Source organism: Vipera berus, assembly GCF_964194415.1.
Source record: "Vipera berus genome assembly, chromosome: 1".
Classification (NCBI taxonomy): domain Eukaryota; kingdom Metazoa; phylum Chordata; class Lepidosauria; order Squamata; family Viperidae; genus Vipera; species Vipera berus.
The window spans coordinates 855192-999370 of record NC_138202.1 but is presented as its reverse complement, the minus strand read 5'-3'; the positions used below and the strand labels follow the sequence as shown (position 1 = coordinate 999370).

The following is a 144179-nucleotide window of genomic DNA, read 5'->3' as shown; positions in this document are numbered from 1 at the left end:
AGCAGAGTGAGCGCCTGTTACTCGTCCCAGCTTCTGCCAACCTAGCAGTTCGAAAGCACGTAAAAATGCAAGTAGAAAAATAGGGACCACTACGGTGGGAAGGTAACAGCACTCCGTGCGCCTTTGGCGTCTAGTCATGCCGGCCACATGACCACGGAGACGTCCTTGGATCAGCGCTGGCTCTTCGGCTTTGAAACGGAGATGAGCACCGGCCCCTAGAGTTGGAAACGACTAGCACGCATGTGCGGGGGAACCTTTACCTTTTTACCTTTAAGGTTTTTAACTATTACTTTAGTTTTTTTCTATGTTTATTTTCAGTCCTGCCATTTTCTGTATTGTTCTAACTTTCCCAATAGTTTATATTTATATATATTTATATTTATTAAATTTTTATACCGCCCTTCTCCCGAAGGACTCAGGGCGGTGTACAGGGCAATAAATATCGAAATATACATACAAAAGTTAAAAAAGAATTAATTATGCCCAATATAATACAATGATTAATAACAATATTAAAACCAAATCCAAACCCCAACCCCATCAGACCAGGCCGGATTGTTCAAATAAATAGGTTTTTAGTTTAGGAATCATCTCCAAAGGTTCTTCTAAAATAAATACCAAATCATCAGCAAATGCTTGTAGTTTATATGTTTTGCCTTTTATTTCTAGCCCTTTAATTTCTGTATCTTGTTTAATATTTCTATTTAAAACTTCCAGAGTAAAAATAAATAACAATGGATATAATGGGCATCCTTGCCTTGTACCTTAACTTATCTCAAAGTTCTCAGTATAGTCTCCATTAACAATCACTTTTGCTGTGTGTTTCTTGTATATTTTGTTTGTCATGTTTGTAAAATTCTGTCCAAAGTCCATTATTTGTAGTTGCTGAATTATAAATTGCCAAGAAACATTATCAAATGCCTTTGGGGCATCTAGAAATATTAGTTCCAGTTGTTTCCCTGGATGTAATTCGTAGAATAATAATAATAATAATAATAATAATAATAATAATAATAATAATAATAATAATAATAATAATAATAATAATAATAATAATAATAATAATAATAATAATAATAAAGTTGGAAGGGACCTTGGAGGTCATCTAGTCCAACCCCCTGCTCAGGCAGGAAACCTTATACCATTTCAGGCAAATGGCTGTCAATTATAACTCTTAAATTATTTCTCATTTGTCTCTTTGGCAAAAAACCATTTTGGTCTGAATGTATAAAGTCAGTTAAGTATCTTTTCAGTCTTTCTGCCATTATTGAAGTTAAAATTTTATAATCCACATTTCTTTGAATCAAAGAATCTTCCCATAGTCTTGTGGATGTTGTTGTAGGTACAAAAGGCAAATCAGGTGAGATGTTTTCATAGGAAGGTTTTGCCCCTTCATATACAGCTCCATCTCCACTGCTGGGTCAGGTCCAAACAACTGCAGACTTCCTGCCTCCAACTCTTGTCTCTGTCCCCTCTGTTGCTCTCATGCACATCCAGACTTTCCACAGTTCAATATCATCCCATTTCACAAACTGAAGCTCTACAAAGACCTTCCTGCCCATAGCTACTATTGGCTTCTTGAGCAGCAGCTGAAAGTCCAGGAAGACACCAAATTGCACAGCAGTCCCAAGCATGGCTGTGCAACATCATGCAGGACCAAAGAGGGAAAGTCCTCACTACTGAGAGGACCAATCATCCAGAGCTATTTAGTTTTTGCTAGGATTCAAACTGAGACTAAGATATCCAACCACCTTCAAGCACTAGGACAAAAAAATTGCCCCCATTGCTTGGTCAGTCAAAGGTTGTACAAACAACAACAACAACAATAATACTGGCTGTTCAAGAACAAGCACTACAAACTAATGCCATGAAAGCGAAGATACAAAAATCTACTGACAATCCAAATTGCCGGCTTTGCAACAACAAAGTTGAAACTGTTTCACATTTAATATGTGAGTGCAGCAAAATTGTGCAAACTGATTACAAAGCTAGACATGACCCAGTTGCTAAACTAATTCACTGGGCACTGTGTAAAAAATACAACTTGCCTGTGTCCAAAAGGTCATGGGAACATAAGGTGGAAAAAGTTGTCAAGAATGAGAGGGTGACGATCTTATGGGACAGATTGCCATTTGGAACACAACACACCAGATATCGCAGTCATAGAGAACTGAAGTGTACAGTTGATTGATATCACTTTACCAGGAGATGCCAGAGTCAAAGAAAAAGAACTGGAAAAAATTATGAAATACCGCGACCTGGCCATTGAAACTGCGCGATTATGTATGAAACGTGTAACAGTGATACCCATTGTCATCGGGGCACTGGGAACTATGTCCAAAAACTTTGCAAAATACATCAAGAAATTGCAGCTTCCTGCAATAAATCCAGCAAAGCTACAAAAAACTGCGCTACTCGGAACATCTTACATTTTAAGGAGATACCTGGTTGATACCTAGGATGCTGGCAGCAACTCATGTCAACCATTAGTGCCAGTCAATTTGAGTGTTCAGTTGACTGAGTTTCATGTTTTATGAATAAAATAATAATAATAATAATAATAATAATAATAATAATAATAATAATAATAATAATAATAAGAAGAAGAAGAAGAAGAAGAAGAAGAACAAGAACAAGAAGAACAAGAAGAACAAGAAGAAGAACAAGAAGAAGAACAAGAAGAAGTTGGAAGGGATCTTGGAGGTCATCTAGTCCAACCCCCTGCTCAGGCAGGAAACCCTATACCATTTCAGACAAATGGCTGTCCAGTCTCTTCTTAAAAACCTCCAGTGTTGGAGCATTCACCACTTCTGGAGGCAGGTTGTTCTGCTGATTAATTGTTCTAACTGTCAGGAAGTTTCTCCTTAGTTCTAGGTTGCTTCTCTCCTTCACTAGTTTCCATCCGTTGCTTCTTGTCCTGCTTTCAGGTGCTTTGGAGAATAGCTTGACTCCCTCTTCTTTGGGGCAGCCCCTGAGATATTGGAACACTGCTATCATGTCACCCCTCACCCTTCTCTTCATTAAACTACACATACCCAATTCCAGCAACTGTTCCCTATATATTTTAGCCTCCAGTCCCCCAATCATCTTTGTTGATCTTCTCTGTACTCTTTCTAGAGTCTCAACAACTTTTTTACATCATGGTGACCAAAACTGGATGCAGTATTCCAGGTGTGGTCTTACCAAGGCATTGTAAATTGGTACTAGTACTTCACCTTTTCTTGATTCTATCCCTCTGTTAATGCAGCCTAGCACTGTGTTGGCTTTTTTGGCAGCTGCAGCACACTGCTGGCTCATATTGAAGTGATTGTCCACTAGGACTCCAAGATTGCTCTCACAGTTACTACTATTGAGCAAGGTACTACCTATAGTATACCTGTGGATTTGATTTTTCCTGCCTAAATGTAGAACTTTACTTTTTTCTAGGTTGCATTAACAGTGGGATAGAATAAAGATTATGTGAAGTGTTAATACCACTTTACAATGTCTTGGTAAGGCCACACTTGGAATACTGCATCAATTTTGGTTACCAAGATGTAAAAAAACCTGTTGAGACTCTAGAAAGAGTACAGAAAAGAACAACAAAGATGATTAGGGGACTGGAGGCTAAAATGTATGAAGAGCAGTTGCTGGAATGGGGTATGTCTAGTTTAATGAAGAGAAAGATGAGGGGTGACATGATAGCAGTGTTCCAATATCTCAGAGGGAGGTATAAGGTTAAACAGAGTTCTTTCTGGTTAAAATATTTGTATGTGTGAATAAAATTAAAAGGCTTCTTGCAGATCTTTCTAAGTAGGTTACATATAGAGTCAACCCAAAGTGGAAAACCTCAGCGATACTTTATTTACCATGTGCTTGTTGTGTTTGGACATAGATGGAGTGGAAACATCTATATTAATCTATATAAACATGACTACATCTTTTCTTACTTTCCTACTTAACTTTCCCCATGAGGTGACTTTTGTTGTTCAGATCTGGCCTCAGTACTATAACATAGCATTTGGGGAGAAAGATACAACTCAGCAGACCAGCTGCAGAGGCCAAGATGGAGAAGATCTCCACGGCCACCATGGACTTCCCTTTGGTGCTCAGATAGGTGGGGAGAAAGGACACCCAAACGCTACAGAAGACCAGCATGCTAAAAGTAATGAACTTGGCTTCATTAAAGTTGTCGGGCAGCTTCCTGGCTAGAAAAGCCACTATGAAGCTGATGAGACTCAGGAAACCCATGTAGCCCAGAATAGCATAAAACATGGTGGCAGAACCTTCATTGCATTCCATCACAATTTCTCCTATCACCGAATGAAAGTCCAAATTACTAAATGGGGGGGAGATTACCAGCCAAGAGGCACAAAGAACTGTTTGTACAAGGGGACAAGCCAAGACTATGATCAGTTGTTTCCCCAAGAGTTTTCTTGCCCTGTTTCCTGGCTTAGTAGCCACGAAGGCCACAACCACAGTCAGAGTTTTTGCTAACACAGATGAAATGGCAATGGAGAAGGTGATGCCAAACATGGTTTGTCGGAGGAGACAGGTGAGGTTCCTTGGCTGCCCGATGAAAAGGAAGGAGCAGAGGAAGCAGAGCAGGAGGGAAGTTAGGAGGATGTAGGTGAGATTGCGGTTGTTGGCCTTGACGATTGGTGTGTTGCAGTGTTTGATGAAGGTTGCCAACACAAGGATTGTGATCAAAGAGAAGAAAAGAACTAGACAAACTAAGATGAAGCCGAGTGTATCCTCATAGGAGAGAAAGTTCATGGTCTTGGGAATGCACAGAATGTGGTTCTCGCTTGGGTGTTGGTCTTCTGGGCAGGGGACGCACTGAGCCGCATCTGGAAGAACAGGCACCAGCTGATATTAGTCAGATAAGCAAGGATTCTCTTTGAGGGGGATTGTTCTCCCAGCGAAGGAAGTGAACTGTCCCATGCTGCCCATCTCTTTATTTCTGCTACACATAATACAGAAGGCTCAGAAGAATCAAGTTCAGAAAATGTAATAGCAGCTATTAACTCTTGAAAGTAATTATTTAATGAATTATTTGATTTGTTTTGTTTTATTATTACATTCTGAAATTCCCATCTCCCACACCAAGGGACTTTGGGCAGTGTTCAATAAAATATTAAAACATATAAAAAGTATATAAAAGTTAAAACTATCGCTAATAAATTTAAAAAGGATGCATTCAATGGGCTACTCTTTAAACTTCTGAATGACTTTCATGTTGATTAGCTCAACTGAGTTGCTACCTCCTATTTTCTCTAATTCCTCCCACGCAGCTATTCCAGATCCCCTCATTCCTGCTTGATGGTCTCCTTCAGCAACTTGCCTGTTTGATTAGAAATGGTCCCTTCTGGGCAAGAAACGCATCCGTAGCAACAGGAGCGCTTCCCCTCTGCAATTTTCCTGGCTTGTCCTGGAAGGCAGTGCTTCACACAACGGGAGAAAGGCTTTGTCTGAAAGGGGAGAGGTTGGGAGAGGTTGAGGGGAAGACATTGAAAACATTCAGCTTGGCTTCGGGGTCTACGTAAAAGGAGCCCCTCTTCTTCCTTCCACTGAATAGAATTTTCACCACAGCAACCTGGTCCTTCCTCTTAGTTTTCCTTAACCCTGGAAGAAGCATCTGGTCCCCACCTGGTTCGCCCACACAATGGCATTGGGGTTGATGCTGAAACCTTCAGCTGAAGGAGCCTCCGGATCCACCCATCCGACTTTCTGCCGAAGGATCGTCATATTTGCAAAGACAGCCCAGTTGAGGATATCAAATCCTGCATATTTCATCCCAGTTTCTGAAAAGGAGACTTCATCCCCAGCGGTGTTATTGAAAAGGATGTTTTTCAGGAAGGCATGCATCTGGAATTGTCCATGAAAGTGAAGAGACTTTATATAAAGAGATTTTAAATTGCGATATGCGAAATAAATGTTTTACCAATAAAGGACAATATTTGTAGCTCAGGGTTGAAACGAGGACTCTTTAGTGCTCTCTGAGCTTGCTTGTTTTCTTAAGGATGTACTCACCACAAATGTAGCAGAAATTAAAGATGTTTTTAATACACACTTCAGCCTGTTGACCAAAGTGGGTCCTGATCTTTGAGGGCCTTACAGCTAGTGAAAGTTTTATATCTGTCAAAACCCTATATTTTCATATCATAACCTTCTCAGGTTTTGCCATTCTCTAGGGGGGAGGGGGAGCTGTGGGGCCTTTGTTGTACCAAGTGGGGTGGGGAAATGCTTCTTTTGCTGTGCTCTATTATCTTTGAAAGGGACACGGTGGCTCAATGGGTTAGGACGCTGAGCTTGTCGATCAGAAGGTCGGCAGTTTGGCAGGTCGAATCCCGAGTGCCGCGTAACAGAGTGAGCGCCTGTTACTCGTCCCAGCTTCTGCCAACCTAGCAGTTTGAAAGCACGTAAAAAATGCAAGTAGAAAAATAGGGACCACTACGGTGGGAAGGTAACAGTGTTCCGTGTGCCTTTGGCATCTAGTCATGCCGGCCACATGACCACGGAGACGTCCTCGGACAAGCGCTGGCTCTTCGGCTTTGAAACGGAGATGAGCACCGGCCCCTAGAGTCGGAAACAACTAGCAGGCATGTGCAGGGGAACCTTTTACCTTTTAATTATCTTTGATGTATGAATGGAATGTGCCCCCAGGCCATCTGCCTTATCTCCGGATGGAGGGAGGAAGCTGTGGAGACCTAACAACCTTGAGAAGAGGCAGCTTATTGATTCTTTCCCACAGTGAATTGACGCCTATGGATTGGCCTGTTTGTGATTCCCATGTATACGCAGCATGCAATGCATGTGCCACAGAATGGGCAGCATTGTAGATGCTGTAGCTGAAACCGGTCATCTTTCCATTGAAGACGGAGGCCGGGAGGGTGTCCAGGTTCTCCTGCCCTGTGCAAACCCTTCGGCCATCAGGTGAGGACAGACCTGCCTTCAAAATCTCACAGTCAAATACAGCTTCCCACCACTCAGGAAGAAAGACGTCTCTGTGGGGTTCATGTGGATTCACAGCCCAGAGATAATCTTTGAATCCTGGCACCGGGTTTGTGTGAACTGTGAAAGACAAAGCGCCATGGAGGGATTTCAATTTCACCCAGTCGTAGTGATAGCCAATAGCTGAAAATTCCCACTGGGTGGCCAGGATCCAGACCTTCCCCAGAGTAGCATGGTTCTCTTCTTCATAAGTGTAGAGGGATACTATAAGGTTTTTCACAGCACTTGAATCCCCAGACACAATCACAACCTGAGCATCACTGTTCAAAATTGTCCAAAGCACATCTATTTGATTGCTATGCAATTCATTAAATATTAAGATTAGTGGCAAGATCTGTTTTACAAATTGTATGCAAATGTCATTCTGAGCAAGGGTAGCATCAAAAATCTGTATGAAGTGGTCACTGCTTTCCGAGTTCTGAACAACTATCCCAATCCAGTTCCACTGGAAATAGAGAAGCAGCTGGACAATGGCTGCATTCTGTAGGTGATACTGAGGATCGATCTGGTAGAAGGTGGGGAATCGCCTCTTATCCCTCAAAACAGGGTCAGAGAAATGGTAACCTAGCTGAAGGGAAGATGGAGATGAAGGAAAAGGAAGAGACTAAGCAAGGAAAATGATACATCTATTTTTTCTTATTAACTTCAGACTATCTAAATTAGCAGGATAGCCCATTCTGGACCCCAATCAAACAACCTTGCATTTTCATGAGAAGTTTTCACAGAATTGGCTCTGTGTTGCCAGTAACTACACAAGGCAGAACTCACAGCATTGACTCTTTTCTTATGTTACGTGTCGACATACCTGAGAAATCTTGAAATTGCCAAATACGGTTGCCATCTGGTATGAGGTTCTGGAGTTGAGACCCCCAAGGACAGAGAGAAGGTGGTCTTGTGTGTCACACTTATAGTTAGGGAACAATTTCCCCCGGCTGGAGAGCAGAGACAGGCTGACATCTTGGGCCATGCTTGCATACTGGTTCTCTTCGTAGATGCGGAATCCCAGGGTGATGTTGGGGAGAAGCTGAGGGTCTTCATTGATCTCCTGGATGGCAAATGCCAAGGCCAGGATGTGTTGGTAGTTCTTGGGAACAGGTCTTTGTTGCAAGTGTTAAAGGACAAGTATTAGACAGAAGCAGGAGGGAGACGTTTATTTTGTCATTTCATTACCAACACCCTAAGAGTTGATCATAAAACAGATCAATATAAATTAGCTGATTAGTTTTACTGCTTTCAGAAAACAGGGTTACTGTCAATCAGTTGGTTCTGTTATTATTGTCAGCAGTGTGTGAAAAAGCCTCCTCCTTAAGTCTGCAGGACATTTCTGTGAATTGATTGGAAATTATAATTTATAGCAAGAGCTCACTTCAAGTCAGTATTGACTTTTCCAAAATGTACTTTTTAATACAGCTAAGGAAAGGTGGCTTTTTATCTTGATAAATCGTTATACTTTATTATATCCAGTCATGGGAATCTTTACAGGCTGACAACATCTACCCTACAGTCTCAAACATTTTTTCCCCAATCTGGCACCCTATCATGTCGTCATAATCCTTTTGAATTAGGTAGCTTTATAAATCAATAAATTAGATTAACCTGAATAAAATTGAATGTCTGACCAGACTGACTTTTACTGGCTAGAAATGGTTATGTCGATATATCTGGATGGCCCATAGTTAGAAAAAGCGCTTTTAGTGTCTCTGAATGTGGAACTCTTTCTGTTGGGGATTCCCAAAGGAGCTCGCTCCCCTGAGTTGCCCAGGATTCATCCAGACTTGGTCAGACAAAAAACAGATGTTCTCTACATGGAATGTAATGCAAGCATGAAGGATGGTATTACAAATCCTCAGAACAATGAGACGGGAAGATGAATTTAGTCCAGCTATAAGACAGAGGGGTCTAGTATTATATCTCCCCAAGTTCAGTGCAAAATGGTTTCTCTGCAATGTGCACCTTGCCTTGAGGAACACGGAGAAAAGATTGACTCCCTTGTGTTACAAGCTTTTCTTCACCACTGGAGAGTCAGAGGTCTTGAGAAAGGGATTAGAGGGAGGTTGATTCATCAAAGAGAATCAATGTGTCCTCACTACGAAGGGTCTTCATCAACAGAGGCTGAGTGGGATTTAAACCTGCCCCATCTTCAAGACCGCCCTTCCCACGTTGCCCTGAGAAAAAAGACAATCAAGGAAACACTTACAGAGAATAGGAATCCCAATCACCAGGAGGTTCATGTTCGAGTGCTAGAACTACAGTAATGGAGAGAGGCAGGTTTCCACCGATAATAAGATCCCCAGGTCTGTAATAGTCTTTCTGTGCTTGGAAAGGTCTCCTCCAGAAGCAGTTTGGCCTCAGGTCTATCTGGATGGCTGCAGGCAACATCCAAAGCAAGGCTAACAGTAAAATCATTGGTCATAGAGACTTTTTTCCTAGAGCAAACCAAAGGAGGGTTTTGCAGGAAGTGTGATGCTCTGATGACTTCAGAGGGTCCAAGTGGAGTTTTAAATCTTCTGGATAAGAGTTCCTCTAAGCTCCAAATGTAAAGGGACCCATCTGTAGCATTCAGAGCATGTAGATAAACATGTTTTCATTGGGCACAAAACTCTATGCACTTAGGGAAGGTTAATCTCTGGAAATCCACTGAGATGAAGTAAGAATTTGCTAATGTTTGATGAATCCAGGGAGAGAAATAACCACAATTGTCAAGTTTCCGACGTATGGGCTTTTCAAGTGACTCTGAGGCATGGTTGACCTTAAAAGTCCTTTATTAGCCTAATGCACTGGCAAAGGCTTGCTCGAAAGAAGCTGGAATCTGAAATCTCCGCCCCTTGCACAATATGTTTAAACACAATTCTCCACCTTTCTAATTTTGTCATTAATCATATTCTCCAATTAATTTAAAGAATCAGTTTCCCTTCTGTTAGAAAACCCACCAAAGTCTTATCTTCTTAGTGAGAGAAATAGCCTTGAAGGTGCATTCCTACTCATTCCCCCTCCTAACCTTAAACTAAAGCAATAAACTAGTCTTAAAGCAATACACAAGTTTAACATATGAAACGGCTACTCCTTTATCTCTTGTCAAGCAATAACATTAAATGTTAGCAGCGTTGACATCCAGCCCCCCTTACAAAAAGGACAGATCCTGTAATGTAAACAACATACAAGTTAGCAACTGGCTTTTGGTTTGTTGGGGTGTTTCTCATAAAACCTCTTAATAAGTCTGTCAGCTTTCACAACGCTAGATTTCACCCAAATGGCTTCAGACAATGGGTATCCCTTCCACTGTACTAGGTACTGCAATTTTCCCTTAAAGATTCTAGAGTCAAGAATACGTTTCACTTCGTAATGGGTCTGACCCGCTGCCACGAGGGGTCCAGGTGCTTTCTTAGGGGGAGGTCTTAAAGTGGAGGTCCGAAAAGGTTTCAGCAAGCTACAATGGAACACCGGGTGAATTTTTCCCAAAAGTGTGGGTAGTTTCAATTTTACTGTGACTTGGTTGATGATTCTCACAATGGGGAAAAGCCCCAAAAATTTTGGTCCCAATTTCTTATTGGGTAGTTTAAGGCGTAAGTATTTGGTCGACAAATAGACCTTTTCCCCAACTTGGAATGTTCTTTTGGGAGCCCTCTTTTTGTCAGCTTGCTTTTTGTAGGTCTCAAAAGTCTTTTTTAAGGCCACCTTTGTATTTTTCCAAACTTCTTCCCAACCCCTCACCCACTGATCAAGAGTCTGGGAAGTGGAGGGTAACTGGGTATTCCGGTATGGGGTTGAATTCTTTCCCTGTGGCTACACAGAAAGGAGTGTAGCCGGTGCTGCTATGTACTGAATTATTGTAAGCCACCTCTGCGAAAGGGAGGAGGTTGGTCCAGTTTGTTTGTTGGTAACAGACGTAGCATCTAAGGTATTGTTCCACCATTTTGTTGGCAGATTCTGCGGCTCTGTTAGTAGCTGGGTGAAAAGCAGTTGATAGTCCTTGAGATGATCCAATTAATTTAAGAAAGTTTCTCCAAAATTTCACTGTGAAATGCACCCCTCTGTCCGAAATTATTTGCTTAGGAGCACCATGTAGTCGATAGATATGTTTTAGGAATAACTTAGTCAGGCATAGAGCCGATGGAAGTCCTTTGCAGGCAATAAAGTGAGACTGTTTTGAAAATAGGTCTATCACAGTCGAAATGTCAGTATTTTCTCTACTGTCGCGAAGGTCTACTGTAAAATCCATAGCTATTTCTTCCCACGGTTGAGAAGGTTTGGTTGCAGTAACCCAGGGGTCTTTCCTGGGATTCTTTTCATGGTGGCACATACAGTACAGATCTTGACATAGTTTTCTACATCTCGTTTTAGTCCCAGCCACCAAAATTGCCGGCAAGTGAGATGTAGAGTTTTTAGATATCCGAAATGTCCAGCCTGTTTGACATCATGGCTGTATTTGAGGGCATTAAGATGAAGAGCTTCAGGCAAGTACAATTTCCCCCCCTTGTAAGCCAGACCATCCCTGCATGTTAGGGATGTCTGATTGTCTTTAAACCATTGATCAGTGAGGAGTTCTCACTTTATTTTCTTTACCCCGGGGTCATCAGGATTAGACATTCTGCGAGGTGTGAGTTGGGACGCAGTTTGTGGACCAGGGATAATTGCCTTGTGAACTTCTTCACGTTCGCTTTTGTACTGTGGCAATCGGGAGAGCGCATCAGCTAGGAAGTTTTTTCTTCCTGGTATGTACTTTAGAGTAAAGTTAAAACGGTTGAAGTACTGTGCCCATCGTACTTGTTTTGGGGACAATTTGCGGGGAGTTTTTAGTGCCTCTAAATTTTTGTGATCTGTCCATACTTCAAAAGGCACCTTGCTCCCTTCTAAGTAGTGCCGCCAGTTTAATAGCCCCCACCTAATAGCGAAGGCCTCCTTCTCCCAGACTGTCCATCTCCTCTCGCTTTCAGTAAATTTCTTAGAGGTGTAAGCACAAGGTTGCAGGGCCCCACTTTTATTCTTTTGCAATAAAACTGCTCCGACTGCCACGTTGCTGCCATCTGCCTGAATTACGAAGGGCTCCCCTGGGCAAGGGTGCTTTAGGACCGGTTCAGCCGCAAATAGTCTTTTTAAATTCTCAAAAGCTTTCTGACAACTCATAGTCCATGCTAGCGGCTGGCCAGGTCACGGTTTTCCCCCTCCCTTGCCCATTTTGAGTAGTTCTGTAAGAGGTAGAGCAATCTCAGCAAAAGAGGGAATAAATTGACGGTAGAAGTTGGCAAACCCTAGGAAGCTCTGGAGCTGTTTGCGGGTTTTGGGGGGCTGCCATTCAATTATAGTTTTTACTTTGGCTGGGTCCATTTCAATACCCTCATTGGAGATTCTATAGCCAAGATAATCTAATCGGGTTTGCTGAAATTCACATTTCGACAATTTGACATAAAGTTTGGCATTCGATAGTTTCTTTAACACTTCTCTGACCAGTTTTATGTGGTCGGTCATATTTGTGCTGTATATCAGGATGTCATCAAGGTATACTAGGACCCCTTTGTACAGGTGTTCATGTAGGACCTCATTGATTAACTGCATAAATACGGCTGGGGCCCACTTCAGTCCAAATGGCATGACTTTGAATTGGTAGCTCCCCAAGGGGCAGTTGAAGGCTGTCTTCCACTCATCCCCCTCCTTTATTCTCACCCGATAATATGCTTCTCTCAGGTCTAACTTGGTGAAAACGTTCCGCTTCACCAGGTGGGTTAGCAAGTCTTTCAGGAGGGGGAGAGGGTATTTATTTTCCACACTCACAGCGTTTAGGCCTTTATAGTCCATGCAGAGATGTAAAGACCCATCTTTTTTCTCTTTGAACAACACAGGGGCTCCCACAGTAGACTTGGCCTGTTCGATGAATCCCCTTGCTAGGTTTGTATCCACATATTGCTGCATCTCCTCCATTTCCAGGGGGGACATAGCATACATTCTTGGTCAGGGGAGTTTGGCCCCTGGTAACAGTTCAATGGAACAATCATTGGGACAGTGAGGAGGCAAGGTATTGCATTCTTTCTTACTAAATACCTCTGCTAGGTCCTGGTACTCGCTGGGGATGAGTGGCTTGCCAGGTGGCCGTAAGGCAGCCATGTGTGCTTGCTCATTGGGTGGGCTAAAATCCCCTGTAACATCTGTTGAATCAATGGAGGGATTGGGCCCTATGGGTAATCTCACAGTTCTCATTACTTTTCCCTCCAGATAAATGGCTTCCATTTGTCTAGCCAGGCTAGTCCTAGGATCACAGTCTCAGACATCTTAGGAGCTACAAGGAAGCAAATAAACTCCCAGTGCTCGCCTATTTCCAGGCGTAAGGGCTCCATTAATTGTGTGACTAAAGTCCCTCCCATTAGGGAGCCATCGGCTTGCTTGAACCTCACAGGTTTGGAGAGCGGCTTGGCCCGTATGCCCAGTCTCAAGGCGCATGACAGGCTAATGGTGCATCGGGAGCAGCCAGTATCGAGTAGCACTTTCAGGTCTACTTGTGCCCCTGACTTAGGGATTATGAGTTTAGCTTGCTTTATCTTATGGATTTCTTCTTCTTCTTTGAGGGCAATGGATGGGTCCTCAAATCTTTCCCTCAGCCCCAGGAGGAAAAGGTGGAGGTCCTCCAATTCAGGGGCTTGCTCATTGTATAAATTGTTCAACCATTCAAATGCTTCTCCCTCTAGGTTGGATGCAATCACATCGACCATCACACCCAGGTCTGGGTAAGAGTGACCCCAGAGATCCAAGTGAGAGCGTACTTGGTTGAGGAAAAAAATCACTTTCTCTGGGTCCTCATCGAAGGTTGCTCTGAAGGTTGAGCTCATCATTGCTTGCTGGGGCCCCCATTGCTGCTGTCCCCACCCTAGTTGTTGGTTCAATGGCTGCTGGGGCCTCCATTGCTGATGTCCCACCCTTGGGTTTCGGATCAATTGTTGCTGGGGCCCCACTGCTGCTGACCCCCTCCTGGTTGTTGATTCACCAGCTGCCAGGGCCCCCACTGCTGTTGTTGTGTCTCCAGTGGCTGCTGGCCCCACTCTGGTTGCTGATTTAATGGCTGCCAGGGCCCCCCCTGCTGCTGCTGGCACCTCTGGTCCTGCTGTACATTCAGGGGTTGCATGTTTGGGTCCTGCTGCTTCCACCCTTGCTGTTGTCCTCCCACCAGCTCCTGATCTCCAGGCTTCTGCACCACCCCCAGCTGTTGCAAGGCTTCTATTAGTTGGGGCAAACTCAGAGGTTGTTGGCCTTTCACTTGTGGGGGGTCCCCAAACTCCCATTGCTGCAGAGGCCCCAGGCTGGGGTCCTCTGTCTCTATGGATCTGGAGGGTTTGGCAGGGGACTCCTGGGTCTGGCAAGCAGTCTGATCTGCAGACAGGATTTTCCACTCACCCGAGTATTCAATCTCAGGTGGCCTGGCTGCTCTGAGGCTCCTGGAGTCTCTGCTGGGCTTAATCCACTCTGACGACCAGACAAATTCTCCTGGTTGTTTGGGTCTAGCTCCCAGCTTGGAGGATTGCTGAAACTCTTTCCCTGCTGGCTTCTTCACTGGCCCTTCCCCTACTGGGGTGGCTGCTGGTGCTGGGGAGCTGGCTTCAGACAATTTATTTCCTCCATTATGGGATCTTCCCCAACTCTTTGCCAGACTGCCTCCAAAGCTTGGAGACAGCGACGGGAGGTCGGGACTCCCTAATTAGTTTAAAAAGTAGTGTGGATTCCAGCTTGATGTCAGGTTTCTGACGTATGGGCTTTTCAAGTGACTCTGAGGCACTTGACTCTGACTTTTACCTTAAAAGTCCTTTATTAGCCTAATACACCGGCAAATGCTTGCTCAAAAGAAGCTGAAATCTGAAATCTCCGCCCCTTGCACAATATATTAAAACACAATTCTCCACCTTTCTAATTTTGTCATTAATCATATTCTCCAATTAATTTAAAGAATCAGTTTCCCTTCCGTTAGAAGACCCACCAAAGCCTTCTTAGTGAGAGAAATAGCCTTGAAAGTGCATTCCTACTCATTCCCCCTCCTAACCTTAAACTAAAGCAATACACTAGTCTTGGGACTTCAGGGTGGCAAGGATCCGTCGAAGATGGTCATTTCTGACCGTCAGCCCCATTGCTCCATTTAAATCATGAAAACAGCGACAATCAGCTGTTTCGCGGTTTGGGAATCCCCCCTCGGGAGAAGAGGTGGGGGTGAGCATTGAGGTAGAGGTAGAGCTCCCCTAGACCCCCAGAATTATCACTCTGGGGGTCGAAGGGTGAGAGCTCTCTCGGAGCCTGAATTAGCTTCGGATTCGGGGACTCCTCTGTTTCAAGGCTTTGAAACAGAACAGGACGCTGCAACCATCCCTGCTCCCAATATTGTACTTTGGATTACTTGGACGCAGGCAGAGCTGAGCAGGAGAATATTGAAACAGCAAGTATATGATCTTTAACTCTGGTTTAACTTAAAAGAAGGGGAGGAAGATGGCGCCGGAATAAATCTTTAGAGAAAGTGGGAAGAACAAAGAATAAGGAAAATAAAATAAAAGAAGGAGGAAGATATAAAGTGGATTTTTAAAGTTGTAAAAGACTCTGTTAAAAACATTTGAAGTTGGCTCAAAAGTGATTTAAAAGACTTGGATAGTTAACAGTGAAGCAACAAAGTTGCAATCTGGGCGGAAAAGTGAAAGTGAGAAACAAAAGTTAATTGGGTGTTAAAATGGCTTCCAAACCACCTAGATTCCCTGCTTCTAAAAGTGTGGGGGCTTCACCAGTTCAACAATCTGGACTTCAAACATTGATGCCACCCCCCACAGCACCTACACCTATACCCACATTGACATTAAAAGACTTACAAGATGCTTTAAAACTTCAATCTGAGCAAATATCTGAGCTCATTAATGAGAAAAATAAGGAAATACAAGAGGATATTTTGCTGGCATTTCAGGGACTGACAGTTTGTACTGAGAATCTGGATGAACGTGTGGAAGAAGTTAATCAAAATAATTTGATATTGGAAGCTAAAATCAGTGAAGCTGAGAATAAAATGGATAAAATTGATGATGAGGTGGTGATGACACAATATAGAGACATGGAGTTTGGCTTGAGGATTAGAGGTCTGAAAGAAAATCCACAAGAAAACTTGGAAGAGATATTGGCAAAAGCTGTGGCACCTATTTTGGGTTGGTGAGCTGAAGATTTTATACTGGAAATAGACAAAATATTTCATGATTCAGTCTGGAGGGGAAGTGCCTCCATCGTGGAGAACAGCATTTATAATGTTGATTCCAAAGGAAGATCAAGATCCTACCCAATCAAAAAATTACAGACCTATATCACTTCTAAATACGGATTATAAGATATTTGCAAAGTTCTTAGCAAATAGATTAATGAAGGTTATGCAGCAAATGATTTATAGTGATCAAACAGGATTTATAAGTGGTAGACAAATGAAAAGTAATGTGAGACATATTGTAAACCTATTAGAATATTTGGAAAGAAATAATCAAGTCCCTGCAGCATTGATTTTTTTGGATGCTGAAAAGGCATTTAATCAATTGAATTGGCAATTTTTATTTAAAGTTTTAGAGAAGATGGAGTTTGGTGATAAGTTTTTACAACCTATTAGGGCAATATATCAGAAACAAACAGCCCAAATAATAATTAATGGTAGTTTAACAGAAGCTTGCAAAATTGAAAAGGGCACAAGACAGGGATGTCCATTGTCACCATTGCTGTTTGTTTTAACATTGGAAATATTATTGATTAAGATACGTGACTCAAATAAAATAAAGGGAATTAAAATTAAAGATCAAGATTATAGATTGAGAGCGTTTGCAGATGACTTGGTTATTACATTAGGTCAACCGACTCAGTGGGTTATAGATTTAATGGAAATAATTTTGCAATATGGACACGTTTCTGGATTTAAGGTTAATAGGCAAAAAACTAAAATTTTGTCTAAAAATATGACTACAGAAGGTAGTTTTAGAAAAATTAACAGGATTTGAAATAGCTAAACAGATTAAATATTTGGGGGTATATCTTTCAGATTCAAATGTGAAATTATACAAAAATAATTATGAATTGTTAGGGTTAAAAATACAAAAAGAATTAGATACTTTGAAAAAATTACAACTGTCTTTATTGGGAAGAATTGCAGCAGTTAAAATGAATGTTTTACCAAAATTTTTATTTTTGTTTCAAATGATACCTATACTTAAAAAAGATTCAAATTTGGAGGAATGGCAGAAAGGTATTAATAAATTCATTTGGGCAGGGAAAAGACCGAGAGTAAATCTCAAGATAATGCAAGATGTACGTGAAAGAGGTGGTCTTAAAATGCCTAATTTTAAATTATATTATGAGGCTGTGGCTTTATCGTCAATTAGTAATTGGTTTAATTTAACAGAAGGAAGATTATTAAATGTTGAGGGATGTGAATAATTATATGGTTGGCATGCATATCTATTGTATGATAAAAAGGTGGATAATATCTTTAAGACACATATATTAAGGTATGCTCTCTTGCGAGTTTGGAAAAAATACCGGTACAAGTTAAACTATAAAATACCAATTTGGGCAATACCTAAACACGCAATAGAAAATATAAGTCTGGGATTTAAACATGATGTGACCACATATAAAGATATTCTCAGAATGGAAAGGAATGTATGGCAATTAAAGCCATTTAATACTTTAAAAGAAGGGGAAATAGTACAAACTTGGTTTCAGTATGGCCAGATACAAGCTAGATGGAAAGAAGATCAGAAAATTGGCATTTCAACAACAGATGAAAATCTGGTAAAACAAATTAGAGATCAAAGTCAAGCACATATAAGAAGGATATATAATGCATTGATAGAAATAGATTCAGAAACGGAACTTGTTAAAGATTGTATGATAAAATGGGCCCAGAATATTCAAGAGCCAATAACGATGGATTTTTGGGAAAAAATATGGGTCAGAAAGGTAACATTTACCCAGGCACAAAACTTAAGAGAGAATTTTTATAAGATGTTTTATAGATGGCACTTAGATCCTAAAAATTTAGCATGTATGTATTCAAATTATCAGCCTAAATGTTGGAGGTGTGGTTGTGAGGACGCAACGTATTATCATATGTGGTGGACTTGTAAAGAAGTTAAAGCTTTCTGGATTAAAATTTGGTGGAATATGCAGAAGATATTTAAGAAAAAGATAAGGTTTACTCCACAGTTACTTCTACTGGGTATTATTACTGATTGTACTGTTATAGAAACTAAATTGATGTTGAATTTAATAACGGCAGCAAGACTTTTGGTTTCGCAATATTGGAAGAAGGAGGAACTGCCTACTATAGAAGAGTGGACTCTAAAAGTTTCAAACTTGGCAGAAATGGCAAAAATTTCAGTATATTTGAAAGAACAATCACAACAGAGATATATCTCGGAATGGAGAAGATGGATTGATTATATTCAGAATAAATATGGGACTAAAAAAATTCACCTAGCATATGAATGAATATTAGAATTATAACATGTATTACTATTTACTTATGTTTAAGGGGAGTTAAAGTGCGATAGGATTTAAAGCGTATTTATAGTTGGTTAGCATATTTTAGCTTAGGTTTGTTAGAGGCAATACCCTGTATTCAGCTCTGGGAAGTCGGAGGGGAGGGGGGGAGGGAGGGGGTGTGGGGGGGAGGGGGAAGGGGAGGGGGAGGGAAGGAGTATATGTTTAAAATGTACTGTAAAACTTTTCAATAAAAAAAATAAACACTAGTCTTAAAGCAATACACAAGTTTAACATATGAAACGGCTACTTCTTCATCTCTTGTCAAGCAATAACATTAGATGTTAGCAGCGTTGACAACAATATCCTCAAAACTCTGGAGTCTGTGTCATTTTGGCAAGAGGAAAACCTATTTATGAAATGACAAGTGTCTGTCTCATTCTATGAATTGGGCCACTGTGATTGGAGAGTGATGCAGCTTTTACTTATGTGCTTGTGTTTGGACATAGATGGAGTGGAAATGTCTATATTTATCTATATAAACCTGATTACCTCTTTTCTTACTTTCCTACTTAAATTTCCCCATGAGGTGACTTCTATTGTTCAGCTCTGGCCTCAGCACTATAACATAGCATTTGGGGAGAAAGATACAACTCAGCAGACCAGCCGCAGAGGCCAAGATGGAGAAGATCTCCACGGCCACCATAGACTTCCCTTTGGTGCTCAGATAGGCGGGGAGAAAGGAGATCCAAACGCTACAGAAGACCAGCATGCTAAAAGTAATGAACTTGGCTTCATTAAAGCTGTCGGGCAGCTTCCTGGCTAGAAAAGCCACTATGAAGCTGATGAGACTCAGGAAACCCATGTAGCCCAGAATAGCATAAAACATGGTGGCAGAACCTTCATTGCATTCCATCACAATTTCTCCTATCACCGAATGAAAGTCCAAACTACTAAATGGAGGGGAGATTACCAGCCAGGAGGCACAAAGAACTGTTTGTACAAGGGGACAAGCCAAGACTATGATCAGTTGCTTCCCCAAGAGTTTTCTTGCCCTGTTTCCTGGCTTAGTAGCCACGAAGGCCACAACCACAGTCAGAGTTTTTGCTAACACAGATGAAATGGCAATGGAGAAGATGATGCCAAACATGGTTTGTCGGAGGAGACAGGTGAGGTTCCTTGGCTGCCCGATGAAAAGGAAGGAGCAGAGGAAGCAGAGCAGGAGGGAAGTTAGGAGGATGTAGGTGAGATTGCAGTTGTTGGCCTTGACAATCGGTGTGTTGCAGTGTTTGATGAAGGTTGCCAACACAAGAATTGTGATCAAAGAGAAGAAAAGAACTAGACAAACTAAGATGAAGCCGAGTGTATCCTCATAGGAGAGAAAGTTCATGGTCTTGGGAATACATAGAATGTAGTTCTTACTTGGGTATTGGTCTTCTGGGCAGGGGATGCACTGAGCCGCGTCTGGAAGAACAGAAGCCAGCTGACATTAGTCAGAGAACCAGGGATTCTCTTTGAGGGGAATTGTTTTCCCAGCGAAAGAAGTGAACTGTCCCATGCTGCCCATCTCTTTATTTCTGCTACACATAATACAGAAGGCTCAGAAGAATCAAGTTCAGAAAATGTAATAGCAGCTATTAACTCTTGAAAGTAATTATTTAATGAATTATTTGATTTGTTTTGTTTTATTATTACATTCTGAAATTCCCATCTCCCACACCAAGGGACTTTGGGCAGTGTTCAATAAAATATTAAAACATATAAAAAGTATATAAAAGTTAAAACTATCGCTAATAAATTTAAAAAGGATGCATTCAATGGGCTACTCTTTAAACTTCTGAATGACTTTCATGTTGATTAGCTCAACTGAGTTGCTACCTCCTATTTTCTCTAATTCCTCCCACGCAGCTATTCCAGATCCCCTCATTCCTGCTTGATGGTCTCCTTCAGCAACTTGCCTGTTTGATTAGAAATGGTCCCTTCTGGGCAAGAAACGCATCCGTAGCAACAGGAGCGCTTCCCCTCTGCAATTTTCCTGGCTTGTCCTGGAAGGCAGTGCTTCACACAACGGGAGAAAGGCTTTGTCTGAAAGGGGAGAGGTTGGGAGAGGTTGAGGGGAAGACATTGAAAACATTCAGCTTGGCTTCGGGGTCTACGTAAAAGGAGCCCCTCTTCTTCCTTCCACTGAATAGAATTTTCACCACAGCAACCTGGTCCTTCCTCTTAGTTTTCCTTAACCCTGGAAGAAGCATCTGGTCCCCACCTGGTTCGCCCACACAATGGCATTGGGGTTGATGCTGAAACCTTCAGCTGAAGGAGCCTCCGGATCCACCCATCCGACTTTCTGCCGAAGGATCGTCATATTTGCAAAGACAGCCCAGTTGAGGATATCAAATCCTGCATATTTCATCCCAGTTTCTGAAAAGGAGACTTCATCCCCAGCGGTGTTATTGAAAAGGATGTTTTTCAGGAAGGCATGCATCTGGAATTGTCCATGAAAGTGAAGAGACTTTATATAAAGAGATTTTAAATTGCGATATGCGAAATAAATGTTTTACCAATAAAGGACAATATTTGTAGCTCAGGGTTGAAACGAGGACTCTTTAGTGCTCTCTGAGCTTGCTTGTTTTCTTAAGGATGTACTCACCACAAATGTAGCAGAAATTAAAGATGTTTTTAATACACACTTCAGCCTGTTGACCAAAGTGGGTCCTGATCTTTGAGGGCCTTACAGCTAGTGAAAGTTTTATATCTGTCAAAACCCTATATTTTCATATCATAACCTTCTCAGGTTTTGCCATTCTCTAGGGGGGAGGGGGAGCTGTGGGGCCTTTGTTGTACCAAGTGGGGTGGGGAAATGCTTCTTTTGCTGTGCTCTATTATCTTTGAAAGGGACACGGTGGCTCAATGGGTTAGGACGCTGAGCTTGTCGATCAGAAGGTCGGCAGTTTGGCAGGTCGAATCCCGAGTGCCGCGTAACAGAGTGAGCGCCTGTTACTCGTCCCAGCTTCTGCCAACCTAGCAGTTTGAAAGCACGTAAAAAATGCAAGTAGAAAAATAGGGACCACTACGGTGGGAAGGTAACAGTGTTCCGTGTGCCTTTGGCATCTAGTCATGCCGGCCACATGACCACGGAGACGTCCTCGGACAAGCGCTGGCTCTTCGGCTTTGAAACGGAGATGAGCACCGGCCCCTAGAGTCGGAAACAACTAGCAGGCATGTGCAGGGGAACCTTTTACCTTTTAATTATCTTTGATGTATGAATGGAATGTGCCCCCAGGCCATCTGCCTTATCTCCGGATGGAGGGAGGAAGCTGTGGAGACCTAACAACCTTGAGAAGAGGCAGCTTATTGATTCTTTCCCACAGTGAATTGACGCCTATGGATTGGCCTGTTTGAACTGACCAGATGGACAGTTGGGGTGGGGGTTTCAATTGTTCCTTTAACCTATTGATTCAGGCGGGAAACCCTCAGGTCCTGCCTAGATTTCCTGCTGTCGGTACCTGCCAATAAACGTTCCTTTTGAAATGCTGCCGGTTTTAAGAGTTCTGCTTTCTTGGTAGGAGAAGGGAGGCAGGTCCTTACAATATCAGATAGCTGCAGTCTTTGACTAATGCTGCTTGTGAAGTTCACACTCAGTTCCACGTGTATTCTGAGTCTCTCTTTGTATGATTCCAATTGCAAATGTTCAAGAGAAATAGAAAATACTTAACTATTGGAAGTTTTCCAAAATAGAGTAGACAACCATTTGTCTGGGGTGATATAAGGTCTTTCTTGAGCAGGGGGTTGGACTAGAAGACCTCTGAGGACTCTTCTGCCCTATGATTCAATATTCCAAAACATATCACGGCTCTTCTGTCATGGGCAAGACATTTTCAAATGAAAAGATGACTTCAAAATGGAGCAGGCTCTTAATTGATTTCAATATTTGTGGGCTAGCGTTACACAATGTACAAACATGCAGAAGCATGGAGGACACATGTGAGCCTCAAGAAAATCCAGAAATGTATAACGGAAGAATAACAGAATTGGAAGAGACTTTGGAGGTCCTAACCCCTCTTCAAGATATGTCTTGATATATTTCAATATATGTAAGTGACTAGCTATCTATTAGGATCCAAATTTATAAATTTCTAGGAAAAAAATTATTGAGAATCTGACCAAGGTAAAGATTGCATGATTAACTGGCTACAAAATGTTGATCCAACTATCGAAATAGAGAAATAAAAATTCAATGGAAAACTCAATCAGGTCTCCAGCAACTGTCATAATTAGGGAAAAACACTATAAGACTCTTTCCCCCCCTCTTCCAGGTATGATTGCTAAAATAGAAATGGCACTAAAATTCAAGATTTATATAAGATTTAAATAAAGGGGGGAAATATTAATTAGGGAAAAGACAGGATGGTGGAAATAACAGAAAAAAGGGTATGAAACTTAAAAGAGTTGTAAAGATATTTCCTTGACTAGAAGGGAAGATCTGAAGAGTTACCTGCCAGGGCTCCACAGAGAGGTGAAGGTGTGGCTTCTTTCTGCCCTTCTTCATTGCCTGTTGTGATTCCCATGTATACGCAGCATGCAATGCATGTGCCACAGAATGGGCAGCATTGTAGATGCTGTAGCTGAAACCGGTCATCTTTCCATTGAAGACGGAGGCCGGGAGGGTGTCCAGGTTCTCCTGCCCTGTGCAAACCCTTCGGCCATCAGGTGAGGACAGACCTGCCTTCAAAATCTCACAGTCAAATACAGCTTCCCACCACTCAGGAAGAAAGACGTCTCCGTGGGGTTCATGTGGATTCACAGCCCAGAGATAATCTTTGAATCCTGGCACCGGGTTTGTGTGAACTGTGAAAGACAAAGCGCCATGGAGGGATTTCAATTTCACCCAGTCGTAGTGATAGCCAATAGCTGAAAATTCCCACTGGGTGGCCAGGATCCAGACCTTCCCCAGAGTAGCATGGTTCTCTTCTTCATAAGTGTAGAGGGATACTATAAGGTTTTCCACAGCACTTGAATCCCCAGACACAATCACAACCTGAGCATCACTGTTCAAAATTGTCCAAAGCACATCTATTTGATTGCTATGCAATTCATTAAATATTAAGATTAGTGGCAAGACTTGTTTTATAAATTGTATGCAAATGTCATTCTGGGCAAGGGTGGCATCAAAAATCTGGATGAAATGGTCACTGCTCTCTGACTTCTGAACAATGATCCCAATCCAGTTCCACTGGAAATAGAGAAGGAGCTGGACAATGGCTGCATTCTGTAGGTGATACTGAGGATCGATCTGGTAGAAGGTGGGGAACTGGATCTTATCCCTCAGAACAGGGTCAGAGAAGCGGTAACCTAACTGAAGAGAGGGTGGAGATGAAGGAAAAGGAAGAAACTAAGCAAGGAAAATGATACATCTATTTTTTCTTATTAACTTCAGACTATCTAAATTAGCAGGATAGCCCATTCTGGACCCCAATCAAACAACCTTGCATTTTCATGAGAAGTTTTCACAGAATTGGCTCTGTGTTGCCAGTAACTACACAAGGCAGAACTCACAGCATTGACTCTTTTCTTATGTTACGTGTCGACATACCTGAGAAATCTTGAAATTGCCAAATACGGTTGCCATCTGGTATGAGGTTCTGGAGTTGAGACCCCCAAGGACAGAGAGAAGGTGGTCCTGTGTGTCACACTTATAGTTAGGGAACAATTTCCCCCGGCTGGAGAGCAGAGACAGGCTGACATCTTGGGCCATGCTTGCATACTGGCTCTCTTCGTAGATGCGGAAGCCCAGGGTGATGTTGGGGAGAAGCTGAGGGTCTTTGTTGATCTCCTGGATGGCAAATGCCAAGGCCAGGATGTGTTGGTAGTTCTTGGGAACAGGTCTTTCTTGCAAGAGGACAAAAATTACACAAATGTTTATTCTGCCATTTCATTACCAACATTCTAAGAGTTGATCATAAAACAGATTAATACAAATTAGTTAATTAATTGATTAGTTTTACTCCTGTCAGAAAACAGGGTTGCTGTCAATCAGTTGATTCTGTTTTTATTGTCAACAGTGTATGACAAAGCCTCCTCTCCCTAACTCTGCAGGACATTTCTGTGAGTTGATTTGCAATATATAATTTACAGTTCAAGTCAGTATTGACTTTTGCAAAATTAATGTTTCAGTCCACTTAAGGAAATGTGGCTGATCATCTTGATAAAACTACACATTTTATTATATGCAGCTGTGCAGATCTTAACAGCTGACATCTTCTGCCCTACATTCTCAAGCACTTTTCCCCACTCTGGCACCGTATCATGTTACTTGTCCCAGCTTCTGCCAACCTAGCAGTTCGAAAGCACGTAAAAATGCAAGTAGAAAAATAGGGACCACTACGGTGGGAAGGTAACAATGTTCCATGCACCTTTGGCGTCTAGTCATGCCGGCCACATGACCAAGGAGACGTCCTCGGACAAGCGCTGGCTCTTCAACTTTGAAACGGAGATGAGCACCGGCCCCTAGAGTCGGAAACGACTAGCACGCATGTGCCGGGGAACCTTTACCTTTACTATAAATCCAGTAAATTAGATTAAATTGAATTAAACTGAATGTCTGACTAGTTTGACTTTTGCTGGCTAGAAATGGTTACACTGATATATGTGAATGGCCCCCAGTTAGAAACGGCCCTTTTAATGTCTCAAAATGTGGAACTTTTTCTGTTGGGGATTCTCAAAGAAACTCACTCCACTGACCTAGAGTTGCCCAGGATTAACAGGAGATTGGTGGGAAGCCAGTCTTGGTAGGACAAAAGACAGACCTTCTCTACATTAGATATAATGAATGCACAAAGGATGGTATTACAAATCATCAGAAAAATGAAATGGGAAGATGAATTCAGTCCAGCTATAAGATGGAGGACCCTAGCATTATTTCTCCCCAAGTTCAAATTAGTTTCTTTGCAACATGTACCTTGCGTTCAAGAACACGGAGAAAAGATTGACTCCCTTTTCATTGTGACAAGCTGTTAGAGGGAAATTGATTCATCAAAGAGAATCAATTTGTCCTAGTGAGGAAGGCTCTACATCAACAGAGGCTGGGTGGGATTTAAATATGCCCCATCTTCTACATTGCCCTGGAAAAAAAGACTATCAAGGAAACACTTACAGAGAATAGGCATCCCAATCTCCAGGAGGCTCATGTAAAGGAAGCTGTAGGACTTTAGTAATGGAGAGAAGCAGGTTTCCACCAATAATAAGATCTCCAGGTCTATAGTATTCTTTCTGTTCTTGGAAAGGTCTGCTATAGAAGCAGTTTGGCTTCAGGACCATCTGGACAGCTGCAGGCAAGGTCCATAGCAACATTAAAAGCCAACACATTGTCCAGAGAAAGAGGCCTTCTTCCTAGAGCAAGTCAATGGAGACTGAGGTAGGGAATGTGATGCTCTGATGACTTCAGAGCCTCAAGTGGGGTTTGAAGTCTTCAAAATAAGCATTCATCTCAGATCCAACTCTAAAGGGACCCAGCCATGTTACCCAGAGCATGCTAAGTAAACATGTTTACAAATAAACATGGACACAAGCTTCTTTAGGCTTACGGAGGGTTAATCTTTGGAACTCTACTGAGATGAAGTAATAATTACTAGAGTTTGATGAATCCAGAGAGAGAGAGAAAACCACATTATCCCCATAACTCTGGAGTCCATGACATTTTAGCAAGAGAAAAACCTATTTCTGAAACCACACCTGTGTCTCTCTGTCTGTGAATTGGGCAACTGTGATTGGAACGTGATTCAGAGAAATTGGGGGGTCACTTAGTCCAATCCCCTTAATATAGGACACATACAAGGCAAACTCTTAAATCTCTGAGATCTCTTTGGAGACAATTGTTTCTGCTGCCATCTCCAGACTCTTTCCAGATTAAGAAGCTCTCTGGGACTTCCTGGAACAACTCACCATGGCCTTTGTCCTAGCTGTGTTTCCTAAATCGGCCAATGGAGATGTGTTTCAGCTATGAGGAACCTGGATGGTTTTTAATAATCACACTCTTCTTTTCTTTGTGACTTAGATGTACTCTGCCCAACCTCCCTGTCACTTGAATGGGTCATCAACATTTTAAACAAGTATTTCAAAGCCAACCACTCTGCCTGATGGAGGATTTCCTGAGGACAGAATGAAGAGCTTCCCTCAGGTGCACCAATCTGCTCTACACCAGTCCCCACCCTTTGCGGTTCGCACCAGGAAGGATTACCTCTCTTTGAGTGACAAGCATAATACCCAATCATCACCCTAACCAGACAAATCCTGCTTTTGCAGAGGCCCTAAAAGATGATAGGTGCCTAAGTATACATCTCCCTCATCATCACTTTACAATGCTTTGGTAAGGCCACACCTGGAATACTGCATCCAGTTTTGGTCACCACGATGTAAAAAAGATGTCGAGACTCTAGAAAGAGTACAGAGAAGAGCAACAAAGATGATTAGGGGGCTGGAGGCTAAAACATATAGGGAACGGTTGCTGGAATTGGGTATGTGTAGTTTAATGAAGAGAAGGGTGAGGGGTGACATGATAGCAGTCTTCCAATAAATCAGGGGCTACCACAAAGAAGAGGGAGTCAAGCTATTCTCCAAAGCACCTGAAAGCAGGACAAGAAGCAACGGATGGAAACTAGTCAAGGAGAGAAGCAACCTAGAACTAAGGAGAAACTTCCTGACAGTTAGAACAATTAACCAGTGGAACAATCTGCCTCCAGAGGTGGTGAATGCTCCAACACTGGAGGTTTTTAAGAAGAGACTGGACAGCCATTTGCCTGAAATGGTATAAGGTTTCCTGCTTGAGCAGGGGGTTGGACTAGATGACCTCCAAGGTCCCTTCCAACTTTATTATTATTATTATTATTATTATTATTATTATTATTATTATTATTATTATTATTATTATTATTATTATTATTATTATTATTATTATTATTATTATTATCATCATCATCATCCATGTGGTATTCATGCCATCAAACAGGGCATCCATGCAGCTGGACCACCTAGAAGGTTTTGAGATTGGAGACCTGGTCGTTCACTCATCTCACTTAAGGACAGTTTCAGTCTGGGATGGTGGAAGATGAAAGGCCAGCCCAGGAGGCTTAGCTATGTGGGGTACTTCAGGGTCTGCCCTCCCTCCCTTCTCTAAGACTTTAAGACTGTCACACAACATTGTCTTCCTTCCCCTCTGCCCAAGATTGAGCAATTTCTAATTATTCCATTATTTAACACCCATCGATCCATCCCCATAATACAGAGAGCATAAAAAAATAGCAGGGACAGGAGAAGATATCTTAATATCCACTTCATATGGTCTAGTTTATTAATGAAGCATGTTTATGTAGTCATAATTTTTTTATTTTATTTTATTTTAATACCATTTATATCCCACCCTTCTCCGAAGACTCAGGGCGACTTACAAGCTTAGCAGTAGCCTTCATTCTATGTATATGCCTGCTTATTAGGGCTTTCACACACACACACCCAAGCGGCATTATTACAAAGTCAGCTTAATTGCCCCCAACAATCTGGGTCCTCATTTTACCTACCTCGGAAGGATGGAAGGCTGAGTCAACCTTGAGCCTGGTGGGACTCGAACCTGCACTAATTGCAGGCAGCTGGTGTTACTTAAGGAGGCATTAGCCCACTGCTCCACCAAGGCTACCTAATGAAGATAACACTCTATACAATTTAATGTGAGGGTGAAAGTTTGTACTCCAAGCTTGTGGGTTGGTTTCCAAATGACAAGCAATTCCATCAACAAACACATTGACCTACAACCAGCCTATAAACCCATCAGAACCCAAATCAACCACACAGCTAACCAGAGACAGCACTGACCCTCAACCAATGCACACTAGCCCCCTTCCCCCACCAGCAGTTCACCTCCCAATGACGCTGACCTGATATAACCTTCCCATCACAAGATCCATCACAAGACCCTCACTGATGACTCACACCTGACTCACTACAAGACCTATCGCAAGACCCTCACTTGACACATCCACACCTGAAGCCCTTATAAACAGAACACTGACATCCCCTCAACTCCACTGAAGATGTTACCTAGCCTGGTAATGAAATGGTTCCAATCAATGTTGGTTGAAAGGGAGAGACTGAACCCAAACTGCTGATTCTTTAGGTGCCTCAGTGAGGCCTTCTCAGTTCTAGCTCAGATGTCATTGATGATTAGGAATGAGATACCCCACATTTGACCCCTATTGTGTGTATGGTTGCATAAGGTTTGATGGTCTCTCACTAGACTTCACTGGGGGCAACTGAAAGATATGGGATGAAAATAGCTGCATGACTTTATTTATTTATTTATTTTATTACATTTATATACCGCCCTTTCCCGAAGGACTCAGGGCGGTTTACAGGGTAATTAAAAACCAAAATACAAAAGTTAAAAACAAGTTTAAAAAAATTAAATTGTCCCTGTATAAGTAAAACCCCAGATTAAAATAAGATTAATCCTCAGCCTGGGCCAGAGAGCTCGAAGAGCCAGGTCTTCAGGTCCCAGCGGAATGAACGGAGGTCAGGGGCAGTCCTCAACTCCACTGGCAGCTGGTTCCAAAGGGCAGGCACCCCCACTGAGAAGGCCCTATCCCTGGGTGTCGTCCACCGGCAATCTCTTACCGGTGGCACCCTGAGAAGACCCTCCCTGTGGGAGCGCACTGGACGAAGGGCACTTGATGCTGGCAGCAGGTGTTCCCTCAGATATCCCGGACCCAAGCCATTCAGGGCTTTATAGGTCATTACCAGCACCTTGAATCTCACCCGGAGGGCAACCGGAAGCCAATGCAGCTCGCGGAGGAGAGGCGTTACACGGGAGTATCGGGAGACCCCCATCACAACTCGCGCGGCCGCATTCTGCACCAGCTGAAGCCTCCGAGTGGTCCTCAAGGGCAGCCCCATGACTTGCTGGCAACAGGTTCATTCATTCATTCATTCATTCATTCATTCATTCATTCATTCATTCACTTATTCATTCCATAGCTATGCCTGCACACCTCACATAAGTGACTCTTACTGTTACAGTTATAGCACTTTTTTATTTTTCATTATCTACTTCTCTTGGAAATTTGGGTTTTTCTTATAAAAAAAAGAAAAACGGAAAGATTAAAATAACTTTGGGACTCAAAGGGAAACTTTAAAAGGGGCCTGACTGACTGCCCAGGGAAATAGATAAGATACATAACCTTAAGAATTTTGAAACAACAGCTGTGAAAGGCTCTGTGTTCCCTACCTAGAAAAAAAAGAACTTTTTCTCTCTTTGAGATTTTCTAAGTGTAAAGCCTTTAGTCTAATACCAATATGGAAGAATACGGGACCAAAAAGTTTCATTTAGCATTTGAATAAGTATTAGATTTATAAGATTTATTATTATTTAGTTACTTTTAAGGAGATTTAAAGTTCGATAGGATTTAAAGTGTTATTATAGTTAGTTAGCATATTATAGTTTAAGATTGTTAGGGTTAATACCCTGTATTACACTCTGGGAAGTCGGGGGGGAGGGGGAGGGAGGGGAAATTGGGTGGGGGTAGGGGAGGGGTGGGTCTTATGTTTATAATGTATCTGTAAAACTTTTTAATAAAAAAAAAAGATGGTAGAGGACAGGAAGCCCTGGAGGAACGTTGTCCATAGGGTTGCGATGGGTCGGACACGACTTCGCAGCTAACAACAACAAAAAAGGTAATAATAATAATCAGTGCTTTTTTTGTAAAAGAAAAAGGTGCCGGAACGCACACATGTCATACAACCCGCCTTGCCTACCCTACAAGGTTCCATCCAAAAAAGGTGCCGGAACTCCGTTCTGAGCGTTCTATGACAAAAAAAGCCCTGATAATAATGATGATGATGATGATGATGATGATGATGATGATGATGGTGATGATGATGATGGTGTTGGAGCATTTAACGCTTCTGGAGGCAGGTTGTTCCACTGGTTAATTGTTCTAACTGTCAGGAAGTTTCTCCTTAGTTCTAGGTTGCTTCTCTCCTTGATTAGTTTCCATCCATTGCAATCTTTTAAACAAAGATTGTTTTCCTGATTTAGAGCTTTTATTGGTTTGTTGTACACACTGCCCAGAATGACTTTGCTAGAGATGTGTGGTCCATTTATTCCCTTTCTTGTGGGTATAACTAAACCATCTAAGCATTGGTATGACTGTTCAAAGTTCCTAAGGCACAGCTGACTGCCACCCTGCCCCATCAGCAACCATTCTATCTGAACATACCATGGCACAGGCCAAACTCCATCTTGTGTGCAGGTGTTTATGTTCAGGTAGTTCAAAAAGTCAATTTCACCTTGACTCTCAAGTCCATCTGCTCTGTGGATTAGCAACAAGAGACAGAAACATGTTTTTAACTGTCTAATGTGCAAACAACATCTATTGGCCAACAGCTAGGACAGCTTTCCCCTTGAATTATCACAAGAACAGTAATTCTCAAAGTATCCCCTGTGGACTTCAACCGACAAAAGACTTCCAAGGTTAAACCTGCTATAAAATATATTCTCTGAGTTCTCCCAGTGGTGGAGGAGTTTGCCTTGTCTTCCAAAGAGCTAACTGCGGGGTTTGGTGAGACTCAGCTGGCCTTTGTGTCAAAGCCCAAACACAGGTAAGAGAAAACATGATTGATATAACAGTATTCTATTGATTGATTAGTCTTGTGACCTTATCATTAAAATAAAATACACCACATCATCTAATTTCAGAATAGGATAGATAGTAGGAAATAATGTGATAAAATGCAGATGTGTTACTAGAAAGAGACCTCAGATAAATTTGTCCTGGGGCCATCCCAAAGGCTTGCAAGCTCTTTATTGTGCTAAAGATCTGGTAAGATTTCAAGAGCTACTTGCAGTTCAACTTCTGCAAAAAAATAAACCCTTGATTTTTGATCTAGGAAGGAAGGTGACAAGAATGACCAGGCTGCCTCTACTGCTGCTGCTTTTCTGGCTACAGTATTTTATTGATGGGTTAGTCTTGCAACCTTATTATTAAAATGAAATAAAATACAGCACGCAGACTAATTTCAGAATGGGACAGATAGGATGAAATAAAGTGATAAAATACAAATGGTTTAATACAAAGTGGTATCAGATAAGTTAACCCTGAGGCCATCCAGAAGGCACAGAAGCTGTCTGTTGTGCTAAATCTCTGGCGGTATTTCAGATGCTCCCTGCAGTTCAGCTTCCGCAAAAAACCTTGATTTCTGATCTAGGAGGGACGGTGACAAGGATGGCTGGGCTGCCTCTCCTGCTGCTTCTGCTGCTCTTCTGGCTCTTGACTCCACTTACTGCTAAGAAGATTCAAACTTTATGTCCGTTGAAAATACATGTAAAGTTTCGAAATCAGTGGGAATTTTACAGGCCTGGTGATCTGATTATTGGAGGGAATTTGCCCCTGGCGACGTTTGTGGAGTCCAGAGCCCCAGATTTTCAAAAAGACCCATCGCAATTTATTAATGACATCACGTAAGTTTCACTTGGAGGGGGAAAAAATTTAGGTGACTCTTTTCTTTTCTTTGGATTTTAAGAAATGCTCATTCCAGGGATCTTCAGATCTTTGTCCTTTTCTCAATAAAGAGGAAAATTCAAGAAATAGGCTAGAATTCCCTGCCTTTCCAGAACTGTTCCTGAGGACAGAGAACAACAGAGCCTTGGTGGAGCAGTGGGTTCGCATCCCACCAGGCTCAAGGTTGACTCAGCCTTCCATCCTTCCGAGGTAGGTAAAATGAGGACCCAGATTGTTGGGGGCAATAAGCTGACTTTGTAATAATGCCGCGGGGGGGGGGGGCAAAAGCCCTAATAAGCAGGCATATACATAGAATGAAGGCTACTGCTAAGCTTGTAAGCCGCCCTGAGTCTTCGGAGAAGGGCGGGATATAAATGGAATTAAAATAAATAAAAATAAATAAACAACACTTTATACACATATTATATATGGGGGCATGACCTGTTTTTCCGGAAGTTTTCATCAGGATGATTGTCAACTATATAAAAGTAGATAGGGGAAACGCCTGGGAAACTTTGCTGATCTAGTGAAGAAGTTGATTTATAAGATACATTTGGACATAAAATCATAGTTAAAAAAACCCTCAAAGAAAAGTTTGATCTTTTTCCAATGTGGATATTGTAAAACAAAACAGCAGTGGAATCAGCAGTGCTCATGAATAATGGTCCTTGGTAAATCTGGGGTGTGACCCTCACTGGAATTGTTGATCAGACTTGAAGAAGCTGTTCTGAGAAAGGAACTAACTGATTAGGGAGGAAGAGGAGCAATTGGGGAGGATTTCAGCCAATGGAGGACAGTGAAGAAGGGAGGGAGAATAGAGGGAGATAAGATGATCTGGGATAAGGACGGTCAGGTGTTTCTCCTTTCTCAGAAATCCATCCAAGTACAATCAAGGAACATCCTTAAAAAGCCAAAACAACCCAATGGAACTTGCCACTTACTGCTGCAAGGACACACGAAAGAGGAAAGGCCAACTCCACCAGCACACAAGATCTTTCCTATAATGTTCCCCAATGTTTTTCTCATTATAGACCCCTACTCAAAAGCTACCATCAATTCCTGGCCTTGATGTTTGCTGTCATGGAGGTGAATAAGGATCTGGTTCTGCTCCCCAACATCACCCTTGGCTTCCGCATCTATGAAAATCAGAAGATGGAGAGGAAGATTTTCTTATACAGCCTCTCCCTTCTCTCCACTCGAAGGAAAATGGTTCCCGGTTACAAATGTGACAGGAAGAACCCTCTGCTCTCTGTCATTGGAGGCCACAACTCCGAATCCTCAAGGCAGATGGCCTCCATCTTCAGCATCTACAAGATCCCACAGGTAAGGGGGTTTGTGTGTGGAGTACACAAACAACCGAAGCACACACAGAAGCCAAGGAAGAAAACAAAGGTGTTTGGTGGGGGGTGGCATACACCAGGGGTATGTGACTTAGATAATCGATCCTAAAGCTGAATTGATTTTTCTATTTTGTATGTCAAGGTGCATTTTTATATAACTGCAAAAAGGCACTGACATAATTCAAAAATGCAGTATTTGCCAAGAGGAATCACTTCCTGACTTTCATAATAGTTTATCATCTTTCTGCACCTTTCAGGGCTGTTTATTCTCTGTATTAGGTTGATGTTTTGTTCTTTTGACTTCTGATCTATCACAACCAGGCAAAAGAAGTCAATGGGGGCTCTTCCTAAGAAGGGAGGAAGATGAAGCTTGTCACTCAAAGTGAGTCAGTCAGTAGGGCAATAAACTACACAATGGTGAGCCTGAAAGTCACCACAAAACGTAACTTTGTTTTTCACTTTCTCCAGCTTGGTGTTGGCTTTGAGTCCACTCAAGGAGACAGAAGAGTTCATCCTTCCTTCTTTCGGATTAACCCCAAGGAATCCGCTCAATATGTGGGTTTAGTCCAGCTGCTCCTGCACTTCCAGTGGAACTGGGTTGGGCTGGTGGCCAACCAAGATGACAGTGGGGAACATTTCATTTCATCTCTGCTGCCAATGCTGAAGGAGAAGGAGATCTGCCTGGTCTTCACTCAAATAATGAAATTTGATTTTTACACTGATCCAGGTACAAAATTGCACTATATTTTCAACACTTGGTCTAAAGGTGAAGTGATTATTTTTTTTGGAGACTACAGTGTTATCACAAATATGCAGATAGTTGTGTTTGTTCATGAAACACAGAGTAATACATTTCTGAAGGTGTGGATCTTTACATCCAGTTGGAAATTTAATGTGATACGCTCTGAATCTATATTGCTTTCTATGAAGACCTACCATGGTGCTTTGCATTTTAGGGAGCACACCAGAGATGTCTCAGAGTTCAGCCATTTTCTCATGTCTTTAGACCCTTTGAACCCACAAGGGAACTTCTTTTTCCCTGTATGGTGGCAAATGATATTTGGTTGCAAGTTCCAGAAACCAGGAGTGATCCTTGAAAAGTGGGAGAAGCCATGTACTGGACAGGAGAATTTACAGAGTCTGCCAGCTTACCTGTTTGAAATAACCATGACAGGTGAAAGTTACAACATCTACAATGCCATTTATGCTGTGGCACAAGCATTACATGCAATTCGTGGATCAGGAGCGCGACCAGCTATGATGAGACTTGGAAAGAGGATCTTAGATGTCCAGGCATGGCTGGTAATCTCTGAGTTTTTTTAATCCAATCCACAGATCCTTAGAGCTAACATACAGAGGGTTAGGGTCCCCATGTGTAGAACACAGAATAATAGAGCCGGAAGGGACCTCAGAGGTCTTCTAACCCAGCTGCCTGCTCAAGCAGGAGACCCTGTATCATTTCAGGCAAATGGTTGTCCAGCCTCTTTTTGAAGGTCTCCAGTCCACCCACAACTTCTGAAACCAATTCCATTGGCTGATTGCTCTCACTGTTAGGAAATTTTTCCTTAGTTCCAGGTTCCTAACAATAACAATAACATAATAATAATTAAAAAAATTGTGCTACTCAGAACATCTTACATTTTAAGGAGATACCTGCTTGATACCTAGGATGCTGGGAGCAACCCGTGTCAACCATTAGTGCCAGTCAATTTGAGTGTTCAGTTGACTGAGTTTCATGTTTTATGAATTAATAATAATAATAATAATAATAATAATAATAATAATAATAATAATAATAATAATAATAATAATAATAATAAAGTTGGAAGGGACCTTGGAGGTCATCTAGTCCAACCCCCTGCTCAGGCAGGAAAATCCTATACCATTTCAGACAAATGGCTGTCCAGTCTCTTCTTAAAGACTTCCAGTGTTGGAGCATTCACCGCTTCTGGAGGCAGGTTGTTCCACTGATTAATTGTTCTAACTGCTACTCTCATTCGTTAGTTTCCATCCATTGCTTCTTGTCCTTCCTTCAGGTGCTTTGGAGAATACCTTGACTTCCTCTTCTTTATGGCAGCTAATGAAATATGGGAATTCTGATATCATGTCACCCCTCATCCTTCTCTTCATTAAACTACACATACTAAATTCCAGCAATGGTTCTTTATATGTTTTAGCCTCCAGGCCCCTGATCATCTTTGTTACTCTTCTCTATACTCTTTCTAGAGTTGCAACATCTTTTTTACATTGTGGTGACCAAAACTGGATGCAGTATTCCACATTTTGGCCTTACCAAGGCATTGTAAAGTGGTATTAACACTTCACGTGATCATGTAATGCAGCCTAACACTGTATTGGCTTTTTTGGCAGCTGCAACACACTGCTGGCTCATATCTAAGTGATTGTCCACCAGGACTCCAAGATCCCTCTCACAGTTACTACTATTGAGCAAGGTACCACCTATATTATACCTGTGCATTTGGTTTTTCTTGCCTAAATGTAGAACCTTACTTTTTTCACCACTGAATTTCATTTTGTTAGATAGCGCCCAATGTTCAAGCCTGTCAAGATCCTTCTGTATCTTAAGCCTATCTTCTGGAGTGTTGGCTATTCCTGCCAGCGTGGTGTCATCTGCAAATTTGATGAGTTCCCCATCTATCCCCTCATCCAAATCCTTGATGAAGATGTTGAAGAGCACTGGGCCCAGAATAAAGCCCTGGAGCACCCCACTACACACCTCCTTCCATGTAGATGAAGTTCCATTGAGGGCCACACGCTGAGTACGGCTGGTCAGCCAGCTACAAATCCATCTGGTGGTGATGCTGTCTAACCCACATTTTTCTATCTTATCAAGTAATAGGTTGTGGTCTACTTTATCAAATGTCTTACTGAAGTCCAAGTAAATTATATCCACAGAATTCCTCTTTTCCACCAATTTTTTCACCTGCTCATTAAGGATGAATGAACCTTTATTGTCAAAGTACAACCATATATACATTGAGATTGGCTGAGCCTCCCTTTGTGCAATAAGATTTGTCTGACATAATCTCTTTTTGACAAGCCCATGTTGGCTTTTGGTAATGACTTTGTTTGCCATTAGGTGTTCGCTGATTTGTTGCTTGATTATCTTTTCCAAGATCTTCCCAGGTATTGAGGTCAGGCTGACAGGTCTGTAGTTTCCTGGATCCATTTTTCCCCCTTTTTTGAAGATGGGAACTACATCAGCTCTCTTCCAGTCCTCTGGTAGTTCCCCAGTGCTCCAGGATCTTTGAAAAATATAGTTCAGTGGTTCTGAGATCACGTCTGCCAGTTCCTTGAGAACCTTTCGGGTGTAATCCATCTGGTCCTGGTGATTTGAACTCGTCTAGGCTGGACAGGTGCTCACTTGCCATTTTCTTGCCCATCTTAACATGTTTCTAATCTGCTTTTTATGGTACCATTTTTGATAGGTAGGACTGTTTTTTTCCCTTTGTGTAAATACAGAAGCAAAAAATGAGTTGAGTAGTTCTGCTTTCTCCCTGTTGCTTGTCACCTTCTTGCCACTTTCTCCCACTAATGGACCAATCATTTCCTTAGCATTTTTCTTGTTTTTTACATGTTGAAAGAAACCGAAGTTGTCTGGATGACACCAGTTTTAAGTTTTTAATAGTTTCTAAAATCCTTTGTTCCGTCATTGAATGTTGGCCTTTTGTTGGAAGTATAGATGAAAACACCACTTGTGTTCCTAATTCTTTAACTTTTTTCCCTAGCTTGTTATTGTTTAATAATAATAATAATAATAATAATAATAATAATAATAATAATAATAATAATAATAATAATAATAATAATAATGTTGGAAGGGAGGTCATCTAGTCCAACCCCCTGCTGAGGCAGGAAACCCTATACCATTTCGGACAAATGGTTGTTCAGTCTCTTCTTAAAAACTTCCAGTATTGGAGCATTCACCACCTCTGGAGGCAGTTTGTTCCACTGGTTAGTTGTTCTAACTGCCAGGTAGTTTTTCCTTAGTTCTAGGTTGCTTCTCTCCTTGATTAGTTTCCATCCGTTGCTTCTTGTCCTGCTTTCAGGTGCTTTGGAGAAGAGCTTGACTCCCTCTTCTTTGTGGCAGCCCCTGAGATATTGGAACACTGCTATCATGTCCCCACTCGTCCTTCTCTTCATTAAACTACACATACCCAATTCCAGCAGCCATTCCTTATATGTTTTAGTCTCCAGTCCCCTAATCATCTTTGTTGCTCTTCTCTGTACTCTTTCTAGAGTCTCAACATCTTTTTTACATCGTGGTGACCAAAACTAGATGCAGTATTCAGATTCATTGTTGTGTTATTGGCCCCCCACATTTAGGAGAAGGAGAAGAAATGCGTGGTGATACATTGGGTTGATTGTTTTAATAAGGTTCTCAGTTGTATGTTTGATTTTTGCTCTAGGGAGACAACATACCTGCCTAGATTGACTGTTCAGTCTGTAGACTATAGTTTATGTTCCACTATGAATTTTCAAGAAAAAGTATCTTTTCAATTACTGGTTAAATATCAGTATGGTATTGTATCACTGCATCTCAAAGCAGATTAAAACAGCAATATTTTTTAAAACAACAATAATACAGATTAAGTAAAATATTTGATTCAGTACAGGTAGAAGAGGGAAGGAGAAATAAAACAAACCAATTGTATATAAGATTCATCTATGTATGATCTTCACAAAAGGTTTTCAGAAGTATTCAAAGATTGTGTGAATTTCATGGAGTGGCCATTGCATAGAGTGATCCAGAGCAAGATGACAATTCTGTCTGATGCTGCAACAGGTCAACTGAAGTCCTAGTAGACATATTTGCAGAACCACCTCTGTTTCCTTCATGATGTAGCCTGAATCTAGTTGTAGAAAGACACTTGACTCAATCCTTTGTAACACTGGTTTTTGTTACTATAGCTTATGCTGTGTGATCCCATCTCATATGTTTACTTTGCCATTTGTTGCACTGAACTGCTTGTTGTGTGAAACCACCCTCTGTCAACTTTAGCACACACAACAGGATTCAACGTGGTCTAAAATTTATGCATCAAACCATAAAGAATGCACCTCTATGTCCATTAAAGTCACAAAACAGGGTAGGCACTGCGAGGAAAACAAATTCTTAGAGGTGTGGGAAAGTGTTAGTAATTTCTGAAGGTCTCTTTCCATTCAGCTTCTTCCCTATTTGAGGAACATCCAGTTCAACAACACTGCTGGAGATGAAATCTACTTCTCAGAAAATAGCCTTGGCTCTGCTCGTTATGATCTTTTCAACTGGGTTCTCCTCCCCAATCAATCTTTTGTCCCTGTGAAAGTTGGACAAATAGATCCCAGGGCTCCTGCAGGACAGGATTTCACCATTAACTCCGATGCAATTGTCTGGGCAAAAAAGGTGAGATGGAAGGTAAAATAAATCCAGTAAAAGGGTCATTCTCTTCTGGGGATTCAAAACATCTCCCTTACTGGAGAACGGGTTACTGAATAAAAAATTTGGCAACCATTTGATGAAAAGCCTGTTTCACATGTAACATATTTGAAGTCTGATTTGTGACAGATCAAAAAGGGTTGAGATCCAGAAGAAATTCTTCTTGAAACACAGGATGCAGTTAGAGCAGCCAAAAGTGGTTTCTATGGATGATTCCCATAAAGTTGGACCTCCATCACTGTTGGCTTCTGAAAAGCTATAGCTCAATTCACAATCCTTCTTTTGCATGTCAAGCCCAAGTTCCAAATCCCATTGGTGGTTTAGAGTGGCATTAGCCTTAATCCTCCAGGAGCTTTTCCTGGTTTGTGCTACACTTGAGTTAACCATTGAGTTTGAAGATATTCTAATGATGGAAAAAGAAATGAATGAGTGAAGCATGGCTGAAGACATCTACAGTATTTCTCTTTTCTCTTTTAGAAGGTGCCCTTTGCCAGGTGTGGCATGAAGAGGTGCCAGGCAGGAGAGAGGAAAAGTGTTCCAGAGGGTGAGGAGGTTTGCTGCTACCAATGTGCCCCTTGCCCAGAAGGGACCATTTCTAATCAGACAGGTAGAGCACACTTTCAGTGTTATTATTTATTTATTATTTATTAATTTAATTTATATACCGCCCTTCTCTCAAGAGACTCAGGGCGGTTAACAGGGCAATACGTAAAAAACAGATACAAAAGTTAAAATTATTAAAACATGATTAAACAATGCCCATAGTACAAATTTAAAATTAAAGTCATAATAACAAATAACAAACCCACCCCGTCCCATCAGGCCAGGCCCGCTTCCTTAAAGAGATGGGTTTTAAGGTCGCGCCGGAAGGAGCGGAGGTCGGGCGCCATCCGGAGCTCTACCGGAAGATGGTTCCATAAGTCCGGTGCACCCACAGAGAACGCTCTCCCCCTGGGGGCCACCAGTCGGCATTCTTTGACCGGCGGCACCCTGAGGAGGCCCTCTCTGTGGGAGCGTACTGGGCGGAGGGAAGTTGACGCCGGCTGCAGGTGCTCCCCAAGGTATTCTGGACCTGGGCGAACGCCCCCCTAGTTACAGCTACAATATGGTCTTCTAAAGAGAGCTGTGAATCCAGGAGGACTCCCAAGTTGCGAGCCCTATCTACAGGAGGTAATGACTCACCCCCCATAATGAGGGGTGGGATATCCTGAATATCCCGGGATGCCGATACGCACAGCCACTCCGTCTTGTCAGGGTTGAGACGAAGCCTGTTCTTCCCCATCCAGACCCGGACCGCCTCCAGGCACCGGGACATCACGTCGAGGGCATCACTGGGGTGGTTTGGGGTCGAAATGAAAAGTTGGGTATCATCAGCATACTGATGATACCCAACTCCAAAACCACGAATGATCTCACCCAGCGGTTTCATGTAGATGTTGAACAGAAGGGGCGAGAGGACCGACCCCTGAGGGACTCCACAAACGAGAGGCCTCGCGGTCGACCTCTGCCCCCCTGTCAACACCGACTGCGAGCGTCCCAGGAGATAGGAGGAGAACCACTGAAGAACCGTGCCTCCCACTCCCAATCCCCTGAGACGCCGCAGCAAGATACCATGGTCGATGGTATCGAAAGCCGCTGAGAGGTCTAATAGGACTAGAACAGAGGAGTATCCTCTGTCCCGAGCCCTCCAGAGATCATTCACCAGCGCGACCAATGCCGTCTCCGTGCTGTACCCAGGCCTGAAGCCCGATTGGTACGGGTCTAGATAATCCGCTTCATCCAGGACCAGAGGGAGCTGGTGCGCCACCACACTCTCAACAACCTTCGCAAGGAAGCGAAGGTTGGAGACCGGACGAAAGTTATTCAAAACAGCCGGATCCAAGGTAGGCTTCTTGAGGAGAGGTCTCACCACCGCCTCTTTCAAGGCGGCGGGAAAACTACCCTCACTCAAAGAAGCAGCTATAACCGCCTGGAACCAGCCTCGTGTCCCCTCCCGGGCTGCATAAACCAGCCAGGAAGGGCACGGGTCCAATAAACATGTGGTGGAGCTCAGCCTCCCCATGATCCTGTCCACTTCCTCCGGAGTCACAGGATCGAACTCCTCCCAGGTGACATCGACAAGATCGCTCGTGTCCTGATCGTCCGATACTGCCCAGTCGGAGTCCAAACCGGTCCGAATCCGAGCGATTTTGTCCGACAGATGTTGACTAAATTCCTCGGCACGCCCCTGCAAGGGATCCTCACTAACCTCCTGGTTGAGGAGGGAGCGGGTCACCCTAAACAGGGCGGCCGGGCGATTATCTGCGGACGCGATGAGGGCAGCGAAGTAGTTAGATCTCGCTACCCTCATCGCAGCGAGATAAGACCTAATATGGGTTCTTAGTCGCAATCGGTCGGATTCAGATCGGGTGGACCTCCAGACGCTCTCTAGGCCCCGTCTCCGACGCTTCATCTCCCGGAGCTCCGCGGAAAACCATGGAGCCCATTGGGATCTGCGCCGGGTCAGGGGCCGCAAGGGTACAACTCGGTCAAGTGCCTCCGTGGCCGTCCTTTCCCAGGCCTCCACTAAGGCATCTGCCGAGCTGTGAGCTGGGGAGGCAGGTGGGGCCCCCAGCGCTGCCTGAAACCTCTCAGGGTCCATTAAGCGCCTGGGGCGGAACCATCTAATTGGCTCAACAACCCCACGGTGGGGAGTGGCAAAACGGAAGACCAGCCGCAGGAGATGATGATCGGTCCATGACAGGGGCATAACAGTTGGGGAGCCCCCACCAAGATCATCTAACCACCGACCAGATAAAAAAACCAAGTCAAGGGTGTGGCCTCCCTCATGGGTTGGTCCATGAATTACCTGCGTCAGGTCCATGGCCGTCATGGAAGCCATGAACTCCCGAGCTAATTCAGATGCTCCTCCCAGGGATGGTAGATTGAAGTCTCCCAAAACCATTAGCTTAGGAAACTCAATCACCAGCCCTGAGAGGATATCGAGAAGCTCAGGCAGGGCTGCTGCTACGCGACTGGGCGAAAGGTACGCGAGCAGCAAGCCCAACTGCGCCCTAGGACCGAACCTCAATAAGAGAGATTCACACCCGACTATCTGAGGAACGGTGGCCTCCTGCGGACATAAGGTCTCCCTCATAACTACAGCCACTCCCCCACCCCTACCCTGAGTCCGAGGCCGGTGTAGCACCCGGAAGCCTAGTGGGCAGAGATCCACCAGGGGGATACCACCCTCTGGGCCCAACCAGGTTTCCGTAATGCAAGCCAGGTCCGCTTGCTCACCCTCGATTAAATCCCGGACGAGGGGAGCCTTATTAGCAACGGACCTGGCATTTAGGTACACCAGTCGGAACTCAGGTGGCTGCGCATCCCCGCTCCCAGAGCCTTGGGTCGAAGGCAGAGGGTCGGAGCGCCTCACCACTTGCAAATAGCGGAGAGGCCCTCCCGGAGGTCGATACGGCCCTCTGATCTTACACCTGCAGCCATTCCCTATCGTCGTGGGAATTGGCATTCCCACGACCCGCTCCAGAGCTCCAGAGATGACCGACCCCGGCTCCCTCTCAACGCGATCTCTCCTAGGCCTGGTCTGAACAGCAGTTGGCGGAGTGCCCCCCCTCTCCAACCAACCACAACCCTCCCCCCTCCCTAACCCTACAAAAAATTTAGCTAAAAAAGTAATCAGGGGCCTCTTGTTAAATTTATATCTTAGGCCCCTGTTTCTGCCCGGCCATCTCTCAGGGTCCCAACAATCAGACCCGTCATCAAGAGGTGAATTAAAAAATAAGGCGGGTCGCTCCCAGGATGGGGGGGCACCCCTGAGAGCGAGTAAAACCGTGCTGGAGTATCTCAAGACCATAGTAAAATTGGATAGTACAGCAAAAACAGACCCGGATCGAGTAAATAAAATGGGAGGATCTTAAAAGTGGAAGGAGAGCATCCAGACTGCAAACCCAGCTCTTCTGCCACTAGAGCTGGGTAACCCCGGGACAATCCCCGTTCTCTCACAACGGTCAGAACCGGGAAGCAGCCTGAAATATGCAGCCGGGGAAAGAGATGCCACCTAGAGCTCTCACCTCTAAGACGGCACAGATGGAAACTCTTAGCTCTTAATCACTCTCTCACAGTGATTATACACCCGGCACCTTCCACAGCCCAGGGGGAAAGGAGAAAGGGAGGACAATAGGGGAAACCAGACAGCAAGATGGATTAGGGTAAAAACCCATAAAGTCACAGAGTGGGGTTCAAGGATATGGTCCAGTGAACGACAATAGTCCATGCCTCCAGATGTCCCGGCATAAAGGCCATACTCCACCCAGCCATAGTCACCGTCCCAGGGCGGTCGCGGCGCTCCAACTCCCTCACCGCCAGCCGTCTCAGACGGCAACTAGGGCCGTCTCCACCACTCCAGTGTTGATCTTCCAGGAACAAGGAAGCCCTTCAGTAGAAACAAATATCATTTTTGCTGTTATTTTTAGTAAATTGACATTCTTCAAATATTCATACTTTTCAGCAGAACTTCTATTCATGGATCTAAACTGGTCTTCTGCCCTCCCCCACAGCCACCTTTCCTGCTCCTCAGCAATTTAATGCAAGGTAGTTTCAGGGCACAATTAATGGGTTCCCTACTAGATGTTCTAGTCCTATTCTTACATCCAACTACATCCAGGAAAACCAGCTATCAAACTTTTCATGAAGCAGTGGGGTGTAAATTTGAAGCTTTCATTTTCATTATTTAGGGTCTGCTTTTCTGTCAGCACTATCAGTCTCCCAGAAGATAAACAGACCTATTGGAGAAGAGGCAGATGCAATTAAGTCTGCCTGCCCTTCCCTGCAAAAAATTGTCTGAATGAGTTGATGCAAAATAGAAGTAGAGAACATGATCCCAAAAGATGGAAATGTCCTTGTCTCAAGCTAACCTATCCTCAGGATAATCAATATTGAAGATGATTTCTTCTTTTTGATATTCCATGAGAAGCAAAGTACTCTTGATTTCAGATTCTACAAGCTGTGACCCCTGCCCAGAAGACCAATATCCCAACATGGACAAGGATCACTGCATTGCCAAGAAGATCCACTTCCTGACCTATCAAGAGACCCTGGGATACACTTTGGTTTCTCTAGCATTTTCTCTCTCTGTGATCACATCTGCAGTGCTGGTGATATTCCATAAACATCATGACACACCAATTGTCAAGGCCAACAACCGAGATCTCACCTACCTCCTCCTGGTCTCCCTCCTGCTCTGTTTCCTCTGCTCCTTCCTCTTCATTGGTCAACCTGGGAAGCTCACCTGTCTCTTACGACAAACTTCCTTTGCCATTCTCTTTTCCCTTGCCGTTTCCTCTGTCTTGGCAAAAACTGTCATGGTAGTTCTGGCTTTCATGGCTACCAAACCAGGGAACAAAACAAGGAAGCTCTTGGGAAAACCACTGATCAACTCCATTGTCTTAGTCTGTCCCCTGGTCCAAGCAGTTCTTTGTGTTACCTGGATGGTAACCTCTCCCCCGTTTCCCAACATAGACTTCCACTCCTTAGTAGGAGAGACCATCTTGGAATGTAATGAAGGCTCAACTTCAATATTTTATGCTGTCCTCGCCTACCTGGGTTTTTTGGCCCTTGTGAGTTTCACAGTGGCCTTTCTAGCTAGAAAATTGCCCGACAGCTTTAATGAAGCCAAGTTCATTACTTTTAGCATGCTGGTCTTTTGCAGTGTTTGGATCACCTTCCTCCCCACCTACCTGAGCACCAAAGGGAAGTACATGGTGGTTGTGGAGATCTTCTCCATATTGTCCTCTGGGGCTGGTCTTTTGGCTTGTATCTTTTTCCCCAAATGCTACATTATCCTACTGAGGCCACATATGAATTGTAGAAAGAATATTATGAGGCACAAGAATGTCTGATTTGTCCTGGGATTCAGAAATTTTAGTTGGATTGGGGCATTTTGGCAGTTGTCCCTAGTAAAGCCCCAATGATCATCTGAGTAATATACATTGATATCAAAGATATGGATATGTATTTAAAAAAATATGTAGCCACCCAATTCACAAACAGGTGATTCTGGGCAGTTGAAAAAATATTTTTTTAAAAAATCCATCCTTTCATAAATCCATGATATAAAGAAAAACATAACCCACAATTTACAGCAGGAAAGAGGGTGGGACTTGTCCATTTCACAGCTGATATTCAACCATGTGACTGATCACAATGCATTGATTAACAACCCAAAGTCAGCTTGTGTAGGGAGGGTAGCACAAAAAAATAATTAAAAAAGGTCTGCAAGAGTCACCCATCCCCTTTATTTTTCATGAAAGCCACTAGTTCCCAGTGAGACCGTGTCCCAATGTGATAATTAACAAAGATTGATCTTGAAGTAATGGATGTGGATTTCCAGCAGGACCTTTTTTCCCTTTATTTTGTTTTAATGAAGAATCTTTGAAAAGAAGTATCAAGTCGTGTTACAGTGGCAAAGAATAATCATAGAGAAATAATAAAGAAATCATTGGCCACCCTACCACCTGCCACACTCCTGAATTCATCAAATCCTGATGTGCCACAAGCAATTCCACCAAGAAACACATTCACCTACAACCAGCGTACAAACCTGTTAGGATCTAAATCAACCACGCAGCTAACCAGAGACAGCACTGACCCTCAGCTAACCCATGCAAGCCCCCTCTCCCCACCAGCGGTTCACCTTCCAAGGACTCTGAACTAATGTAACCTCCCCATCACAAGACCCATCACAAGCCCCTCATTTATAAGTCACACCTGACCCACCACAAGACCCATCACAAAAACATCACTCGACACACCCATACCTGAAGCCCTTATAAACAGAAAAACACTGACATCCCCTAAACTCTGCTGAAGATGTTACCTAGCCTGGTAACGAAACATTTGGAAACCAACCCACAAGCTTGGAGAATGAACTTTCACCCTCACATTAATTTGTATAGAGTGTTCTCTTCATTATGACTAGATAAGAAAGGGTACAGAGAAGAGCAACAAAGATGATTGGGGGACTGGAGGCTAAAACATATAGGGAACGGTTGCTGGAATTGGGAATGTGTGGTTTAACAAAGAGAAGGGTGAGGGGTGACATGATAGCAGTGTTCCAATATCTCAGGGGCTGCCCCAAAGAAGAGGCAGTCAAGCTATTCTCCAAAGCGCCTGAAAGCAGGACAAGAAGCAACGGATGGAAACTAGTCAAGGAGAGAAGCAACCTGGAACTAAGGAGAAACTTCCTGACAGTTAGAACAATTAACCAGTGGAACTACCTGCCTCCAGAAGCGGTGAATGCTCCAACACTGGAAGTTTTTAAGAAGAGACTGGATAGCCACTTGTCTGAAATGGTATAGGGTTTTCTGCCTGAGCAGGGAGTTGGACTAGATGACCTCCAAGGTCCCTTCCAACTACTTCTTCTTCTTCTTCTTCTTCTTCTTCTTCTTCTTCTTCTTCTTCTTCTTCTTCTTCTTCTTCTTCTTCTTCTTCTTCTTCTTCTTCTTCTTCTTCTTCTTATTATTATTATTATTATTATTATTATTATTATTATTATTATTATTATTAGTAGTAGTAGTAGTAGTAGTAGTAGTAGTAGTAGTAGTAGTAGTAGTATGCTTCATTAATAAACCAGAGCATGTGAAGTGGATATTAAGGTATCTTCTCCAGTCCCTGCTGTTTTTTATGCTTTCAGTGTATTATGGGGATGGGTTGATGGGTGTTAATTAATGGAACAGTTAGAAAATTGTTCAATCTTGGGCAGAGAGGAAGGAAGACACAGTTGTGTGACAGTCTTAAATGTTTCTTGAACTTACAAGAATGCTTAGGGATAGAGAGGGGGGGAGAGAGGGCAGACCCTGAAGCAACCCAGATAGCTAAACTCCCTGGGCTGACCTTTCATCTCCCATCACCCCAGACTGAAACTGTCCTTAAGTGGAACTAGTGCATGCCCAGGTCTCCAATTTTGAAATTTTCTAGGTGGATCAGCTGGATGCCTTGCTTGATGGCAGGAACACAACATGGATGAGGAGGAGGAGGAAGAGGATGTATAATTGGGCACCTATCATTGCTTGGGGCCACTGCAAATGGATGATTTGTCTGATAGGGTGATGATTAGGTATTATGCTTATCACTCAAGGAAAGTTAACCCCTCCTGGTGCAAACCACAAAGACTGAAGGATGGTGTAGAGCAGATTGGTGCACCTGAGGGAAGCTCTTGATTCTGTCCTCAGGAAATCCTCCATCAGGCAGAGCGGTTGGCTTTGAAATACTTGTTTAAAATATTGATGGCCCACTCAAGTGATAGGGAGGTTGGGCAGAGTACATCTAAGTCACAAAGAAAAGAAGAAAAGAAGAAAGAGTGTGATTATTAAAAACCTTCCAGGTTCGTCGTAGCTGAAACACATCTCCACTGGCCAGTTTGGGAAACAGAGCTAGGACAAAGGGCCATGGTGAGTTGTTCCAGGAAGCCCCCAGGGAGCTTCTTAATCTGGAGAGAGTTTTCTCTTCCAACTCTAAAGCTGCATCACTCTCCAATCACAATGGCCCAATTCATAGAATGAGACACACAATTTTCATTTCAGAAATTATCTTTATCTTTATCTTTATTAGACTTATATACTGCCCTTCTCCCGTAGGACTCAGGGCGGTTCACAAGGTTATTAAAATAACAATACAACAATTACAAAAATTAAGAACAATTAAAATAATTACATTTAGACCAGGGGTGTCAAACTCAATTTCATTGAGGGCCGCATCAGCATTGTGGTTGCCCTCAGGGGGCCGGGTGGGTATGGCCTGGGTGGGCGTGGCCTACTGGGTGGGCATGGTTAGAGTGCGTATGGCCTACTGGGTGGGCATGGCCAGCTCTACATCGTTCGCATCAAGGGTGCCTATGGGGGCCTGGACAGGAGTGGGACAGAACTGAGGGTCTCTGGCAGAAGGAGGGTCTCTGGGCCAGGGCCAAGGCAGTGGGGGCCGTTCCCTCACTGTTTCCAGGCTGGCTTTGCGGACCACATGAAACCACTTCGCGGGCCGGATCTGGCCCCCAGGCCTTGTGTTTGACATGTCTGATTTAGACCTTGAATAAATATAAAACCCCAATTAAAATTCAATTAAACCCCAATTAATACTCTCAGTCCAGGCCAGAAAGCTCAAAGAGCCAGGTCTTCAGGTCCCGGCGGAATGAGCGAAGGTCAGGGGCAGTCATAAGCTCTACGGGCAGCTGGTTCCAAAGGGCAGGCACACCCACAGAGAAGGCCCTCCCCCTGGGTGTTATCCGCCGGCAATCTTTTACCGGCGGTACCCTGAGAAGACCCTCCCTGTGGGAGCGCACAGGATGAAGGGAGCTTGATGCCGGCAGCAGGTGTTCCCTCAGATATCCCGGACCCAAGCCATTTAGGGCTTTATAGGTCATCACCAGCACCTTAAATCTCACCCATAGGGCAACCGGAAGCCAATGCAGCTCGCGGAGCAGAGGTGTTACATGGGAGTATCGGGAACCCCCCATCACAACTCGCGCGGCCGCATTCTGCACCAGCTGAAGCCTCCGGGTGGTCCTCAAGGGCAGCCCCATGTAGAGAGCATTGCAGTAGTCCAATCGGGAGGTCACAAGCGCATGAGTGACTGTGTACAGGGCATCTCGGTCCAGGTAGGGCCGCAACTGGCGCACCAGGCAAACCTGGGCAAAGGCCCCCCTGGCCACGGCTCCTATATGGTCTTCAAAACTGAGCCGCGAATCCAGGAGGACGCCCAAGTGGCGAGCCCTATCGACGGGGAGTAACACCTCACCCCCCATCATTAAAGGTGGAATGAACTGGTTAGTCCGAGATGCCGGTATGCACAGCCACTCAGTCTTGGCAGGATTGAGACGAAGCCTGTTTCTCCCCATCCAGACCCGGACCGCCTCCAGGCAACGGGACATCACGGCGAGGGCATCACTGGGTTGGTTCGGGGTGGAGAAAAAAAGTTGGGTATCATCAGCGTACTGATGATACCTCACCCCGAAACCACAAATGATCTTGCCCAGCGGCTTCATATAGATGTTGAACAGGAGGGGAGAGAGAACCGACCCCTGAGGAGCTCTTGCCAAAATGACACAGACTGCAGGTTTTGAGGATATTGTGGTTATTTCTCTCCCTGGGTTCATCAAACATTAGCAAATTCTTACTTCATCTCAGTGGATTTCCAGAGATTAACCTTCCCTAAGTGCAAAGAGTTTTGTGCCCAGTCAAAACATGTTTATCTACATGCTCTGAATGCCACAGATGGGTCCCTTCACATTTGGAGCTTAGATGAACTCTTATCCAGAAGATTTAAAACTCCACTTGGACCCTCTGAAGTCATCAGAGCATCACACTTCCTGCAAAACCCTCCTTTGGTTTGCTCTAGGAAAAAAGTCTCTATGACCAATGATTTTACTGTTAGCCTTGCTTTGGATGTTGCCTGCAGCCATCCAGATGGACCTGAGGCCAAACTGCTTCTGGAGGAGACCTTTCCAAGCACAGAAAGACTATTACAGACCTGGAGATCTTATTATCGGTGGAAACCTGCCTCTCTCCATTATTATAGTTCTACCACTCGAACATGAACCTCCTGCTGATTGGGATTCCTATTCTCTGTAAGTGTTCCCTTGATTGTCTTTTTTCTCAGGGCAACGTGGAAAGGGCAGGCTTGAAGATGGGGCAGGTTTAAATCCCACTCAGCCTCTGTCGATGAAGACCCTTTGTAGTGAGGACACATTGATTCTCTTTGATGAATCAACCTCCCTCTAATCCCTTTCTCAAGACCTCTGACTCTCCAGTGGTGAAGAAAAGCTTGTAACACAAGGGAGTCAATCTTTTCTCCGTGTTCCTCAAGGCAAGGTGCACATTGCAGAGAAACCATTTTGCACTGAATTTGGGGAGAAATAATACTAGACCCCTCTGTCTTATAGCTGGACTAAATTCATCTTCCCATCTCATTATTCTGAGGATTTGTAATACCATCCTTCATGCTTGCATTACATTCCATGTAGAGAAGATCTGTTTTTTGTCTGACCAAGTCTGGATGAATCCTGGGCAACTCAGGGGAGCGAGCTCCTTTGGGAATCCCCAACAGAAAGAGTTCCACATTCAGAGACACTAAAAGCGCTTTTTCTAACTATGGGCCATCCAGATATATCAGCATAATCATTTCTAGCCAGTAAAAGTCAGTCTGGTCAGACATTCAGTTTTATTCAGTTTAATCTAATTTATTGATTGATAAAGCCACCTAATTCAAAAGGATTATGACGACATGATAGGGTGCCAGATTGGTGAAAAAATGTTTGAGACTGTAGGGTAGATGTTGTCAGCCTGTAAAGATTCCCATGACTGGATATAATAAAGTATAGAGATTTATCAAGATAAAAAACCACCTTTCCTTAGTTGTACTAAAAAGTACATTTTGGAAAGGTTAATACTGACTTGAAGTGAGCTCTTGCTATAAATTATAACTTCCAATCAATTCACAGAAATGTCCTGCAGAGTTAAGGAAGAGGCTTTGTCACACAGTGCTGACAATAATAAAAGAACCAACTGATTGACAGCAACCCTGTTTGCTGACAGCAGTAAAACTAATAGCTAATTTGTATCGATCTGTTTAATGATCAACTTTTAGAATGTTGGTGATGAAATGATAGAATAAACGTCTCCCTCCTGCCTCTGTCTAATACTTGTCCTTTAACACTTGCAACAAAGACCTGTTCCCAAGAACTATCAACATGTCCTGGCCTTGGCATTTGCCATCCAGGAGATCAATGAAGACCCTCAGCTTCTCCCCAACATCACCCTGGGCTTCCGCATCTACGAAGAGAACCAGTATGCAAGCATGACTCAAGATGTCAGCCTGTCTCTGCTCTCCAGCCGGGGAAAATTGTTCCCTAACTATAAGTGCGACACACAGGACAACCTTATTTCTGTCCTTGGGGGTCTCAACTCCAGAATCTCATACCCTATGGCAACCGTATTTGGCAATTTCAAGATTTCTCAGGTATGTGGACATGTAACATGGAGAAAGTCAATGCTGTGAGTTCTGCCTTCTGTGGTTACTGCCAACAATTCCCAGAGCCAATTCTGTGACTGGTAGAAAACATCTCATGAAGGTGCAATCTTGTGGGGATGAGGGTCTAGAATAGGATACCCTATTAATCTAGATCAGGGGTCCTCAAACCTGGCCCTTGTATGATTTGTGGACTTCAGCTCCCAGAGTTCCTCAGCCAGCATCCATGGCTGAGGAATTCTGGGAGTTGAAGTCCACAAGTCATAAAAGGGCCAAGTTTGAAGACCCCTGATCTAGATGGTCTGAGGTTAGTAACAAGAAATACAGGTACCCTTTTCCTTGCATGACCTCTTCCTTTTCCTTCATCTCCACCTTCCCTTCAGTTAGGTTACTGCTTCTCTGACCCTGTTTTGAGGGATAAGAGGCGATTCCCCACCTTCTACCAGATCGATCCTCAGTTTCACCTACAGAATGCAGCCATTGTCCGGCTCCTTCTCTATTTCCAGTGGAACTGGATTGGGATCATTGTTCAGAAGTCAGAGAGCAGTGACCATTTCATCCGGATTTTTGATGCCACCCTTGCCCAGAATGACATTTGCATACAATTTATAAAACAGGTCTTGCCCCTAATCTTAATATTTAATGAATTGCATAGCACTCAAATAGATGTGCTTTGGACAATTTTGAACAGTGATGCTCAGGTTGTGATTGTCTCTGGGGATTCAATTGTTCTGGAAAACCTTATAGTAGCTCTCTACACTTATGAAGAAGAGAACCATGCTACTCTGGGGAAGGTCTGGATCCTGACCACCCAGTGGGAATTTTCAGCTATTGGCTATCACTACAACTGGGTGAAATTAAAATCCCTTCATGGCGCTTTGTCTTTCACAGTCCACACAAACCCAGTGCCAGGATTCAAAGATTATCTCTGGGCTCTGAATCCACATGAACCCCACGGAGACGTCTTTCTTCCTGAGTGGTGGGAAGTTGTATTTGACTGTGAGCTTTTGATGGTTGGTCTGGCCTCACCTGATGGCCGAAGGGTTTGCACAGGGCAGGAGAACCTGGACACCCTCCCGGCCTCCGTCTTCGATGGAAAGATGACTGGTTTCAGCTACAGCATCTACAATGCTGCCTATTCTGTGGCACATGCATTACATGCTGCGTATACATGGGAATCACAATGGGCATTGAAGAAGGGCAGAAAGAAGCCACACCTTCACCTCTCTGTGGAGCCCTGGCAGGTAACTCTTCAGATCTTCCCTTCTGGTCAAGGAAACAGCTTTACACTCTTTTAAGTTTCATGAACCTTTGCCTGTGATCTCGTCTTCTCTTTGCCCAAACTAATACTTTCCCCCACTCTAAATGGTTAGAAGTTGTACCAATTTCCACTATGACTACTGCTAGGACCATCCAGGTGTTGCGCAGAATATTTGCAACGCATGGGCTTCCAGACATCTTAGTCTCCGAAAATGGGGCTCAGTTCACCCCTTCAGAATTCCAGGCCTTTTTCAGGGCAAACCTCATAAGGCACGCCACGTCGTCTCCTTTTCACCCATTGTCAAATGATCAAGCATAATGGATGGTCCACACAACCAAGGAATCCCTGAAACAAATTGTCACAGGGGATTGGCACCATAGGCTGGCTGATTTTCTACTTTGCCAGCATACAACACCCTGCACCACCACGGGAAAGAGCCCATCTGAGCTTCGTTAGGGCAGGCGTTTAATCACCAAACTGGACAGACTGCACCCCGACAGAGTCGCCTCAGATACAGCACGGCCAAAGACACCAAGAAGCTTACAAGTGGGTGACCAGGTTTGGACCCAGAATTACGGGCAAGGGGCTTTGTGGGTGGCAGCAAAGTTTGTTAAGCTGTCAGGACCACTCTCCTACAAGATGGTCCTGGAAGATGGGTGAGTCATTCACCGGCACATTTATCAGCTGCGTCAACAGATAGCAGATCAGTCGCTGGCTCAGGACTCCCAAGAGGGCCAAAGAATGGGCCCACATGACAGCGGTCAAACAGAGCAGCTTGCATGCTTTGAAAGAACTCATGTTTGTGGTGACGGGGGAATGGCCATAGAAGAGTCTTCTCCAACCAAAGAGTCTGTCTCAGCTGACCAGGACAGGCAAACTGAACTGAGAGACAGTCCTGCAGACTTCGCTGCACAATTGCACTTTGGTTTGGGCCGACCGGGACTGGCCAGCCAAAGGGACTCAAGTCACTGCAACTCCACTCAACCTCAGAGCCCTGGTCTACCTAGATTTGCTGTCACCAGGCTGTTAATTAGGTTTGGGGCGGGAAACTGCTACTTTAAACCTATTGGTCACCGCCTACAGACCAACCGTATAAATAGCTGCATAGCAGCTATTAGCTTGCTTCTGTTCTGAGTTAGAATAAACTTGTTGCTGTTTCAACACTTCATCTCACTTAATGCCTCAAGAACTGAATATTTAACAGACAGTATTTAATATTTTATTGTTAGGTATGTGTAGCGGTGTGGGTCTATACGTATGTTCTATGTAGTATGTTTTAGGTCTGTGTCATGTATGTGTTCCACTTTGAGAGCGGGCAACTAAATTTCAGTTTTGATGTGTGCCATTGTGCCCACAGTAAAAAAATGACAATAAAGATTATCTTATCTTATCTTATCTTATCTTATCTTATCTTATCTTATCTTATCTTATCTTATCTTATCTTATCTTATCTTATCTTATCTTATCTTATCTTATCTTCACCGAGTTACTTACTGTATAAAGTAATAAATGGTGGATAAAAATGTAATAACTACATAAAAGAAACAAAGAGATTGCATGTAAAAACCTACTGGGGAAATTCGGGGTTGTGCAACTTCAAAAATATCTAATTCCATCTCCGTTTCATCTCTGGATACAGAAAAACATTTATTAGGGTCCTTGGGGCTCTCTGAGTTTGTTTTTTTTCTTGCAGACATTTCATGACCCACTCTAGTAACATCATCAGTGCTAGATGATGTTAGATGGTGATGATGATTGGTATTCATGATGTTACCTAGCTTGGGTCATGAAATGTCTGCAAGAAAACAAGCAAGCTCAGAGCATCAAGGACCCCACATTTCAGCCCAGAGCTACAAATATTCTCCTTTAATGGTAAAACATTTATTCTGCATATCACAATTTAAAATCTCCTTATATAAAGAATCTTCATTTTCATGGACTTTTTTCCGTTTCCTTGCTTGTTTTGCAATTCCAGATGCACTCCTTCTTGAAAAACGTGCTTTTCAATAACACCGCTGGGGATGAAGTCTCCTTTTCAGAAACTGGGATGAAATATGCAGGATTTGATATCCTCAACTGGGCCGTCTTTGCAAATATGACGATCCTTCGGCAGAAAGTCGGGCGGGTGGATCCGGAGGCTCCTTCAGCTGAAGGTTTCAGCATCAACCCCAATGCCATTGTGTGGGCAAACCAGGTGGGGACCAGATGCTTCTTCCAGGGTTCAGGAAAGCTGAGAGGAAGGACCAGGTTGCTGTGGTGAAAATTCTATTCAGTGGAAGGAAGAAGAGGGGCTCCTTTTACGTAGACCCCAAAGCCAAGTTGAATGTTTTCAATGTCTTCCCCTCAACCTCTCCCAACCTCTCTCCTTTCAGACAAAGCCTTTCTCCCGTTGTGTGAAGCACTGCCTTCCAGGACAAGCCAGGAAAATTGCAGAGGGGAAGCGCTCCTGTTGCTACGGATGCGTTTCTTGCCCAGAAGGGACCATTTCTAATCAAACAGGCAAGTTGCTGAAGGAGACCCTCAAGCAGGAATGAGGAGATCTGGAATAGCTGCGTGGGAGGAATTAGAGAAAATAGGAGGTAGCAAATCAGTTGAGTTAATCAACATGAAAGTCATTCAGAACTTTAAAGAGTGGTCTATTGAATGCATTCTTTTTAAGTTATTAGCAGCAGTTTTAACTTTTATATACCATTTATAAGTTTTAATATTTTATTGCCCTGAGTCCCTTGGTGTGAGAGATGGGAATTTCAAAATTTAAGAATAAAATAAAACAAATCAATAAATTCAGTAAATAATTACTCTCGAGTTAATAGCTGCTATGACATCTTCTGAGACTGAGACTGGATCCTTCTGTGTTGTGTGTAGCAGAAGTAAAAAGATGGGGAGCATGAAGTATTTCACTTCCTTCACTGGGAGAACAATCCCCCTCAAAGAGAATCCTTGCTTATCTGACTAATATCAGCTGGTGCCTGTTCTTCCAGATGCGGCTCAGTGCGTCCCCTGCCCAGAAGACCAACACCCAAGCGAGAACCACATTCTGTGCATTCCCAAGACCATGAACTTTCTCTCCTATGAGGATACACTCGGCTTCATCTTAGTTTGTCTAGCTCTTTTCTTCTCTTTGATCACAATCCTTGTGTTGGCAACCTTCATCAAACACTGCAACACACCGATCGTCAAGGCCAACAACCGCAATCTCACCTACATCCTCCTAAGTTCCCTCCTGCTCTGCTTCCTCTGCTCCTTCCTCTTCATCGGGCAGCCAAGGAACCTCACCTGTCTCCTCCGACAAACCATGTTTGGCATCACCTTCTCCATTGCCATTTCATCTGTGTTAGCAAAAACTCTGACTGTGGTTGTGGCCTTCGTGGCTACTAAGCCAGGAAACAGGGCAAGAAAACTCTTGGGGAAGCAACTGATCATAGTCTTGGCTTGTCCCCTTGTACAAACAGTTCTTTGTGCCTCCTGGCTGGTAATCTCCCCCCCATTTAGTAGTTTGGACTTTCATTCGGTGATAGGAGAAATTGTGATGGAATGCAATGAAGGTTCTGCCACCATGTTTTATGCTATTCTGGGCTACATGGGTTTCCTGAGTCTCATCAGCTTCATAGTGGCTTTTCTAGCCAGAAAGCTGCCTGACAGCTTTAATGAAGCCAAGTTCATTACTTTTAGCATGCTGGTCTTCTGTAGCGTTTGGATCTCCTTTCTCCCCGCCTATCTGAGCACCAAAGGGAAGTCTATGGTGGCCGTGGAGATCTTCTCCATCTTGGCCTCTGCGGCTGGTCTGCTGAGTTGTATCTTTCTCCCCAAATGCTATGTTATAGTGCGGAGGCCAGAGCTGAACAATAGAAGTCACCTCATGGGGAAATTTAAGTAGGAAAGTAAGAAAAGAGGTAATCAGGTTTATATAGATAAATATAGACATTTCCACTCCATCTATGTCCAAACACAACAAGCACATAAGTAAAAGCTGCATCACTCTCCAATCACAGTGGCCCAATTCATAGTATGAGACAGACACTTGTCATTTCATAAATAGGTTTTCCTCTTGCCAAAATGACACGGACTCCAGAGTTTTGAGGATATTGTTGTCAACGCTGCTAACATCTAATGTTATTGCTTGACAAGAGATGAAGAAGTAGCCGTTTCATATGTTAAACTTGTGTATTGCTTTAAGACTAGTGTATTGCTTTATTTTTTTTTATTGAAAAGTTTTACAGTACATTTTAAACATATACTCCTTCCCTCCCCCTCCCCCTCCCCCCCACACCCCCTCCCTCCCCCCCTCCCCTCCGACTTCCCAGAGCTGAATACAGGGTATTGCCTCTAACAAACATAAGCTAAAATATGCTAACCAACTATAAATACGCTTTAAATCCTATCGCACTTTAACTCCCCTTAAACATAAGTAAATAGTAATACATGTTATAATTCTAAAATTCATTCATATGCTAGGTGAAGTTTTTTAGTCCCATATTTATTCTGAATATAATCAATCCATCTTCTCCATTCCGAGATATATCTCTGTTGTGATTGTTCTTTCAAATATGCTGAAATTTTTGCCATTTCTGCCAAGTTTGAAACTTTTAGAGTCCGCTCTTCTATAGTAGGCAGTTCCTCCTTCTTCCAATATTGCGAAACCAAAAGTCTTGCTGCCGTTATTAAATTCAACATCAATTTAGTTTCTATAACAGTACAATCAGTAATAATACCCAGTAGAAGTAACTGTGGAGTAAACCTTATCTTTTTCTTAAATATCTTCTGCATATTCCACCAAATTTTAATCCAGAAAGCTTTAACTTTTTTACAAGTCCACCACATATGATAATACGTTGCGTCCTCACAACCACACCTCCAACATTTAGGCTGATAATTTGAGTACATACATGCTAAATTTTTAGGATCTAAGTGCCATCTATAAAACATCTTATAAAAATTCTCTCTTAAATTTTGTGCCTGGGTAAATTTTACGTTTCTGACCCATATTTTTTCCCAAAAATCCATCGTTATTGGCTCTTGAATATTTTGGGCCCATTTTATCATACAATCTTTAACAAGTTCCGTTTCTGAATCTATTTCTATCAATACATTATATATCCTTATATGTGCTTGACTTTGATCTCTAATTTGTTTTACCAGATTTTCATCTGTTGTTGAAATGCCATTTTTCTGATCTTCTTTCCATCTAGCTTGTATCTGGCCATACTGAAACCAAGTTTGTACTATTTCCCCTTCTTTTAAAGTATTAAATGGCTTTAATTGCCATACATTCCTTTCCACTCTGAGAATATCTTTATATGTGGTCACATCATGTTTAAATCCCAGACTTATATTTTCTATCGCATGTTTAGGTATTGCCCAAATTGGTATTTTATAGTTTAACTTGTATCGGTATTTTTTCCAAACTCGCAACAGAGCATACCTTAATATATGTGTCTTAAAGATATTATCCACCTTTTTATCATACAATAAATATGCATGCCAACCATATAATTATTCACATCCCTCAACATTTAATAATCTTCCTTCTGTTAAATTAAACCAATTACTAATTCACGATAAAGCCGCAGCCTCATAATATAATTTAAAATTAGGCATTTTAAGACCACCTCTTTCACGTACATCTTGCATTATCATCATGCCTCCACCAGCTCCCAACCCCCTGCCCTCCCTCGCCCCACAGGACATGATGGGCCTGGGTGCAAGCCACGGTGGCAGAGTGGCTTGACCTTACACCTGCAGCCCCATAGAGGTGAGAGCTCTATGGGGTATGCTTCACCCAGAGTGGGTCCTGGACCACCCCCAGAAGCAGAGTCACAACCCATCATGAGAGGATGGGGAGTGGCCTGCTTCTGGGGTTCACCCAGCCAAGTGGCAGTGGATGGGTGACGGTCCAGATACCCACCTACCCAACTCGACCCTCCTTCCAATGCTCCACCCAGGGGACCGCCTTCCCAATGCTTCCCAATGCTTCCTATGCTTCTCCAATATTCAAGCATAGACCTACTCGCCCTCAGGAGTTCCCCCCTCTCCTGGGTGCGTCCCGCCTACAATACATCGAATCTCGATGACGGGCCCAACCATTGGGCCTCTGAGAGATGGCCAGGCAGGGTCAGGGGCCTCCATCACAAGTCCAACAAGAGGCCCCTGCTTAAGTTCCTAGTCAAGTTCTTTGTCGGGTTAGGGAGGGGGGCGGGAAAAGACTATGGTTGTTCGGGGAAGGCAGGCCTTCCAGCTACCATAGCGCAGGCCAGGCCTATGACCATTCGCGATGGTGGAGAACGAGGACCAGTCGCCGACAAAGCCCAGTGGCGAGCTGACGAACAGCCAATTCCCAGGATGGTGGGGAACGGCAGAAGGTGCACAAACAGAGGGCCGTATCGTCACTGGGAGAGTCATCTCCGCTCTGTACAAGCGGTGAGACGCTCCGACCCTCTGTACTTCCCCCGAGGACCCGGGAGCGAAGGTGTGCAGCCTCCTGTGCTCAGGCTGGTCTACCTAAATGCCAGGTCCGTAGCTAACAAGGCTCACCTCGTTCGTGACCTAGTGGAGAGCGAGCACGCGGACCTGGCTTGCATCACGGAAACCTGGCTGGGCCCAGAGGGTGGTGTCCCTCTGGTTGACCTCTGCCCGCCAGGTTTCCAGGTGCTGCACCAGCCTCGGGCCCATGGGAGGGGCGGGGGAGTGGCAGTTATCATCAGGGAATCCCTTAGCCCGCGAGAGACCACCGTCCCTCAGATAGTCGGGTGTGAGTCTCTCCTTCTGAGATACGGCCCGGGGGCGCAGTTGGGCCTGCTGCTGGCGTACCTACCACCTAATCGTGCAGCGGCAGCCCTGCCCAAGCTACTCGATGTCCTCTCAGGGTTGGTGGTTGAATTCCCAAAACTCATGGTCTTGGGCGACTTTAACCTACCGTCCCTGGGAGGATCGTCCGAACTAGCTCGGGAGTTCATGGCTTCCATGGCGGCCATGGACCTGTCGCAAATAATTTCTGGACCGACTCATGAGGGAGGCCACACCCCAGACTTGGTGTTCTTGTCTGGACGGTGGCGTGATGATATCAGTGGGGGTGCCACGACCGTTACGCCCCTGTCATGGACCGATCATCACCTCCTACGGCTAGACTTCCCCTTTGCCACCCCCCGCCGTGGGTGCACGGTGCCAACCAGATGGTACCGCCCTAGGCGCCTAATGGACCCTGATAGGTTCCAGGCAGCGCTTGGGGACGCACATGCACTCCCTGCTCACAGCTCGGCAGATGCCTTAGTGGAAGCCTGGGAAAAGGCAGCCACGGAGGCTCTGGACCGAGTTGTACCCTTGCGGCCTCTGACCCGGCGCAGATCCCAGCGAGCCCGAATCCGACCGATTGCGATTAAGAATCCTCACCAGGTCTTATCTCGCAGCGATAAGGGTGGCAAAATCCAACTACTTTTCCACCCTCATCACGTCCGCAGATAATCGCCCGGCTGCCTTGTTCAGGGTGACTCGCTCCCTACTGAACCAAGAGGTGAGGGAGGAACCCTTGCAGGGCCGAGCCGAGGAATTCGGTCAATATCTGTTGGATAAAATTGCTCGGATTCGAACCGGCCTGGACTCCAACTGGGCAGAGTTGGAAGAACAGGACATGGACAGTCTTGTCGACGTCATCTGGGAGGAATTTGATCCTGTGACTCCTAAGGAAGTGGACAGGATTATGAGGAGGTTGAGCTCCTCCACATGCTTACTGGACCCGTGCCCTTCCTGGCTGGCTTATGCGGCTCGAGAGGGGACACGAGGCTGGTTCCTGGTGGTCATCTCTGCTTCTCTGAGTGAGGGTCACTTCCCCACCACCTTGAAGGAGGCGGTGGTGAGACCTCTCCTCAAGAAGCCCACCTTGGACCCATCCTCATTGAATAACTTTCGTCCAGTCTCCAATCTTCGCTTCCTTGCGAAGGTTGTTGAGAGCGTGGTGGCGCACCAACTCCCTCAGGTCCTGGACGAAGCGGTTTATCTAGACCCGTGCCAATCGGGCTTCAGGCCGGGCTACAGCACGGAGACGGCATTGGTCGCTCTGATGAATGATCTCTGGAGAGCCCGGGACAGGGGCCATTCCTCTGTCCTAGTCTTATTAGACCTTTCGGCGGCTTTCGATACCATCGACCATGGTATCTTGCTGCGGCGCCTCAGGGGACTGGGAGTGGGAGGCACGGTTCTGCGTTGGTTCTCCTCCTTTCTCCAGGGTCGCTCGCAGTCGGTGCTGGCAGGGGGACAGAGGTCGACCCCGAGGCCTCTCGTTTGCGGAGTCCCTCAGGGGTCGGTCCTCTCGCCTCTCCTGTTCAACATCTACATGAAACCGCTGGGTGAGATCATTCGTAGCTTTGGAGTAGGGTACCATCAGTATGCTGATGACACCCAGCTTTTCATCTCAACTCCAAACAGCATCAGTGATGCCCTCGACGTGATGTCCCGCTGCCTGAAAGCGGTCCGGGAATGGATGGGGAGGAACAGGCTTCAACTGAACCCGGACAAGACTGAATGGCTGTACGTACCGGCAAGCCAGGATACTCAGAGCATCCCACCCCTTAACATCGGGGATGAGTTACTACCCCCTGTTGATAGGGCCCGCAACCTGGGTGTCCTCCTAGACTCGCAGCTATCCCTGGAAGATCACATAGGAGCTGTCACCAAGGGGGCCTTCTCCCGGGTTCGACTGGTGCGCCAACTACGACCTTATCTGGACCTGGATGCCTTACGTACAGTCACCCATGCCCTTGTGACCTCTCACCTAGACTACTGTAACGCTCTCTACATGGGGCTGCCCTTGAGATCCACTCGGAAGCTTCAACTGGTGCAAAGTGCAGCGGCACGGACACTTTTGGGGGCCTCCCGATACTCCCATATCACACCTCTCCTCTGTGCGCTGCACTGGCTTCCGGTTGCCTTCCGAGTGAAATTCAAGGTGCTAACAATGACATACAAAGCCCTACATGGCATGGGTCCGGACTACCTACGGGAGCACCTTCTGCCAATGTCAACACCCCACCGTCCTGTGCGCTCCCACAGAGAGGGCCTCCTCAGGGTGCCACCGCTCAAGGAATGTCGGCTGGTGGCCCCCAGGGGGAGGGCATTCTCAGTGGGTGCGCCAGCCCTCTGGAACTGCTTGCCAACTGAAATCCGGATGGCCCCCGACCTCCGCACCTTCCGGCGCGACTTAAAAACTTACCTGTTCCAGCAGTCCGGACTGGCCTGATAGCTCTAATTGGGGTCCCAGTTTGTTTTGACTATTGTTTTTCAGTATTGTTTCAATCTGTATACCTACCTTACTCTGTACACCGCCCCGAGTCCCTCGGGAGAAGGGCGGTTTATAAAAACAAACAAACAAATAAATAAATAAATAAATAAATAAATAAATAAATAAATAAATAATTTAAAATCAGGCATTTTAAGACCACCTCTTTCACGTATATCTTGTATTATCTTAAGTTTTACTCTCGGTCTTTTCCCTGCCCAAATAAATTTATTAATACCTTTCTGCCATTCCTCCAAATTTGAATCTTTTTTAAGTATAGGTATCATTTGAAACAAAAATAAAAATTTTGGTAAAACATTCATTTTAACTGCTGCAATTCTTCCCAATAAAGACAGTTGTAATTTTTTCCAAGTATCTAATTCTTTTTGTATTTTTAACCATAACAATTCATAATTATTTTTGTATAATTTCACATTTGAATCTGAAAGATATACCCCCAAATATTTAATCTGTTTAGCTATTTCAAATCCTGTTAATTTTTCTAAAACTACCTTTTGTTCTGTAGTCATATTTTTAGACAAAATTTTAGTTTTTTGCCTATTAACCTTAAATCCAGAAACGTGTCCATATTGTAAAATTATTTCCATTAAATCTATAACCGACTGAGTCAATTGACCTAATGTAATAACCAAGTCATCTGCAAACGCTCTCAATCTATAATCTTGATCTCTAATTTTAATTCACTTTATTTTATTTGAGTCACGTATCTTAATCAATAATATTTCCAATGTTAAAACAAACAGCAATGGTGACAACAGACATCCCTGTCTTGTGTCCTTTTCAATTTTGCAAGCTTCTGTTAAACTACCATTAATTATTATTTGGGCTGTTTGTTTCTGATATATTGCCCTAATAGGTTGTAAAAACCTATCACCAAACTCCATCTTCTCTAAAACTTTAAATAAAAATTGCCAATTCAATTGATTAAATGCCTTTTCATCATCCAAAAAAATCAATGCTGCAGGGACTTGATTATTTCTTTCCAAATATTCTAATAGGTTTACAATATGTCTCACATTACTTTTCATTTGTCTACCACTTATAAATCCTGTTTGATCACTTTAAATCATTTGCTGCATAACCTTCATTAATCTATTTGCTAAGAACTTTGCAAATATCTTATAATCCGTATTTAGAAGTGATATAGGTCTGTAATTTTTTGATTGAGTAGGATCTTGATCTTCCTTTGGAATCAACATTATAAATGTTGTTCTCCACGATGGAGGCACTTCCCCTCCAGACTGAATCATGAAATATTTTGTCTATTTCCAGTATAAAATCTTCAGCTCGCCAACCCAAAATAGGTGCCACAGCTTTTGCCAATATCTCTTCCAAGTTTTCTTGTGGATTTTCTTTCAGACCTCTAATCCTCAAGCCAAACTCCATGTCTCTATATTGTGTCATCACCACCTCATCATCAATTTTATCCATTTTATTCTCAGCTTCACTGATTTTAGCTTCCAATATCAAATTATTTTGATTAACTTCTTCCACACGTTCATCCAGATTCTCAGTACAAACTGTCAGTCCCTGAAATGCCAGCAAAATATCCTCTTGTATTTCCTTATTTTTCTCATTAATGAGCTCAGATATTTGCTCAGATTGAAGTTTTAAAGCATCTTGTAAGTCTTTTAATGTCAATGTGGGTATAGGTGTAGGTGCTGCGGGGGGTGGCATCAATGTTTGAAGTCCAGATTGTTGAACTGGTGAAGCCCCCGCACTTTTAGAAGCAGGGAATCTAGGTGGTTTGGAAGCCATTTTAACACCCAATTAACTTTCGTTTCTGACTTTCACTTTTCCGCCCAGATTGCAACTTTGTTGCTTCACTGTTAACTATCCAAGTCTTTTAAATCACTTTTGAGCCAACTTCAAATGTTTTTAACAGAGTCTTTTACAACTTTAAAAATCCACTTTATATCTTCCTCCTTCTTTTATTTTATTTTCCTTATTCTTTGTTCTTCCCACTTTCTCTAAAGATTTATTCCGGCGCCATCTTCCTCCCCTTCTTTTAAGTTAAACCAGAGTTAAAGATCATATACCGTATATACTTGAGTATAAGCCGAATTTTTCAGCCCACTTTTTGGGCTGAAAAACTCCACTTCGGCTTATACTCCAGTCAACAAAAAATTTTACCGAGGACTTGCGCGCGGCCGAGGCTTTGGTGCTTCCCTCCAGAGGAAGAAGGCGCTGGATGCGGCCGGCTCTGCGGGGAAGGGGGAGCGGCGGCGGGGGCGACGGAAAAGCCGCAAAAACGGTAGGAGAGATGCTGACTGGTGGCGGCCTCGGAGGAGGCGGAGGGGGAGGAGGGAGGGAAGGGTGACCGGGCGGGGGAGGGGGGGTGAGCCAGAAGGAAAAGGGAAAGTCATCCCGCAGAGCGGTTGCGAAAAGAGGGAGGAGATAAGCCAGCCCGGTACCTGGATCCGCTTCCTGTGTCTCCTCCGCTCTGCCATGATGTCCCCGTTTTGGTCTCCTGGTGACATGGGGCTGAGCCGGAAAAGGGGGAGGGGGAGACTGAGGGAGGGAGGAAAGAAGAGAGAGAGAGAGACGAGCCAGCGTCAGCCAGCGGGCTCACGCGGGGCAGCAAGCCATTAGGAGCCCTTGGGGAGGCAGCGCAGTCTGGCCGCTGGGCTTCCTTTCCCTCTTGTCCGCATCGCTGCAAGGAATTGCATTGTTTGGGGATGGCGACGCTCGCCCATTCACACGCTGTCCAAACGCTGGGTCATTTGCTGCGGGGCTCCCGCTTGGAAGGGAAGGGAAGGGAAGATTTGTGAGGGGAAGATGCCCTATTGGGGTGGACATAAGGATCCTCCTCCTGAAAAATGTTACCCCAAGTATTCAAGCCAGTCTGTCCCAATAACCTGGGAAGCCTTTCCAAATCCCAGGCTGGTTGTAGTCAGGGTGACCTTCGCGCATCTGGAAGGCACCGAGAGAGCGTTTTTTGTTGAATTGGAGCCATGGGCTAGTCGTGGTTAAGGCACTTGTAGGCGAAGCAAATCACAAAAGCCCCCAAATCCTTCTAAATGCAGCCCACGGGCGAGCTTCCCAAGTTGTTTTAATTTAGTTTGCACGTGGCAATAGAAATAAGCTTTTTTCCTCCTCAGCGGATCGGTGCGGTGAAGAGGCTGGGCTTCCTTCGGGGGGCCTTTCATTCCTGTACAAGGGGGAAGGGGAACTCTCTGCTTTTGTGTGTGTGCATGTGTGTGTGTGTGTGTGTGTGGCCCATCTGCAAAGCTGCCGAGGAAGGAGAAGCAGGATACTGGTTGGCTGGGGGAGCGGCAAAAGCGGGGGGGGAGAGAGAAACGGCTCCGCCTTTGGTTCCCCCTCCTAAAGCACAGGGGCGCTAGAGAAAGTTTGGAGTTGGGTAAGGAAGCGCAAAATTCAGGAAGAAAAGCGGGGCGGCGGGCAAACGGGAGACCTGTACAAGGGGGAAGGGGAACTCTCTGCTTTGTGTGTGTGTGTGTGTGTGTGTGTGTGTGTGGCCCATCTGCAAAGCTGCCGAGGAAGGAGAAGCGGGATACTGGTTGGGTGGAGGAGGCAGTGGCGGAGGCGGCCACAGCACCGGCAGCCTTCCGCTTTTGCTGCTTTTGTGTGTGTGTGTGTGGCCCATCTGCAAAGCTGCCGAGGAAGGAGAAGTGGAGGAGGCAGTGGCAGCGGAGGCGGCCGCAGCACCGGCAGCCTTCCGCTTTTGCCGCTTTTGTGTGTGCGTGTGTGTGTGTGTGTGTCCCATCTGCAAAGCTGCCGAGGAAGGAGACACACAAAGACACACAAAAGCGGCAAAAGCGGAAGGCTGCCGGTGCTGCGGCCGCCTCCGCCGCCGCCACTGCCTCCTCCACTTCTCCTTCCTCGGCAGCTTTGCAGATGGGCCACACACACACACGCACACACAAAAGCGGCAAAAGCGGAAGGCTGCCGGTGCTGCGGCCGCCTCCGCCACCGCCACTGCCTCCTCCACCCAACCAGTATCCCGCTTCTCCTTCCTCGGCAGCTTTGCAGATGGGACACACACACACACACACACGCACGCACGCACAAAAGCAGAGAGTTCCCCTTCCCCCTTGTACAGGTCTCCCGTTCGCCCGCCGCCCCTCTTTTCTTCCTGAATTTTGCCCTTCCTTACCCAACTCCAAACTTTCTCTAGCGCCCCTGTGCTTTAGGAGGGGGAACCAAAGGCGGAGCCGTTTCTCTCTCCCCCCCCCCCGCTTTTGCCGTTCCCCCCCCAACCAGTATCCTGCTTCTCCTTCCTCGGCAGCTTTGCAGATGGGCCACACACACACACACACACACACACAAAAGCGGCAAAAGCGGGGGGGGGGAGAAAGAAACGCCTTGTTCTCTCGTCTCAGCGGAGACTTGTTTCGGGGGATCCAGCCTCTGTCACCCCCTTCTCTCAGCTGGGCAGCTGACAGAAAGGGGCGGCAGAAGCTGCATCCCCCGAAAGAAGTCTTCGCCGAGAAAATGGGCGCTGAGATTTTCTCGGCGAAGACTCACCTTCTCCCGTTCATCACATTCTTTGGTAAAGAGATTCACTCGATCCATGGTTTCAAGGTTGGGGTTGAGAAATCCCGGTTTGTTTCAAGAAACCGGGGTGGTTTATGAGCCTATAGATTTTAGACTTTGCATCTTGTTTTGCTTCCTCGGTTCCAACGAAGCCCGAAACTCTTTTTTTCCCCCCTCTGGTTTCTGCCCAACTGTCAACTCGTGGTAAAACAAACAAACAAACAGAAAGCCCTTGCCTCTGGTTCCTGAGGAAAGAAAAAGTTGAGGCGAGAAGTGGAGAACATTCCCTTCTTCATTGAAAGCTGAAAGCAAACGCGCTGCAAAATTCGTTCATCCTCATCCTCATCCTCATCCTCCCTCCCTCCCTCCCTCCCTCCCTCTCTCTCTCTCTCTCTCTCTCTCTCTCTCTCTCTCTCTCTCACGAATTGAACAGGCACCCAAGCTATCAGGTGATGGCGTTCACGCTTGGGTGTTTGCGCGGATCAGAAACGGAAGGAGAAATTCATTTCTGCTTGCAATTCACTATCTCGGGCATCCCTGAGAGAAGAGAGCTTTTAAAGAAGCAGCTGCAAAATTCGTTCATCCTCATCCTCTTCCTCATCCTCATCCTCTCTCTCTCTCTCTGTGTGTGTGTGTGTGTGTGTGTGTGTGTGTGTGGTGTGTTATCTCGAACCAGATGGGATGGCAAAGTCAAATGCAAATGGGGATCTTGCAGATCTTGCCCTGCCTTTCCCCCCACGGTTACCTTCTGTTCTTGATGAGCTCACGAGTGCTCAAGGACAAAATAGGGCAGGGCAGAGCCGGCAGTTAAAAATAGGATGCAGATAAAAGGAAAGGTAAGGAGGGGTTCAGGTTGAGAGGAGAGGCTGCGTAGCCTTAGTGTAACTCCTGATTGGGCTGACTGGGTTGCCTCCGATGGGCTCTGACAGTGGAACAGAATGGAATAGAAAATATGGAATGGAATGGAACAGAACGTAGAACAGAACAGAACAGAACAGAATAGAATAGAATAGAATAGAAATATAGAAAGTGAATGGAATAGAATAGAATAGAATAGAAATATAGAAAGTGAATAGAATAGAATAGAATAGAATAGAATAGAATAGAATAGAATAGAATAGAATAGAATAGAATAGAATAGAATAGAATAGAATAGAATAGAATAGAATAGAATAGAATAGAATAGAATAGAAATATAGAAAGTGAATGGAATAGAATAGAATAGAATAGAAATATAGAAAGTGAATAGAATAGAATAGAATAGAATAGAATAGAATAGAATAGAATAGAATAGAATAGAATAGAATAGAATAGAATAGAATAGAATAGAATAGAATAGAATAGAGCTGGAAGGGACCTTGGAGGTCTTCTAGTCCAGCCCCTTGCTCAAGCAGGAGGACCTATACCAGTGGTGGTGAACCTATGGCACGCCTGCCAGAGGTGGCACTCAGAGCCCTCTCTGTTGGCACGTGCGTCACCACCGCTGCCAGCAGCAGGTCCTTGTCGGTTGGTGGACTGGAAGAAAAGGGAGGGGGAAGCATTTTACATGCGTGCATGCGCGCACGGGGCCACGAGCAGGCACATGCTGCAAAGGGGGCGGGGCTAGTGCCTGCGTGATACTCACTAGCCCAGCCCCGTTCTCACGTGGTGCGGTGCCTTGTATCTGCACCCTGCGGCGCGGCGGTTGGCATTTTTGTGCCTTGCGGTACGGTGGCCCATTTTTTGCTCCCCCTTTTTTTTCGTGCCAGAGGCGGCACTCAGAGGCGCCTCCCTGTCCCCTACCCCGAGGGCACCAGAATGCCGATGCTGCCTTGGCACTTTGTGATAAACAAGTGGGTTTTGGCTTGCGGTTTGGGCACTCGGTCTCTAAAAGTTTCGCCACCACTGACCGATACCATCTCAGACAGGTGAATGTCCAGTCTCTTCTTAAAAACCTCCAGTGATGGAGCACTCTTGATTTCTGGTGGCAAGCTGTTCCACTGGGCAGCTGAGAGAAAGGGGCGGCAGAAGCTGCATCCCCCGAAAGAAGTCTTCGCCGAGAAAATGGACGCTGAGACGCCTCATTCTCTCGCTCAGCGGAGACTTCTTTCGCGAGATCCAGCCTCTGCCGTGCTGCACCGAGAGAACAGCAAGCCGCCCCATTCTCTCGGCAGAGCACTCCACCGCCCCATTCTCTTGGCGGCTTGCCACCCCGTTCTCTCATCTCAGCAGAGACGTCTTTCGGGGGATCCAGCCTCCAGCTGCTGCATTTCCCAGCCTCGGCTTATACTCGAGTCAATAACTTTTACCAGTTTTGGGGGGTAAAATTGGGGGTCTCGGCTTATACTCGAGTCGGCTTATACTCAAGTATATACGGTACTTGCTGTTTCAATATTCTCCTGCTCAGCTCTGCCTGCGTCCAAGTAATCCAAAGTACAATATTGGGAGCAGGGATGGTTGCAGCGTCCTGTTCTGTTTCAAAGCCTTGAAACAGAGGAGTCCCCGAATCCGGAGCTAATTCAGGCTCCAAGAGAGCTCTCACCCTTCGACCCCCAGAGTGATAATTCTGGGGGTCTAGGGGAGCTCTACCTCTACCTGAATGCTCACCCCCCACCTCTTCTCCCGAGGGGGGGATTCCCAAACCGCAAAACAGCTGATTGTCGCTGTTTTCATGATTTAAATGGAGCAATGGGGCTGACGGTCAGAAATGACCATCTTCGACGGAGCCTTGCCACCTGGAAGTTCCAAGACTAGTGTATTGCTTTAGTTTCAGGTTAGGAGTGGGAATGAGTAGGAATGCACTTTCAAGGCTATTTCTCTCACTAAGAAGGCTTTGGTGGGTCTTCTAACGGAAGGGAAACTGATTCTTTAAATTAATTGGAGAATATGATTAATGACAAAATTAGAAAGGTGGAGAATTGTGTTTTAATATATTGTGCAAGGGGTGGAGATTTCAGATTTCAGCTTCTTTCGAGCAAGTATTTGCCAGTGTATTAGGCTAATAAAGGACTTTTAAGGTAAAAGTCAGAGTCAAGTGCCTCAGAGTCACTTGAAAAGCCCATACGTCAGAAACCTGACATCAAGCTGGAATCCACACTACTTTTTATCTAATTAGGGAGTCCCGACCTCCCGTCGCTGTCTCCAAGCTTTGGAGGCAGTCTGGCAAAGAGTTGGGGAAGATCCCATAATGGAGGAAATAACTTGCCTGAAGCCAGCTCCCCAGCACCAGCAGCCACCTCAGTAGGGGAAGGGCCAGTGAAGAAGCCAGCAGGGAAAGAGTTTCAGCAATCCTCCAAGCTGGGAGCTAGACCCAAACAACCAGGAGAATTTGTCTGGTCATCAGAGTGGATTAAGCCCAGCAGAGACTCCAGGAGCCTCAGAGCAGCCAGGCCAGCTGATATTGAATACTCGGGTGAGTGGAAAATCCTGTCTGCAGATCAGACTGCTTGCCAGACCCAGGAGTCCCCTGCCAAACCCTCCAGATCCATAGAGACAGAGGACCCCAGCCTGGGGCCTCTACAGCAATGGGAGTTTGGGTACCCCCCCACAAGTGAAAGGCCAACAACCTCTGAGTTTGCCCCAACTAATAGAAGCCTTGCAACAGCTGGGGGTGGTGCAGAAGCCTGGAGATCAGGAGCTGGTGGGAGGACAACAGCAAGGGTGGCAGCAGCAGGACCCAAATGTGCAACCCCTGAATGTACAGCAGGACCAGAGGTGCCAGCAGCAGGGGGGGGCTGGCAGCCATTAAATCAGCAACCAGAGTGGGGCCAGCAGCCACTGGAGACACAACAACAGCAGTGGGGGCCCTGGCAGCTGGTGAATTAACAACCAGGAGGGGGTCAGCAGCAGTGGGGCCCCAGCAACTATTGATCCAAAAACCAAGGGGGGGACATCAGCAATGGGGGCCTGGCAGCCATTAAATCAGCAACCAGAGTGGGGCCAGCAGCCACTGGAGACACAACAACAGCAGTGGGGGCCCTGGCAGCTGGTGAATCAACAACCAGGAGGGGGTCAGCAGCAGTGGGGCCCCAGCCACTATTGATCCAAAAACCAAGGGGGGACATCAGCAATGGGGGCCCCAGCAACCATTGAACCAACAACTAGGGTGGGGACAGCAGCAATGGGGGCCCCAGCAAGCAATGATGAGCCCACCCTTCAGAGCAACCTTCGATGGGGACCCAGAGAAACTGATTTTTTTCCCTCAACCAAGTACGCTCTCACTTGGATCTCTGGGGTCACTCTTACCCAGACCTGGGTGTGATGGTCGATGTGATTGCATCCAACCTACAAGGAGAAGCATCTGAATGGTTGAACAATTTATACAATAAGCAAGCCCCTGAATTGGAGGACCTCCACCTTTTCCTCCTGGGCTGAGAGAAAGATTTGAGGACCCATCCATTGCCCTGAAAGAAGAAGAACAAATCAACTTCCGGGTGGCAAGGCGTCGCCGGAGGCAGCCATTCTTAGGCTGTCAGCCCCGCGGCTCCGTAGAGCCACCAAAAACAGCGCCGATCAGCTGTTTTGGTGGCTCGGAAGCCCCCTCCTTGGGAGAAGAGGAGGGGGTGAGCGCCCAGGTAGGGGTAGAGCTCTCTGGGGCCACCAGAACTTAAAATTTTGGCGGCTGAAGGATTGAGCCCCCCCAAAGCCTGGGTTTGCTCCAGACTGCGAGGCGCTTCTGCTCCGGGCTTTTTGGAGCAGAACAGGGTGTCTGCAACCATCCCTGCCAGCAAGAGAGAACTTTGGAGAACTTGGATGCAGGCAGAGCGATACAGGAGATCCAGGTGAAAGTGAATTTAGGAGCTTTAACTCAATGGCATTTGCGGAGTTTGAAAGTGAAAGTGCGTAGCAGGCAATAGTGGGTGAAAATGGCGGCTAAATCTTCTAAAGTTCTTAGAAGTGCGGGGGCTTCTCCAGTGCAGCAGTCTTCGTTACAAGCTTTATTGCCCCCTGCACCTGCACCTGCACCAACTCTTACAGTTAAAGACTTGCAGAATGTGATGCAAGAGGTTATGGAAAAGCAATCGCAACAATTAGCTGAGATTATGGATGAAAAGCTGGATGAGAAGTTAACAGAAAAACTAGCTGAGATTATGGATGAAAAGCTGGATGAGAAGCTAACAGAAATAAGGGCAGACATCTTACTTGCATTGCAAGGCATGGCTATATGTATTGAGCGTTTGGATGAAAGAGTGGAAGATCTCAGCCAAAATAAATTCAGATTAGATGCAAAAATGTCAGAGACTGAGAATGTGGTGGAGAAAATTGATAGTGATTTGACCTTGGTACAGTATCATGAGATGGAGTTTGCTGTGAGAATCAGAGGCTTAAAAGAGGATCTTAAAGAAAATTTGAAGGAAATAGTTTCTGAGGCTTTGGAAGGGGTGCTGGGGCGACCAGCAGATGCAATTATGGAAGATATAGACAAAATTTTCCGTGTTAATTCGTGGATTGCAAGACAAAGGAAATTACCCAGAGATGTGGTGGTTTATTTTACAAAGAGAGCAATTAGAAATGAGGGCATTCAAGCCTCTTACAATACTAAATTTGCAATTGCTGAGCAAGAAGTCTTGGTTTTAAAAGAGATCCCTCCAAAAATCCTAAGGAGAAGGAAGGAATTTGCTTTTTTAGCACAAGAATTAAGGCGACGTGATATTAAGTTCAGATGGGAGATACCAGTGGGTATGGTGATGATGCATGAAGGTACGAGACATCGTCTTACTACAGTGATGCAGGCACGTGATTTTTACAGTAATGTTTTAAAAGCAACCCCCATACCACTTTTGGAATCTACAAAGAAGAATGGTGAGGGAGAGCCTCAACTACGCAGTGAGAACTTACAAGGTGCTGAAGGAACAACGCAGATGGATGAGAAAGCTACAGGAGTGGATCAAATTTCAGTATCATCGGAAGAGGCCAGAGACCAGAGGATGACGCGTGCTGCTTCGAGACGAATGAGACGAGAGCAAGAACAAGACCAGCAGAAAGTCTGGGACCTCCAAAACTTACCTATAGTGAAGCTGTGGGAGGGGCGCGACCTAAGAAAGTACAGGTGATTCTGGAAGAAGCGCTCCAAAAGCTTCGGGTCGCAAAGGATGTCGACAAAGTTTCTAACTTGGAATGTTAATGGTTTAAATTCACCGCAGAAGAGAAGAAAGTTTTTCAATATTTAAAACAATTTAAGAATGATGTTATTTGTTTACAAGAAACACATATTAGAGTTATGGATCAAAAGTACTTATTAAATTCAAGACTGGGTACACAATTTATTGCCTCTGCAACGGACAAGAAAAATGGAGTGGTTGTTTATGTTAAGAATACCTTGACAGCGGAGTTAATTGAAGCAGATAAACAAGGAAGATATGTTATAATTGAACTGTTAATAGAAGGCAAGAAAACACTTTTGGTTGGATTATATGCTCCTAATCAACAACAAGCAGACTTTTATAGTTTACTACACAGCAAGAATACTCAGTGGGATTATAAATCTTTTATTTTTATGGGAGACTGGAATGGTGTTTTGGATGTACAAATGGACAAGAGAAGTACTTTTAAAAGTGTTCCAAGTCATGCTAAACTGCCTAAATCCTTTTTTGAAATGAAGGATGATTTGGAACTGCGAGATATTTGGAGAGAAATAAATCTGCAAGAAAAGGATTATACCTTTTTTTCTGATAGACATCAATCTTTTTCTAGGATTGACTTTATACTAATTACCAATGATTTCTTTTCCAGGATTAAGAAGATTAAGATTTGTCCAAGAACTATGTCTGATCATAGTCCAGTCTGGCTAGAGATAGACAAGGATAATAGAGATAGGCGCTCCTGGCGTCTAAATGAGAACCTGTTTAGAAATCAGGAAAATGTGGAAGAATGTAAAAAACAGATGAAGGATTTTTTTGAAATCAATATGCATAAGGGTACTTCTATTGAAATGGTTTGGGATGCTAGTAAAGCTTATATGAGAGGTGTGTTAATATATTTGAATAACAAATATAGACATAATCTGGAACTTAGGAGGAAGGAATTAGAGAATGAAATTAGGGAAAAAGAAAAGGCTTTAATTTTGAATCCATCGGATGTGAAGATTAAAGAGGCAATCAATTTATTAAGGGGACAGTTTGACAAGTTGATGGCTGATCAAGTGGCAACTAATTTACGGTATGCTAGACATAATACTTTTTGCAATGCCAATAAACCAGGTAGATGGTTAGCTTATTTGTTAAGGAAGAAGCAAAGGGCTTCTAATATAGATAGAATAGAACATAAGGGTAAGGTAGTGTATCAGCAGAGTCTTATTAAGAAAACTTTTGTTGACTTTTACTCTAAGTTATATGCTAGAGATAAGATTAGCGAGGCAGATATTGATGTATATTTGATGAATGCTAGTATTCCTGTTCTTACACAAGAACAAAAGGAAGAGATGAATCAATTGATAACTGAGGAAGAAATTTTTTCAGCAATTAAGCAATTGAAAGTGGGCAAGGCACCAAGGACGGATGGGCTGACTGCTGTGTATTATAAAAATTTACAGTTAGAGATGGTAAAGCCATTAAGGGAATTGTTTCAGACAATTCAAATGGGAGGAGGGGTGCCTCCGTCTTGGAAAACTGCTTTTATTTCTTTGATTCCGAAGGAAGATCAGGATGTTACTCAAGCAAAAAATTATAGACCAATATCACTTTTGAATACGGACTACAAGATATTTGCTAAGGTTTTAGCTAACAGATTAATGAGGGTACTGCAACAGGTAATTCATGGTGACCAAACTGGGTTTATAAGTGGTAGACAAATGAAAATTAACGTGAGGCATATAGTTGATTTGTTGGAATTTCTGGAAAGAAACAATCAGATCCCTGCAGCGCTGATTTTTTTGGATGCTGAAAAAGCCTTTGATCAATTGGATTGGCAATTTTTGTTGAAAGTATTAGATAAAATGAATTTTGGGGATAAATTTCTACAACCAATTAGGGCATTATATCAAAAGCAAATAGCCCATATAATAGTAAATAATAGTCTGACCGAAGTATGTAATATTGAAAAGGGCACAAGGCAGGGGTGTCCGTTGTCACCTCTATTATTTGTTTTAACATTGGAGATATTATTGATTAAAATACGGGACTCGGAAAAAATTAAGGGAATTCAAATAAGAGATCAGGATTATAGACTGAGGGCGTTTGCAGACGATCTGGTTGTTACAGTGACCCAGCCAGAAAATTCTGTTGTAGAATTGATGGAGATAATAATGCAATATGGGAAAGTTTCTGGATTCAAGGTTAATATACAAAAAACTAAAATGTTGTCTAAGAATATGAGAGTATCACAAAAGGTTGCTTTAGAAGGGTTAACTGGATTTGAAATTGTCAAAAGGGTTAAATATTTGGGGGTATATTTGTCACCCTCAAATGCAAAGTTATATAAAAATAATTATGAAAAGTTATGGGGAAAAATTCAAAAAGAATTGGATAGCTGGAAAAAATTACAATTGTCTTTATTGGGAAGAATTGCAGCAGTGAAAATGAATGTCTTGCCGAAATTTCTATTTTTATTTCAAATGATACCTATTCTTAAAAAGGATTCAAACTTGGAGGAATGGCAAAAGGGTATTAATAAATTTGTCTGGGCAGGGAAAAGGCCACGAGTTAAATTTAAGATTATGCAGGATACGCGTGAGAGAGGTGGTCTCAAAATGCCTAACTTTAAATTATACTATGAAGCTGCTGCTTTGTCAGCGATAAGTGATTGGATTAATTTAACACAAGTGAGATTATTAAATCTTGAAGGTCATGATTTGCTATTCGGTTGGCATGCATACTTATTGTATGATAAGAAGGTGGATAATATGTTCAAGGTGCATATTTTAAGACATGCTCTGTTGCGAGTTTGGAAAAAGTATAGACACAAGCTAAATTATAACATACCCTTATGGGCAATACCGAAACACGCAATAGAAAATATAAATGTTGGGTTTAAACATGATGTGACTACATATAAGGAAATTTTAAGCTTGGAAAGGAATGTATGGTATTTGAAGCCGTATAATTTTTTACGAGAAGAAAAGATTGTTCAAACTTGGTTTCAGTATGGGCAATTACAGGCCAGGTGGAAAGAAGATCAGAAAATTGGCTTTTCAATGACTGATGAAAATTTGGTAAAGCAAATTAGAAATCAGGGTCAAGCACATATCAAACGGATATATCTTGCACTGATAGAAATTGATTCAGAGACAGAACTTGTTAAAGATTGTATGATAAAGTGGGCTCAGAATTTCAAGAAGTCATTACAATGGATACTTGGGAAAAGATTTGGGTGAGAAATGTAAAATTTACGCAAGCTCAAAATTTAAGAGAGAACTTTTATAAAATGTTTTATAGGTGGCATTTAGATCCTAAAAAATTAGCAAGTATGTATCTGAACTATCAGCCTAAATGTTGGAGGTGTGGTGGTGAAGATGCAACGTACTTTCATATATGGTGGACCTGTAAAAAGGTTAAAGCATTTTGGATTAAAATTTGGTGGAATATGCAGAAGATATTTAAGAAAAGGATAAAGTTTTGTCCGCAATTGTTTTTACTGGGCATTACTACTGACACTACTGTTGTGGACACTAAGTTGATGTTGAACTTAATTACGGCAGCAAGACTTTTAGTAGGGCAATACTGGAAGAAGGAAGAACTGCCGACTATAGAAGAATGGACTTTAAAAGTCTCCGACCTGGCGGAAATGGCAAAGATCTCAGCGTATCTGAAAGACCATTCGCAACAGAGATATATTGTGGTGTGGGAAAAAATGGATTGATTACATCCAGAATAAATATGGGACTAAAAGGTTTCATTTAGCATTTGAATAAGTATTGATGTGATATTTATATTGCTTGTAGTCATTTTATAAGAGTTAAAGTGCGATAGATTTAACAGCTTATTGTTGTTTGCATATGGTAGATTATGATTGTTTCTATTTTTATACCTTGTATTTAGCTCTGGGAAGCCAGGGAGGGGGGAAGGGGAGGGAGGGAGGTGTTCGGGTGGGTTGGGAAGAGGGGAGGGGGTTGGGAGGGGTTTTGGTTTGTTAAAGATAAAATGTACTGAAAAACTTTTCAATAAAAAAAAAGAAAAAGAAAAACGTCCTTTTCAATAACACTGCTGGGAATGAAGTCTCCTTTTCAGAAACTGGGATGAAATATGCAGGATTTGATATCCTCAACTGGGCCGTCTTTGCAAATATGACAATCCTTCGACAAAAAGTCAGATGGGTGGATCTGGAGGCTCCTTCAGCTGAAGGTTTCAGCATCAACCCCAATGTCATTGTGTGGGCAAACCAGGTGGGGGCCAGATGCTTCTTCCAGGGTTAAGGAAAACTAAGAGGAAGGACCAGGTTGCTGTGGTGAGAATTCTATTCAGTGGAGACTTCCGGTTTGCCGAGCCAGCCGGCATGGACGGCTGGAGGACGGCTCTTATCTTCCACGTCCAGTTTCGCATCGCTGGGGGGTCCTAAAAGGCCTAAAGAGTCACCCTGGAGGGGTGACCAGCAAGAAGGGGCTTTTGCAGAAATGTGGGGGAGCCGCAACCCCCCCGTTAGTGCCTGCATTCCCTTCGTATCGACGGATGAAAGACTGGTCATAATAATATGGCCAGTTACTAGGCTGCAGACAGCCAAAGTCAAACTTACCACCAGGCAACATTAAAGCAGCGTGGAAGAGATGGGGGTAAGATTCCTCTCTTATACCTTAATCTTCTTCTTTTCACCTAAATAAGCTGCTAAGTACCTTCCCCCCTGTGGAGAGGGAGGGGGGAATTCAACCCTCCCTTCAAATAAGCAGCGAGCAAGCTCAGGGGTGTTTTTTTTTAAAAAAAAAATGAAAAAAGAAACAGACTAAAAGAAAAGAACTTTCAAAGCACTTGGGGGACACCCAGTGGCTAAACCTGAAATTGCAATCTGACTTTTTTAAAAAATAAGAAAACATTTAAGAAAAATAAGATAAGATTAACCTTGAATACCAGATGTGAAACTCCACCATGGAAGAGTTTCAAAAACAAATCTATGCTATGTGGGAAATATCCTACCAAACGTATCAGTTCCTTTCTACAGCTGGCGATGAAATAAGAGCTTTTGGGAAAGAATTAGAAAGCAACTCAAAGAAACAAACTCAAACTGTGACTACAACTAATATTTTATCGAGACAGAACTTAACAGAAGAATTAAATACATTGGTAGAAGAATTAACTATTCAACAAGCACAGACTTTTGAAGACGAAAATGAGAAACAGGTGGAACAAAATTTATTCAGCCCAGGACAATTATACCAAGAGGTGAAAATAATGAGAAGATTTGGTGCTGTTAACAGACCCCTCAATCCTTCAAAAAGGGAGACTGGAGGACTACTTCAATATGATATAACAATACAAGAATGCTTTGATGACCCTGAGGCAAAGAAGCTAAAAATGACATGGCAAAGAAAGCAAGCAAGAATAAGATTGAAGAAATATGGACATACTTAAGAGGCCTGAAATAGAAATACCAAAATAAATAGGATTGTACTTGGATTATGAGAGATTGTTTTGATGAGTAGATAAAAATACTAATTAAAAAAATACAGATGTATGAATACTAACATTGAAATATTGAGCTCTTTAAATGAAATGGATTAAGATATATAGATGTTAAGAATGATACAATGTAACTAATATACTTGAATGTAGTAACATGAAAGGATGTATTAAATGTTGAAACAGGAGAAATTTTGGTTAATTTTCAATAGGTGGAAACTATAAATGAGAAATAAGAATATTATATTGTCCTCCTCCTCTTTTTCCTCCTTCCAATTGTTATTCTAATGACTACCATTCTTATATTGTACTACTAACTTGTCGATATGGAAATGAGATAAATAAGTGTATGGCCTTCCAGGACAAGCCAGGAAAATTGCAGAGGGGAAGCGCTCCTGTTGCTACAGATGCGTTTCTTGCCCAGAAGGGACCATTTCTAATCAAACAGGCAAGTTGCTGAAGGAGACCCTCAAGCAGGAATGAGGGGATCTGGAATAGCTGCGTGGGAGGAATTAGAGAAAATAGGAGGTAGCAAATCAGTTGAGTTAATCAACATGAAAGTCATTCAGAACTTTAAAGAGTGGTCTATTGAATGCATTCTTTTTAAGTTATTAGCAGCAGTTTTAATTTTTATATACCTTTTATATGTTTTAATATTTTATTGACCTCAGTCCCTTAGTGTGGGAGATGGGAATTTCAAAATTTAAGAATAAAATAAAACAAACAGTAATTCATTAAATAATTACTGTCAAGAGTTAATAGCTGCTATTACATCTTCTGAGACTGGATCCTTCTGTGTTGTGTGTAGCAGAAGTAAAGAGATGGGGAGCACAAGATATTTCACTTTCTTCACTGGGTGAACAATCCCACTCAAAGAGAATCCTTGCTTATCTGACTAATATGAGCCTTGGTGGAGCAGTGGGCTAATGCCTCCTTAAGTAACACCAGCTGCCTGCAATTAGTGCAGGTTCGCATCCCACCAGGCTCAAGGTTGACTCAGCCTTCCATCCTTCCGAGGTAGGTAAAATGAGGACCCAGATTGTTGGGGGCAATTAAGCTGACTTTGTAAAATGCCGCTTGGGGGGTGTGTGAAAGCCCTAATAAGTAGGCATATACATAGAATGAAGGCTACTGCTAAGCTTGTAAGCCGCCCTGAGTCTTCGGAGAAGGGCGGGATATAAATGGAATAAAAATAAATAAAAATAAATAAATAAAATAAAATAATATCAGCTGGTGCCTGTTCTTCCAGATGCGGCTGAGTGCATCCCCTGCCCAGAAGACCAACACCCACGCGAGAACCACATTCTGTGCATTCCCAAGACCATGAACTTTCTCTCTTATGAGGATACACTTGGCTTCATCTTAGTTTGTCTAGTTCTTTTCTTCTCTTTGATCACAATCCTTGTGTTGGCAACCTTCATCAAACACTGCAACACACCAATCGTCTAGGCCAACAACCGTAATCTCACCTACATCCTCCTGAGCTCCCTCCTGCTCTGCTTCCTCTGCTCCTTCCTCTTCATCGGGCAGCCAAGGAACCTCACCTGTCTCCTCCGACAAACCATGTTTGGCATCACCTTCTCCATTGCCATTTCATCTGTGTTGGCAAAAACTCTGACTGTGGTTGTGGCCTTCGTGGCTACTAAGCCAGGAAACAGGGCAAGAAAACTCTTGGGGAAGCAACTGATCATAGTCTTGGCTTGTCCCCTTGTGCAAACAATTCTTTGTGCCTCCTGGCTGGTAATCTCCCCCCCATTTAGTAATTTGGACTTTCATTCGGTGATAGGAGAAATTGTGATGGAATGCAATGAAGGTTCTGCCACCATGTTTTATGCTATTCTGGGCTACATGGGTTTCCTGAGTCTCATCAGCTTCATAGTGGCTTTTCTAGCCAGGAAGCTGCCAGACAGCTTTAATGAAGCCAAGTTCATTACTTTTAGCATGCTGGTCTTCTGTAGCGTTTGGATCTCCTTTCTCCCCACCTATCTGAGCACCAAAGGGAAGTCTATGGTGGCCGTGGAGATCTTCTCCATCTTGGCCTCTGCGGCTGGCCTGCTGAGTTGTATCTTTCTCCCCAAATGCTATGTTTTAGTGCTGAGGCCAGATCTGAACAATAGAAGTCACCTCATGGGGAAAGTTAAGTAGGAAAATAAGAAAAGAGGTAATCAGGTTTATATAGATTAATATAGACATTTTCACTGCATCTATGTCCAAACACAACAAGCACATAAGTAAAAAGACGCTGAGGTTTTCCTGTTTTTGTTGACTCTACCTGACTCTGTGTAACCTACTTAGAAAGGTCTGCAAGAAGCCTTTTAATTTTATTCACACATACAAATACTTTAACCAGAAAGAACTCCGTTTAACCTTATACCTCCCTCTCTTTTATTCCGAAAAACTCAACCTTTAATTATCGTGCTTTGTAATGTTGCCTTAAATTTTCATCACTTGCACTTTTTCTTGAACAACTGAGCTGGTATTCTTACCATTTAATGTTAGATACTGCTCATCAATCCCATCAAACATGGTGAAGATTGTTCATCCAATAAGAAGAATGTCTATGACTTCTAATAATGCCAACCACATTTTTTTCCCAGGATCCCAGATTGGACATTCAGACCCACCTTTTCCAGTCTTTATTTTTTAATGAAATCATTAAAATTTTAATGATTTTAATGAAATCATTAAAATCATCAAAAACTGCACCATTTTTATCTTAAATACTGAGACACCATCCCAGACTTAGGATACACAATCACTCCATCCTGAGAGCATGTTACAAGTTCTCTTTTAAACTGTGCCTGATTGGATTGTCCTAGTCCCACAGGTGAGGGGGCTCCACTGGACACAGTATGGAGTACAAAATCAACTGAAGACAAAAGTGTTTTGGGGAAACATCAGGGGTAGGAGACATAGAGAAACCATGCTATAGTTGAATTCATTTTTATATTTTATGTTTTAGGATAAGTTTTTATACAATCCCAAAGAGATAATGAGATTGTTCTGAAATGCTCTACTTGCCAAGAGGAATGCCTTTCTGACTTTCATAAAAGTGTAGCCACTATTCCCTATATCACACTCATGATTTCTTCACTTGGCTTCTGGCATGTCACAACCAGGCAAAACATGTGAATTTGGCTCTTCCTAAGAAGAGGGAAGCTTGTTAATCAAAGTGAGTCAGCCTGAGCAGGAGTTGGACTAGAAGATCTCTGAGGTTCCTTCCAATCCTATGATTTTGTTGAAAGAAAAACCTTTAGGTCCAGTCCAAGCTGGGAGTAAATAAAATGGAGGCTAAGACATCAGAAACAAAATGGAGGCTGCTTGGGAAAGAAGGTTGTTGGTGATTTAGTTACCAGAAACTTCAGTGACACAGCATGTTTCTGAGGTGGCTGACAAAATGGAGTTGGGAGTGGGTGGGTGGGCTCTGTATTTGAGGTTCTTCCTGTTCAGGTGCAATGTACGTTGACCTGAGCCTGAATGTGCCCTTTTGGTATTCTAATGGTGGTGGGACACTGCTATCATGTCACCCCTAACACTTCTCTTCATTAAACTACACATACCCAATTCCAGCAACCGTTCCCTATATGTTTTAGCCTTCAGTCCCCCAATCATCTTTGTTGCCCTTCTCTGTACCCTTTCTAGAGTCTCGACATCTTTTTTACATCGTGGTGACCAAAACTGGATGCAGTATTCTAGGTATGGCCTTACCAAAGCATTATAAAGTGGTATTAGTACTTCACTTGATCTTGATTCTCTCCCTCTGTTAATGCAGCCTAGCACTGTGTTGGCTTTTTTGGCAGCTGCAGCACACTGCTGGCTCATATTGAAGTGATTGTCTACTAGGACTCCGAGATCCCTCTCACAGTTACTAATATTGAGCAAGGTACCACCTATACTATACCTGTGCATTTGATTTTTCCTGCCTAAATGTAGAACCTTACTTTTTTCACCATTGAATTTCATTTTGTTAGATAGTGCCCAGTGTTCGAGTCTGTCCAGATCCTCCTGTATCTTAAGCCTATCTTCTGGAGTATTGGCTATTCCTGCCAGCTTGGTGTTGTCTGCAAATTTGATGAGTTCCCCATCTATCCCCTCATCCAAGTCGTTAATGAAGATATTGAAGAGCACTGGGCCCAGAACAGAGCCCTGGGGCACCCCACTACACACACATTTGCCAAGAGGAATTCTTTATATAGGAATTCCTCCATAACTAACTAATTAATACTTCATATAAGTGTAGCCACCCATTCAGTGCAGTTTATTCTCTGTATCAGGTTGATGGTTTGTTGATGGTTTGTTCTATCACAACCAGGCAAAATATGTAACTGTTGGCTCTTCCTAAGAAGGGAGGAAGATGACACTTGCCACTCAAAGTGGTTGAAACTGACTGATGGGGTAATAAACCACACAACGAGGACCCCTGAAGTCACCATTAAACTGTACTTTGTCTCTTAAAGAGGATTCTCACTTTCTCTAGCTCGGTGTTGGCTTTAAGTTCACTCAGGGAGATGGGAAAATTTATCTTTCCTTCTTCCGGATTAATCCCAGTGAATTTCCTCAGTATGAGAGTTTAGTCCAGCTGCTCCTGCATTTCCAGTGGAACTTGGTTGGGCTGGTGGCCCCTGAAAATGACCGTGGAGAACATTTCATCTCATCTCTGGTGCCGATGCTGAAGGAGAAGGAGGTCTGCCTGGCCTTCACTGAAATATTGAAATTGGATCATTTTCATAGTACAATGAAGACATTCACTCTTTTTTAAAAAAACTGTTGTAAAGCTGAAGTGATTATCCTCTTTGGTGATTCTCAAACTAATGCACAGATACAGTTAGCTCTGCATTTTCATGTAACATCCACAAAATCATGGCCTCGGAAAGTTTGGATGCTAACTTCCCAATGGAAACATAACATGGTGGCAGCTAAAGACACATTTCATGTTATAAAGCCCTTCCATGGGGCTTTGCAGTTAAGGGACCACACAGGGGATATCTCAGAATTCAGCCATTTTCTCATGTCTTTAGACCCTTTGAACCCACAAGGGGACATCTTTCTCCCAGAATGGTGGGAAAAGGTCTTTGACTGCAAGTTCCACAAACTAGGAAAGATCCCTCAAAAGAAGAAACAATGTACAGGAAAGGAAAATTTACAGGATGTGCCAACTCACATTTTTGAAAAAAAACATGACAGGTGAAAGTTACAACATCTACAATGCCATTTATGCTGTGGCCCACGCACTGCATTCAATGTACCAATCAGGAGCCCAACTGACCATGATGAGGCTTGGGAAGAGGATCCCAAATGTCCTTTCATGGCAGGTAATCTATCTGACTTTTATTGATTAAATGTCTGTGCACTGTCACATCAGAACAGACTAAGGAAGGAATTTTTAAAAAACACTAATATGAATTAAGAATAATACTTGGTTGAAATAGGGTAGCCATATTTGCAAAACCAACTCAGTTTCTCTCAGTAGGTAGCCTGAATCCAATCTGTGAAGAGACAGATGAATTCTTTTTAACCTTGATTTATATTTCTGTGGCTTACAATCCTTTGTGACTCCACCCCGCTTGTTTAGTTTGTCAGCTGTTGTACTGCTAATCTCTTGTGTGAAAGCAGTTTTTGTCAAGCTCAGCATACAGAGTAGGACTCAAAGATGTTCTAATGGGTTCTGGTCTGAAATTCATCAGATCTTTCCCTACCAAAAACTAAATGTTGGGCCACTCTAGATATTGGAGTAATAATAATAATAAAGTTGGAAGGGATCTTGGAGGTCTTCTAGTCCAACCCCCTGCTCAGGCAGGAAACCCTATACCATTTCAGAAAAAATGGCTGTCCAATCTCTTCTTAAAAACTTGCAGTGTTGCATTCACCACCTCTGGAGGCAGGTTGTTCCGCTGGTTAATTGTTCTAACTGTCAGGAAGTTTCTCCTTAGTTCTAGGTTGCTTCTCTCCTTGACTAGTTTCCATCCGTTGCTTCTTGTCCTCCTTTCAGGTGCTTTGGAGAATAGCTTGACTCCCTCTTCTTTGTGGTAGCCCCTGAGATATTGGAACACTGCTATCATGTCACCCCTCGTCCTTCTCTTCATTAGACTGGACATACCCAGTTCCAGCAACCTTTGTATGTTTTAGCCTCCAGTCCTCTAATTATCTTTGTTGCTCTTCTTTGCACTCTTGCTAGCATCTCAACATCTTTTTTACATCGTGGTGACCAAAACTGGATGCAGTATTCCAAGTCTGGCTTTTCCAAGGCATTGTAAAGTGGTATTAACACTTCACAGGATCTTGATTCTATCCCTCTGTTAATGCAGCCTAGGATTGTGTTGGCTTTTTTGGCATCTGCAGTGATGTAGATGCATTTGTCATTCACAAAACCATGGGTCCAAATGAAAACACATCAAAATATATATAGCCAAGTATGACAGAAGCTATACCATACAAGGAAATTTGGAATATAGAATTAAAACCTTTGTATGTAGGTATCATTCTGGTAAAATCAGAATGGAAGAAGCCATGATACAAATTATAAAGAAAAACTTTTATTTGAAATAGTAGCGAATAACGGGTGCAGGATGAGGGTGAAGGTTAGTTCTCCGAGTTTGTGGGTTAGTTTCTGAACATTTCGTTATCAAGCTAGGTAAACTCCACTGAAGATGTTACCTAGCCTGTTAACAAAACATTCGGAAACAACCCACAAGCTCGGAGAACGAACCTTCACCCTCAAAAACTTTTGTACTTCTGGGGAAGGAGTCAATTATTTGGTGTTACTTCTGATTGCTCAGATCTCCAGCAAGGGAACATATTTAGCTTTTCAGACATATGCTCATTGCTTAATATGCTGGCCATCACAGATGATAAAAGTCAAGATGTCTCATTTGTGCTTTCAGCTGATTTCTGATTTCTTTCAGATACTTCCCTATTTGAGGAATGTCCGCTTCAACAACGCTGCTGGAGATGAAGTCACCTTCTCAGAAAATGGACTTGGATCTGCTTGATATGCCCTTCTCAATTGGGTTCTCTTCCCCAATGAAACTTTTGTCCCTGTGAAAGTTGGTCAAGTAAAATCAGGGCCTCCCCAAGGACAGGATTTTATGATTAACTCGGATGAAATCATCTGGGCCACAAAGGTGAGCTGGAAGGAAATGTTGTAAAAAAAGATTTATTCTCTGGCAGAATATCCTTCTAACTGGAAAATACCGTATATCTATTGAATCAGAAAATAAGGCATCCGTCTGTGAAAAACCTGCTTTGCGTGTAACCGAATTGAGGTCTGATTTGTGACAAGTCCACAAAAGTATGGAATTGGAAAGAACTTCTGCTTGAAACCCAGGATGAAATTGGAGCAGACAACAGTGATGTCCGTGGACCATTCCTGTTGAAAAGGATCCTCGTGAAACTTACTTTTAGAGAAGCTGAATGCCACAAGTGTTTTTCCCCCCCAGGACTGAGGTCCCAGTTCAAACCTCCAGCATCCATTGGAGAGTTAGGAATGCTACTGTCCTGAATCCTCAGGAGATGTTCCTGGTTTCTTGTAGACCATGGTGAACCATTTTTTTTAAAACATTCTGTAAATGAAAATAGGAATGTGGAAATAAATAAATGAAATATGTTCATTCCTTAGGCCATCTACAGTATTTCTCTTTTCTCTTTTAGAAGGCACCCTCTGCCAGGTGCTGCAGGAAGAGGTGCCAGGCAGGAGAGCTGAGACGTGTCCCAGAGGGCGAGCAGGTCTGCTGCCACCAATGTGACCCTTGTCCAGAAGGGACCATTTCTGATCAGACAGGTAGATCACACTTCAAATTGAGGTCCTCAGGATCAAGGAAGACATTCAGTAGATCTGAGTATGTGTCAAGAGATGTTGTTTTAAAAGTGTTTAGATGGAGAAATTAAACCTTTTTGATTCTGCTGCAGACCCTGAGCACCTAAGCCATTTTTCAGGGACACTGAAGCAGGTGTGGGAGAAAGGCAGAGAGTTCCCATAACAAAGAGAAATTGTTCACAGGGACTATGTGAGAGGGTGGGGGGCCTTGGGTGAAGAGATTGTTGTTTAATTGTTTGATCTGGTGTCTGGGCACCTCCAAGTGAATTTTGCTTCAACAGTACAAGGCTGTGTATTCAATAAACAAAGAATTCCAGAGCCGGAATGATCCCTCGTGATTTATTTCGATTCTCAAGCTGGATGTGGACCATATGTATTAATATTAATAAATTTTTGATAGGAATGACATGCTTTGAAGTATTCATATTCTCAGCAGAATGTCTCAGTTTATGGATCAAACTTGCCTTCCCTCACAGGCCAATTTTCCTGCTCCTCACCAATTTAATTCATGGTAGTTGCAGAACATAAGTTATTGGTTCCTTACTAGCCTTTCCTCCCCTAATTTGGCATCTCACTGGGAAAACCAGCTATTAATCTTTTCATAAAGAAGGGGAGGCTCAACAGCAGAGGGATCTTGGAGTCCTAGTGGACAATCATTTAAATATCAATCAGTCAATCAGAATAGAGCTGGAAGGGAGCTCTTCTAAACCAGCTCTCTGCTCAAGCTGCAGACCCTATACCATTACAGACAAGTGATTGTCCAATGTCTTTCAGCACTATCAGTCACCTAGGAAATTGATAGACTTATTGGCAATATAGGAGATCCATCTACCCATCTCTGCTAACTTTTCCCTGGGGTGGGGGGAATGTCTGAATTAGCAGATTTGATGTACAAAGCAGAGTTGGCCTAGAGAGCAGTCGGTGCTATTTTGTCTTTGGACATCCGAAAGGTGCTTTTTCACGAGACGACTGGACTTTATTTTTCTTTGAAGACATTTCACTTCTCATCCAAGAATCTTCTTTAGCTCTGACTGGATGGTAGGGAATGGAAGGATTTATATCCCTTGCAGACAGCTGGTCATTTGCATTCTTTTAGAGAGTCATTGAAGCCACTAGGAGGGGAAGGGGGATGGATACAACATCATTTATCTCCAGTCCACAACACAATCTTTTCAGCACTCTCAAGAAGGCTCCATACCCATTTGCATCACCCAGGTGACCCTGAGGACACAGCCAAACCCACCATCCCGTCAGAGCTGAAGAAGCTTCTTGGATTAGAAGCAAAACATCTTAAAAGAAAAACAAGATAGCCCCGTTGCCTCATGAAAAAGCATCTTCTGTATAACTATGACCTGGATGACTGAGAATCCTTTCTTTCCTTTCTCCTTCCTGTAATAAATTTCCCTGTAAATCACTTTTCAACAATTGCATCTCTTTTTCTCTCTCGTGATCCTGTCAGCCTAAACCAATGTACAGTGTACATATAATGAAAGTAACAAGATTCCTGGCAAACTGATCTATCCAAATTCTGTGGATTTTAGTATGAATTGGAAAAAACACAGTTCACAATGTCTCTCACTCTGAAACGTGCAGAAGGCATTGAAGTGCCCACTGACTTGAGAGCAGCTTTTTTTCCAGAGAAAACTGACCAAGCCAGCTGGAGACAAACAGATTCTGGTCTCTGGCAAACCTATTGTCAGGGTCATCATGAAGGATGACTTGCCTTTTTGACCCACATAGAATGAACATAGGGTCATTCAATCACTAACTGTGGGCTGGCCACAGCAGAAAGGAGGCAGTCATGTTACCCTTTAAAGGAGGGGTAATGTTCATAGCAGATGCAATAAAATCCTCACACAAAGATTCTTGATTTCAGATGCAGATCACTGTGACCCCTGCCCAGAAGACCAATATCCCAATAAAGACAAGGATCAATGCATTGCCAAGAAGATCCACTTCCTTTCATATCAAGAGATGCTGGGGTATACTTTATCATCTCTCACTCTTTCTCTGTCCATGATCACATTGGCCATCCTGGCAATTTTCTTTAGGCATTGTGACACACCGATAGTCAAGGCCAACAACCGAGATCTCACCTACCTCCTCCTGGTCTCCCTCCTGCTCTGTTTCCTCTGCTCCTTCCTCTTCATTGGTCAACCTGGGAAGATTGGCATCGGACCTTCGCTCCTTCCGGCGCGGGCTGAAGACCCACTTATTTAAACTAGCTGGTCTGGCCTGATGGGGAACATTAGGGTTTTTTTAATGGGTTTTTTACTGTTTTTATTGTTATTGTATTTTAATTGGGCATTTGTTTAATTTCTTTTTAACTTTTCTATTATTTATATATGCCCTGTTAACTGCCCTGAGTCCCTAGGGAGAAGGGCGGTATAGAAATTGAATAAATAATAAATAATAATAATAATAATAATAATAATAATAATAATAATAATAATAATAATAATAATAATAATAACCTGTCTTTTCCGACAAACTACCTTTGCCATTCTCTTTTCCCTTGCCGTTTCCTCTGTCTTGGCAAAAACTGTCATGGTGGTTCTGGCCTTCATGGCTACCAAGCCAGGGAACAGGGCAAGGAAACTCTTAGGAAAATCACTAACTAATTCCATAGTCTTAGCCTGTCCCCTGGTCCAAGCAATTCTTTGTGCCACCTGGCTGGTAACCTCTCCCCCATTTCCCAACATGGACTTTCGCTCATTAGTAGGAGAGACCATCTTGGAATGTAATGAAGGGTCTGCTTCAATGTTTTATGCTGTCCTTGCCTACCTGGGTTTCCTGGCACTCATCAGTTTCACGGTGGCCTTTCTGGCTAGGAAATTGCCTGACAGCTTTAATGAAGCCAGGTTCATCACTTTTAGCATGCTGGTCTTTAGTAGTGTTTGGATCACTTTCCTCCCCACCTACCTGAGCACCAAAGGGAAGTCCATGGTGGCCATGGAGATCTTCTCTATCTTGGCTTCTGGGGCTGGTCTCTTGGTTTGCATCTTTTTCCCCAAATGCTACATTATCCTATTTCAGCCCAATTTGAATTGCAGAGAGAAAATTTAATTTAATTTAATTTAATTTATTAATATTTCTATACCGCCCTTCTCCCGAAGGACTCAGGGCGGTGTACAGGGCAAGAATAAAACAAGAGTTACAAAAATTAAAAGATAATTAAATACATGCCCATAAAAACAGATGATACATTAATAAAAACCCCAATAAAATGATAATAAAAAACCCCACCAAAATAATAAGGCACAGCAAATTTTGATTTATCTGGGAATTGTTTGTTTGGTTTTTTTGTTTTACTTTGGGTCATTGTTGTATTTGATTTGATTTCTAAAAAAAAATAATGAGAGAGGATTGGATAACAAGTGAAGTGACTGATTCCAATGTGCCTGTTAATCAGCAGCAATCTACCACATTTTTATAAATGTCAGTTATCCCCAAAGAGACCCAGTGCCCAACTTGAAAATAAAGGTTAATATTTGAGTTTTAGTTTCCAGCAGTTCATTTCCCACTTTATTTCTTTTAGACAAAGAAATGTGTTGCATTTCACTTCACAATCAGTGTTTATACATAGTTTTGCTTCCATCAGCAGATTGAAGACTTGATTGTTTCTCTCTTCTAAAAATCTCATTAAGAGTTGGGAAGGGACATGATCTCATGTTTTACAGCCAAATGTTGTTTTCCCAAAGCTTCTCATCCTGCATATAGTTTGCAGGTGGGCCATAATTGAGGGGGAACTTGGCACTGGGTTGATGGGGAGAGAGGTAGAGAAAAACAGTCCTGAGAACTAGCAAAATGGAATGGAGAAAAATTCTTTTCTAGGAAGAGGCAATCTTAGCACAGGTCACATTCACATAAAACTGCTCCAGGAGAAAAGGAACATTGTTGATATCAGGGAAGCAATGTTGATCATGATTCTGATAACTCTGATGATTGATTAAAAAGTTCTCATGTTGAAATGGCAGAAATAAAGTTCTGGCCTTAGCAGGCACTTGGCATTGTGGAAAGTTCTACAAGAAGCCACAAGCTTGTGAGTTAGACACATGATAAAACCACTAGATGCATGTATGGGTGTTTTTGTAACTTCTATACCTCATCCACTTTATGCAAAAACAAGACATTTATATCTTTACTTGCTTCAAATTGCATTCAGGGTTCTTCCAATCTTATGGGAGGATCCATCTCTGTTCAGCTGAATTAATCCAGAAATCATGAGTGCTCCATCACTGGAGGTTTTTAAGAAGAGACTAGACCAGGGTGTCAAACTCACAACGTCACATGACGTTTCACAACGTATCACTTTTGCCATTGCCACCAATGGGGGTGGGTGCGGTTTCACTATGATGCATCCGGCCCGCAACCCAGCAGCTCAACACCACTAGACTAGACAGTCACTTGTCTGAAATGGTATAGTGGGCTGGACTAGAAGATCTCCAAGGTCCATTCCTGCTCTATTCTATTCTATTCTGTTCTGTTCTGTTCTGTTCTATTCATAGTAATAGTAACAGTAATAACAACAACAACAAAGAGAAATTGTTCACAGGGACTATATGAGAGGGCAGGGGACTTGGCCGAAGAGACTGTTGTTTAATTGTTTGATCTGGTGTCTGGGAACCTCTGAATTTTGCTTTGACAGTACTAGGCCATCTATTCAATAAACAGTAAGAAATCCAGAACCGGAATGATCCCAGGTGATTTATTTTGATTCTCGAGCTGGATGTGGACCATATGTTATAATATTATTTTTTGATAGTTCTCAGCAGAATGTCTCAGTTTATGGATCAAACTCGCCTTCCCTCACAGGCCAATTTTCCTGCTCCTCACCAATTTAATGCATGGTAGTTGCAGTACATAACTTATCGATTCCTTACTAACCTTTCCTCCTCTACTTTGGCATCTCATTGGGAAAACCAGCTACTAATCTTTTCATAAAGGAGGGGAGTGCAAGGTTCAGGCTTTACTATTTATTATTAAGAGTGTGCTGCAAATTTCAGAATAACAGAAGAGTTGGAAGGGGCCTTGGAGGCCTTCTAGTCCAGCCCTCTGCTCAAGCTGCAGACCCTATACCATTACAGACAAGTGATTGTCCAATGTCTTTCAGCACTATCAGTCACCTAGGAAATTGATAGACCTATTGGGAATATAGGAGATCCATCTACCCATCTCTGCTAACCTTTCCCTGGGGAAAAAAAGTCTAAATGAGTAGATTTGGAGTACAAAGCAGAGACGTTGACCTAGAGAGCGGTCAGTGCTATTTTGTCTTTGGAGCTCCCAAAGGTGCTTTTTCACGAGACAACTGGACTTTGTTTTTCTTTTCTTTTTTTTTTTTAATTATTTTATTCAAATACAAATAACACAAATATAACACATATAAATGTAAATAAAAAACAGTGTGTTAAAAAAAAACATACAAATACTACAGTGCACCCACACCCCTGGAGGCCATTTTTATTACCTATATTTCTTATCATATATCAACTAACAATATAGTTTATAGTTTATAGTTTATTAATATTTCTATACCGCCCTTCTCCCGAAGGACTCAGGGCGGTGAACAGGGCAAGAATAAAATGCAAAGTTACAAATATTAAAAGAAGATTAAATAGTTGCCCATTAAAAAACAATTAATACAATACATTTATAAAAACCCCAAAAGTACAGCAATAAAAACCCCACCAATCCCCCATCAGGCCAGGCCGGCTTGTTCGAATAAAAATGTTTTTAGATCGCGGCAAAAGGAGCGAAGATCGGGCGCCATCCGGAGCTCAACCGGTAACTGATTCCATAGTTCCGGGGCGCCCACAGAGAAGGATCTCCCCCTGGGGGCCACCAATCGACATTCTCTGATCGGTGGCACCCTGAGGAGTCCCTCTCTGTGGGAACGCACAGGGCGGAGGGAAGTCGATGCCGGCAGCAGGTGTTCCCTGAGGTACTCCGGACCCCTGCCATGAAATATATATACCATATATTTCAATTGTGCCCTTATCCCCTCCAAAACAGCATATATTCTTGAGCATATATCAATTAATATCCATTTCACATCATCTTATTTATTAATACAATACAGGTGAAACTCGAAAAATTAGAATATCTTGCAAAAGTTCATTTATTTCAGTAATGCAACTTAAACGGGGAAACTAATATATGAGATAGACTCATTACATGCAAAGCAAGATAGTTCAAGCCATGATTTGTCATAATTGTGATGATTATGGTGTACAGCTCATGAAAACCCCAAATCCACAATCTCAGAAAATTAGAATATTACATGCAATCAATAAAACAAGGAGTGTACATAGAACAACATCGGACCTCTGAAAAGTATAAGCATGCATATGTACTCAGTACTTGGTTTGGGCCCCTTTTGCAGCAATTACTGCCTCAATGCAGCATGGCATGGAAGCTATCAGCCTGTGGCACTACTGAGGTGTTATGGAAGACCAGGATGCTTCAATAGCGGCCTTCAGCTCTTCTGCACTGTTCAGTCTCATGTCTCTCATCTTTCTCTTGGCAATGCCCCATAGATTCTCTATGGGGTTCAGGTCAGGTGAGTTTGCTGGCCAATCAAGCACAGTAATCCCACGGTCATTGAACCAGGTTTTGGTGCTTTTGGCAGTGTGGGCAGGTGCCAAGTCCTGCTGGAAAATGAAGTCAGCATCCCCATAAAGCTCGTCTGCGGAAGGAAGCATGAAGTGCTCCAAAATCTCCTGGTAGGCAGCTGCGTTGACCCTGGACTTAATGAAGCACAGTGGACCAACACCAGCAGATGACATGGCTCCCCAAATCAACACAGACTATGGGAACTTCACACTGGACTTCAAGCATCTTGCAGTGTGTGCCTCTCTATTCTTCCTCCAGACTCTGGGTCCTTGGTTTCCAAATGAGATGCAAAAGTTGCTCTCATCAGCAAAGAGGACTTTCGACCACTGAGCAACAGACCAGGTCTGTTTTTCTTTAGCCCAGGTAAGACGCTTCTGATGCTGTTTGTTGTTCAGGAGCGGCTTGACAAGAGGAATACGACATTTGAAGCCCATGTCCAGGATCCGTCTGTTTGTGGTGGCTCTTGATGCACTGACTCCAGTCTCAGTCCACTCCTTGTGAAAGTCCCCAACACTTTTGAATGGCCTTTTCCTGACAATCCTCTCCAGGCTGCGGTCATCCCTGCTGCTTGTGCACCTTTTTCTTCCACACTTTTCCCTTCCACATAACTTTCTATTAATGTGCTTTGATACAGCACTTTGGGAACATCCAACTTCTTTTGCAATTACCTTTTGAGGTTTTCCCTCCTTATGGAGGGTGTCAATGATGGTTTTCTGCACAACTGTCAGGTCAGCAGTCTTCCCCATGATTGTGATTCCTACTGAACCAGACTGAGAGACCATTTAAAGGCTCAGGAACCCTTTGCAGGTGTTATGGCTTAATTAGCTGATTAGAGTGGGACACTTTGAGTCTAGAATATTGCACCTTTTCACAATATTCTAATTTTCTGAGATTGTGGATTTGGGGTTTTCATGAGCTGTACACCATAATCATCACAATTATGACAAATCAAGCTTTGCATGTAATGAGTCTATCTCATATATTATTTTTCCCTTTTAAGTTGCATTACTGAAATAAATGAACTTTTGCACGATATTCTAATTTTTCGAGTTTCACCTGTATGTTTCTCAATTAGTTTAAGAGACAGAGCTGTTGGGAGGTGCTACATTGTGTAAGTCTGTTAGAGGTGGCCAGAGAAGTAGCTGATTGGATCTGTTTGGGTCTCCATAACATGCAAGCTGCATTTAAGCTGCCCAGAGCTGTTGGAAGGTGCTACATTCTGTAAGTCTGTTAGGGGTGGCCAGAGAAGTAGCTGATTGGATCTGTTTGGATCTCCATAGCATTCAAGCTGCATTTAGGCTGCCCAGAGCTGTTGGGAGGTGCTATTATTATATTATATAACTAATAATCATAAACAGCAGTGGTACATCCTTCTATCTAAGTATGTCAGGCTTAGTTCAGTGCAACACTTGTTTTGCAGCTGTCTTTCGCAGTACACTTTTCAAACTTGGAAACTTTCCTACCTGTAAACAAATCACTAGTCTACAAGGACAGATTATTACAGCACGGATCTGTAATCCATGCTCTTCAGGCAAAAATTAGGCGTCCAGTTCAGCCTTTCTGCTCTATCGAGCCTCCGCGCTATCTGCCCCCTCTACCACAAAGATCCTGCAGGAGAAGAGCAGTGTGGACAACCGTGGGATCTGGCAGGGTGAGAGCTGTGAACCATAAACACAAAGCTTTTGCTGTGTCCCTGCACAACAGATACAGTACCCTTGCTGACCTTAATAGGGACATTAAGGAGACTGGTAAAGGTATCTGTGATGATAACTCAAATAAGCAGGGGATCGTGGTCCAAGATGAAGAATTTGTTTTTGACAGGGAGAAGTGCGAATCAGGTATTACACATCAGTCACGCAAGAACAGAAAGGCATCCAAAAAGAGAAGCCACCTTCTGGTTGGTGATTCAATTATAAGGGATGTAATTTTAGGAAAGGACAGAGGTTTTGAAAGAGGTGAGGTGTCTTCCAGGTGCTACTGCCAGCAGGGACAAGAAGCAGATTTTTAAAATAGTCAAGAATGCCAGCAAGAACTGTGATGTGGAGGCTATTGTATTATTATTATTATTATTATTATTATTATTATTATTATTATTATTATTATTATTATTATTATTATTATTATTATTATTATTATTATTATTATCCTCCCTTTCCAAAGATTAATTGAAAATTTCTGTTAAAAGGAAAAAATGAGAAAATGTCCACCTTGAAATAATACACAAATCTTTAACATCAAACTTTTGGGGGGAATCAACAAACAGAGCCTTGCTGGAAATAGTTGGAAGACCTGGAAAATAAAAGCTTAGGTGATTGTTGCAGACAACAAATACATTGGGACCAGTCACACTTAATAAGATGTTATTTAATGTTTTAAATTCCTCCACCATATTATCTTTTTTAGAAATTTTACCCCTTTCTAATGTCCCAAAGATAAAGATAAATATGGCCTATCCCTGCATCAGTTAGACATTCTTATTTCTTATCATGTTTTCCCTACAGTTCAGGTGGGGCCTCAGTAGGATAATGTAGCATTTGGGGAAAAAGATGCAAGCCAAGAGACCAGCCCCAGAGGCCAAAATGGAGAAGATCTCCACAGCCACCATTGACTTCCCTTTGGTGCTCAGATAGGTTGGGAGGAAGCTGATCCAAACACTGCAAAAGACCAGCATGCTAAAAGTAATGAATTTGGCTTCATTAAAGCTGTCAGGCAACTTCCTAGCCTGAAAGGCCACCGTGAAACTGATGAGAGCCAGGAAACCCAGGTAGGCAAGGACAGTGTAAAACATTGAAGTTGAGCCTTCATTACATTCCAAGATGGCCTCTCCTACCATGGAGTGAAAATCCAAGTTGGGAAATGGGGGAGAGGTTACCATCCAGGTCACACAAAGAACTGCTTGTACCAGGGGACATACTAAGACAATAAAGTTGGTCAGTGGTTTTCCTAAGAGTTTCCTTGTCTTGTTGCCTGGCTTGGTAGCCATGAAAGCCAGAACCACCATGACAGTTTTTGCCAATACAGAGGAAACTGCAAGGGAAAAGACAATGGCAAAGGTAGTTTGTCGAAAGAGACAGGAGAGCTTCCTGGCTCGCCCAATGAAAAGGAAGGAGCAGAGGAAGCAGAGCAGGAGAGAAACCAGGAGGATATAGGTGAGATCTCGGTTGTTGGCCTTGACAATCGGAGTGTCACAATGTTTATGGAATATCATCAGGACTGCAGATGTGGTTATAGAGAGAGAAAGTGCTACAGAAGCCAAAGTGTATCCCAGGGTTTCTTGATAGGATAGGAAATGGATCTTCTTGGCAATGCAGTGATCCTTCTCCTTGTTGGGGTATTGATCTTCTGGGCAAGGGTCACAGTGAGCTGCATCTAAAATCAAGAAATCAGTTGATAAGATGAAAGATGAAATCTTAAGATTTCAGGGGCATTCGTCATGAAAATTACCCTTCCCTCAGGGGTTACATGACTGTCTCCTTTCTCTGGTGGCCAATCCATAAATGTGTTGATGGAATGACCCACTCAGTACTTTAGGGTGGATCAAAAAGGGCAAATCAACTTTCATTCAGGATGACCCTAGGCATAAGTCAGTTGGTAACAATTTGCTGCGAGAAAAAAGGTCCTCTACAATCACTGGGTACTTCCATGGCTACTATGGCTTTTGTTGTCAGAGAGGTTGCCAACTTTTTTCCTAGTTTACACTGGGTATCCCCAGAAGACAGTTTCTACACCCATTTTGAAGCACAGAACAACATGACAGCAAGGAAGACCACACCTCCTTCCAATGATCAGATACTTTGTCTCTCCACTGCTGATGTGAGGAAAGCCCTAAGTAGAGTTGACCCACGGAAAGCTGCGGGACCAGACAATATTTCTGGCAGAGTGCTCAGAGGATGTGCAAACCAACTGGCAGATGTTTTCACCGACATAAAATGAGACAGAGAGGGAGGGAGGGAGGGAGGGAGGGAGGGAAGGAGGGAGGGAGCATAGAATTGGGCACTCATGATATTCATGAGAGGGAAAGGTCCAAAATAGGACACAGAGCTTTTTGGCTCAGCTTCTCTGCTTTGTAGAGGAAAACAAAGCTTTACACCTAAGCAGGAAAAACCAAAGGTACAAGTACTGATTAGGCGAGACCAGGCGCAAAAACAGTCACTGTGAGAGGGACCTCGGAGTCCTACTGGGTGATCCCTTAAACAAGAGCCAGCAGTGTGTGGCCACAGTCAAAAAAAGCTTACAATCCTTTGTTGTATAAACAGAGGCGCAGAATCAAGATCACGCAAAGTATTAGTACTGCTTTATAAAGTCTTAGCAAGGCCACACCTGGAGTACCTGCATCCAGTTTTGGTCACCACATTACAAAAAAAGATGTTGAGGCTTTGGGAAAAGTGCAGAGAAGAGCAGCTAAGATAATTGAGGGCTTGGAGACAAAAACACATGAAAAATGGTTGCAGGATTTGGGTTTGGCTAGTCTAGAGAAAAGAGGAAATAGAGGGGACACTGCAGCAGTATTGCAGCGTTTGAGGGGCTGCCACAAAGAGGGCAATTTATTTTCCAAAATTAGTTATCTTTGTGTACTTAAGAATTTCATTTATTTACGGCAGCAAGACTTTTAGTAGCGCAATATTGGAAGAACTGCCGACTATAGAAGAGTGGACTTTGAAAGTTTCTAACTTGGCGGAAATGGCAAAGATTTCAGCATATCTGAAAGAACATTCGCAACAGAGATACATTGTGGAATGGAGAAGATGGATTGAAGGGAGGGTTGGGGGAGGGTTGGGGGGAGGGAGGGAGTTTTTCTTTTAAAAAAATGTACTGTAAAACTTTTCAATAAAAAAAAGAATTTCATTTATATAAGCCATCCTAATATTTTCATATTTCCCATATCAAAAAAAGTGCTATTCTCATTGTAAATCATATATTTCTTATTGTTAAAATCTATTTATATATGAGGGTTGTCTATTCTTTTAAGCCTATTCAAACAAATATTTAATCATATAGTGCCCCATCTGATAAGTCAGATATTCAGTTTTTTAAGCCTAACTCCAGCTTTTTTTTCCTTTGCCAAATAGCTTTCCAGGCCAAGGAAATTAAATCGCCAAAGAATTTTTAAGAATTTAAGTAGGGTATTTTTGAGGGGGAATTCTGCCCATTTAAACACGTTCCCCTGTTTGAGCAGGGGGCTGAACTAGAAGACCTCCAAGGTCCCTTCCAGCTGCATTCTGATGGATACTTCAAATCTGCTCAGTCAGACTTTTTTTTTTGCAGGAAAGAATTAGCAGATATATATAGATGTATCTGTCTCAATAATTTCCAGGGAGATTAATAGTACTGAAAGAAGCAGCACACATGGTAAATAACAACAATTAAAGCTTGAACCACACAACCCACAACTACAGGAAAACATTGCTGGTTGGTTTTCCCAAAGGAATATGTGAATGGAAGGACAGTAGGGTACCCGTAGGTTGTGCCCTGAATTCAGGAGTGGCAATACTGGCCTGTGGGAACAGGACCTCTTAGATACATAAACTGTTCTGTTTTTTGCTGAAAAACTATGAATACTTTGAGACACGTCAATTGTACCAGAATTGATTTAAATATCAATATTTCGATCTACTGAATGGCTTACGTGATCCTCAAAGATTTACATTTGAAGAGTGATCTACCTGTCTGATTAGAAACGGTCCCTTCTGGACAAGCGTCACATCGGTAGCAACAAACTTGCTCGCCTTCTGGAAGGCTTCTCCTCTCTCCCGCATGGCACCTCTTCCTGCCACACCTGGCAAAGGGCACCTTCTAAGAGAGGAAAGGGAAATGCTTGGGATGGCACAAGCAATCAATAGGCTTCATTTATCCATTTCCCTAGTCCTGTTTCCCTCTCCAGAATGACTTCCAAAGAAATGGCTCACCATGGCCTTTCGATAATCATGAAAAGCTCATGAAGGGTTTAGGCCAGGCCACCCCCAACCCACTCAGTGATGACTCACACCTGACCCATCACAAGACCCTCACTTGACACACCCACACCTGAAGCCCTGACGCTGACACTGACCTCCCCTAAACTCCACTGAAGATGTTACCTACTCTGGTAAAGAAATGTTCAGAAACCAACCCACAAGCTCGGAGAACAACCCTTCACCCTCACCACTAATGAATTCTGGAAACTGAAAGTGGGACTTTGGCATGCTAAGGAAGGAGGAAGAATAGAGTAGAATCTGGAAGGGACCTTGGAGGTCTTCTAGTCCAGTCCCCTGCTCAAGCAGGAGAACCTATACAGTCTCAGACAGGTGATTGTCTAGTCTCTTCTTAAAATTTTCCAGTGATGGAGTGCCCATGATTTCTGAAGGAAACTTCTGTTCCACTGGTTGATTATCCTCACTGTCAGGAAATTTCTCCTTAATTCCAGGTTGCTTCTTTTCTTGATCAGTTTCCAATCCTTGTTTCTTGTCCTGCCCTCTGGTGGCTCTGGAGAATAAGTTGAGCCCCCTCTTCTTTGTGGCAGCCCCTCGGATACTAGAATACTGCTATCAATGCTAACCCAAGTCCCGCAGCCATTCTTCATATGTTTTAGTCTCCAGGCCTTTGATCATCTTAGTTGCTCTTCTCTGATTGTTTTCCAAACTCTCAACATCTTTTTTGTGATAAGGTGACCAAAATTGGCTGCAGTATACCAGGTGTGGTCTTACTAGGGCTTTATAAAGTGGTAACATTACTTCAGGGATGCGGTGGCTCAGTGTGTTAGGACGCTGAGCTTGTCGATCAGAAGGTCAGCAGTTTGGCGGGTCGAATCCCGAGTGTCACGTAACAGAGTGAGCGCCTGTTACTCGTCCCAGCTTCTGCCAACCTAGCAGTTCGAAAGCAAGTAAAAATGCAAGTAGAAAAATAGGGACCACTACGGTGGGAAGGTAACAGCGTTCTTTGTGCCTTTGGCATCTAGTCATGCCGGCCACATGACCATGGAGACATCCTCGGACAAGCGCTGGCTCTTCAGCTTTGAAACAGAGATGAGCACCGGCCCCTAGAGTTGGAAACGACTAGCACGCATGTGCGGGGGAATCTTTACCTTTAACATTACTTCGTGTGATCTTGATTCTATGCCTCTGTTTATGCAACCCAGGATTGTATTACCTTTTTTGGAGTCATCTGCATGGAAATGGTCCTTAATGATCACTGTCAACTGTACCAATTGCATCTCAGTTTCAATCCAATGGTTTTCCCAATCCCATGCCTTCTTGGACCTATCAGTCATCAAACATGTTACATGCAAGGCAGTTTTTTCTATTTCTATTTCCTGGTTCAATAGGTCTATTTTCCAGGATGTTCTGCATCCCCAGGACAGAATGAATCGTTCCCTAAAATTACAATGTTTCCTTTCAGCTCACCTTTGTGGCCCAGGTGATTGCATTGGAGGTAATGGTGAGCTCCTTTCTTGAGGGAGACCTGGGATTTATTTGCCCAACTTTCACAGGCACGAAAGATCGATTAGGACAGAGAATCCAGTTGATAAGATCATATTGAGCTGATCCCAGTCCATTTTCTGAGAAGGAGACTTCCTCTCCGGCACTGTTGTTGAACTGGACCTTCCTCAAATAGGGAAGAATCTGGAAAAAAGAGTCATTCAGAGATTGGGCTAGTCGGCTCAAAGCCAGAAATGAGACATTATGAATTCTATTCTTCTCTGATAGTCATCATCTTAGGAGATGGGTCTATGTCTCAGAGCCATGAATCAGAATCAGAATAGAGCTGGAAGGGACGTGGGAGGTCTCCTAGTCCTGCCCCCTGCTCAAACAGGAGATCCTATACCACTTTAGACAGGTGTCCGTCCAGTCTCTTCTTAAAGACCTCCAATGATGGAGCACCCACAACATCTGAAGGCAACTTCTGTTCCACTGGTTAATTGTCCTCACTGTTAGGAAGTTTCCCCTTAATTCCAGGTTGCTTCTCTCCTTGATTATAATGAGAAGAGTTCCCTTGATGGAGATGTGAACAATCAGGAGTAACGCCAAGTATCTGAAAGCTTTCCTAACACTACAAAGGGGTCTCTTTGTCATTGGGCATTTGTGTCCTGGGTTCTTCAACTCTGCATTTACCAGAATGATACCTACAGTACATACCAACATTTTAATGAACACTCCAGAATTTATTGTATGGTTTTGCTCCTCTGATATTTGGCCAGATGTTGTTTATACAAACATCCCTGGTGCATTTCGGGCAAAGCCCCGCCCCCACCTCGGTTATTCAGACCACAACTCTGTTATGCTAATTCCAGCACATGGACCACTCATCAGGCATTCAAGGCTAGTACAGAAGCAGGTGAGGACCTGGCCAGCAGGAGCCATCTCTGCTCTTCAGGACTGCTTTGAATGCACTGAGTGGGACACGTTTAGGGAGGCTGCAACCAACAGCAACTCCATTGACTTGGAGGAGTATACATTGTCAGTGACCAGCTATATCAGCAAGTGCATTGATGATGTTACAGTCTCCAGGAAAATTATCTTACACCCCAATCAGAAGCCGTGGATAACTGGAGAGGTGCATGCTCTACTGAAAACTCGAGACTCTGCATTCAGGGCAGGCAATAAAGCAGCCCTAAGAATAGCGAGAGCCATATTGTCCCGGGCCATCAGAGGAGCAAAGCGTGCACATGCCCAGAGCATCCACCAATACTTCACGGATAGCAGTGTATGTGGCAGGGCATCCAAGCCATCACTAATTACAGAATATTACCATCTGCCTATGAGAGCGATGGCTCACTTCCAGATGCGTTGAACAGTTTCTACGCCTGTTTTGAAGCACAGAACAACATGACAGCAAGGAAGACTACCCCTCCTTCCAACGACCAGATACTTGTCTCTCCACTGCTGACGTGAAGAAAGCCCTAAGTAAAGTCGACCCACGGAAAGCTGCGGGACCAGACAATATTTCTGGCAGAGTGCTCAGAGGATGTGCAGACCATCTTTAACATTTCTCTGAGCACCACTGTTGTCCCAAAGTGCTTCAAGACAATGATCATCATTCCCGTGCCGAAGAAACCATCTGTGTCTTGCCTCACTGACTACCGTCCCATTGCACTTACTCCCATCAACATGAAGTGCTTCGAGAGGTTCGTCATGAGGCACATAAAAACCCTGCTGCCCGTAAAATTGGATCCACTGCAGTTTGCATACCGTTCAAATCGTTCCACAGATGACGCCATCTCTACTACACTCCATCTAGCTCTCACTCATCTGGAAAACAAGGACTCATACGTACGTATGCTGTTCATAGACTTTAGGTCAGAGAATGCCGGCTGGTGGCCCCCAGGGGGAGGGCCTTCTCTGTGGGCGCCCCGGCTCTGTGGAATCAACTGCCGGTTGAGCTCTGGATGGCACCGGATCTCCGCTCCTTCCGGCGCGGGTTAAAGACCCACTTATTCGAACAAGCTGGCCTGGCCTGATGGGGAGTTAATTTAGGGTTTTAAATAATTGTATATTTTATTGTTTTACTTTGGGCATTAATTTAATTCTATTTTAACTTTTGTATTTTTGTATTTTTATTATATGCCCTGTTCACCGCCCTGAGTCCTTCGGGAGAAGGGCGGTATAAAAATTTAATAAACTTAAACTTAAACTTAAACTTAGTTCAGCATTCAACACTATTATTCCCCAACACCTGATGGGGATGCTGGCCCTGTTGGGCCTGAACACCTCCCTCTGTAACTGGATCCTGGACTTTTTGACTGGAAAATCTCAGTCAATCCGGATCACGAATAACATTTCTAACATCCTCATACTGAACACTGGGGCCCCTCCGGGCTGTGTGCTCAGTCCCCTGTTGTTCACCTTGCTGACACACGACTGTGTAGCAACGCACAGTTCGAACCACATCATTAAGTTCGCTGATGACACGACCGTGGTGGGTCTCATCAGCAAGAACGATGAGTCAGCATATAGAGAGGAGGTGGAGAAGCTAATAGACTGGTGCAAAGCCAACAATCTCTCTCTGAATGTAGACAAAACAAAAGAGATGGTTGTTGACTTCAGAAGGACAAAATACGACCACTCTCCACTGAACATTGATGGCTCCTTCGTGGAGATCGTAAGGAGCACCAAATTTCTTGGTGTTCACTTGGCGGAGAATCTCACTTGGTCCCTCAACACCTGTTCCATAACAAGGAAGGCCCACCAGCATCTTCACTTTCTGAGGAAACCGAGGAAGGCACAGCTTCCACCACACATCCTCACAATCTTCTACAGAGGGACTATTGAGAGCACCCTGAGCAGTTGCATTACTGCCTGCTTTGGAAACTGCACCGTTTCGGATCGCAAAACCCTACAGCGAATAGTGAGGATGGCAGAGAAGATCATTGGGGTTGCTCTTCCCTCCGTCATGGATATTTACATCACACGTTGCATCCGTAAAGCCAGAAACATTGTGGCTGATTACACACACCCCTCATGCACACTCTTCACTCTTCACTCACCTAGGTCCTGGGGAAACGTTGTTTCGTTTCGCTGTGTACTGTACTGTATATTGTTGAAATGACAATAAAGTCTACTACTACTACTACTACTACTACTACTACTACTACTATATACATTTTGGAACAAGGTTTTGTAAATGACAAATGGGTTTTATTTAAATTTATTTTATTAGTAAGTTTATATGCCACCCATCTCCCTCCTAAAGAATGAAATAGTTTGGGGATTATTAAAAAAGGCAGGATAGAATATTTCCCCTAAAGGAGAAATAGAGAAAAAAAATCTTAACAAAGGCAGAAATAGCCCCAGTTTCCCTGCCTCAAGCAAAAACCTGAAGAGGCTAATCTTTAGAAATTGAGATTTTGTAATGCATTCAGAAAGACTGGGCCACACTATTCATAAGCAAAACACCTTCAGCCACAGCTCCCACAGAAGGCTGGAGTTGATGAGATTAGAAAAACCTGCTCCAAGGATAGAGCGTCACACACACACACACACACACACACACACACACACACACACACACAGAGCCACAATAGGAGCCAGGCAATAATAATTAGAATATTAAAAGGGCACAGGTCAAAGTACATTTCACAAAGAATAGGCATCTCAAACACAGAGCCCTAAAGAATGTATAAAAACCCACATGCTCTCAACCCCATTTTGTTAGCTGTCCCAGGACTGCATACTGTTGCTGGTTCTGCTCATCAATAAACCTTCTTTCTTAAGCAGCCTCCATTTTATTCCTGGGTTGGAACTGGACCTGATTTTTCTTCCAACAAGGGCTGGGGGCAGAGAGGGGACAGGCAGGATGCAATGAGCAGCAGTGGAAGCAGAAGCCATGGGAGGGAGCCCAGCGTCCTCCCTTTGGGGGATGGCTGGGCATTATGCTGCCCTCAGGAAGGGGTCCAGTTGCCCCACTTGCTATATTTCCCCTGCAGCCAAAATAGCTGGGGACAACTGTCCCTCTGCAAATAGCCCAGGATGAGGAGATAGGGAACCAGCAGTGGGGGGAAAATGCTGGCAGAAGGCCAGCTGAGGATTAATAACAAGAAGAAGAAGAAGAAGAAGAAGAAGAAGAAGAAGAAGAAGAAGAAGAAGAAGAAGAAGAAGAAGAAGAAGAAGAAGAAGAAGAAGAAGAAGAAGAAGAAGAAGAAGAAGAAGAAGAAGAAGAAGTTGGAAGGGACCTTGGAGGTCATCTAGTTCAGGGGTCAGCAACCTGAAACAGTGAAAGAGCCACTCAGAACCGGTTCCCTCACAAAAGGATAACCTGGGAGCTGCAAAAAAATGTGTGTGCATGCACGTACATGCGCGCATGCGCAGAACAGGGTTTGACTGAAGAGTGGAGCCAAGGCGAGATGTGCACCTACCCTGCATATTTGAATTGATTGGTTGAACTTTTTTAGTCCCACTTTTTTTTTTTTTGGACTGCACATGGCAGAGGACTGGGAGCCGCAGGTGATGGCTGAAAGAGCCGCATGCGGCTCCGGAGCCGCGGGTTGCAGACCTGTGATCTAGTCCAACCCCCTGCTAAGGCAGGAAACCCTATACCATTTCAGACAAATGGCTGTCCCACAATGGGTTGGCTACAGCAGGAGACACATGGTGGAGGGGGGGTCCAGACAATTGTCCCATTCCACTCACAGGGTTATTGTTCTTGTGGGGAAAGTAGGAGGAGGAAGGTGTGTTGAATATGTTCGCCATCTTAGGTGATTTGTAAAAATAATAAAGGAAAGAAAGAAAGAAAGAAAGAAAGAAAGAAAGAAAGAAAGAAAGAAAGAAAGAAAGAAAGAAAGAAAGAAAGAAAGAAAGAAAGAAAGAAAGAAAGGAAGGAAGGAAGGAAGGAAGGAAGGAAGGAAGGAAGGAAGGAAGGAAGGAAGGAAGGAAGAAAGAAAGAAAGAAAGAAAGAAAGAAAGAAAGAAAGAAAGAAAGAAAGAAAGAAAGAAAGAAAGAAAGAAAGAAAGAAAGAAAGAAAGAAAGAAAGAAAGAAAGAAAGAAAGAAAGAAAGAAAGAAAGAAAGAAAATAGATTCCCAGGTCCTGGATGCCCAAAAGTCCTTGAAGTGACCGGATGAAACTGGTTCACACCTCTGCTTCCTGTCTCCACCTGTTCCCCATTTTACAACAGGCTGTCCCCCCCCCTTCCCGGGTTATGGCAGGCTGCAGTGCAAGTGATGGGGAGGGCAGCCTGGCACATCCTTAGGAAAACTGAGCTGGTTCTGCAAAGGTGCCCACTAGGACTTCAACTGACCTGCTGAGGCATCTTACACAAATGCACCTGGATTGTTATTCCTAAATCAAGAAATGCTTATGGGAAGTTCCCTTTCTGTGGACTGGATGGAAAATCCCAAAAATTACCTGCCATGACTGGACATCTGAGATCCTCATTCCAACCCTCATCATGGCTGCTTGCCTTCCTGATCCAGGCATTGCACTTAAGGCGTGTGCCACAGCATAAACGGCATTGTAGATGTTGTAACTTTCACCTGTCATGCTTGTTTCAAACACATAAGGGGGCAGATTCTGTAAATTCTCCTTGCCTGTGCATTGTGAATGGAACCTATCTGGTTTGTGGAGCCTGCAGTTAAAGACCCTTTCCCACCACAGTGGGAGAAAGACGTCCCCTTGTGGGTTCAAAGGGTCTAAAGACAGGAGGAAGGGGCTGAATTCTGAGACATCACCAGTGTGGTCCCTAAAATGCAGAGACCCGTGCAAGGGCTTTAAACCTCTGAATCTGTATGGATATCCTATCGCACCAAATGTCCAATGGGAAGTTATTACCCAAACTTTCCAAAACAATGACTTTCTGGATAGTAAATCATCATACAACTGGAGAAGGAAATTCGAAACATTTCTGAAGTCTCCAAAGAGAATAACCACTTCAGCTTTAAATAAAGTTTTCAGAAGGGATTTAAAATCCAACTTAGCAATATAATCAGAAATGAATATGTTGCTGAAGGCCAGGCAGACCTCCTTCTCCTTCAGCATTGGCAGCAGAGTTGAGACAAAACGTTCTCCGTCGTCATTTTCGGGGGCCACCAGCCCAACCCAGTTCCACTGGAAGTGCAGGAGCAGCTGGACTAGACCCACATATTGAGTGGATTCCTCGGGGTTAATCCGGAAGAAGGAAGGATAAACTTTCCTGTCTCCATGAGTGGACTCAAAGCCAACCCCGAGCTGGAGAAAGAGATTCTTCTTTCAAAGAAAGAATTTCTGGTGACCATTGTTTGCTTTCTTGGCTTCTTGTCCCACCAATCAACCTAACTCACTTTGAGTGGCAAGCTCTTTTTGGGAAGAGCCACCATTTTTTGCCTGATTGTCTATGGAGATTTCCAGTCATCCAGGTCATGGTTGTTCCAAAGGTGAACTTCCTTGTTTTTCTTTGAAGACATTTCGCTTCTCCTCCAAGAAGCTTTTTCAGCTCTGACTGGATGGTGAGGAAGGGAAGGATTTATGTTCCTTGCAGACAGCTGGTCATTTGCAATCTTTTAAAACAGGGGTGTCAAAATGCCAGCCCTCAGGCCGGATGTGTCATGAAGAAACCACACCCTCCCCATTGCCGGCAATGGCAAAAAAGCTCCAATACGGCGCGTGACATCACGTGACGTCGCAAGTTTGACATGTCTGTTTTAGAGAGTCCTTGAGGCCACTTGGAGGTTTGTCTGTGTCACCTGAGCAGTGCACATGGGTGTGGAGCCTTCTTGGAACTGCTGAAAGGACTGTATTGTAGACAGGAAATAGGTAATGGTGTGTTCTCTCCCTCTTTTGAGAGTGTTAGATGTTTTGTGCCAGCCATTGGCAGTTCCCCAAAAAGGTCATCAGATGGGAGCAAAGAGGCTTCTTTGCTTCCACTGGTGGGTCAGGGGTCCCCCGGCCCCTGCAGCCTCATTGGCGAGAGTATTTTATGGTTAGGGAGGGGCTGAGACCCCCCATAAATACCCCTGCTCAGGGGCTGCTCTTTGTTTTCGTCTTTTCTTTCTCTCTTGCATGCATTCTCTCTCTATCATACAAGCATGGATGCCTCCATGCCATATAGCTCTTTCTATATAATCTATCGATGAATAAAGCTTCATAATGATTGCATCTCTGCATCCTGCCTCTTTTACTTGGAAGCACCTTAACGACCCATCGATCTCTCGTGAGTTCATCTCACAGAGAGAGAGCTGTTCAATTTTAAAGTGGATGGCCTCTTTGACCCCTCTTTCAATCTAGCGGTCCAATCTACTGGACTTTGGTGCCTTCAAAAGAGTGACCTTTGTCTTTCAAATGCAGATGGGCTGCTGAATCTTATCCTGATAGGAAGCTCTGAGGACTTCCTTGATTCCTAAAGCATATCAAACATGCTCTCAGAACCTGTGGCTTATTAGATGAGAAGTGAAACATTTTCAAGGAAAAAATCAAATAACTCCAGTTATCTTTTGAAAAGCACCTTAGGGACAACCATAGTCTGGACTGAGAATATCCATATGTGCTTCTCTGGTTTGTCTACTCCATACTGCCTCCAATGGAGCCCCCTTACCTGTGGGACCTTGAAGAGGCTGAAGATGGAGGCCATCAGCCTTGAGGATTTGGGGTTGAGACCTCCAACGACGGAGAGCAAAGGGTCCTGCCGGTCACATTTGTAACCTGGAACCATTTGTCCTCGTGTGGAGAGCAGGAAGAGGCTGTATAAGGAAATCCTCCTCTCCAATTTGTGATTGTCATAGATGTGGAAGCCAAGGGTGATGTTGGGCAGGAGAACTGGATCCTTGTTGACCTCGTTGATTGCAAACCTGAAGGCCAGGAACTGCTGGTAGTTCTTGGCTATGGCACTATAGTGAGAAAAACTGGTCTTTAGAATAGAATGGAATAAAATGGAGTGGAGAGTGGAGAGTGGAGAGTGGAGAGTGGAGAGTGGAGAGTGGAGAGTGGAGAGTGGAGAGTGGAGAGTGGAGAGTGGAGAGTGGAGAGTGGAGAGTGGAGAGGAGTGGAGTAGAGTGGAGAGTGGAGTGGAGTGGAGTGGAGTGGAGTGGAATAGAATAGAATAGAATAGAATAGAATAGAATAGAATAGAATAGAATAGAATAGAATAGAATAGAATAGAATAGAATAGAATAGAATAGAATAGAATACATAAACATTGGGGGAAATTACAGAACAGATTCTGCGTGTTGACGGAGTTTGTCTTGCCTTTTTTTCCAGTGTTCTATGGAACAGGAATACCAAGGTTTCATAAAGGCTGTTCGTTAAGGATCTTCCTTGATTAAAATTTCATAGTTGTATCAGGAAGCAGAAAAGCCTGCCCATCCAAATCACGAACCATGTTATACCCTTCTTCCTCCCCCCCCTTTCACTTTGCTCCAGTGGCTCCAATCCTTCCCAGTTCCCCTTCTTCCACCCTAATCCATTTGGGTCTCTCTTAAAGCAGCTTCTTCAGGTATGGTAAGAATTGCTGAACGTAACACTCCAGTGAGAGTCACACAGCATAGATTTCCTGAAAGCCATTATTCATGAGCTCTGCTGATTCCAAAACTGAGTTTTATCGTTTTTACAGTACTCCCACACTGGAAAAGCATGACCTTCAGTCCAAGTTAATTTTATAAGTCAACTACTTAATTAGACCAACAGAAAATCTAAGGCGTTGTGCCTCCTTACATTTTATGTAAGGTTCTGGAAAGATTGAAAATTCTAGCATATTTTATGAATTTGGCTTTTTACTGAAAAAAGTACAAAGATCTCAACTACACTAGGAAATAGCAAACATCACTAGAAGAAGGGTTTTCTAAAGGACCCTGAGTCACAAACAAACCATGTAATGCTCTCCTTTTTTCCCCTCCAGGTAAAACTTACTCCTTTAGGAAAATAGGTGAGAATAGTTTTTTTTCATAGTCTCCAAAATCGAAGGGGTCAAAGGATTGCAGGTTCAAATTCGCACCAATAATGAGGTCACCAGACCTGTAAGAGTCCTATTGTTCCTGAGTCTGGAAAGGGTTTGTCAACACACACACAGATTGCACCCTCTTAGCAGAAGCTGGAGGAAGGAGCCAGAAGAGCAGCAGCAGCAGGAGAGGCAGCCCAGCCATCCTTGACACCCTCCCTCCTAGGTGAGAAATGATGGTTTGTGCAGAAGCCGAATTGCAGGGAGCCCTTTAAATCTCGGCAGAGCTTTAGCACAAGAGAGACAAGCCGTACCACCTGGGCGACTCCAGGGCAAATTTGTGTCACCCAGGCTTCCGCTTACCTGTCTTTGGGCTTTGATCCAAGAGAGATCCAAGGTCTGCAAACCCAGCAGTGGGTTCTTTGCAAGAGAAGGAGAGACGTTCTTTTTGCCCCAGCTGGAGAAATCGGAGCATGTTTTTTGTAAACAGATTTTATCCTGGAAAGATTTTTCTCTAGGTAGAAATCCATGGGGGATACATTAAGAATTGCTGTCACTCCGATAATTGCAAGGAAAGGCAGTTGTCCTCACCCACTGAGCAATGCCTTCTTTTCATACACCAGGAAGGGGAAAACATGTTTGTGTCTCTTCTGGTTAATCCGCACAGCAAGGGAGCCTGCAGGTCAAGATGAAGTAGGGCACGTGACCTACACAAAGACAGTGTTTGGCCTGGGCCGTCACTGATTGAGATACTCTGAGCACTGATGGGGCCGGGTGGCCGGAACGGGACAACTCACTCCAAGACAACTTGCCATGGGACAATTCAACAATTTAATTTAATCATTTAAAATAAAATAAAAATGTCATTCGCATTTCATTCTGTCCTCCTTTTTCATCCTTTCTTTAATGATTCTATTCCACCATTTGTTCAGTATTAGTATAATTCTTCTCCTTCAACACTTTGTCCTAAGGCGAGTTGGCCATGATGAGTTGGTCAAGGTGAGTTAGGTTGTCCTAGCCCTACACAAATTGGTAATCAATCAATCAATCAATCAGAATAGAGCTTGAAGGGACCTTGGAAGTCTTCTAGACGAGCCCTCTGCTCAGACAGGAGACCTTATACCATTCTAGATAAATGGCTGTCCAGTCTCTTCTTAAAAGCCTCCAGTGAGGGAGCACCAAGAACCTCTGGTGGCAAGCTGTTCCACTGGTTAATAATAATAAGTTGGAAGGGACTTTGGAGGTCATCTAGTCCAACCCCCTCCTCAGGCAGGAAACCCCATACCATTTTAGGCAAATGACTGTCCAGTCTCTTCTTAAATAGTCATCACTGTCAGGAAGTTTCTCCTTAATTCCAGGCTGCTTCTCTCCTTGATCAGTTTCCATCCATTGTTCCTTCTCCTGCCCTCTGGTGCTTTGGTGAATAACGGGACCCCCTCTTCTTTGTGGCAGCCCCTCAAATACCAGAATACTACTATCATGTCTCCCCTGATCCTACTTTTCTCTAGACTGGCCAAACCCAAGTCCCGCAGCCATTCTTCACATGTTTTAGTCTCCAGGCCTTGGATCATCTTAGTTGCTCTTCTCTGAGTTTTTTCCAAACTCTCAACATCTTTTTTGTGATATGGTGACCAAAATTGGCTGCAGTATTCCAGGTGTGGTCTTACTAGGGTTTTATAAAGCGGTACTAATATTTCACATGATCTTGATTCTATGCCTCTGTTTATACAACCCAGGTTTCTGAGGCAACCAAGGACGATGGGGGACATGATAGCAGTGTTCCAATATCTCAGGGGCTGTGACAAAGAGGAGGGAGTCAAGCTATTCTCCAAAGCACCCAAAGTCAGGACAAGAAGCAATGGAGGGAAACTAATCAAGGAGAGAAGCAACCTAGAACTAAGGAGAAACTTCCTGACAGTTAGAACAATTAACCAGTGGAACAACCTGCCTCCAGAAGCTGTGAATGCTCCAACCCTGGAGGTTTTTAAGAAGAGACTGGACAGCCATTTGTCTGAAATGGTATAGGGTTTCCTGCCTGAGCAGGGGGTTGGACTAGATGACCTCCAAGGTCCCTTCCAATTTTATTATTATTATTACTCTAATATCTAGAGTGGCCCAACATTTAGTCTTTGGTAGGGAAAGATCTGATGAATTTCAGACCAGAACCCATTAGAACATCTTTGAGTCTTACTCTGTATGCTGAGCTTGACAAAAACTGCTTTCACACAAGAGATTAGCAGTACAACAGCTGACAAACTAAACAAGTGGGGTGGAGTCACAAAGGATTGTAAGCCACAGAAATATAAATCAAGGTTAAAAAGAATTCATCTGTCTCTTCACAGATTGGATTCAGGCTACCTACTGAGAGAAACTGAGTTGGTTTTGCAAATATGGCTACCCTATTTCAACCAAGTATTATTCTTAATTCATATTAGTGTTTTTTAAAAATTCCTTCCTTAGTCTGTTCTGATATGACAGTGCACAGACATTTAATCAATAAAAGTCAGATAGATTACCTGCCATGAAAGGACATTTGGGATCCTCTTCCCAAGCCTCATCATGGTCAGTTGGGCTCCTGATTGTCTGAAATGGTATAGGGTTTCCTGCCTGAGCAGGGGGTTGGACTAGATGACCTCCAAGGTCCCTTCCAACTTTATTGTTATTGTTATTATATAACTTTTATTCATTAAACATGAAACTCAGTCAACTGAACACTCAAATTGACTGGCACTAATGGTTGACACAGGTTGCTGCCAGGATCCTAGGTATCAACCAGGTATCTCCTGAAAATGTAAGATGTTCCGAGTAGCGCAGTTTTTTGTAGCTTTGCTGGAGTTACTGCAGGAAGCTGCAAATTCTTGATGTGTTTTGCAAAGTTTTTGGACATCGTTCCCATTGCCCCGATGACAATGGGTATCACTGTTACACGTTTCATCCATAAGTGTGCAGTTTTGATGGCCAGGTTGCAGTATTTCGTAATTTTTTCCAGTTCTTTTTTTTTGACTCTGGCATCTCCTGGTACAGCGATATCAATCAGCTGTACGCTTCGGTTCTCTATGACTGCGATATCTGGCGTGTTGTGTTCCAAATGGCGATCTGTCTGTATTCGGAAGTCCCACAAGATCTCATTCTCAACAACTTTTTCCACCCTATGTTCCCACGACTTTTAGGACACAGGCAAGTTGTATTTTTTACACAATGCCCAGTGGATTAGTTTAGCAACTCGGTCATGTCTAGCTTTGTAATCGGTTTGCGCTATTTTGCTGCACTCACATATTAATGTGAAACAGTTTCAACTTTGTTGTTGCAAAGTCGGCAATTTGGATTGTCAGTGGATTTTTGTATCTTCGCTTTCATGGCATTAGTTTGTAGTGCTTGTTCTTGAGCAGCCAGTATTAAGCCTTCCGTTTCTTTCTTGATGGTTCCCATCTTAAGCCATGCCCATGTCAAATTGTTATCACATTTTCCTTCAATGTTTTTCAAATGTTGTCCATGCAAAGCTTTGGTTTTCCATCTATTTAATCTGTCATCCAGCCGTTTTTCTTTATATTCTGCCTTTGTTTCTTTTACTTTTATAATGCTCTCTGTTTTCACAGCCTGCAGCAGTTTTTCTGTACTTTGATTCACATAGTCATTCAAACTTCGTTTTTCTTCTTCTACAGTTTGGTGGATTTGCAGTAGCCCTCTGCCCCCCTATTCTTCTTGGCAGGTATAATCTGTCGATGTCACTTCATGGATGTAGAGCATGGTGCATGTTCAAAGGTTTCCGGTCTAGGTGTTCCAATTCGGCCAATGTCCAGTTGATAATTCCAGCTGGGTAGCGTATGACTGGGACTGCCCATGTATTAATGGCTTTAATTATATTTGATTTTAGTATTTTGATTTTAGTATTTTGCAGACTCTTCTGATGTATTCCTTTTGTGTTGACTCTTTGACTTTTCCATTCAAGATGTTATCTGCTTCCAATATGCCTAGGTATTTGTAACCATCATCCTTTGCTAGTGCTTTCATCATACGTCCGTTTCCCAGTTCTATTCCTTCTATTTTTCCCATTTTTCCTTGTTGCATGGATAATATAGCACATTTTCCAAGTCCAAAGTCCATTCTGATGTTGCTGCTAAACAGTTGAACACCTGCTGCCGGCATCAAGCTCCCTTCGTCCTGTGCGCTCCCACAGGGAGTGCCTTCTCAGGGTACCGCTGGTAAAAGATTGCCGGCGGACAATACCCAGGGGGAGGGCCTTCGCTGTGGGTGCGCCTGCCCTTTGGAACCAGCTGCCTGTAGAGCTTAGGACTGCCCCTGACCTTCGCTCATTCCACCGGGACCTGAAGACCTGGCTCTTTGAGCTTTCAGGCCTGGACTGAGAGCATTAATTGGGGTTTTAATTGGATTCTAATTGGGATTTTTATTTATTCAAGGTTAATGTAATCATTTTAATTGTTTTTAATTTTTGTAATTTGTTGTATTGTTTTTAAAAAAACCTTGTGAACCGCCCTGAGTCCTACGGGAGAAGGGCGGTATATAAGTTTAATAATAATAATAATAATAATAATAATAATAATAATAATAATAATAATAATAATAATAATAATAATAATAATAATAATAATAATGTTTAAGTGATTGTCCACTAGGACTCCAAGGTCCCTTTCACAGTGACTGTTTTTGAGCCAGGTTTCACCTAATATGTGTACTTGTGCCTTTGGTTTTTCCTGCCTAGGTATAAAACCTTGCACATTAAAAACTTGCACATTAAATGGGGCCCATTGGTCAAGTTTGGATCCTAAGCTTTTCTTCTGTGGTGTTGGCTATTCCTGCCAGCCTACTGTTTCTTGCAAATTTGATGAATTGCCCTTCTATTCCCTCAATTAAATCATTTATGAAGTTATTGAAATGTACTGGGTCTAAAACAGACCTTGGGGTACCCCACTGTATACTTCCCTCCATGTAGGACAATCTGTCAGCCAGTTACAAATCCCTCTGTTTGTAATGCTGTCTATCCCACATTTTTTTTAACTTAACAAGAAATAGGTTGTGGCCTACTTTGTTGGATGCCTTACTGAAGTATAAGCATAGTATGTTCAGTGCATTTCACTAATTTAGTCACTTTCTCAAATAAATAAACAGGACAGGAATAAAACAAAATCTCTTTGAGCACCTTGTTCAGTTCTGCTAACCGTTGCTGAGCAGAAGACTCCAGTGGGGGTCCCGGTATCAATTTCCTGAAGGCCATCAGTCATGAGCACTACCAATTCCAAAACTGACTTGTGTTTTTGCTTTTGCTTTTTTGGTGCGCCATACTGGAAAAGGATTGAGCATTTATCGGAATTTCCCAATATAGTTTTCTGTCCAAATTAATATTAAAAACCAGTTTCTTCACTAAGCCAGGGCAGTTGCTAAGGTACCAATAAAGGAGAATCTTTGTAGATCAGGGTTGAAATGAAGGTGCTCTCAGAGCTTGGTTGTCCCTGAACGCAAAACAAAGCAAGCAATTGTTACAATGGTCAGCTACTTTTTTCACCAAGGAGTTCTTTTGTTCTCAATTTGCACCTTACAGCCTCATCTAGTTGATCAGGCCCAGGGATGAGACCTCAGGAAACTAAAGCTCCGTACAGTTTGAATCAGTATTCTTCTCAGCCAGTCTCACCATCTTACTAAGGGCAGAAACTTATGTCCCTCTGCTATTTTAACCTATAGTTCTCCTCAGCCCAGGTCAGTGGTCAAGAATTGTAGGAGCTTTAGTCCAAAAGTTACCAGGGGTAACAGGTTACTATCCTTGTTCCAACCACTATAAGGAACTGGCTAAGGAATGGTTTGGAAACCTCTTATAAGAAAGGCAACAGTTTTTTGTGCGAGGCACTTGTTAAGACAAACGTTCATGGATATTTCCCTAGTTTGGACATCTCAGCCCGTGTCATCAGTTACATTAATTAAACAGTAATACTTCAAAATATATTTATGGTCCAGCTGGAGCCCCAGAGGATTGAATGGATTGAACCACTTAATTTAAGCAATTGCCCAAAGACCGTAGTTCTGACAACAAACAACCAGTGTTTACTTGTCTACATCTTTCCCATCAGGAATAGAAAACCTCCAAGGTGCCTTCCAGCTCTATTGCATTCTAATCTAATCAGAGGGAGAACCAACCTGGAACTAAGGAGAAATTTCCTGACAGAACAATTAATGAGTGGAATGGCTTCCCTCTAGAAGTGGAGGTTTTGAAGAAGAGGTTGGCCAACCATCTGTCTGAAATGGTATATGACCTCCTGCTCGAGCAGAAGGTTGGAAGACAAGACCTCCGAGGTCTCTTACAACCCTGTTCTACTGTGATACATGAAGCCACTGAGTAATATCATTGATGGTTGTGGTGCGAGAGACCACCAGGGTCCAGATCAGCTCTCCATCTCTGACCTGGCAAACTAAGCAATGCGTTGATTTCCATCTTAATGCTCGGAGGCTTGAATGGGGAGAAACAGGCCAGGCCATAAGCTGGGTGACCTTGCTGAGAACATATAAACATCAATGAAATTTTATTCCAGTGTGGGGTCTAGATCAAACTACACGTGTGCAAAATCTCTCTGCGCACAGATATCATACAGTACCATGGTTTGCCAAGGAGAGATGACATGACACAATGATTATAATATAGTATTCCTTACTGACAGTCTTCGCTCATAATACCCAGGAGGTTCTCCCATATTGCAGAGGCAGCCTGGCAGAAGCAGGTGGGCTGGGGGATTTCAATGCTACTATATAAAAGAATTGAATATAAATAGGCAATTCTAAAAAGCCTTAGGAGATTATGGAAATAGGATCAAACAAACTGACACTGAACCTACATTAGAAATATTGAAAATTTCAATAAAAACAAATAAATGAGAAAATGTACTCCTTGAAATAATAAATCTTTAACAGTAAATTTTATGGAGGTCTTTTATTGGGGACTGGGCCTCATTGAAGACAGTTGGAAGACAATGAAAATAAAAGGCTGGTTGATTGTTAATGTCAACTTCCAGCTCAAGTATCTAAATAAAAGTCCAGGATTGTTTTCTTTTGCTTAATGTTTATTGAATACATGGCCAGTAAAAGTGAGGTAAAACAAACTCTAAAATCTGAAGGCATCAGATCATTGTATATAACAATGACTTTCCCAGCCAACCCTTCCCCCCAAAATTTCCTCATAGCTCATGTAAACTAGTTCTCTTTATTATGGAACCCATCTGTTACCTTCACACCTGCAAGAATGTTCTTTAACGGTTTCCATACTGCAAACTCTAAGCAACATTCTGTAGAACTGGAGAGGTTTCATTTTTGCAACTAACCCGTTCATAAAAAACACCTCCCCACCCCCCATTCTAACGGTAAGATGAAAACAGAAAGTCATATAGCTGCCATATTTTCATTATTGACAGTTGCAGACAACAAATACAATTGTCCAGTCAGAGCACTTGATAAGACATTATTTAATATTTTAAGTTCCTCCACCATGTCATCTTTTTGTTAAAAATTTTAACCCTTTCTAAACATGTCCCAAAGATAAATATAAATGTGGCCTATTCCTCCATCAGTTAGACATTCTTGTTTCTTATCATGTTTTCCCTACAGTTAAGATGGGGCCTTAATAGAATAATGAAGCATTTGGGGGAAAAGATGCAAACCAAGAGACCAGCCCCAGAGGCCAAGATGGAGAAGATCTCCACGGCCACCATGGACTTCCCTTTGGTGCTCAGGTAGGTGGGGAGGAAGCTGATCCAAACGCTGCAAAACACCAGCATGCTAAAAGTAATGAACTTGGCTTCGTTAAAGCTGTCTGGCAATTTTCTAGCCAGAAAGGCCACCGTGAAACTGATGAGGGCCAGGAAACCCAGGTAGGCGAGGACAGCATAAAACATTGAAGCTGAGCCTTCATGACATTCCAAGATGGCTTCTCCTAACAAGGAGTGGAAGTCCATCTTGGGAAATGGGGGAGAGGTTACCAGCCAGGTGGCACAAAGAATCGCTTGGACCAGGGGACAGGCTAAGACAATGGAGTTGGTCAGTGGTTTTCCTAATAGTTTCCTTGTTTTGTTCCCTGGCTTGGTGGCCATGAAGGCCAGAACCACCATGACAGTTTTTGCCAAGACAGAGGAAACCGCAAGGGAAAAGATAATGGCAAAGACAGTTTGTCGGAAAAGACAGGTGAGCTTCCCTGGTCGACCAATGAAGAGGAAGGAGCAGAGGAAGCAGAGAAGGAGGGAGACCAGGAGGAGGTAAGTGAGATCTCGGTTGTTGGCCTTGACGATCGGTGTGTCACGATGTTTATGGAATATCACCAGCACTGCAGATGTGATCACAGAGAGAGAAAGCGCTAGAGAAACTAAAGTGTATCCCAAGGTATCTCGATAGGACAGGAAGTGGATCTTCTTGGTAATGCAGTGATCCTTGTCCTTGTTGGGATATTGATCTTCTGGGCAGGGGTCACAACGAGCTGCATCTGAAATCAAGATCAATTGATAAGATGAAAGTCTTTGTCTAAGGATTAGAGGGGCATTTCTCATGAGTATTACCCAATTTGCTAATGAGCGAAAAGGTCTTCTCCAATCACCAAGCACTTCCACAGCTACTGTGGCTTTTGTTGTCAGAGAGATTGCCAACTTTTTTCCTACTTTATATTAGTATCCCAGGAAGACTGATAGATCTTCAGCAAGAAAGTCTGCTCTTTTGTAGTGTGTGTACATTATCAGTTTGGGTGTGTGTTGAGAAAATCATAAAATGAGAGGGAGGGAGGGAGAGAGGGAGGGAGGGAGGGAGCATAGAATTGTGCACTCATGTGTGGGAACGGCCAGAATTTGGCTTCCCAAGAATCTGGTTTCTCACCCTTCTGCTTTTCCGGCCCCCCTTTAGCTGGCCTTCACTTGGGTTACAGTGAGAGCACACTCTCCTGGCTCATGGGAAGGCTGGCATGTGGGAGGTTTGGAAAACGCTATGATAAAGCTTTCTCATATAGTACCTTGTTTTGGTATGATCTCATAGGCACCTGAGTAGTCCTCACCATGTATCCAATTATCTATGTATGCTATTTTGTATGGGACTGATGGAGTTTTTGTAATGTTGGAGGTGAATAAAAGTTCAGCAGGCAGTGCTCAAAAGGCCTTTTTCTGTGGAGACGAGGCTGCCTGGCTGGTTCAAAGCTCTCTATTGACTCGGGTCTGAATTCTTTTTCCTTCGCCTGGATTCCTGTCCCTTCGTCTGAATTTCTTTCCCCTAAACTCATGATACTCATGAGAGGAAAAGGTCCAAAATAGGACACAGAGCTTTTGGCTCAGCTTCTCTGCTTTGCAGAGAAAAGCAAGGTTTTACATGTAGGCAGCAAAAATCAAAGGTGCAAGTACAGATTAGGCAGGACCTGACTCAAAAATAGTAATTTTGAAAGTGACCTTGGAGTCCTAATGGACGATCACTTGACTATGACCCAGCAATGTGCAGCAGCAGCCAAAAGAGCTAATACAATCCTTGGTTGTATAAACAGAGGCTGTAAGGACCTACTTCAACTAACCACCCAAGAAAGCAGAACTCTTGAAACAGGCATTGTCTCAAAAGAATACATTTATTAAGGGTCAGTGACAATAGGCAAGTCAAGGCAAGATCTGGGGAAAAGCCTGCCAAAACGGTATAGTTAAGGAAGCAAAGTCCCTCCTTTCATCAAAGTCTTAATGTCCATTTGAAATCCAGCCAATAAACAGGTGGTCCGAAGAGTGGGTAACTGGGAAAGTTGGCACGGATTGCAAGTCTTCTCCAGTTTCATTTCTTTGTAACCATCTCCCTGATAAGGGAGACAGACACATTCTGTCAACACTGCTAACATCTGATGTTCTTGCTTTGAGAACAGATGGGAATGCAGCCATTTTCTCTATTGCTTTTAGAATTAGTTGCTGCTGGGAGGGGGAATAAGGATGAGAGTCCAGTTAGTCATAACAATAATAACTTAGTCGTGGGAACCCAAGGAAATTGGGCCCAGAGCTGATAGTGTTTTAGAGGGCTGAAGAGCTAGGGAGAAAGCCCGCGCTTCAAGCTAATTGGGGAATGTGATTTATGACTTTTTATTGGAGGAGGGAATTGCACTTTGCTACTTTGTATCCAGGGGGGGAGGATTTAGTTTCTGGTTTCAACTATGTAGTGCTGATACTTTGCTTCTCAAATAAAAGATTCTTTAAGGTAAATAATGCCTCGAAGTTCTTTTAAAGAGTTTCATCTGTCGGAATCATGACACATTCCTTTCTCAACTGGATGGTGGCAACAAGAGAGAATAGAAAGCAAAAGTTATCCCAAGCTAATGCAAAGCTCCCCCAACCCCAACGGAATGGCAGGCCCCAAAAGTGGAATATATATGCAAGGTATAGAATAAGGGTCGGGGACCTGACAGAGGCATAGAATCAAATTCACATGAAGTATTAGTACCATTTTATAAAGTCTTTGAAAGGCCATACCTGGAATACGGCATCCAGTTTTGGTCACTATTACAAAAAAGATGTTCAGACTTTGGGAAAAGGGCCAAAAGAGGAACTAAGATGATTGAGGGCTTGGAGACGGATGAATAATAGTTGCAGGATTTGGGTTTGGCTAGTCTAAAGAAAAGAAGGACTGGGGGGGGGGGGACATGATAGCAGCTTTCCAGTATTTGAGAGGTTGTCACAAAGAGGTCAACTTATTCTCCAAAGCACCAGAAGGCAAGACAAGAAACAATGGATGGAAACTAGTCAAGGAGAGAAGCAACCTGGAATTAAGGAGAAACTTCCTAATAGTGAGGACAATTAACCAGTGGAACAGCTTGCCTTCAGAAATCGTGGGGGCTCCATCACTGGAGGTTTTGAAGAAGAGACTGGACAGTCACTTGCACGGGAATTGCAGCCGGGGATTCCCCACACACATACACACACACTTTCCCTGGCTTGCCCGTACCTGGGGTTTCCTTCCTCGTGAGGAGACCCTCAAGATTTTCTGCTTGCAAAAGGGCGATCACTTCTGCCTCTCTTGCAAACACTGGAATTGGGCAAGGAAGGGAAACCCCCTGCCCCACCGCCTGCCTTCTCCTTTTTTTTCGGCAAGGGGGAGAGGAGGAAGGAGGAGGTGGAGATGCAGTGGGCGAGATTGCAGCCCAGCCCAGAGAAGGGGAAGGAAGAGCCGGTTGGAGAATGGGTCTTTCTCCCTCCATCCCCAGAGGCGGAACAAAGCAGAGAGGCGAAGAACGTGGAAGGCAAGGAAGGAAAGAAGGAAGGTATAACCTTCAGCAAAGCAGCTTCCGTGCGAAAGAAACACACTCGCATTTATGTGAGCAGACACAAGCAGCTCCCCCTCCCCCCAGCCTCCCCTAAGCCAAAAAACTCGCCCTGCCTTAATTGCAGGAGAAACCTGCCGAAAGCCCAACCAGCCTGTGCAGAAGCGCTGCCTGCTCGCCTCTCCAGATTGCTCTAGCCCAACTTCTTTCCTCCCTTTTAGCTGGACAACCTGTGAAATTGGCCTTTTCTATTTATTTATTTATTTTTTGGGGGGGGGAATATGCAAGCCTCCTCCTCTTCCTCCAAAGGTGCACCTCCCAGCTCCGAGGGACGGAGGCAAGCCGAGAAACCGAGCTCTGCTTTGCCCGATGCTTACTTTGGCTTTCCAAAGCGGCCTCGGCGTCACCTAGCCGCCATGCTTGCGCGAGGGAGAGGTGCTGCTCAGGGCTGGAGGGGAGGCTGATCAAATGCGCACGTGAGGGAGAGGTGCTGATCAGCCTCCATTTGCCTGGCAAGGCGGGGGAACTCTGCCCGGCCTCCGGTCCGGCCCCGGGCAGCACCTCTGCCTCACCCGCATGTTCAATCAGCTGCCACGTCTCCCCCCCCCACCCTATCTGACTGACCCACACACCTTCTTTCCAGCAGTCCTCCGTCTCTTCTGCTGCCGCCATGTGCAGTCCAAAGAAGAAAAGATGTTTGTGGGCAGTCCCACAAACCAAAGAAGTTAACTCGCGAGATTTTTCTTTTTCATGAGAAGTTTGAATTGATTGGTTGAACTTTTTTTTGGGGGGGGGGGGAACTGCACATGGCAGAGGACTGGGAGCCACAGGAGCCTCCGGTTGCCAACCCGTGGACTGGGAGACCTCCATGGTCTCTTCCACCTTTATTCTGATTGATACTTCAAATCCACTCCATCAGACTTTTTTTTTGCAGAAAAGAATTAACAGACATATATAGATGGATCTGTCTCACAGATCTAACAATTTCCAGGGAGATTGATAGCAAAAGAAGCAGCACATATGGTAAATAACAACATTGTAAGCTGCCCTGAGTCTTCGGAGAAGGGTGGGATATAAATGGAATTAAAATAAAATAAAAATAAAAATAAAGCTTGAACCACACAACCCACAACTACAGGAAAACATTGCTGGTTGGTTTTCCCAAAGGAATATGTGAATGGAAGGACAGTAGGGTACCCGTAGGTTGTGCCCTGAATTCAGGAGTGGGAAAGATGGCCTGTGGGGACAGGACCTCTTAGATACATAAACTGTTCTGTTTTCTGCTGAAAAACTATGAATACTTTGAGACACGTCAATCGTACCAGAGTTGATTTAAAAAATCAATATTTCGAACTACTGAATGGCTTACATGATCCTCAAAAACCTACATTTGAAGAGTGATCTACCTGTCTGATTGGAAACGGTCCCTTCTGGACAAGCGTCGCATCGGTAGCAACAAACTTGCTCGCCTTCTGGAAGGCTTCTCCTCTCTCCCGCATGGCACCTCTTCCTGCCACACCTGGCAAAGGGCGCCTTCTAAGAGAGGAAAGGGAAATGCTTGAGATGGCACAAGCAATCAATAGGCTTCATTTATCCATTTCCCTAGTCCTGTTTCCCTCTCCAGAATGACTTCCAAAGAAATGGCTCACCATGGCCTTTCAATAATCATGAAAAGCTCATGAAGGATTTAGGCCAGGCCACCCCCAACCCACTCACTGATGACTCACACCTGACCCATCACAAGACCCTCACTTGACACACCCACACCTGCAGCCCTTATAAACAGAAGGACACTGTTGTGTCCGGTCGGTCGGGCAAGTGAACACGCTGAGACTGACTGCTGTTAACCTGTTTATTCAGATACACGTGGCCAAACTGGCCCTACCTGCCCCGTTGCTGGTATTTATATGCCCGGCGTGCCCGGTGCTGTCCAACCCGCAGGCTCAGGTTTCCCGCACTGTCCCTGGTCACCCAACCCGGTGTCCAGGAATTCCCGCCGCGTGGCTGGGCCAATCAGGTGGCCAGACAGGTGTGTACCTTACACCCCTTTTCCCCCAATTGGAGCTGTTATTGTCTTATGTAATCCTTTAAGTAAGCTGGGGCCTTGTGCACCCTGGTAGGGTATCTCCCCGTTGGTCTGGCTGGCTCAGCCCCCCCTTCCTGGGTTGGTTCGGACGCCCCTCACTGGTCCCTGCCCTGATCCAGCCCCGTTGGCAGTAAGGATTCCGTGTGCTCCCCTTCCCCCCTATTGGTGTTGGCCTCAGGTGTCCCTGGCTCGGTTGCGACATCCCTGACTCCCCCCGTTCCAGGCGTCCTGGACGTGGGTCCTGTGTTCGCCTGGTGTGGGGTGAATGGGAGTGTGGCTATTCCCCCGTGAGCGGTGTTGGGTGGATGCTGGGTCTGCTTATGTGGGGTGATTTCTGGGGCCCTTTTCCTTAGTTGGTCTATGTGTCTCCTGACCTGGCGTTCCCCTTCCCCCTCAATGATGTAAGAAAGCGGACCTAGCTTGTCCACCACTACCCCCGGCAACCACTTGTCCCCTTGACTGTAGTTCCTGGCCCACACTAAGTCCCCAATGTCCAGAGTCCGGGCTGTGCATTCTTGTTCCATCTCTGCTGTTGCCCTGTCGGGATGGAGCCTGTCAAGTTTGGTCGTGAGCTTCTTGCCCCATCTCATTTCTGCCGGACTCTTTCCAGTAGCTGTGCACGGGGTGGTGTGTTGTGCCAGTAGGAACTGAGCCAGTCTCTGGGGCCAATCACCAGTGATGATTCGGCGTCGTACGTCTTTTGTGGTCCTTACGTTCCTTTCTGCTAAGCCGTTGCTGGATGGGTGGAAGGGAGCCGACGTCGCGTGCCTAATCCAATTGGCCTTGAGGAAGTCTTGAAATTCATTGGATGTGAATTGGGGCCCATTGTCAGACACAATCACGTCAGGTAACCCATGGGTGGCAAAGAGTCCCCTCAGAACCTGTATGGTTTTTGCTGATGTTGTGTTTTTGACTGGTACTACCTCTAACCACCGGGAGTAGCTGTCTATCACTATTAGGAATGTTTTGCCCTGAAAGGGCCCAGCGTAATCGATATGTATGCGTGACCATGGGTTGTGTGTGGCCTCCCACCTATGGACCGGTGCATGGGCTTGTTCTGGCCTAGACCTCTGGCAAAGGTAACATCCTGCTACCCTCTCTTCAATGGCCTTGTCTAGCCCTGGCCACCAAAGGTGACTTCTGGCTAGGGCTTTCATGCGTACTATCCCCTGGTGTCCCTCATGTAAATCACTGATGACTCTTCCCCTTAGCTCCTCTGGGATTATTACCCTGCTCCCCCACAAGAGACACCCTCGGTGAGTTGATATTTCGTCCCTCCTCCTTAGGTAAGCTTGAAACTGTGGTTCCTGGCTCCCTTGGTTCCACCCACCTAGGACCCATGTCGCCACCTTGCTTAGCACTGGGTCCTTACTGGTGGCTATGGCGATGTCTTTGGCCGTCACTGGGCATTCTGGTAGCTCTTCTATGGTTAGGATCTGGCTAGCTGGGGCTGGGTCAGTGTCAGTGTCTGGTAGTGGTAATCTGCTTAGTGCATCCGTGTGGCCCATGTCCTTCCCCGGTCTGTATTGTAAGGAAAACGTGTAGGCTGACAGGAATATGGACCACCTCAGCATCCTTGGTGACATTATTTGCGGGGTTTGTTTGTCCGTGGTGAATAATCCTAGTAGGGGTTTGTGGTCAGTGAGTATTGTGAATTCCCTACCGTATAGGTAATCGTGGAATTTCCTTACCCCTGCCACTATCGCTAGTGCCTCCCGATCTATTTGGGCATAGTTGCGCTCAGCCTTGGTTAGTGTTCTGGAATAATATGCTATGGGCCTTTGATGCCCGTTGCCATCCCAATGGCTGATCACGGCTCCTACCCCATATGGTGAAGCATCGCATGCTAAACAGATTGGCTTCCCCTCAATGAAGTGTGTCACCGCAGGTTTGCTGGCTAGTATGTCCTTAAGGGTTTGGAAGCTTTTTTTGTGTTGTTCCTGCCAGTGCCATGGTGTTTTGCTGTCCAAAGGCCTGTGTAGTGGTTCAGCTATGGCAGCCTTAAGGGGGATGAATGTGTGATAAAAATTAATCAGGCCTAAGAATGCCTGTAATTCTGCCTTGTTTTTTGGTTCTGGGGCTGCCTTGATTGCTTTTATCTTCCCCTCTGTGGGATGTATGCCCTGTGCATCTATCCTGTATCCCAAAAACTCAGTGGAAGCTACTCCTATGGAGCACTTCCCCTTCTTTAATTTGAGCCCAGCCTTCCTAAACCTTTCTAGGACCCTTTCTAACCTTTCAGCTAGTGTCCCCTCATTTTTCCCTGCAATAAGCACGTCATCAAAATAGGGGCACACCCCAGGTATAACTTTCAGTGTCTTCTCCATCACTTCTTGGAAGATACCTGGGGCTGTAGCTATCCCAAATTGCAGCCTGTGGACTCGGAACGCCCCCTTGTGGGTAACAATCATCTGAGCATCTGCCACTTCCCTGGTGACTGTGAGTTGCAAATACGCCTGCGCCAAATCGAGTTTAGCAAAGATGGCGCCGTCCTGGATGGTAGCGAGGACTTGCTTCACCGTTGGAACCGGGTAAGCATGCTGCTTTAATCCGCGGTTTAGCGTGCTTTATAGTCCACGCAAATTCTCACGTCCCCGTTGGGTTTAAGGGGGTGATGATAGGCGTTTCCCAGGGCCCCCCGTCTACTGGTTCTAGCACCCCATGGCCTACTAGTTTGTCTAATTCGGCTTCTATTTTTTGCTTGAGTGCGAATGGCACTCGCCTGGCCTTAATTCGGATGGGCTGTACTGTGGGGTCTAGTTTAAAACTGATCGGTGGCCCTTTGTACTTCCCTAAGGTGCCATCGAAAACGTCTGCGTATCTGTCGCAGACGGCCTGCAGGGTTTGTGTTTGGATGGAATTTATTCCCCCGACCCATATGCCTAGCGGCTCAAACCAGTTGAGGCCGATTAGGCTGGTCCTCTGGCCCTCGGTAACTAGAGGTTCAAGGGGTCCCCTGAACCCCTTGAAACGGACGTCTATCGTGATAGACCCGCAGACTTTGATGGGTGATTTTTGGAAGTCTGCCAGTTGTATGTGTGATTGTTTGATGGGGACCCGGCGACCGCTGTTGGCCTTGATGCGAGCCAGTGTCTCTCTAGAGATTATGGACACTGCTGCTCCTGAATCTACCTCCATTTTGCAGGGGGTGTCCTGTAACTGGACCTCGACTTGTAGTTTGGGCCTAAGCACTTGGTTGATGGCCCCTGCCCCCCCGGTCCTGTGTGTGTGTGCGTGGCCTAAGGGGCCCTTTGCCACCGTTTCGGGGGGTTACCTTACCTGCGGCCCAGGCGTCCATGTCGTTCAGGTTCTCCCGCGGCTTGCTCCTGCAGATGCTCTGAATGTGGCCGGTTTTTCCGCAATTCCTGCATTTGGCGTTCCTAAACCAGCAACTTGCGCGGGGATGGTTGCCGCCGCAGCTTCCGCACTTGAGTTCTGAGTCCCTGTGCCTGTTCGGGCCTTCCCTCGGTGGTCTTGCTGGCGGGGGAGGTGGCCTCCTGTTCCGATTGCTGTCGTCCGCTCGCTGGGGTTTCACTGTGGCTTTACCGAACCGTCGGGTGACTTCGTTGATGTCTGTCTCCCATGGGTAGTCCTCCACCCCACCGTCCACAAGGCACTCTTGGTGGATGGATCCGGTTGTGCCATTGCTATTGTGGGGGGGGTCGCATTGCCCGGTGCTCTCGTAGGTGAGCAGCTCATCGAGGACTTCTTGTAAGTTCCCCGTGGGCTTGGATATGATTCTGTTCTGGAGTTGTTCGTCGCGTAAGCCCAGAACCACTCGGTCTCGAATGCGCACCTCCAGGTTATCATACTTGCAGCGGAGCACGGCTTCTCTCACTGCTGCCACGAACTGTGTTATTGATTCCCCCGGTTTCTGGTTCCGTTTTTCGAAGATCCTCCTCCAGAATAGTTCGGATCTTTTCGGGGTGAAATGTTCGCGCAGTTTTCCCAGGAGTTCGGCGTAAGAGACGCTGTCTACCGCTGCTGGCTGGCATAGTCCCACGGCAACCCGGTAGACCGGCGTTCCGCTAATCGTTAGCAACGCGGCGGCTTTCTTCCGATCGTCCGTGATTCCGTTCACCAGCATGTACCCCTCGACCTGTCCCACGTATTCCTCCCAGTCCTCTGGGTACTGGGGGTCGAATTCCCGGATTGAGCCGACTTGCGCCATTCTGTACCGCTGGTTTCGGGGTTTTTGCTACTGACGTCTCTTTGAATTTCCTGCTCCGCGTCTGCTCGTCTCGCGCTTCTGTCTCTGCCGCTGCCGATCCCACCTTTGTCGCCACTGTTGTGTCCGGTCGGTCGGGCGAGTGAACACGCTGAGACTGACTGCTGTTAACCTGTTTATTCAGATACACGTGGCCGAACTGGCCCTACCTGCCCCGTCGCTGGTATTTATATGCCCGGCGTGCCCGGCGCTGTCCAACCCGCAGGCTCAGGTTTCCCGCGCTGCCCCTGGTCAGGAATTCCTGCCGCGCGGCTGGGCCAATCAGGTGGCCGGACAGGTGTGTACCTTACAGACACTGACACGCCCTGAAATTCCAATGATCAAAAACCAACCCACAAGCTTGGAAAATGAATCTCCACCCTCACCAGCAATGGAGCCTGGGACTTTGGCATGCTAAGGCTGGCTTGTGACACTGAGCTACACTTTTCTAAAACAAAGAATCATGAAGAGTCGTCTGTGTGGGAATGGTCCAGAGTGATGACTGTCAACTGTACCAACTGCATCTGTGTTTCAATCAGATGGTTTCCCCGATCCCACCCCTTCTGGGACCTGTCAGTCACCAAACGTGTTACATGCAAGGCGGGTTTTTCACTAAACGGCTGCCCTATTTTCTGATTCAATAAACTTGTTTTGAGTTAGAAGGGAAATCCGTATCCCCATAAATTTCCCTAAAACTAAGGCATTTCCTTCCTGCTTACCTGTGAGGCCCAGGTGATTGCATTGGACTTAATGGTGAAATCCTTTGTTGAGGGAAACCCAGGATCTATTTGCCCAACTTTCACAGGCACGAAAGATCGATTAGGACAGAGAATCCAGTTGATAAGATCATATTGAGCTGATCCCAGTCCATTCTCTGAGAAGGAGACTTCTTCTCCGGCACTGTTGTTGAACTTGACATTCTTCAAGTAGGCAAGAAGCTGAAAGAAAAGGAACATTCATAAATTGGAGTCATTGGCCGAAAGCCCCAAATGAGACAGCGTGGCTTCGAGCGTTCTGGGACAGCCTTCATCTTAAAGGGTTGTATATCTGAGAATCTGGAAGAGTTTCCTTTTAGGAATGATTAAATCACTGGGACCTCCACTGACCCACTGAAGCTTCTTGCACAGAAGCACCCAGATGGTCATCAGGCTCTGAGCTGACACGTCCTGTGTGGAATGGCCACTGCCGGAAACTCAATGAAGCATTGAACATCTTCCAGAAGTTTGTTGGAAGGACTTTTCTATCAGGATCATAAGGAGAAATGGCTTGGTTTACTTATCTTCTCCTCCCCCTACGCCCGCTTTCAACAAAAGATTAAACTTAATTTGTATTAGTTTTAATAAGCCCCCTTTTAATCTGTTCTCAGATACATTGGTATGTTCGGATGCCGGTATTTATGAAGGGATTCAATAAATACCTAAAGGAAGCTCTCTCTCTATTGGATTGGATAAAAAAAAGTCTCAGAGATTACCTGCCATGGCTGGACTTTTGAAGAGATTGCCCGCCATGACTGGACATTGGAGATCCTCTTTCCAGGCCTCGTCATGAATGGTCGCCATCTTGATCCAAGCACAGCATGCAGTGCGTGTGCCACAGCATAAATGGCGTTGTAGATGTTATAACTTTCACCTGTCATGCTTGTTTCAAACACATAAGAGGGCACATTCTGTAAATTCTCCTTGCCTGTGCATTGTGAACGCAACCTATCTGGTTCGTACAACCTGCAGTTAAAGACCCTTGCCCACCACAGTGGGAGAAAGACGTCCCCTTGTGGGTTCAAAGGGTCTAAAGAGAAGAGGATGGGGCTGAATTCCGAGACATCTCCAGCATGGTCCCGAAAATGCAGAGACCCGTGCAAGGGCATTAAAGGTATCAAACGGTATGGATATCCCACCGCACCAAATGTCCAATGGGAAGTTATTATCCAAACTTTCCAAAATGATGACTTTCTAGATACTAAAAGTCTCTTCAAACAGATCAGGAACTGTGAAACATTTAAGAAGTCTCCAAAGAGAATAACCACTTCAGCTTTAAATAAAGTTTCCAGAAGGGATTCAAAATCCAGCTTATCAATATAATGAGAAATGAATATGTTGCTGAAGGCCAGGCAGACCTCCTTCTCCTTCAGCATCGGCATCAGCGATGAGACGAAACGTTCTCCATCGTCATTTTCGGGGGCCACCAGCCCAACCCAGTTCCACTGGAAGTGCAGGAGCAGCCGGACTAAACCCACATATTGAGTGGATTCCTCGGGGTTAATCCGGAAGAAGGAAGGATAAACTCTCCTGTCTCCATGAGTGGACTCAAAGCCAACCCCGAGCTGGAGAAAGAGAGATTCTTCTTTCAAAGAAAGAATTTCTGGTGATTTTAGCGGGTCACCACAGTTTCCTTTCTTGGTTTCTTGTCCCACCAATCAGACTGAGTCACTCTGAGTGGCCAGCTTAAGCTTCTTCCCTTCTTGGGAAGAGACACCACTTGTCATATTTTGCCTGACTGTCTATGGAGTTTTTCAATCATCCAGGTTACACTAGTCCCAAAGATGCTTTTCCAACAGGCAACTGGACTTTCTTGTTTTCCTTGAAGGCATTTCGCTTCTCATCCAAGAAGGTTCTTGGATGAGAAGTTTTGTCCGAGCTGAAGTCATGGTTGTCCCAAAGGTGCTTTTTCAAGAAGTAACTGAACTTTCTTGTTTTTCTTTGAAGACGGTTCACTTCTTATCCAAGAAGCTTCTTCAGCTCTGAAGAAGCTTTTTGGATGAAAAGCTTCATCAGCGCAGAAGAAGCTTCTGCTCTGAGAAGCAAAATGTCTTCAAAGAAAAACAAAAAAGTCTAGTTGCTGCTTGAAAAAGCACTTTTGGGACATTTTGCCTGGTTGTGACATACCAGAAGATAACAGAACAAACCATCCACCTGATAAAAAGAATAAGCTGTGTGGAAATGGAGTTTCCGCTGACGTCGGCTAAAGACACACTCGGGGAATTGCCTCTCTCTCCCCCGCATCTGAATTCTACTAGCTGGTGGGTCCAAATGGACCAAATGCCGATGTCAAGTTTCTGACTTATGGGCTTTTCAAGTGACTCTGAGGCATTGTTTACCTTAAAAGTCCTTTCAGCTGCCTGCAATTCGTGCAGGTTCGAGTCCCACCAGGCTCAAGGTTGACTCAGCCTTCCATCCTTCCGAAGTAGGTAAAATGAGGACCCAGATTGTTGGGGGCAATTAAGCTGACTTTGTAATAATGCCGCTTGGGGGGGGCGGCTGAAAGCCCTAATAAGCAGGCATATACATAGAATGAAGGCTATTGCTAAGCACATTGGTTTGTGCTTAAATTGTAAGCCGCCTTGAGTCTTCGGAGAAGGGCGGGATATAAATGGGATTAAAATAAAATAAATAAATAAATAAATAAATATGCTTGCTCGAAGGAAGCTGGAATCTAAAATCTCTGCCCCTTACACAATATATTAAAACACAATTCTCCACCTTTCTAATTTTGTCATTAATCATATTCTCCAATTAATTTAAAGAATCAGTTTCCCTTCTGTTAGAAAACCCGCCAAGGTCTTATATTCTTTAGTTAGAGATGGCCTTGAAAGTACAATCCTACTCGTCCCCCCTCCCAACCTTAAACTCAATCTCTTAAAGCAATGCATAGATTTAACATATGAAATGGCTATTTCTTCATCTCTTGTCAAGCAATAACATTCAATGTTAGCAGTGTTGACAGCTGCCCTGTAAAGGTGGCCCCCAATGGGCAAATGTCTCAGGACTCTGGCTAGGCAGTAGCCAGGCCACGGGTCCCAACAGAGCCCTTGGAACCAGCAGGAAGAAAGGCGGACCACATTTTGCATTCCACTATTAGCAGCTGTTTGGCGGAGACAAAGAATGGCAATTGAAAGAGCAATCAGCTGAGCTGGGTGAGAGAATTCCTTTTACTCTCCTTACAAGCCAAGACCCATAGCGGAAAGCACTTTTCCAGTCCTTGAAAGTGAAGCCCTTAGTATCAGGGAGTGGGGTGGAATTTTTTCCTTTTATCCCACCCCTCCCGAATTACGAGCAGCGGTTTAAGCTTCTGGCTAAGTGAAAACTTCACTTTATTACAAGGCTGTTTGGGGCATAGAAGTTTAGGAAGCTTTTGTTTTTATAGAACTGGGCGTTTTGCCTGAAAGCCATCATAACTTTTATTTTTATTTTTCTTTTATTTTTCAAACCTTTTAAACTCGAAAGTTATATTTTCTTCCTCCCTGCAAACAGGGTGGGAATAGATAGCTACTGCCATTGAACCAACAACTAGGGTGGGGCCCACAGCCCGATTAGATTATCTTGGCTACAGAATTTCCAATGAGGGTATCGAAATGGACCCAGACAAAGTAAAAAACGATAATTGAATGGCAGCCCCCAAAGACTTGCAAACAGCTCCAGAGCTTCCTAGGGTTTGCTAACTTCTACCGTCAATTTATTCCCTCTTTTGCTGAGATTGCTCTACCTCTGACAGAACTACTCAAAACGAACAAGGGAGGGGGAAAACCACGACATGGCCAACCGCTAGCATGGACTATGAGTTGTCAGAAAGCTTTTGAGAATTTAAAAAGACTATTTGCAGCTGAACCGGTCCTAAAGCACCCCTGCCCAGGGGAGGCCTTTGTAATTCAGGCAGACGCCAGCGACGTGGCAGTCGGAGCAGTTTTATTGCAAAAGAATAAAAGTGGGGTCTTGCAACCTTGTGCTTACACCTCTAAGAAATTTACTGAAAGTGAGAGGAGATGGACAGTCTGGGAGAAGGAGGCCTTCGCTATTAGGTGGGGGCTATTAAACTGGCGGCACTACTTAGAAGGGAGCAAGGTGCCTTTTGAAGTATAGACAGATCACAAAAACTCACACCTCGTAGGATCCCTAATCCTTATGACCCCGGGGTAAAGAAAATAAAGCGAGAACTCCTCACTGATCAATGGTTTAAAGATAATCAGACATCCCTAACATGCAGGGATGGTATGGCTTACAAGGGGGGAAAATTGTACTTGCCTGAATCTCTTTGTCTTAATGCCCTCAAACACAGCCATGATGTCAAACAGGCTGGACATTTCGGATATCTAAAAACTCTACATCTCACTCGCCGGCAATTTTGGTGGCTGGGACTAAAACGAGATGTAGAAAACTATGTCAAGAGCTATACTATGTGCCACCATGAAAAGAATCCCAGGAAAGACCCCTGGGTTACTGCAACCAGTGGCCAAACCTTCTCAACCGTGGGAAGAAATAGCTATGGACTTTATAGTAGACCTGCCCACCAGTAGAGGAAATACTGACATTTGGACTGTGATAGACCTATTTTCAAAACAGTCTCACTTTATCGCCTGCAAAGGACTTCCATCGGCTCTACGTCTGACTAAGTTATTCCTAAAACATATCTATCAACTACATGGCGCCCCTAAGCGAATAATTTCGGACAGAGGGGTGCATTTCACAGCGAAATTTTGGAGAAACTTTCTTAAATCAATTAGATCATCTCAAGGCCTATCAACTGCTTTTCACCCAGCTACTAATGGAGCCACAGAATCCACCAACAAAATGGTGGAACAATACCTTAGTTGCTACGTCTCTTATCAACAAACAAACTGGACCGACCTCTTCCCTTTTGCAGAGGTGGCTTACAATAATTCAGTACACAGCAGCACCAGCTACACTCCTTTCCATGTAGCCACAGGGAAATAATTCAACCCCATACCAGAATAACTTCAGTTACCCTCCGCTTCCCAGACTCTTGGTCATTGGGTGAGGGATTGGGAAGAAGTTTGGAAAAATACAAAGGTGGCCTTAAAAAAGACTTTTGAGACCTACAAAAAGCAAGCTGACAAAAAGAGAGCACCCTAAAGAACATTCCAAGTTGGGGAAAAGGTCTATTTGTCGACCAAATACTTACGCCTTAAACTACCCAATAAGAAATTGGGACCGAAATTCTTGGGGCCTCTCCCCATTGTGAAAATCATCAACCTGGTCACAGTAAAATTGAAACTACCCAGACTTTTGGTAAACCTGGAATGTAAGATCCATGAATCAAGGAAAGCTGGACGTGGTCAAACGAGATGACAAGACTAAACATCGACATCTTAGGTATCAGCGAACTAAAATGGACAGGAATGGGTGAATTTAATTCAGATGACCATCAGGTATACTACTGCGGGCAAGAATCCCTCAGAAGAAATGGAGTAGCCTTCATAGTCAATAAAAGAGTAGGAAAAGCAATACTGGGATGCAATCCTCAAAATGACAGAATGATCTAAGTTCAAATCCAAGGCAAACCATTCAATATCACAGTAGTCCAAGTCTATGCCCCAACCACCGGTGCTGAAGAGGATGAAATTGACCGGTTATATGAAGCCCTACAGCACCTTATAGAACTAACACCCAAAAATGATGTCCTTATCATCATGGGGGATTGGAATGCTAAAGTAGGAAGCCAAAAGATAACCGGAATAACAGGCAAGTTTGGCCTTGGAGTACAAAATGAAGCAGGGCACAGGCTGATAGAATTCTGTCAAGAGAATACGATGGTCATAGCAAACACTCTTTTCCAACAACCCAAGAGACGGCTTTACACATGGACATCACCAGACGGTCAACACAGAAATCAGATTGACTATATGCTCTGCAGCCAAAGATGGAGAAGCTCTATACAGTCAGTAAAAACAAGACCAGGAGCTGACTGTGGCTCAGACCATGAGCTTCTTGTTGCAAAGTTTAGGCTTAAATTAAAGAAAGTAGGGAAAAGTGCTAGGCCAGTCAGGTATGAATTAAATCATATCCCTGTTGAATATACAGTAGAGGTGACAAATAGATTTAAGGAATTAGATCTGACAGACAGAGTGCCTGAAGAACTATGGACAGAGGTTCGCAACATTGTACAACAGGTAGCAACCAAAACCATCCCAAAGAAAAAGAAATGCAAGAAAGCAAAATGGCTGTCTGAGGAAGCTTTGCAAATAGCTGAGGAAAGGAGGGAAGCAAAAGGCAAGGAAGAAAAAGAAAGATATGCCCAATTAAATGCAGAATTCCAAAAAATAGCTAGAAGAGATAAGAATGCCTTCTTAAATGAACAATGCAAAGAAATAGAAGAAAACAATAGAATAGGGAGGACCAGAGATCTTTTCAAGAAAATTGGAGAGATGAAGGGAACGTTTCATGCAAAAATGGGCATGATAAAGGACCAAAATGGCAGGGACCTAACAGAGGCAGAAGAGATTAAGAAGAGATGGCAAAATTACACAGAACTATACAAGAATGAGCTTAATGTCCCTGATAATCACAATGAGGTGGTCACTGACCTCGAGCCAGACATCCTAGAATGTGAAGTGAAGTGGGCATTAGAAAAGCTGAGCAACAACAAAGCTAGTGGATTGTGTGGATCATAACAAACTGTGGCAAGTCCTTAAAGAGATGGGCATACCAGACCATCTTATTTGTCTCTTGAGAAACCTATATGCGGGCCAAGAAGCAACAGTGAGAACTGGACACGGAACCACTGATTGGTTCAAAATTGGGAAAGGAGTCCAGCAAGGCTGTATACTGTCGCCTTGCCTATTTAACTTATATGCAGAGCACATCATGAGAAAGGCAGGGCTAGATGAATCAAAAGTTGGAATTAAGATTGCCGGAAGAAACATCAACAACCTAAGTTATGCAGATGATACCACTCTAATGGCAGAAAGTGAAGAGGAACTAAAGAGCCTCTTGTTGCGAGTGAAGAAGGAGAGTGCAAAACTTGGGTTGAAACTAAACATTAAGAAAACCAAGATCATGGCATCTGGCCCTCTCAATTCCTGGCAAATAGATGGGGAAGAAATGGAGGTAGTGACAGAATTTATTTTCCTGGGCTCCAAGATCACTGCAGATGGGGACTGTAGCCAAGAAATTAAAAGACGCTTGCTCCTCGGGAGGAAAGCCATGGCAAATCTAGACAGTACACTAAAAAGCAGAGACATCACCCTGTCAACAAAAGTGTGTATAGTCAAGGCTATGGTCTTCCCAGTTGCAATGTATGGCAGTGAAAGCTGGACCATAAGAAAGGCTGAGCGCCAAAGAATTGAAGCCTTTGAGCTATGGTGCTGGAGAAGACTCCTGCGAGTCCCTTGGACTGCAAGGCAATCAAACCTAGTCTTAGAGGAGATCCACCCTGACTGCTCTTTAGAAGGCCAGATCCTGAAGCTGAAACTCAAATACTTTGGCCACCTAATGAGAAGGAAGGACTCACTGGAGAAGAGCCTCATGCTGGGAAAGGTGGAGGGCAAGAGAAGAAGGGGACGACAGAGAAGGAGGTGGCTGGATGGAGTCACTGAAGCAGTAGGCGTGAGCTTAAATGGACTCCAGAAGATGGTAGAGGACAGGAAGGCCTGGAGGAACGTTGTCCATAGAGTCACGATGGGTCAGACACGACTTCGCAGCTAACAACAACATGACAAGGAGAGCGGATACTTAATGTTACATATATTTATTTATTTATTTTTATTACATTTATATACCGCCCTTTCCCTGAGGAGTCAGGGCGGTTTACAGGGAATTAAAAAACCAACAATACAAAAGTTAAAACCAATTTTTAAAAGATTAAACTTAACCCTGTGCAATTAAAACCCCAATTAAAATAAATTACTCCTCAGCCTGGGCCAGAGAGCTCGAAGAGCCAGGTCTTCAGGCCCCGGCGGAAAGAACGGAGGTCGGGGGCAGTCCTCAGCTCCACTGGCAGCTGGTTCCAGAGGGCAGGCGCCCCCACTGAGAAGGCCCTATCCCTGGGTGTAACCCGCCGGCAATCTCTTACCGGTGGGACCCTGAGCAGACCCTCCCTGTGGGAGCGCACTGGACGAAGGGCACTTGATGCTGGCAGCAGGTGTTCCCTCAAATACCCCGGACCCAAGCCATGTAGGGCTTTATAGGTAATAACCAGCACCTTGAATTTCACCCGGAGGGCAACCGGAAGCCAATGCAGCTCGCGGAGTAGAGGTGTTACATGGGAGTATCGGGAGACCCCCATTACAACTTGCGCGGCCGCATTCTGCACCAGTTGAAGCCTCCGAGTGGTCCTCAAGGGCAGCCCCATGTAGAGAGCAGCGAAAGTTATGTATGCCCAATATGGGAAAAATGAAAAGTTACCAACTGAAGAAGTACTAATCAAGAAAATATTGGATTGTGCAGAAATGGATAGATTAACTTTAGAGATTAAAGAGAAAAAGCATTTATCCAACTTGGAATAAATTTTATCAATGGCTAGATAAGCAAGTTAGAGGGAAAGGAATGTGATATGCAATTTTGAATTTATTTAAGTAAGAAAAACTTAGTAAGAAAACAGTATTGTTTATGATAATCTATTATACCTATCATTGTTATCAATTATTAGCTTTATTACTTTTATTTATATATATTTACCCAGACAATATGTTGTTTGCCAAATATTGAATGTTATTGGGGGAAACCTCAACCCTCACCTCCAACATTTCCTGTACCCTAACCCTAATTCCCATCCCCTTACCCCGCTCCTTAACCCTATAAAAACTAATAAAAGATTTTCAAACAAAAAAAAAGCTGTGTGGAAAAGTGGCTACACTTTTATGAAAAATAGGTTAGGAAGGGAGTCCTCCCGAAAAGTATACCATTCAGAAATATTTCATTATCTATCTCTTGGGGTTAGATTAAAACTTATCTTCATACATAAAATGTAAAAATCAATTCGACTACATCATGGATTATCTAAATCACGTATTCCTGACGTGCCCCACCCTCAAATCACATTTGACTTCTGTCGTCCCAAAGGTTTTTTTTCCAAAAGGCAACTGGGCTTTCTTGCTTTTTTCCTTGAATAAAAACATTTTGCTTCTCATCCAAGAAGCTTCTTCAGCTCTGAACGTATGGTGGAGAATGGCAGGATTTATATTCCGTGCAATCATCTGGTTGTTAGTACTCTTTCTGAGAGTCATTGAGGTCACTTGGAGATTTATCTGTGCCCTCAGGATCACCTTAATAGTGCAAATGGGTGTGGAGCCTTCTTGGAACTGCTAAAGGGACTTTGCTGTAAACAGGAGATGGGTGGTGTCATATTCTTCCCCCCCACCTCTGTTGAGAGAGGGCTGTTCAATTTTGAAGTAGATGGCCTCTTTGACCCTTCTTTCAAACCAGCGGTCCTCTTTGTCCAGAATGTGGACTTTGCTGTCTTCAAAAGAGTGACCTTTGTCTTTCAAATGCAGACGGACTGCTCAACCTTGATGGGTTTGTTCTCCTGTGTTGTGCCATGTGTTTGTGAAGTGGTTGTTTCTCCAGATCGGCACATGTCCCTACTGCATTCTACTGCATATACCAGATTGCTCAGTTTGTGTCTGAGTGTTTTATCCTTGAAGTGAACAAGTTTCTGCCTTAATGTATTATTGGGTTTAAAGTGTGCATGTATGTTGTGTTGGTTGAAAATCCTCCTGTGACTTCGGATATCAAGATTACGTGAAGTATTAATACCACTTTACAATGCCTTGGTAAGGCCACATTTGGAATACTGCATCCATTTTCATCACCACAATGCAAGAGTACAGAGAAAGAGTACAGAGTAGAGCAACAAAGATGATTAGGGGGCTGGAGGCTAAAACATATAAGCAACATTTGCTGGAATTGGGTATGTTTAGTTTAATGAAGAGAAGGACCACGGGTGACAGAATAGCAGTCTTCCAATATCTGAGGGGCTGCCCCAAAGAAGAGGGAGTCAAGCTATTCTCCAAAGCGCCCGAAGGCAGGACAAGAAGAAATGATGGAAATTAATCAAGGAGAGAAGCAACCTGGAACTAAGGAGAAACTTCCTGACAGGGAGGACAATTAACCAGTGGAACAACCTGCCTCCAGAAGCTGTGAATGCTCCAACACTGGAAGTTTTTAAGAAGAAACTGGGCAGCCGTTTGTCTGAAATGATATAGGGTTTCCTACCTGAGAGGGGGTTGGACTAGATGACCTCCAACGTCCCTTCCAACCTTATTGTTGTTGTTGTTTGTTGTTGTTGTTGTTGTTGTTATATTCTTGCAACATTTGTGATGACAACATTGCTCTGTTTGTCGTTCGCTTTTTTGTCTGTTATGGATGACCTGAGGGTTTCCTTGATTCCTAACGCACATCAAAGAAGCTCTCAGAACTTGTGGCTTATTAAATGAGATCAGAAACATTTTCAAGGAAAAAAACAAGAAACTCCAGTTATCTCTTGAAAAGGTTTGGGACAACCATAGGGACACCTTTGGGACAACCATAGCCTGGACTGAGAATATCCATATGTGCTTCTGTGGTTTGTCTACTCCATACTGCCTCCAATGGAGCCCCCTTACCTGTGGGACCTTGAAGAGGCTGAAGATGGAGGCCATCAGCCTTGAGGATCTGGAGTTGAGACCTCCAATAACAGAGAGCAAAGGGTCCTGCCGGTCACATTTGTAACCTGGAACCATTTGTCCTCGTGTGGAGAGCAGGAAGAGGCTGTATAAGGAAATCCTCCTCTCCAATTTGTGATTGTCATAGATGTGGAAGCCAAGGGTGATGTTGGGCAGGAGAACTGGATCTTTGTTGACCTCGTTGATTGCAAACATCAAGGCCAGGAACTGCTGGTAGTTCTTGGCTATGACACTATAGTGAGAAAAATCTTTAGAATGGGGTGGAGTGGCGTAGAATGTAGAATGTAGAATGTAGAATGTAGAATAGAATAGAATAGAATAGAATAGAATAGAATAGAATAGAATAGAATAGAATAGAATAGAATAGAATAGAATAGAATAGAATAGAATAGAATAGAATAGAATAGAACAGAATAGAATAGAATAGAATAAGGAATAATAGAATAGAATAGAATAGAATAGAATAGAATAGAATAGAATAGAATAGAATAGAATAGAATAGAATAGAATAGAATAGAATAGAATAGAATAGAATATAGAATAGAATAGAGCAGAGCAGAGCAGAGCAGAATACAATTCTAAACAAGAGAATACATAGACATTGAGGAGCATTACAGGACAACTTCTGTGTGTTTATGGAGTCAGTCTTGCCCTTTTTCATAAAGGTTGTTTGTTAAGGATCTTCCTTGATTAAAATTTCATAGTTTTATGAGGAAGCAGAAAAGCCTGCCCATCCAAATCACAGACCTCTTCTTCCACCCTAATCCATTTGGGTCTCTCTTAAAGCAGCTTCTTCAGGTCTGGTAAGAATTGCTGAACGTAACACTCCAGTGAGAGTCACACAGCATAGATTTCCTGAAAGCCATTATTCATGAGCTCTGCTGATTCCAAAACTGAGTTTTATCATTTTTACAGTACTCCCACACTGGAAAAGCATGACTTTCAGTCCAAGTTAATTTTATAAGTCAACTACTTAATTAGACCAACAGAAAATCTAAGGCGTTGTGCCTCCTTACACTGTATGTTATCATCTTCCTGATGAAGAGTTTTGGAAAGATTCAGTATTCTAGCCTACTGTATGAATTTGGCTTTTTACTGAGAAAAGTATGAAGATCTCGACTACATTACGAAAATTCAAACATCACTAGAAGAAGAGTTTCCTAGAGTCCCAAACAGAATTTATAATGCTCCACTTCTTTCCCCTCCAGGTGAAACTTACTCCTTTCCGAACAAAGGTGAGAATAGGTTTTTTTCATAGTCTCCAAAATCGATGGGTTCAAAGGATTGCAGATTAAAATTCGCACCAATAATGAGGTCACCAGACCTGTAAGAGTCCCATTGTTCCTGAGTCTGGAAAAGGTTTGTCAACACACACACAGATTGCACCCTCTTAGCAGAAGCTGGAGGAAGGAGCCAGAAGAGCAGCAGCAACAGGAGAGGCTGCCCAGCCATCCTTGACACCCTCCCTCCTAGGTGAGAAATGATGGTTTGTTCAGAAGCCGAATTGCAGGGAGCCCTTGAAATCTCAGCAGAGCTTTAGCACAAGAGAGACAAGCCATACCAGCTGGGTGGCCCCAGGGCAAATTTGTGTCACCCAGGCTTCCTCTTACCTGTCTTTGGGCTGTGATCCAAGAGAGATCCAAGGTCTGCAAACCCAGCAGTGGGTTCTTTGCAAGACAAGGTGAGATGTTAGTTTTGCCCCAGCTGGAGAAATCGGAGCATGTTTTTTGGAAACAGATTTTATCCTGGAAAGATTTTTCTCTAGGTAGAAATCCACGGGGGATACACTCAGAATTGCTGTCCCTCCGATAATTGCAAGGAAAGGCAGTTGTCCTCACCCACTGAGCAATGCCTTCTTTTCATACACCAGGAAGGGGAAAACATGTTTGTGTCTCTTCTGGTTAATCCCCACAGCAAGGGAGCCTGCAGGTCAAGATGAAGTAGGGCACGTGACCTACACAAAGACAGTGTTTGGCCTGGGCCGTCACTGATTGAGATACTCTGAGCACTGATGGGGCCGGGTGGCCGGAACGGAACAACTCACTCCAAGACAACTCACCATGGGACAATTCAACAATTCAATTTAATCATTTAAAATAAAATAAAAATTCATTCACATTTCATTCTGTCCTCCTTTTTCATCCTTTCTTTAATGATTCTATTCCACCATTTGTTCAATATTAGTATAATTCTTCTCCTTCAAAACTTTGTCCTAAGGCGAGTTGGCCATGATGAGTTGGTCAAGATGAGTTAGGTTGTCCTAGCCCTAGACAAATTGGTAATCAATCAATCAATCAATCAATCAATCAGAATAGAGCTTGAACGGACCTTGGATGTCTTCTAGTCCAGCCCTCTGCTCAGACAGGAGACCTTATACCATTCTAGATAAATGGCTGTCCAGTCTCTTCTTAAAAGCCTCCAGTGAGGGAGCACCAAGAACCTCTGGCGGCAAGCTGTTCCACTGGTTAATTCTCCTCACTGTCAGGAAGTTTCTCCTTAATTCCAGGTTGGTTCTCTCCTTGATCAGTTTCCAACTACTGTTTCTTGTCCTGCCCTCTGGTGCTTTGGTGAATAACGTGACCCCCCTCTTCTTTATGGCAGCCCCTCAGTACGGGAATACTGCTATCATGTCTCTCCTATTTCTTCTTTTCTTTAGACTGGCCAAGCCCAAGTCCTGCAGGCGTTCTTCATATGTTTTAGTCTCCAGGCCTTCAAGAATCTTAGTTGCTCTTCTCTGAATTTTTTCCAATCTCTCAACATCTTAAGATAAGATAAGATAAACTTTATTGTCATTTTTTTAACTGTTGGCACAACAGAACAAATCAAAAATGAAATTTAGTTGCCCGCTCTCAAAGTGGAACACATACATGACACACACCTAAATGTTAGGCATATGGTGATAGCCTACATAGTTGGGTTGAAAATATATAAACTATGATGTTGTGACTTTAAGATGTTAATTGGCCAATGGGTGTGTAAGTGTTCTCATGGCCATAAGAGGGAGCTAGGAACGTAGCTTCTCTCTCTCTGAATTCACTGCTCTCTCTACTATTACTGTTTTTGCTCTGTTTTGCTGTACTGTTGGTTTACTACTGTGATAAACCTGAACAACTGTGTATTGACCTCTGGACCGGTAAGAAGACTTTGTATTTGGAATACTCCTTGGACTGTTACTATTGTGTATGACCTGGACTGTTTATTGTTGACAGTGCACTTTTTTACACCACCTCAAAAGTAAAATACTTTCTGTTTTCACAACTAAGTGTACTCTTGCGGTTACTGTGTGACTCTTACTGCTCTCCGTACCCTTCCTTGTCTGTTCAACTTCTTGCTAGCACAAGGAGACCTCTGCACAACAATTCTTAACACTAACCATACTATATACACATATGTATAGATCCACACCCCTACATATACATAACAAATAAATATTAAATATTAAATACTGTCCATCTTTTTTTTATTGAAAAGTTTTTCAATACATTTTATCTTTAACAACCCCTCCCCACCCACCCCCTTCCCAGTCCTACCCAGCCCTCCCCCCTCCCCTTCCCCCCTCCCCGTCCCCGACTTCCCAGAGCTAAATACAAGGTATAAAAGTAGAAACAATCATAAACAACCATATGCTAACAACAATGAACTATTAAGTCTATCGCACTTTAGCTCTTATAGAATGACTACAAGCAATACAAATATCACATCAATACTTATTCAAATTCCTCTAAGTGCTTCAAGCTCAGATGGAGAAGGGAAGAAATAGTATCCTCCATAGAGCGATTTGGTCAGTAAGCAAACTGAAGCAGGTCAAATGCTGGTGGGAGGCTGGATACAATAATGTCTTTTATCAGCTTCTCAAAGAATTTCACAATGGTGGATATCAGTGCAACTGGACGGAAATCATTGAGGCCTGTAATTGTGGACTTTTTTGGCACTGGCGAGATGATGTCCGTGTTGAAGCACAATGGGACCACTGCCTGCTGCAATGAGAGATTGAAAATATCTGTGAGCACACAAGCCAGCTCACCTGCGCATTCCCTAAGGACACATCCAGAGATGTTATCTGGGCCTGTTGCTTTCCTAATGTTAACTTTCTGCAGTGTCTTCTGGACAGAGGTGACATCAAAGCTTAGCATTTGCTCATCAGGAAGGGGCACAGCTTTCCTAGCAGGAGTGCTATTTGATGCCTCAAATCTTCCAAGAAATGTATCCAGTTTGTTTAGGAAGTCTATGTCATCCTTGCATCTCAATGGAGTCACCTTGTAATCCGTAATGGCCTGGATCCCTTGCCACATTTGCCTGGTATTTGTTGGGTCCTGAAAAAAGTTCTGAATTTTCTGGCAATGCATTTGCTTCGCACCTTTTATGGCACTTTTAAGATTTGCTCTGGCTGTTCTAAGCGCCAGCATATCACCAGATTTAAAAGCCACATTCTGTGCTTTTATAAGTCAGCCACGGTTCTTCATTTGCCCTCACAACAATGCTTTTCAGGACACAGACATCTTCTATTCCAGGGGTGTCAAACTCAAATTCATTGAGGGCCGCATCAGCATTGCAGTTGCCCTCAGGGGGCCGGGTGGGTGTGGCCAGGGTGGGCGTGGCCTACTGGGTGGGCATGGCTAGAGTGCGTATGGCCTACTGGGTGGGCGTGGCCAGCTCTACATTGTTCGCATCAAGGATGCCTATGGGGGCCTGGGCAGGAGTGGGACAGATCTGGGGGTCTCTGGCAGAAGGAGGGTCTCTGGGCCAGGGCCAAGGCAATGGGGGCCGTTCCCTCACTGTTTCCAGGATGGCTTCACGGGCCGCATGAAACCACTTCGCGGGCTGGATCTGGCCCCCGGGCCTTGTGTTTGACAAGTCTGTTCTATTCATTCTTGGATATATGCAGACACTGTGGTGGCATACTCCTGAATATTTGTACGTTGGTTATCAGTAGCTTCCCCAATCTGTGCACTCAAAGCAGTCTTTTTTGTGATATGGTGACTAAAACTGGCTTCAGTATTCCAGGTGTGGTCTTACTAGGGATTTATAAAGCAGTACTAATACTTCACATGATTTTGATTCTATGACTCTAATCAGGGGGAGAACCAACTTGGAATTAAGGAGAAATTTCCTGACAGAAAAATTAATGAGTGGAATGGCTTCCCTCTAGAAGTGGAGGATTTTAAGAAGAAGTTGGGCAACCATCTGTCTGAAATGGTAGGATTTCCTGCTTGAGCAGGAGGCTAGACTACAAGACCTCCAAGATCCCTTTCAACTCTGTTCTACTGTGATACATGAAGCCACTGAGTAATATCATTGATGGCTGTGGTGTGAGAGACCACCAGAGTCCAGATCAGCTCTCCATCTCTGACCTGACAAACAAAGCAATGCATTGATTTCCGTCTTGATGCTTGGAGGCTTGAGTGGGGAGAAACAGGCAGAACTCTAGAAATACTAAATGGCTTTTGCTTTCAGGTTCTTCTGGATCTGGGATTTTACCATCTTTATTGCTGGATGGGGTTGCACCGTGCCAAATAGGCAAGGCCATAAGCTGGGTGACCTTGCCGGGATCATATAAACGTCAATGAAAATTTTATTCCAATGAGGGGTCTAGATCAAACTATAAATGTGCAAAATTTCTCTGCACACAGATATCATACAGTATCATGGTTTGCCAAGGAGAGGTGATATGACACAATGATTATAATATTGCATTCCCTACTGACATTCTTCACTAATAACACCCAGGAAGTTCCCCCATATTGCAGAGGCAGCATAGCAGAAGTGGGTGGGGTGGGGGATTTCAATGCTACCATATAAAAGAATTGAATATTAATAGGGAATTCAGATGGAGACTGTAGCCAAGAAATTAAAAGACACTTGCTCCTTGGGAGGAAAGCCATGGCAAATCTAGACAGTACACTAAAAAGCAGAGACATCACCCTGTCAACAAAAGTGCGCATAGTCAAGGCTATGGTCTTCCCAGTTGCAATGTATGGCAGTGAAAGCTGGACCATAAGAAAGGCTGAGCGCCAAAGAATTGAGGCCTTTGAACTGTGGTGCTGGAGAAGACTCCTGCGAGTCCCTTGGACTGCAAGGCGATCAAACCGGTCAGTCCTGGAGGAGATCAACCCTGACTGCTCTTTAGAAGGCCAGATCCTGAAGTTGAAACTCAAATCCTTTGGCCACCTAATGAGAAGGAAGGACTCACTGGAGAAGAGCCTCATGCTGGGAAAGATGGAGGGCAAGAGAAGAAGGGGACGACAGAGAATGAGGTGGCTGGATGGAGTCACTGAAGCAGTAGGCGTGAGCTTAAATGGACTCCAGAAGATGGTAGAGGACAGGAAGGCCTGGAGGAACGTTGTCCATGGGGTCGCGAGGGGTCTGACACGACTTCGCAGCTAACAACAACAGGGAATTCTAAAAAGCCTCAGAAGAGTATAGAAACAAACATATACGATCAAACAAACTGACACTGAACCTACATTAGAAATATTGAAAATTTCAATGAAAAGAAATAAATGAGAAAATGTACTCCTTGAAATAATAAATCTTTAACAGCAAATTTTATGGAGGTCTTTTATTGGGGACTGGGCCTCATTGAAGACAGTTGGAAGACAATGAAAATAAAAGGCTGGTTGATTGTTAATGTCAACTTCCAGCTCAAGTATCTAAATAAAAGTCCAGGATTGTTTTCTTTTGCTTACTGTTTATTGAATACATGGCCTGTAAAGGTGAGGTAAAACTAACTCTAAATTCCCAAGGCATCAGACCATAGCATATAACAATGACTTTCCCAGCCAACCCTCCCCCCTCCCAATTTCCACATAGCAAATGTAAACAAGTTCTCTTTGTTATGGAACCCATCTATTAACCTCTTCACACCTGCTAGAATGTCCTTGAAAGGTTTCCATACTGCAAACTCTAAGCAAAATTGTGTAGAACGGGAGAGGTTTCATTTCTGTAACTACTCCTTTTGTAAAAAAAAAAAAACACCTTCCCCCCCATTCTAATGGTAAGATGAAAACAGAAAGTCATATAGCTGCCACATTTTCATTATTGACAGTTGCAGACAACAAATAACTTAGGTCCAAATTTGTTAAAATTTTTAACCCTTTCTGAACATATCCCAAAAGGTAAAGGTAAATGTGGCCTATCCC

The 144179-nt window shown here is 43.9% G+C and overlaps 2 protein-coding genes across 2 annotated transcripts; one reads left to right on the top strand and one right to left on the bottom strand.

Annotated features, from left to right (window-relative positions):
* Positions 1 to 33080: 33080 nt before the first annotated feature.
* Positions 33081 to 88243, top strand: LOC308659825 (vomeronasal type-2 receptor 26-like; the record flags this gene model as incomplete). The annotated part of the gene is made up of 9 exons (XM_081313849.1): positions 33081 to 33323; positions 38529 to 38747; positions 39258 to 39274; positions 50495 to 50786; positions 51179 to 52039; positions 54032 to 54250; positions 54429 to 54555; positions 87054 to 87347; positions 87651 to 88243. 9 exons carry the CDS (start codon positions 33081 to 33083, stop codon positions 88241 to 88243), a joined length of 2865 nt encoding a protein of 954 aa, XP_081169975.1.
* A 6010-nt stretch (positions 88244 to 94253) lies between these two features.
* On the bottom strand, positions 94254 to 100982 carry LOC308659824 (vomeronasal type-2 receptor 26-like; the record flags this gene model as incomplete). Its single annotated transcript, XM_081313848.1, has 4 exons — positions 94254 to 95158; positions 97453 to 97582; positions 99169 to 99387; positions 100863 to 100982. 4 exons carry the CDS (start codon positions 100980 to 100982, stop codon positions 94254 to 94256), a joined length of 1374 nt encoding a protein of 457 aa, XP_081169974.1.
* Positions 100983 to 144179: the final 43197 nt, after the last annotated feature.